Genomic DNA, 144,179 nt, shown 5'->3' on the forward strand with positions numbered 1-144,179 from the left:
CGAATAGACAAATATAGAGAAAAGTATGCTTTCTACTCCGAACGTTAACGTAGAGAGATATTCCTTCAGGGCGACGTTGCAGTACGAAAATACTGCTGGATGGCCCTTTCAGAACTATGACAGCCGCAATTAGGATTCGGATTGCGGAGATCGAACAGCCACGAATATGCAACGGACCACCCCGACAGTGGTGACGCTTTGGGGGACGATGCCTCTCCTGTCGACAGCAATACGAGACTGTTCTACAAGAACCCCGTCGAATTTCGCAGATCTAATATTCAAATTCTAATTATTCTTTTCTTATTTATTTATTTAGTAAGATTCGTTTATTTGAAAAGAAGACATGTTTATGTTATGTTTGACTTTCCCATGTAAGAGGAAGAGAAGAGTTGTTCCTTCTTGCTGCGGAAGACTCCAGCATCCTCAAGTTTATTTTCACACATTCAGTCTTCCTTGGAAAGTGATGAGTTTCTAACATTTCCGCAGAAGATTTCATTTGTTTAATTTCCACATCACATATAGTGGTTTCACCAAATAACCAAATGGATACTGAAGAGACTCAAACTGTTACACGATTAATTTTTAATTTCAACAGAGACTTTTCAATAGCGGAGAAGCCGAGCCGATGGAGGCAATTTTGGCGAGCGCGAGGAAAATAATAATAATAATAATAATAATAAAAACAGAAAAGAAAAAAAAAAACAAAAGAAAAAAAGGATGGTAGAGCTCTTGCCCGCGAAAGGCAAAGGTCCCGAGTTCGAGTCTCGGTCGGGCACACAGTTTTAATCTGCCAGGAAGTTTCGCTGCAGAGTGAAAATCTCATTCTGGTAATTCTGTTATAAATTACGTAAAAATTCTGTGTAATGCGTTTGTGTAACGACGATGTACATGCAATGAATATTGCATACCGACGAATTAGTAAAAACATAAAACAGAGATAAAAGTCTTCTCATGGTCCACTGCCTAAACACGCATCCTTCCCTGCCAAAACAGACACACGTATAAATCTGTGATGATATTTGATATATGGGCACTAGGCAGTGATCTCTAAAGGCCGTGGGCTAAGGCATGTTTCTGTAAGCAGCTTGAAGAAATACCGGAATAATCGTTTTTGCCGCTGCCTGTTCGTTGATTGAGTGGGAAGTATTTTTAGTTTTAACGACATGCAATTGTACGAAAGATTTTCAGCCTTGTACTTCTTCGTAACGTATGAACTTTCAGACGAAACGAGGAGAATTATCATGCGGCATTGAATACGGATGCATTTTCTTCCTCTTTATGGCTATTCTTGTGGTCCGAGAAAACCATAGTAAACGAAGCCTGACGCACTGCCGTTGCCGCCTTCTTGTGAAATGATTTGTTTTCCAACTTGTTAGGTAAACACGAGCGTGCTTTCACTTAACAAGGTTCTACTGCCCATTTTATATGATTCTGCGTACAACTGTCGTCGTGCAGTACGACTGCATACTAGGTAAGTAGAGCAAGAAGTTACAAAGCAAGTAACGCTTTTAGTACCTTTGCTGCAGAGTACCACTGACAATCGTAAATACACCAAGATGTGATGTAACTACGGCTGTGCGTGCCGGCCGGATATTGGGTGTTGGCAGCGGCCTTGCGCGGTTTGTATGTTGGCAGTCTTAGCGCTGCCGTAGCCGGTGTGTACATTATGCTGCTGCGAATGTTTTACGTATAACATCGTGGGAACTTTGAATGAAAGGTTGAAGAGGGGCTTGTTTTCTCAGTAGGAAGCAATTTTATGTTCCCGAAACTTGTAATAAGCAGAGATACGTCAGTAAAATTTGTATTTCCTTGTTTGTATAATTGAAACTTGAAAAAGTACGAAAAGCTGTAACACCATCACGATGACTGTACTTTATGGTAAACAAACAGCAGTGAGAAAGAAGCCGGGTAATGAGCGGTAAGTGCTCTCACACCATGAGAAGCTGACCTCAAGTGGCAAACAGTTTGTCGCTGCTTCAAAAATCATAGGAAGGTGGGTATCGTAAATTTCTTCGCCAATTTTGAGTGTTGATTTTCATTTATTTTATGGAGATGCTTTCGGAATGATTTGTAGCGTTTTGTAACTCAGCACCAGAATATCTAAAAAAAATGAATGGTTTCTTCATACAGAGATTATATTATTAAAGGAACGTGAACGAAAGATTGTTAACAGAACTCCGAATTTGTTGTCATTATTCGTATGATAGCAGGACTGGCCGAAAGTTTCAAAGAGGAATAGGCCTAATGCCAGTAATAAGGATTTAAAACGCGCAGGATATTATTTGTAATTGATGTTTGTTGCAAGTATGGGATCAAGCATTGGTTGGGACTCGCACAATAAATTTTGAACGTCAAAATCAATGGAAGTATGATTTTTTTAATAATCATTTTCTGTTGGCACTTTCCTAGTACAGTGTAAAATTAGACAGTGTTGTAGTCAACAAATCTGTTTGAAGATATGCCTCCATGTGGAAAATATTTTTGTGTGTTCCATGAATTTTGAAGATACACTGGCTGCAATTCTTGTGCTAATTAGATTACCCTTATGATAAGAACGCTAATTCTATAGCGTAATTGACAAGTACATAGACGAGGCCTCCAACGAATATTATTTTGTTCCCGTTTATTTCAGATTTACTATTTCAAGTAAATAGTCTTACTTTGAACTGTGATGGTGGTTGTGAAGATGGGCGTGGTTAGGAGAGAAGTGACGAACTGGGGATGAGCTGTCACAGGATGCTTTTGTAAACTGAAACCCTGATGTTGTTTGATTTTGAAATCGGGTGGAAAAGCTGCCTATAAACACTCACTGTAGTAATTTTACTGAACAAAGTGAAATTCCACCGTTTACGGGATTTTATTGGCGTTATAGAACTGACATCTTTCATTCTGATACAGAAATGATATCTTCTCAAGCAGTTGCAGAAAAATCTGTATTCATTGTTGTAACAACTCTTATTCAAGCTCTACCCATGTCATACCAGTACAGACAAATGTGAATTCACCACCACCACCAATTATTGTGTTGAATAGCCTGTTAACACTTCTTATTAACAGTGTTGTTTTCCATCTTTTCTGTCGCTCCATAAGCCTTCAAACCCTTCAGTTATGCAAGTGTGGTCCATTTGAATGTAATGAAATATGTGCAGTAAACATTATGTATCACAAAATTTGATCTGTCATCCTAAAAAAAAAAAAAAAAAAAAAAAAAAAAAAACAAACTTGCAGATACTAATTTACAGGAAAACAACTGCAACTTTCTGACATTATGCCGAAATTAATAGAAAAAAGTGCAACTTCTTCTGCAGGAGTTCTTTATTGCAGCTAATACTGTTTACTCATGTTTCATTGCTTTATACCATCCTATTAACTTCAGTTACAGGTTTCTAAAATGTAGTAGTTGTGCCTGCAGTTCTATTTATCTTGTAAGTAGTAAATATTACAATTGTTTATTTGAATATCCTTTCTTTAAAAGCTCATATTTTGTAATTCTTATTGTACAGGTCCAGACAGTTCCAAATAAGTTCTATAATGGATGCAACATACAGATCATTAACTGCATTTAAAGACATTTTAGAGGAACGGAGGAAGGGAAGTGATTTTATGTTCATGTCAAAAAAATTTAATCCCTTAGTAGCCTATCAACACAAATGCAAAACAAGCCCACAGAAGATTAAGGATGATGTCCTACGTACAGCTCAAGTACAGAGAGTCATAGATGAAGTAAGTGTATAAAAACAAATCATTGGTTTGAAATTGTGCGTTGAGGATTATTAAAAGAAATTGTGTCAACATAGTGGTTGGAAGATATCCACAGCAAGGTGTGATGAGTGAAGTATTGGGAGGCAAGTGAATTGAAGAAAAGTTTCCTGTCAGCTGTAGTGAAATGCAGACTCTAGTGGTAACAACTGAGGAGGTAGTGTATGTATTATATAGCAACAAGAAAAACAGTAGTTCGTTGTTCTGACAGGAGAGAATTGGGGTTGGAAACAAGAAGTTAAAAACTTCTGAGGGCATTGGAGGAAAAAGTGGTAAAGGTGTTGAGAAGGACTGGTAGGGAAAGGAGAATAGTAGAGTCTTAGATCAGGAGAAGTCAGGGACATTCTCATAAATTCAGGCTAACTGGTGAGAGGGTGGGGTTTGTGATCCAAATAGCATAAGTTTCAAGAAAGAAAGACACCATCAAAAGGCAAGGTAAAATTAGATACAAAGAGAACACCTGCTCAATACACATAACTTGTTTCAACTTCGTATTTCATTGTAGTCTCTGGAGCCATTTACATATTTCATAAATATATTTCCGTGCTAATGGATTATGGGGTTTGTCTACATTTTGGCTAAGTTGTTAACTACAAATCCAAATGTCTGGACCTCCTGCAGTGTGATTTGTATTTCATTTAAATTGTAGGACCTCCTAGAACTGGCTGGCAGTACCAGTTTTCAGTTTGGAGAAAGGCAATGGAACTGCAACTTTAAATAGGGACTTTGGTTTGGGAATATAGAAAATCCGGGATGGAATAACAATAATATGAAATGCATCACAAACAATTTGGAAAGGATAGAGTGCTACTCACCACATAAAAATGTTTTTGGGTCACAGACAAGCTCAATGAAAGAGAATGCTAGATGTGTTCAGCTATTGGACTAAGACATTCATCAGACTTACACGTACGAGTTTTCTGCATCTGTTGGAGGACATAGTCAGATAGCTGAGTATGTTTAGCATTCTTTTTCATTGTGTCAGTCTGTGACTCAATGTCTCCTATATATAGTGAGTAGCAATCTGTCCTTTCCATATTGTTGTTATTCCATCCTTGATTTTCCTTTGTTAAACATTTTAATGTTGTTGTTATAGCTTTAGTTTAGATGTCACTAATAATATCCTTTATGTGTGGCAGTGACGTACAGTCTTTAATATCATTGTCTCTCCTGTTCACTGGTATGTATTTGTTGTCTTTTATGCGATTCTCGTTTTTCTTGTGTTTGTTGATTTTGTGTTCTGTACATAATTTCTGAGAATTCTATGAAATTATGCAAAATGAATCAGTGAGTTAAACTATTTGTAATTATCACATGTTGTGATGAATTGCTGAATAGGCCTGTCATCTTCACAGTTTGATATGAAAGCTAGTTTTGTAGACAATTAAATGCCTATTCAGATAAAGGTGCTCTTATTGGATACCCTCATATGGCTCATTCAACTCACCTTGCCTATATATCATTTCATAGCAAATCTGTAAACATAAATGAAAGAGAGACTAACTTTCCAGATATTTTCTGTAGTTGAAGATTTTCACTATAATTACAAGGTGTTCCAGGAGAAAACAGACAAATGTTAAGAGAGAGAGCACGAGTTAGTCTGATGGAAAATCAGTAAAATGATTCCCAGGATGCTATGTTTGGAAAGAGTATGATGCTGTTGATATTAAATGAAAAGATAATTGCTTGTTGTCTTTCATTGTAATTTTAATGAACAGGTCTTGTTAAAAATATTCCTTAGCACTTGGAGAGTCTTGGTAACAATGAACAAAACCAATTCATCCTTTGTTTACACTTTTCATTCATACCCTTCAGTCCTTAAATAAACCCATGATAATATAATAGATAAATGTTGAATGATTTTTGTGGCTGATCGACAATACCACTGTGACTGATCCAACAAAAGACCAAAGTAGGTTTAATTAAGGCACTGTGCCATTAGCTGTGGTAAATATGCAGGGTTTCTTCCTCTCATGAATACTTTCCAGCTGTTGTTGCCTAATAAATCCCTCGTATAATCAAGCAAGTTGCAAATAACATGTTCAGATAGTAATTATCTTCAATAACAGAACAAACTAGTGGCCTATCATTGCTACATTATCACTAGTTAACTTAGAAATGACACAAAAATGGTCTTTTCACAGTAGTTTTATGATGTCGACCAAATATATGCGAGACTGTGACTTTTATAGGTTCTTTCCTGAATAAACTTTGAGTCAGCAGTTAACACTCTGTGAAACCAGACAGACCATCAGTAGCACTTACACACAAATTTCTTGTCACCTTGCACTCTACTTGCTGGTGGTGATAGGAGTGTAAGCCCCCACTCAAGTATTATGCACCTCATGCATATGAGATTTTCAGTCGCACTAAAATTCTTCTGCAGATAGTTGGTGAGAAATGTTGCACTTCATGAAGAATATTTTCTACTTAGTAAGAAGGTCAACAAATGCAATTTATTATGCAACAAGGTCACTGGGAAGAGAGAACATTCACATGGTGACAAATCCCATGGAAATATTGTTCTCAGGAAAAGTGGGGGGGGGGGGGGGGACAATATTAGTCATTCAGGGAATTGTCGCTGATATTGTGAAACAGAAGCCCTCGCATTTCCATTGCAATGGTCATTGCCATGCACACATTGGCAAAACCTGCATATAAATATTGCATCACAGCATGGAGTGCAGACTACTCTTAAGTATTTGCTACAGACTTTCAAACTCGGTGATGTAGGAGTGGAAAACCACCTCTCTTTGTCCTTTCCTGTAAATAATGTGCTCTTATGTATGCAAGTGATGTGCATGTTGAGATGATCACTGTGAGATATTGTGAGCTAAATAGCTGTGTCCTGGAACCTGTTGAGAATCTTTGTTGATTTCGTGTTTTCCCTTCAGATTGGTACATAGTGTTGTGTTTTTGGTAAGCAATTATCTTTCCTTATACCAGTGTTTATTTTTCAGCCAGCATTTTTTGTTATCTAACATTAGTTCTCATTCATTCCTCACAAACCTAAGGAAAGTTTATCAGATATTTTTCTTATATTGCTACTCCATGAATGGAATCCCATTGTATTCAAGAAATGAGTAGTTTTTTGTTCCAAGAGAATGGAAAGAAGTTTGCTTCTACTTTCTCAGGTGCAAAGTGGTAGGTATATTTGTACACTCAAAAAATTTGTATTGTTGTCTACATATGAGGGGCAGATGGTGTACACCAGAAATGTCATTTTAGACGAATGGTGAGAAGAAAAGCCTCATTAAAAAAGATAAATTTTTTATGTTGTCCAGGTTGCAAATGAACGGAGTACAACCAAAGAGGAAGTGTACAAGACTGTCAACAACATCCTAAATGAAATCGGCTATGACAAGAGTATGCCTGTCATTCGTTGGCTTGGTGTGCTGCTGCTGAGAATTCTAAAACAGAGTTATTCTGCATTGCTCGTGAATGAAAGCAGTATAGAGAAAGTAATTACAACACATTATTTTCTTGTGGTTCCTATATGTCCATTTGTGTTATTACATATTGTACGTTATTTGCAATTTCAGTACTGAAATTAATTTTTGTGTTTAAAAGGTGAAGTCTGTGATGGGAAATAATCCAGTTATTTTTGCTCCCAGTCATCGCAGCTATGCTGATTTTATTTTGATGTCATATCTGTGCTTTCACTATGACATAGATATCCCAGTAATAGCAGCAGGAATGGGTAAGTGATTTTACATCCTCAGTTACCTAATATTGGAAGAAAACTTGTAACTTTTAAAAGATTCTTGTATGTGTGCTTTTGAAATGTACTTGGAATTTACCTATATTTTATATTTATTGACTTCACAAATTTGCTATGTTTTTGAAATTATTTTTTTATTGTTCTCACTCATAGTGGGGCTCAGTGGCGTAGTGGTAAAGTGCTAGACTACAGATCAGAAGGTCCTGTGTTTCATCCCCTGTCAATCCTGGGATTTTTCTCTGTCACCTACTGGTTTTTTCAGTGGAAAAGATATAGAATTGCAGCATGGTTTTGGAATCTTTGTTAAACAGAGCATCTCTGTCTGGCTGGGCAAAGTCAATTTGAAGATTGGAGGAAGGCAATAGCACACTACCTCCAATACTAGAAACATACATAGTAAAGTACTGCAGTGTTCAAACTGGCTTTCTGGTTGAAATTTCCTGGCACATTAAAACTGTGTGCCGCACCAAGACTCAAACTCAGGACCTTTACCTTTCGAGAGGAAGTCTTGCAAGTTTAACAGGAAAACTTCTATGAAGTTTTGTAGGTAGGAGATCAGATACTGGCGGAAGTAAAGCTGTGAGGACAGGTCGTGAGTCATGCTTGGGTAGCTCAGTCAGTAGAACACTTGTATGGGGAAAACAAAGGTCCTCAGTTCAAGTCTCAGTCCACACGCAGTTTTAATCTGCCAGGAAGTTTCATATCAGTGCACACTCCGCTGCAGAGTGGAAATGTCATTACGCAAACTTTCAGGTTGATGAACACTACTTAGTATTAACTGAGAAAGATTGTTACAAGACTAAACATGTTGTTGTGGATTGAGGCAGTTTCTGTTTGATGAATTCAGTTTTTTTAACACATTGTGCAGTGTAAAAGATAACTATAATCTCAAACTAACTTTGACAAAATGATAACAGTACACTACCTTGACAAACAAAATAAAGACTTCTAAAGAACTGTTTGTTCTGACTTATTAGTGTGTGCCTGTTATTTGATCTTTGGATGTGTCCTTGCACTGTGACAAGTTGTATATTCCCCAGAAAGAAATGAAGAATAACAACAACATCAGATACAGTCAATTTATTTTCTTTTGGAGACTTTAAAGGTCTGGTGCTGGATCCATATCCTGTTGTTTGTAAATAACTTACCTTTAAATATTAATGTGCATTAACTCTCTCTCTCTCTCTCTCTCTCTCACACACACACACACACACACACACACACACACCCACACACACACAGACACGACTTATTCTTAGTTTGAAATTAAGACTCGAAAAATTCCAAACAGCATACTAAATAATGTAGAAGACCGTACAACATGGTTTCATACAGAAATGTAACAGAGACTCAAACTGAACAATTTAAATTTAAACCATACTGTAATAAATGAAAAATATATTAATAAGCGAAATATATAAACCTAAATTTAAATTGCAAGTCACATTCAGATTTGTAGAATGCCTAGTAGTGGAGTGGAGTTGACTTGACATTGGAATAAGACCATGGCCTTTCCAATACTAAGACAAAGGCCAGTATCAATTACACATTATTAAATGGTTTCGGTATGGTTTGTAGGGTTTTGCATAACATTATCATACATATTACGAGACGTGTTTTTTAAGTAATTACCATTTTGTCACACTGTGGCCGCAGCGCTGCGGTCGGCGTTCTGCACATGCGCACTGGGTACCTACATCTATTGTCTATGCACTGACACCATTACAGTCAATTCTTCCTTGTTTATGTTGTGTACTGAGTGTTTAAGATGCCTCCGATAATCGTGAGTCCCGCTGACTGTGAAGTATGGGCTGTTATAAGATTTCTTAGTGCTAAAGGCCTAAAAGCGATCATATTCATAGTGAGATCTGTGCAGTTTACGGAGGAAACATTATGAATGATGGAATGGTAAAAAGTGGGTGAGAGCATTTAAAGATGGCCGCACAAATGTGCATGATGAACAACGGAGTGAGCGTCCTTCGGTTGTTAGTGAAAGTTTGGTGCAGGAAGTGGACAATAAGGTGAGAGAAAACAGACACTTTACGATTTCCCCCTTGCAGGATGACTTTCCTAATGTTTGTCGTAGTGTTTTGTTTGACATTGTGACCGAGCACTTGAATTACTGAAAATTGTGTGCACGTTGGGTACCGAAAATGTTGACGGATGTGCACAAAACCAAACGTTTAGACAGTGCATTGACTTTCCTTGAGCGGTACCACGACGACGGTGATGATTTCTTAAGCCGAATTGTTACGGGCGATGAAACATGGGTTGCCTACGTCACACCAGAATCAAAGCAACAGTCCATGCAATTGTGGCATTCAGTTTCGCCCAGAAAAGTGAAGTTTAAGCAAACAATTTCTGACTGGAAAATCATATGCACAGTTTTTTGGGACAGAAAAGGAGTATTGCTTGTGGAATTTCTGCCTCGTAATGAGACAATCAGTGCAGCAGCTTACTGTAAGACATTGTACAATCTGCGCCGTTAAATTCAGAACAAAAGGTGTGGCAAGTTGAGCAAGGGCATCATTTTGCTGCAAGACAATGCCCGTTCGCATGTGGTGAATCAGACCAAAGATCTCATCGCATCTTTTCGATGGGAAACTGTAGATCATCCTCCGTACAGCCCCGATCTTGTGCCCAGTGACTACCATCTGTTCCTGCACTTGAAGAAACACCTGGGCGGCCAGCGTCTTCAAGACGATGACAAAGTCAAAACAGTGGTGATGCAGTGGTTAACAAGTCAGGCGACAGACTTCTATGAGGAGGGTATTCAAAAACTGGTACAGAGTTATGACAAGTGCCTCAATATTGATGCAAATTATGTAGAAAAGTGGATTAAGGTACAGGCTTTCTTGTAAAAATAAAATTATTGAGATATCTTAGCATATCTTTTTTTTAAATTTCAAAATGGTACTCACTTAAAAAACACACCTCGTATTTCTCAAGTCAACATTCCTTTTTCTCAACTTACACTAATTGTACAGGGATGATTGAGGTATTGTCACAAATGTTTGTTAACTGGCTTTTGACATTGTGTACTGATTGTGCACTAAGGCTTGCTATTTGTGTAAAATTTTAACAAAAGAGAGACTTTTAACTATCAGGAGATGAAAGGGCATCATGGATGCCCAGCTTTGTACCTATATTTTATAAAGCTATCTTCTTAATTCCAAATAAGAGACTCCCTTTTCACATATTATTGTTACAAATACCATTTTATTAGCCTTAAAGTACTTACTAACTGCATAATTTGTACATAGCAAAGTCGTAGAAAGTATCTGTGATTACTGTGTTAGTCCATTATTTCTACCCGTATCCCTTAAAGAAAATGAAAAACAAAAAGTATGTGAAGGTTACATATTATGACAAAAGTCATAATGCTCTGTAAAGAATTTTCTTCAAATTTATATGAATGGATGTACAAGGATGTATCATAAATTCATGATTGTTATTTCACACTGTTCTGTTAATTTTTAAAGATGTTTTCTCTTCATTCCCACAATTACCCTTATCCTGACTGGACCTATTCCAAATGTTTTACTGTAGTTTTGGATGGGTTCCCTTGTCATTTAATTATTGGAGCTCAATAATTATAGATGTTAATGTCTTGGATTGGTGTATATTCTGCCAGTGTTAAATAATCTGTATCGGTCTGTATTCTGTTTCAACACCACTTGGACTGCAGTGATTCATTGATTAGTAGCGAGATTGAGTATGCGTCATTTGTTTTTAATTTATTCCAAGAGGTACTTCCTCAAACTGATCAGTTAGTGCATTATTGTTGGCAAAACAGCCTACATGAATGCAGGGTCCCCCCCCCCCTTTTTTTTTAGGTAAACAAAAACAAAATTATTGAAGAAATTAATCAAAGTTAACAAAAAAGTGTACAGACCTTGTGAAGACAGTTCAGAAGGCAGTTCATTGGGGTCAACCACCTAGGAAATGGAACATAGATGGTGGAACGCTGCTTCTGATCAGGCCACTGAATATTGACTCCAGGCCTGGAAGAAGTTTAGTAGTAGCAGAACAGCAGAGACATGGTGGGGTTTCTCAAATTCCAGAAACAGTCCTTGAAAAATGTTACAAGAGTGAAAAGGACAAATAACAAAAGAAGACTAAATGAATTTTCAGGAAATATATAAAGGTCTATCAGCCTCCAAATATCTGTTTCAAAAGAACAGATGGATCTCTTTAAACAAATACTAAAGAATACTGCAAAATTCTTAAAAAACTATTCTGATAAATTCCTGAGGAAAAATTACACTTCATGAAAATGGTACCAGACCCAGGTTTGAAACCACCTGCAATAACAGAGGTAAAAGAGATAATAAAACAACTAAAAAACAACAGAGCCCCAGGAGAAGACAGCATTATCTCTGAGATTTGGAAATTCAGAGACCAAAACATCACAAAGGAACTCCATAAAATTTTCACAGAAATATGGAATACAGAGAACATCCACAGGAATGGAAATGTATGTTGATTCACCTGCTTCACAGAAAGGTGTGACTAGACACTCTAATAACTAAAGAGGTAACCTACAAAATTCTTTCCAAGACATTAGTCAACATACCAGTACCACAAGCTAACACAAAGACAAGCGAATATCAAGGAGGCTTCAGGAAAGGAAGGCCCTGTATTGAACAGATTTGGAACCAGTGAGTACTCCTGAAGGTCGGACAACACCACCGTAGTCACATCTGTGGACTTGAAGAACACTCAGACAACAGACTTGTACAGACACCATGTCCAAAATAAAATATATGGGAGAGATCTCAGACCCATTTGAGATATGTACAGGGTCGGACAAGAAAATGGTCTCTCACCACTTTTATTGAACATCAGCTTGGACAAATTTATCAAACAGTGGGAAGAAAAAGTAAAAGGAATTCAGTTAGGAAGAACATGTGCAATCAAGATCATCATAAAATGTGTGATATTTGCAGATGACCTGTCAGTACGCAACAACAAAAAGACAAGAATTACTGGAATGCGTACTTGAAGTCTGTGCCAAAAATATGTCTACAGATACCACATGAAAAAAACACAATACACGGAAAGAAAGAACAACTACCACCAAGTCATGTACACAAAATACAGAAAGGTCAACAGAGTGGAAAAATTAAACTATCTTGGATAATATATACAAATAAGAGGATCAAACAAGGCATCCAATGTAGAAATAACAGAAAAACTTCAAAAAGCGCACAAACTGACGTGAGTACACTACAGTAAAAAAAGAAAGAAAAGATCTTTTGAGACAGGTCAAACTCAGGTGCTACAATGCAGTTGTACTACCAGAAGCACTCTATGCGTCAGAAATGACCACATTGCAGAGACAAAAAAAAAAACCTCGGAATACATAGAGGTGGCATACGGCTGAAGAGACCAACAAAAGAATTATATGAATGTGGAGACAGACTGAGACATGATCAGGAAATGTCGACTAGAAGTAGAAGAGTTAATACAAGCAGGGATCAGTACTGAAATGATAAATGAAAGTACAGAAACAAACATGAACACGAAATTTGAAGTAAAAGAAAGGAAGAAAAGAGGAAAAATATGGACAAAGCAAAGGAAACAGAAACACAGCCAAAGAGTTAAGAGCCTCTGAAAACAGAAAAAGAAGAAGAAATAAGAAACGTATGATTAATCATGCAACATTCAAATTAATCACTGTCCTCAAAGCAAACATGTTTAATAATAATAATAATAATAATAATAAGAATAGGCCTCTGGTATGTTCTGCCAGTCGTAAAAGGCGACGAAAAGAACAAACCACTAATAGGGCTAACCCCCCTTTTAGTGTGATGAGTTGGTTCAGGACAGAACTAAAGAAGCCTCGGACAAGCGCCGTCATGGTCGGGGACGACGCGTGAACCCTATGCCCACCCACAATGGTAACGACACTGCTAGCCAACTGGAAAATGATTTAAATCCAAATAGGGGTGTTTTTCAGGATATGCTTCCTGCAACCACCCTAGAAGGAAAACAAAGGCAGAGGATGAGATGGTCAGATGAAGTTAATCGACACCTCATGTTCTGTTATTACCAAGCAACAAACCTAGGAACCAACACAACTGGATACAGATCACAAGTATACACAACATTTATTACCAGATACCCAGAATTAAAATTTTTAACAGAACAGTGACTAGCTGATCAGATCCGTGTAATAATAAAAAATAACAGGATACCCCAGTCAGAATTGGAAAACATCAAACAACAAGTACAACAAATACTGGAACGAAATAATGTGCAATCAGAAAAAGAAGAAGAAAATACAGTAATGGACTCAAACATCCCAGAGCAAACAAACAAAGAACAACACGCATCAATTAAACAATCAGAGGAAAACGAAATCTTACGACAGCCACTAGAACAAGCACAAATAGAACACGAAGTGACACACATGTTAGATATAGAAGAAAAATTTCAGCTGACATATATAGAATACAAAGACACAAATACAGACATTAGACCATTCTTGCATAGACTGCCAAGTAACCCACCAGTCGAAACAACAATAAAAACTTTCAACACAATCATACACAACAAAATAAATGAAAACACAACTATGGAAGAGTTACAACTACTGGTTTATATAGGAGCACTCATTACACTAAATATACACACTAGGCAGAGATCAGAACCAACCAACACACAGAAGAAACCCACAAAACCAGCATGGCAACACAGGCTACAGATCAGAATAGAAAAACTGAGAAAGGACATCGGGCAGCTAACACAATTTATAAGAAATGAAATGTCAGAGAAAAAAACGAAAAAAGTTAGGTAAAATCTCACAACAAGAAGCGATAGAGCAATTAGATGAGAAGAAGCAGAAATTACAAGCATTGGCCAAACGACTTAGGAGATACAAAAAAAGTGAAAATAGAAGGAAACAAAACCAAACATTCAACACAAACCAAAAGAAATTTTACCAGACAATAGATAACACACACATTAAAATAGACAATCCACCAAACATAACAGACATGGAACACTTCTGGAGCAACATATGGTCAAACCCGGTACAACATAACAGGTATGCACGGTGGATACAAGCAGAAACAGACACATACAAGATGATACCACAAATGCCTGAAGTGATAATTTTGCAACATGAAGTCACCCAAGCTATTAATTCTACTCACAATTGGAAAGCCCCTGGAAAAGATAAAATAGCAAATTTCTGGCTAAAGAAGTTCACCTCAACACATTCACATCTAACTAAATTATTTAACAGTTACATTGCAGACCCATACACATTCCCTGATACACTTACACATAGACTAACTTATCTGAAACCTAAAGATCAAGCAGACACAGCAAACCCAGCTAAATATCGCCCCATAACATGCCTACCAACAATATACAAAATATTAACTTCAGTCATTACACAGAAATTAATGACACATACAACACAGAACAAAATTATAAATGAAGAACAAAAAGGCTGTTGCAAAGGAGCACGAGGATGTAAAGAGCAACTGATAATAGATGCAGAGGTGACATATCAAGCTAAAACTAAACAAAGGTCGCTACACTACGCATACATTGATTACCAAAAAGCTTTTGATAGTGTACCCCACTCATGGTTACTACAAATATTGGAAATATACAAAGTAGATCCTAAATTGATACAGTTCCTAAACATAGTAATGAAAAATTGGAAAACCACACTTAATATCCAAACAAATTCAAATAATATCACATCTCAGCCAATACAGATTAAGCGTGGAATATACCAAGGAGATTCATTAAGTCCTTTCTGGTTCTGCCTTGCTCTGAACCCACTATCCAACATGCTAAATAATACAAATTATGGATACAATATCACAGGAACATACCCACACAAAATCACACATTTGCTATACATGGATGATCTAAAACTACTGGCAGCAACAAATTAACAACTCAACCAATTACTAAAGATAACAGAAGTATTCAGCAATGATATAAATATGGCTTTTGGAACACACAAATGTAAGAAAAATAGCATAGTCAAGGGAAAACACACTAAACAAGAAGATTACATATTGGATAACCACAGTGACTGCATAGAAGCGATGGAAAAAACAGATGCCTATAAATGTCTAGGATACAGACAAAAAATAGGAATAGATAATACAAATATTAAAGAAGAACTAAAAGAAAAATATAGACAAAGACTAACAAAAATACTGAAAACAGAATTGACAGCAAGAAACAAGACAAAAGCTATAAATACCTATGCTATACCAATATTGACCTACTCATTTGGAGTAATGAAATGGAGTAACACAGACCTAGAAGCACTCAATACACTTACACGATCACAGTGCCACAAATATAGAATACATCACATACATTCAGCAACAGAAAGATTCACATTAAGCAGAAAGGAAGGAGGAAGGGGATTTATCGACATAAAAAACCTACATTATGGACAGGTAGACAATTTAAGAAAATTCTTTATAGAACGAGCAGAAATCAGCAAAATACACAAAGCAATCACTCATATAAATACATCTGCTACACCACTGCAATTTCATAACCACTTCTACAACCCTTTAGATCACATAACATCAACAGATACGAAGAAAGTAAATTGGAAAAAGAAAACACTACATGGCAAGCACGCGTATCATCTAACACAGCCACACGTCGATCAAGACGCATCCAACACATGGCTAAGAAAAGGCAATATATACAGTGAGACGGAAGAATTCATGATTGCAATACAGGATCAAACAATAAACACCAGGTATTACAGCAAGCATATTATTAAAGATCCCAATACCACAACAGATAAATGCAGACTTTGCAAACAACAAATAGAAACAGTAGATCACATCACAAGCGGATGTACAATACTAGCAAATACAGAATACCCCAGAAGACATGACAATGTTGCAAAAATAATTCATCAACAGCTTGCCTTACAACATAAACTTGTAAAACAACACATTCCTACATACAAGTATGCACCACAAAATGTAGAGGAGAGTGATGAATACAAATTATACTGGAACAGAACCATTATAACAGATAAAACAACGCCACATAACAAACCTGACATCATACTCACCAATAAAAAGAAGAAATTAACACAACTAATCAAAATATCCATACCCAATACAACAAATATACAAAAGAAAACGGGAGAAAAAATTGAAAAATACATCCAACTGGCTGAGGAAGTCAAAGACATGTGGCATCAGGATAAAGTTGACATCATACCAATTATATTATCAACTACAGGAGTCATACCACACAATATCCACCAGTACATCAACGCAATACAGCTACATCCAAACATATATATACAACTACAGAAATCCGTAATTATTGATACATGTTCAATTACCCGAAAGTTCCTAAACGCAATGTAGCATATACCGTACAGTTAAAGGGAAGTGACGCTTGATCAAGGTCCGCGTCACTTTCATTTCGAACCAGACCTAAGGTCTGAGAAAGGAAAGAAATAATAATAATATACATCATTTTGAGGTTGCTACATATTTACCATTTGTTAAAATGCTTGTGACTCAGCGGTAAGCAGCTATACTACAAATCCAAAGGTTTGACCCACAGTCGGTCCTAGGAATTTTATCTGCCAGTTATCACTTATTTCAACTTTGGCTTTGTTCATTAATGTGAAAAAAAGTCAAGTTGCAATATGATTTGGATTTCACTTGAAGCTGTAGGCCCCCCTGTAACTAGGTGGGTCAGTCAGTTCAGAGGTTGGAATAAGGCAAGGGCATAGCCCCTACATTGTGGCCATGGGTATGGTGTTCAAACCAACTTACAGGTTGATGATAACATTACCTTAAGGACGGTATTATAGTAATTTTTTTCTTCCCATAGTAGATTATGTAACATTACAAAAATGGAATATTTACTAACATAAATTTTCTGTTCATTTCAACAATATTAAGAAAAGGATAAAGTGCTATTCACCATGAAGATGATACATTGTGTTGCAGATAGGCACAACAAAAAGACTGTTACACAGTTAGCTTTTGGCCTAAGCCTTCTTCAACACACACACACACACACTCTCTCTCTCTCTCTCTCTCTCTCTCTCTCTCTCTCTCTCTCTCTCTCTCTCTACTGCCATCTCCGGCAGCTTAGACCACAAGTCATTTTGGATGAAAACAAAGAACTCTTTCAGTATCTGTCCTTGGAATTAGCTAACCATGTTCATCGCATATATGCTTTGTTAACTAACAGACAAAGGAATGTGTAAACATGTCCTGCCTGAAATGGTTGTGGATTATGATTCTTATGAGTTGTCCAGTTTTCACCATTTTAGGGTTCCGTATCTCAGTTGGTAAAAATGTAACCCTTATAGGGTCTCTCTTTTTGTCCGCCCACCTGTCTGTATGTTTGTCTGTTGAGAGCCCATTTTTACAGGAATGGGTTGATGTATCAAGTTGAAATGTAAGTCACATACTAAGATCTATTGTCCCTTGGTAGCATAAAAAAATTGAAGCTTGTAAGTCAGTGCAATCAAAAGATACGACTATTTTTGTCACATATTGTGATACTCGCAAACTGACTCGTTGAAGCCTATAGCATACTTCCTGTTCACTTAGAATCATGAAATTTGCAAGAAGCAAGGTTTCACAGTACAAGTAAAGAAAAAATCTGAATAGTGTAATCTTGTAGGTATATCAAACAAAAAAAAAAAAAATTCTGTTTGTTATTTGTTCTCAGACTTAGTCTGTCTGTCTGTGAAGACCCCTTTTTCTCATTAATGTCTCCATGTATTAAGTAAAATTTTATGTTGTCCACTGAGATCTGTGGACCTATGATGGTGTAGAATATTGAAGTCAAAACAATCGTAAGATACAGCCATTTATGTCACATAATTTGATACATTCAAACTCGCTCTTTACAACCTGTAGGGTACTTCCCGTTGACCTAGAATCATGAACTGTGTCAAGAAGTAGGGTTTCACAGTACAAGTAATGGAGAAAATCTGAATATTGTGAAGGATGAGCTGTGTGTCATGGAATGCGTGGAACCGTCAGTGCACGACCTCTATTCGCTTGTGGCCAATTTTTATATATGCTGTAATTTTTTGTGTTGTTGTTTCCTGTTGCTCGTAGACAACTTTATCAAGTCATAGGCAGTTCCTGTAATCCATATCCATATACTGCAGACCACTGTGAAGTGCACGGGAGGGATTATTTACCACCATACCAAGTATGTATTAGGGATTTTCCCCATTGCATTTTTTTGTATGGAATGCTGTAAAATGACTCCTTAAAGGCTTCTATGTCGCTGGTAATTAGACTAATTTTGTGTTGGGGGTCTCTACGGGAGAGAAAGTTGTGAGGCTGAAGTATATCCCTAGATTTCTCATTTAATATTGATCCTTGACACTTCGTAAGGATACTTTGAAGGATAGTTGGCATCTGTATTGAAGTGTCTGCCTGTTTGGGTATTTTGTCATTTTTGTCAGTGAAACAAGCCTCTCACCATTTGTTCTTCCCTGAAGTGTATGCGCTCAGTATTACCTGTTAGACCTGTCTGACACACTTGATCCTCAGGATCCATAGCTTGTCAAGTAATATGATGATCAGTGAAAAATGCTCCTGTTGGAACACAAGGAAGATGAATATGTTCCTCTTCAAAAGACTTTGACAGAAAAGTTGGGAACCAGCTGCCTCATTCCACATTCCTCACCATAAATTTTGGCATTCACATCCTATTAACACAGAACATTCTAAATGCTTTTACCCAGTCTCTCTTTGTAGCTAAACCTTCATACTCGGAACCTCCCTCTCACTGCCACTGTCTGTATATGTTGATGTCACACTGATTTCTCCTTTTCCTCACATTGAGTTAGAGTATACCTCACTGCCATTGTCTCTTCTCTCACTTTCACTGTCTTCTTTTTTCTTTCATTCCCACTGCCACTGTCTCCATGATTCTTGGTAGCTCAAAAATTATAGATGCGCCTACTTATTTTTTCCCCTATACTCACATGTTTAAAATTTTAGTGCAAACTGCAGCCATCCCCATACCTACATGTTAAAAGTTTGCTGGTCTGGGAAAGTCCAGTCTCTCCAAGCCTATGTATGGTCTCTGCTCATACGTATTTTTCGTTTCCACTGTCTACACTATCTTTTTCTCCCACTGCTTCTGTCTCCATCCACCTCTCTTTCTCTTTTACTGCCACTTTGACTACCCCTCCATCACTGCATCCTCTCCTTTTCTTTCCCACTGGCACTGTTTCAATTCTCGTACACTGCTACTGTTTCTCTGCTACTCTCTTTCAGCACAAGAAAGTGTGAATATGTTTACACGCGAAAATGTTTGGTAATGAAGATGGAATGAGGATTTAGGCAGCTGGCTCTCCCGCTTTTCCTGTCAGAGTCTTTAGGAGGAACATATTTATCTTTTTCTGTGCTCCAACACCAGCCTTATTCTGCCAGTTTCCTTCTTTTTCCCTTTTACAGCAGGATGTGCTGCATATATAAAATTAATTCTGTAGGTCAGTAATGTTTTGGCAGTTTATCTACTTTGACACACTTATGTACTTCGACACATATGAACAACAAATAAGTACGCATAATGTAAAGTTAACACAGAATCATATGCTTTATATTTTGGCTGGATAGTTTTCTCATTGATCACAATTCTTTAAAAATGCCCAGCTTAAGATTTGTATATTAAGAGTAGAAATGTTATTAGATATATTATATTGAGTTTGCACTCCACCAGGTCTGCATAATTTTTGGTAGTCATTTTAAGATCGTCATTTTAAGTTCTTTTCAGAAATGTCAAGAACTTTGTCACTGCAATACTGCTTTGGGCATATTTGTCTATGTATCAAGTGCTCATTATACAGAGGCAGCATGTCATAAAATGTTATTGCTGGAAAAATTGCTGACTAAAAACACAGTTTGATGACCTCGGAACTCTTGCGATGACCCTAGAACCCTTGTCGTGTGTTCACATGTCACTTAAAATTACATTTATGCCTCGGACCGGATATTACATCCATAAGTACGATAAATTTGAACCCCTGTATCTCGGTAACATTGATGATACTGGAAAAGTTTCAGCGTTCCCTGACAATAACATCTTAAGGACACTTGGTAAAAATTTTGATGATTTGCTGAGAGTAGAATTTATAGGAGTAGCCATCCCCCCAATTGGTATATTTCACACCCAAATTTATTTTTTTATGTGGTTTCCTCAGGAACTGCCCGTGGACAGATGGTGCTTTTATAAGCAGCCAAAGGTCCACCATAGACCACACCTAATGCAAAAGAACCAACCAAATTTCTCAATTTGCATAGGCTGGAGGAAGTGTGTAATATGTAAATCTTGACCCTGTACTGTAGGGTAGCTACGGTATACCCTTTCTTCTGGTAGCTAAGCAAGTGGTCGCTAGGCCGAGGACTATCCAAAAGGCTTGCCCCCTTATCTCTGTGATCACTGGAACCTGAGACATGACCCCCTGCAAGACACAATATTGTGCAGTTTTATGGGAGATATGGATACTGTGCACTGACTGGTGTTGATAATGTTAAGTGATTTTTCAAGATGTGCTATCTGTGACTATTGCTATCAATTAGAAGTGCTACAGGTACAGATATTAACTTATTCTGCATGAAGCTATTTTAATTTTTGAATATGTGTTAGTGCTGAGATGTCATTTGCCTAGTACAGATAACTTTCTCAGTTGCCTTTGGAAAACTGAGAGTGATCAGTAGTTTTCAATTTGTGTTGTGATATTTCTAGATTGAGTGGTAACTACCTCAGAATTATATCATTTACTGCTTAACAAGGCGTAAAACTTGTTGTTCCCAACCATTTTAATATGCTATTAGACAGCTTATCATAGCCTTGCAAGTTCAAGTTTTTTTTTAGGTCTGTGTACATGATAGAAAAGAATTGCAAAGTCAAGGAGGAGTTGTGACATAAATGAAAGTTGGTAGGCATGTTTCTCCATCTGGGAGATGATCATTCAAATTCCACACAAGTCGCACAAGAGTGGTGAAATTAGTGCCACTATGAGGATTCAAATCAGGCTTGCTTTAAATACATGCTGTAATGGTAATGAGTGTTAGTTACCTTTGAGACTGAAAATGGGGAATTGATGTTAGTCAAGAATGCCTGTAAGGTGACAAAGACGTCAGTATCAACACCTCACTGAGTTTGAACTAGGTCGTGTAATAGGGCTACAAGAAGCTGAATACTCCTTCTGTTATATTGCAGAAAAACAAGACAGGAACGTAGCTACTGTACATGATTGTTGTCAGTGGTATTCACGAGAATGTATGGTCGCAAGATAACTGGGCTCCGGATGACCACTTGGCATTACCAAGAGGGAAGACCATCTTGTTTGGCATATTGCTCTGGCACATTGTACTGCATCTGCAGAAGCAATTTGAGCAGTAGTTGGCACCACAGTGACACAATGAACTGTAGTAAATTCGTTACTTCAATCACAGCTCCGAGCCAAGTGCCCTGTAGCTTGTATTCCACTGGCCCCAAACCACCACAATTTGCCACTTCAGTGGTGTCAGATGAGTGCTCATTGGAGAGCAGGGTGGAGATCTATTGTTTTTTCTGTTGAAAGCTGATTCTTTCTCAATGCCAGTGATGGCTGTGAGTTGGTTAGGAGGAGACCAGTCGAGGGCCTCCAATCAGTCTGTCTGAAAGCTAGACGCACTGGACCTACATCTGGATTTGTGGTCTGGGGTGCAATTCCATATGACAGCAAAAGCACTATTATGGTTATCCTATGCACTCTGTCTGCAAATTTGTACGTCAGTGTGGTGATTTGACCTGTTGTGCGGCCATGAACAGCATTCCAGGAGGTGTTTTCCACAGGATAATGCTCTCCCACATACCACTGTTGTAATCGGACATGCCCTACAGAGAGCCTGTATCGACCGACCAAGTGCAACAGACATGGAACTCCATTCCACAAACTTCCTTCAAATGGAATGCCCTTCTACCTAGGCAGTTGATACTGAATGTTGTCATTGATGTTTTTTCCAATGATGGAAAAATCCTCATTAAAAGTGTTCAAACTGATACTGGCATTTTACAATACACACTTTAAATTTCATGGTAAGGTCACAACATCATACGTACTTAGAATCTCTAAAGCTATCTAGAACTTTTGAAACAGCTATGCTAGTTGAATAGGAAGGGCCGCTGCAGCTGTTTCAAATAATAAGGACTTGACAGGTGTTGCAAACTATATTGCATCATCAGGTGTTTATAGTCAGTCCATGAAAACAATCTGTTTACAAGCCAGTAAAAGCACATACCCAAACATTCTCATCAAGGTGTTTAAAATTTCTAACTCACAAATGGTCCCCATTCTTTGTTTATGAACATTCGCGCGCTTGTGAGTTAGAAACTTTAAATACTGTGAAGAGAATATTAGGGAATGTGCTTTTACCTGCTTTGAAACAGATTGTTGTTATGGATGGACTACAAACATATGATGATGATGCAAATATAGTTTTCAAAACCAGTCGTGTCTGTGAATAAGGATTTTAAATAGTCATAGTGGTCCTTCTTATTCAACATGGAATACTTTGGCTGTGGTTGCTCTACATTCAAAATATGTTATTGTGTTATTTCATTTTCTTAAGATTGTACCTACATTTGTAATAGTTGACCTTCGTAATATGATGACAGTTTCTTAAATTCTACCTTCAGTATTGCATATTTTTAATTTTTTTTCTGGCTATTTCACTTCATGATTTATCCAGTTATGTTTTTGTATTTTGTGAATGCCCTTAACGTAAAGGCACGAGGTATTGAAGCAATAGTAAGCCAGATGCAAATTGATTGAAAGTATTGCCATTATAAGTTTTTGAACATAATTTTCAACATTGCCATCATGGGTGGTACTTTTTTTCCACAACTTATTTTTTCTGTTGACATGATGATTTTCAGCTTCCATATGTACTGGAACTCCATGGTGGTCAAACATGGCATGCTTCAGAACTGATGCATTGGATATGTAGTGATCCACATTATTATAATGTTGTCAGAGCATGATTTCATCCTTATAAAGTCTCTAGTGGGTCCATTTATCAGGAAATTTAAATTAAAATGATCTATACTAGCAATATTTTTAGCTGTAGTCAGTAGACAGCATGCCATGTTTTTATATCTCCAGTTAATTTAACGTTTAACCGGTCATATTCTTTGCAATGTTTGTGGTGTGTTTCAAAAAGTAGGTCGTCAAAATTTTCACAGAAAATGTGTAGGCTACCATGGGGATGTCTGTAGAGACCTATGATGATTAAGTTCTCTTTCCCTTACTTGTTGGTAACTGCTACAAATTCTGTATTATGTCTTCTTAAAATGCTTACATTTTTTTCATAATGAGTGCTTCCTCTCGCAACAAAGATTGCTACCCTACCACCACCTCTCTGTTTTCTGCTTAAAGCAGTGCAAAAGATTGTGGAGTATTGGTGACGCACACCTCATAATTCATTTGTATGTTAGTGCTCATTTGTAACTAAAGTATCAGGTTTGTTCTCAGCTTGGGATTAACTTTAAAGACATCAGCAGAATTTGTAGCGAAGAAGATAAATTCAGTATGGCAGGGTATGATAAGCAATGGGGAAGTTCTCAGCAGCATTGCACTGAACAGTATGTGCAGGGATGGACTGCTACATATTCAGCCACTGCATTTGTATGAGCACTAGAACGGGGAGAGTGGGGAGCCATTGCCATGACTGCCTTTTACTGCCAGGATAGATCCTCAAATAGCTCCACAAAACTCAATTTGATAGCAGGCTGATTATACTTGGGCCCATCCTGGAAGGACTGGAATGAGAAAAGATCTGTGTTCTGACCCAGGATTGAACCTGGGATTTTCAGGGCCAAACTCTGGCACTCTACTCTCTCGGGTATCACACACAAATTCATTTTACTAGATGAGACAGAGTGTGAGGAGGAGGGTGTGTGTGTGTGTGTGTGTGTGTGTGTGTGTGTGTGTGTGTGTGTGTGTGTGAAGGAGAGTTTTGTCCTTTGGCAGTTCTGCCAATGTCTTTAGTGATCACACTGTCACACCTACCATCTTTCTTTTCAGCACCATTCTTCATCTCTGAGTAGCACCTACACCTAGTATCCTCAGTCACTTATAGTATATGTTCTTATAACTTCCCCTACTATATTTGAGTAGCCCAGATGCAAAAGCCGCTAAATGCATTTTTTGTCAATTTTGAGATGAGCACACTACCATAGAGATTTTTTTTTTCAGCAACTACATGATCAAATAAGTTTTAGGGTGCAAAACCAACTATAACCTATTGAAAATGGCTTTAGAAAATTGTGATCAGTTGCAAAAGCCACTAACTGAATGTTGTCTTCGGGTGCAAAGCCTGCAAAATGTCCAAAATTCGCAAAATCTGCCAAGTTCAAGAGGCATGGTGGTCACCGTGCCATGTCCAGATACAAATATGCCAACTGATATCAGACTTACCATTCTAGAGATTTAAAGCTACCTTTCAGTTTGTTATGATTAGAAGGGATATTTTTCTTGTTCAGAGTTTGGTTGGCTGCACTGTAGCGAATGCGTATGCGACAATAAGCTCTTGCTGCCAATGTGTTGTCAAAAAAAAAAATACCGGCAATCACATTTCAAATGATCAGTAGAATATATTAGATGTATTTGCATAGATGTTTGGAGTGATTTTGTGGACAGTTCAAATGCAGAAAATGGCACAAACGAAGTGGGAGCAATTGAAATGGTAAGAATTTTGCAAGAAGTCGAGCCCATCGTTGTAGTAGTTGCAAATTACCAGAATCAAAGCAAGGGTGTCAGTCTCTATCAAAAAAGGAAGAAGCGTCCTGATCAGTGGAAAAGAAATTTTTCCAAAACAGAAAGGTAAGAACATGAAAAGTATTATTAAAGCAGTGTTATGCAATGATAACACTGTTGACACTAATTGTTATGACATATGTGGAAGGATTAGTGGCAGTTACTGATAACTGGCATTTCCTTGTTCAAGAAGCAAAAAAAAAAAAAAAAATAATATCATGAAAAGCAGAAACAAGATGCTTTGTCTAGTTCGTGGAGAGCCCTTCTACAATTTTGAAGCTGGAGAGAGGGGAAGAGCATCCTGAAAAGGGTAAAAAATTTCAGGGAAGGAAAGGCCCCAACACCAATCACAGTTGGTGTAGACCTTTCAGAAGCCAAACTCGGAAATGTCACAAAGCTTTTGGAAGACTGGGCTACCAATGACAAACTCAAATTCTACACTGAAGTGTTAGACGAGCAGGAAGGCACTCCTAGAGTCGCATAAGAAGAAGTCGGAAGTGATTGTGAGTTGATGGTCACTGTTGAGGTCATTGCCTTTTAAAAGCAATTTTCAACTAATTTCATTTTCTAGCATTTTTTTTCTTTGTTTTAACGAAGATGCCACTTTCCCCCAGTTTTATTATTTGCCAAAAATTTTGTCAATGTTTCACTAAGATTTGGAGCTAAAAAAAAACCTAATGTTTAACATTCATATTTGTTATCTTTTTGACCTTAAGGAAGTCAGTTTTTCCTGGTGAAATAATGTCACCTTTGTATTTTTATATGGCAGATGTGTAGAATTTTCTGACTTGTCTTTGAAATAAAACATATTCTGTTTATATTCACAATAATTAAACTCCACATTTCTGTCATTTCTAACATGTCACCGAATATTGGATTTTGCAACTGAATGTTTGTTTTGTAATTGGAGTGATACATTTGCAAAACCTGCTAATTGCATAAATCGGGTGCAAAAACTGCTAAGTCAGTGTTTCACTTGAGATTTAAATGTATGAAACATAATCTGAGCAACTCATTTGCTCTCTGTGGCTCTCTCTAGTACCGTAGCAGTTATTCCCTGAAGATGTACTAACAATGTTCTGTCATCATATCCCATCTTCTGTTTGGTATTTTCCATATATTTGTTTCCTCACTATAGTGACCTGCTGAGTGGTGGACTAAGTTAGTGACTGATTGGCATGCTTGATGTAACACTGTTTACTGAACAGGAACTAAGCCAGTACAGTTAGAGAACAAAAGTCCATGCATGAAATAAACTGAAAATATCCTTCAGTGACCATTGAAGAATACAACAGAGTGACCTTCTGGGTGGGATACATAGCTGGTGCCCACATAGATGAAGTTCCCGTTGTCAGGAGAGGTGAGAAGCGACTGGGAACCTGGAAAAAGTATGGGACGGCACTGTCGGTTGGGTTGCAGTGCTAGCAGGCACTGCGGTCTGTAGTGCAGCCTTACAGCGTGGCTGGCAATCTGTCTGGATGCCGGAGTTAAACTGGCTGTCGAGAGGGTCATCAATGACCTGAGGACTCACATGGGGGAACACAGGCGTGCAGTCATGTGGACACATGATCTAACATATTTGAGTAGGTCCCCCACAAATACAGTGCTGTTTACTGTGGTCTACAGGGGGGGGGGGGTGCAAGAGAGAGAGAAATTAGTAATCCTTTATAGAATTTGGCTGTTTGATATTTATCATCCCTTTTAAATATTTGCCGTGCAGGTTTTTTTAATGAAAAAATGGCTTTTGTTCCATTGCTATAGAAAATTTTGTGTGTGTGTGTGTGTGTGTGTGTGTGTGTGCGCGTGCGTGCGTGCGTGCGAGCGAGCGCGTGCGAGCGAGCGCGTGCGAGCGCGCGCGCTCTTTTGTTGTCAGGTTCCTTGCCTATGGCTCCACACACTATTTTCATTTCTTAACTTATTAATTTGTTTGACTTGGAAGAAAGGTGCTTCAGATTAGAATCTTATTGAAACAACTACCACTGTTTCCTTTTCAGACAAAAACAAAACTAAATTAAAAATTCCTTCAGTCAAGCATACAACTTGTACAGTATGTTAAAAATTATCTTTCTTGTTGTCATAATAAAACTTAGTGTGACAGTCTGCAAAGTATTTCAAGCTGACCTCATATTGATTATTCAGTGTAAGTTAGTTGCTAGCTGTGTAAAGCGTAAAACTGCTGACTTTTTTTTCCCATTCAGTTTGTTTAAATTGCCTTATCAGAATTCATCTGCTGCTATACATGTGATATAAGATTTTACTTTCAGACTTCCACTCGATGTGGCTTATGGGTCGTTTACTTCGAGAAAGTTGTGCGTTTTTCATGCGGCGTTCATTTGGAAAGGATAAACTTTACTGGACTGTCTTCAGTGAGTATGTTCAGAAATTAGTTACTGATGGTGATGCAGCGATAGAATTCTTCATAGAAGGGACTAGAAGTAGAACTGCTAAGTCACTGCCACCAAAATTTGGTAAGCAACATTTTGGGAAGAATATGTCCACTTATTAAATCATTAAAATGAGTGCTTTGCATGGACTTACATCACTTTTAACTTCCAGGTTTCCTGACAATGGCACTAGCACCATACTTTGACGGGCGTGTTCCTGACATCAGTATTGTTCCAGTTAACATAAGCTATGATAGAACTTTAGAGGAGTCACTGTTTGCATACGAACTGCTTGGAATTCCCAAACCAAAGGAGTCTACATCGGTATTAAGGATATATATTTTTTATATCTGATTATGATTTCTGTTCAGTGACCTAACATTAGTTTTTCCATTACTAATTAAAATTTTGATCATAAGTTTGAAATAGAAACAGTTTTTATGAACAGAAATATAACTTTAATAAGTCTGAAGGATTATAGAGAAACAGAAAAAATAAATGAAATCAGTAGGAAAGACAAAGAAAAGGGAGAACAAAAGGACAAGACTAAAAAAAATTGCTATAATTTTAGGTTTTGAAAAATAGCACATTTAGAGTAAGTTCTCATCCGTGAAGTTTTGGGAAACAGGAAAAACTAGGTGATTAGTCCACATGACACATTTATTGAAACAGGAACCAAGGTCACAAACATTTGTATCACAGAGCTGTTGCTCGTGTTCTCTCTGTCTATGGCCATTCATCAGCATTGACAGCTTTGTGGTTACAATACCAATATCAACATCTAGGTAGTGGTTGCACATAAATGGGTGTGCAACAGGAGTTGTTTCGCAAGGAGCTCTTTTGTTAACAGAGTAGATCTTAATAGTACTCACAAGGGAACCTACCCATCGCACCCCCCTCAGATTTACTTATAAATTGGCACATTGGATAGGCCTTGGAAAACTGAACACAGATCAATCGAGAAAACAGGAAGAAGTTGTGTGGAACTATGAAAAAAATAAGCAAAATATACAAATTGAGTAGTCCATACTCAACATAGGCAACATCAAGGACAGTGAGAGCATCGCGGCACCGTGGTCCCGTGGTTAGCATGAGCAGCTGTGGAATGAGAGGTCCATGGTTCAAGTCTTCCCTCGAGTGGAAAGTTTAATTTTTTATATATCAACGTCGCTCTCCAAAATTCCAGGACGTGTTCAGATTTGCTTTGACATATGCAGGATTTGACGGTCTACACACGGAAAAATCTGAAAACATTAAAAACATATGTTTTGACAGGGCACAGGGAAAACTGTGCGACTGTGAAACTGTTGCATTCATTTGTTGCAGTTTATGTGACAAACTCTTATGTTTTCATCACTTTTTCGGGAGTGATTATCACATCTACAAGAAAACCTAAATCGGGCAAGGTAGAAGAATCTTTTTACCCATTCGCCAAGTGTACAAGTTAGGTGGGTCGACAACATATTCCTGTCATGTGACGCACATGCCGTCACCAGTGTCATATAGAATATATCAGACGTCTTTCCCTGTGGAGGAATCTGTTGACCTATGACCTTGCGATCAAATGTTTTCGGTTCCCATTGGAGAGGCACGTCCTATCGTCTACTAATCACACGGTTTTGCGGTGCGGTCGCAAAACACGGACACTAAACTTACTACAGTGAACAGAGACGTCAATGAACGAACGGACAGATCACAACTTTGCGAAAATAAAATATTCACTCGCGGGAGTACTTGAACCCAGGACCTCTCGTACGGCAGTTACTCACGCTAACCACGGGACCACGGCGCTCCTGGGCTCACATTATCTTTGATGTCGCTTATCTGCACACGGACTACTCAGTTTGTATATTTTGCTTATTTTTTTTCATAGTTCCACACAACTTCTTCCTGTTTTCTTGATTGATGTGTGTTCAGTTTTTCAAGGCCTATCCACTGTGCCAACTTATAACTAAATCTGAGGGGGGTGCAATGGGGAGGTTCCCTTGTCAGTGGTTAGCACTCTGGACTCGCATTCAGGAGGATGATGGTTCAAACTTGCATCCGGCCATTCTGATTTCGCTATATCACCTCAGGCAAATACCGGGATGGTTTCTTTGGAAGGGCACGACCAATTTCCTTCCCTAATCCGATGGGACCAATGACTTCCTAAGGACAACCTATATATGAGGATGGTTCCTGTGGCAGTACTCTGCAAGTTTCAGTTGGTCACAAGCGTGCTTATTTGGGTTTGTGTCAACAGGATACTGTAAGCCATTCCATTTGGTTGATTCTTTTATCCTGGAGGTAGATGCTAATGAGGTGGATGTGATATACTTGGGCAATATTAGCTTGAAAGGTGAAGCACTGCCAAAATATTGACTGAACTGGACAGTAGGTCACTGAAAGGTCTTGTCCAAATACTGCACAGCCTCTAAATTACGTTTAGTAAAAATGGGAGACATTCAACGTCTGTACATGATACCTGCCCAGAAGAATAAGTGATGACTACTATTATGTTGAGCTTGGGTGCATGCGTGATAACTAGTCACCTCCACCCTCTTATCAAGAGTGAGACAAATCTTGCAGTTGTTGATGAAGAGAGCCCAGTGTCACTTATCCAGATTCCATTCCACGTGTCCCCATGTGTATCTGTGAGCACCCCAAGATGCTGGGGTTTTGTAATGTTGTTGTTATTATTGGATGCCTAGGTGGGGGAGATTTATAGTGTGGATATTTTTGTGTACTGTCTGGCATGGCACAGCCCTCCCACTTGCCTCCAGAAAGACAGCAGGCCATTCTGTTGTATTTTCCTGGATGTACCTGCATGTCATAATTAGAAGGTAGTGACCATCAGTGTAACAGATCTCTAATGTTTTTATGTTTCATGATAGTGTTTGAATCTTCAAATGTGGTGTATGCTAATTTGGAGGGATACCACCACCGCTGATGATCCTTGGTGATAATGTATGCACGATTTACTGTTGCGATGGCTCTTAGAGGCATACTGAGAGATTGAACTGTGTATGCAAGCTGAAGTGTGATGTTAATGATTGGTGACGTACTGTACCTTACCTCTGAACTGTGCTGAGAATGCAGATTTACTTTTACCTCAGTCACATGTGTAGCTATATGCAGCAATTTCTCACAGTGAAAAGGATATTGAGATAGAGGTTTGTGACCAAGAAGCACAAACTATGTGTATCGTGAGGGTGGTACACACAATTTTTATTTAAATGGTGTGAGTGGAACAATACATATTTTAAGTACTGGACACAATTATCAACATAGCATAAAGAAAAAACAAACTCAGAACTGTGTTTATTAAAAAATTCTAAACAAATCTGAAGAAGTAGGTTAATTAAAGAGAGCAAAAATTACAGAAATGTTTAAAGTTATCAGCACATCTGACACATTTACACTAAGATGGCTGATGTATTCACATATCCTGTTAACTAACTCCTTGGAGGACTCCATTGAAGTTTAATAAATCACACTGTTGAAAAGTGCTGTCAAGTCAGGTGATACAGTTCAGCAGTCAATAAATTTGTCATCACATTTTCAGTGCTTTATAGCAGGCATGGGCAGCCTTTGGTGACTTGCAGGCCTCATTCATATGCTTAAGCTCGTGGGCCATCTAGACATGCGAGGCGACAGCAGCCCTCATAGCACATGAAGTCAGAATTGTAGCAGTCATGACGTTAATGCTTATGGGATAATGCACCAATACGAATGGCACCTCTTTCCCAACACCTTACACCAGCAATTGTGCCTCCTGACATGCATTTGGCAGAGTACATTCATTTAATGTTCACCTTATGTTCAGATCCTTACCATTCATTTATGTTTCATGAATTTTGTTTCTTTACTTACAACATTTTCCAGTAGCTGTCTTAAAAACTTACATGGTATAATTATTTAATGACTTATTCTCTTTTTCAAGAATATTTTTCTGTGAGCCGAATTGAAACACCATGGGCCAGATCAAGCATGCTGGCCACTGGTTGCCCACTCCTGCTTTATAGCATTGTTTCTTGAGAAATCTGCACAAGTTCCTATCCTCAAGGTGTTCCTACAATCATCCTATGCATTAAACAGAAGTTTTTGTTGTCATTTTGAAACTCTCGTATGTAATAACAGATTTGTTATTCGAATTAAAGATATTTAATTATTAAAAATGATTAATTAAACATAAGTTCACTGATTCGTTAGTCCCATTCATTAAAGGTTATTACATGTACTATTCATATTACCAGAATGTTTGCAGGCATAATGAGTACAATTATTTTTTGCTCCATGTATCTTTCATTTGTTTTGATTAAGTCAATACTTACTGCTAAAATAATTGAATTATGTGCAGGGTTTTGTGAAGGCACTAAAGCTGGTGAATGAGCACTATGGAAACATTTATGTCGAATTTGGAGAACCAATATCTGTGAAATCCTTCTGCCAAGAAAATGGGCACTCTGATCCTCGCCTCTGGCGTCAGGCTGTACCGAGAGAGGTGCCAACTGCCGTGGATTTGGAAGCAGCAACTGTTCAGGAGTTGGCCTATAAAGTTGTACATGCTCAAATGGCTTCGACTGTGTTAACACCCTTTAACGTACTGGCTATAGCTCTGAGTGGCAGCCTCATGTGGAAGGCAGATGCTGCACCTTCTCTGACCCACATTGCGAGGGAGGTTACATGGCTGTGCTCTGTGCTTGAAACACTTGGTGCTCTGGTAGACTGCAAAGGTACAGTAACTTTGATGCTTAACTGGTATACTTTGAATGCTTGATTGATGGAATTCTTATTGAGTTGAGACCAACAGACTTGCCACAACATTCTGTATATTTTATAAAAGTAGTGTAATTTGACTAGTGTACATAAATGTGCAGTGCAGTAACCAACACATTATTTTGTAATTAATAAATAATGCAGTATAAAACCATTACAAAAAGAAGTAGCATAGACAAGGAAAGGTTATACCTTTTAATAACTTTGTTAGTTGTGATTTGGTTTGGAGCAGACTTCAATTGTTCAAATTCTTTGTTTGAAAATTTGTTGCAGTTTATTGCCCTCTGCCATTGTCACAACTGTGCAATTTAATAGTTTGATCCTCTCCTTTTTTTCTCTTTTCAGTCAATGTTTTAACATGAACTTAGCCTTCTCTCTCATGTTGCTGCACATTGTCGCAATCCAAGACCCTTTTAGTAGTCATTTCCTTGTATTTCGTACGATATTTTGATTTTTTTTTGTTCTGATATCCCCAAATAAAAGAAATATGTTATTAATTTACATTTTTTTTGTTCCTGTCTCTAAGTCCGAACAGTTCATTATGTTTGTGAGAAATTGTAGTGTGTGAGTGAACAATGATATGTAATCCTTAAATATTGTTCTTGTTAAGAAGAACAGGATGTTTCTACTTAAATGTTGTAAGTAAACATAATAACTAACATTAATGCTGCTACTGTGAAAGAAAATGGTGGCATTGCTGTCATTCAACATCTCATGAAGTTATTTGTTTATGGCAGTTACACCATATTTATAATGTGAGAAAGCAGAATGTGTGCCTTGTGATTCATTTATTCATTGTGTTTTGTAAATATCATGATTAAGCAGATCCTTCAGGGAAGTGAAATGAGTCAAGTTATACATTAGCAGGCAAAAGCATCCACTGCGGGTTGCTAGCATACAATACACTAACATTGTGCGATATAGTTGGATAGATAATAAAAAAAAAAAAAAAAAAAAAAAAAAAATCTACTCACCGAGTGGCAGCAGGAGCAAAAACATATAAAAGTTAAGGAAATGTACTGACTTTCTGAGGCAGTAGCCCATTTATGGGCAGAAGGATAGAAGGGGAAGGAAGAGGGAAGAAGAAATAGAACTGGCGAGGTGTAAGAGATGGAGAGAACAATGGCAAAGTCACCATGAACCCCTGGTCAGGAGAGACTTATAGGATGGGATCCTTCTCTTCCCATCTGGTGAAGGAGAGATCTGGGGTTTCGGGTGACTTTTCCATAATTCTCTCCATCGCCTAATCCCACCAGTCCTTTTGCTTCATCCCTCTTCCTTCTCCTTCAATCCTTCTGCCAGAAGAAGGACTTGCTGCTTGGTGAGTAGGAGCTTTTTTTTTTAATTGTCCAATTATATTATATTTTCAGACATTGGTTATTTTCATTGATATAGTAACATTATGGTTAGTGCTTACACTGATAAGTGCTACAACTCCTCTTCTGCTACTCAGTTGCTACTATGGACATTTTGTTAATCAAAATTTATGTCTCATATTCCAGATATTCTGATAAATTGAGGAAATATCTAACAGGTAATCTTTTACTTTGTTTTTGAACATTTGGGGCCAATTTTCTGTCTGGTATCTATCACTAACCAGTTATACATTGACAGGGACATATGATCTAAATGGAAATAATCTTTTTTTCTGATATTTTAGTTCTTACTTTCACAGATCATCCTAAATTCACTCAGATGTGAATAATAGGATTATTATTAACAACATGATCAATGATGTTTGGTTATCAGCTTAGATAAGAATGTGTCTCTCATTGGACTATATAATGTTCGCTGTTGCAAAACTTCTGATGTGTTAAAAATGTCACCCGGACTGGGACTTGAACCCAGAACCTAGACTTTCATGGCAGTGACCTTTACTAACCGAGCTATACAGATGTGACTCACAGTCCACCCTCATGTGCCTCAGTTCTGCCAGTACCTCTTTCTTACTTGCTTAACTGAATAGCTTCTAGATTTCTCCTGGAAGAAGGCAGATGGCTTAGCCACAGCCTAAGGATTGTTTGTTTCCAGACTGAATCTTTTAGTCTGCAATAGAACGAGCACTACTTTGAAATTTTTTGATAGATAAAACTGCATGCTGTACTGGAACTCGAACAGGAACTTTGCCTGCAGTGGACAATACTCTGAATTTTTTGAGCAATGTATAAGGGGCAGTCAAATCTAAATGACACACACTATATGAAGAGCATGGTGGGGCCTTTGGTAACACAAGTAGTTGTGTTTGGAGGGTGCCCTCTTGTGGCAATTGGGAAGGAACAGTTGCAAATGTTCACCATTGTGCCACTTATCTATTAGATGTGTTCTGTGTTAGGTCAGCGAGTTGTGTGTGCATCTCACTTTACTATTGACATTTAATGTGGTTTTTGACTGCAGAAGGAGTGTCTGGAAATGAAATTCATGCCAAAATGTCTGCTGTTTATGGCAAACACAGTATGCCATGTGCACGTGTGTTTGCATGGAATAAATGTTTTCGAGTAGGTCTTGTGTGAGGAGTCTGCAGGACAGGCTCATTGTGTCATTACCTTTTCTGTTATTGCTGTGGTGGATGCTGCCTTCGGAAGTGACCAATGACGTGTGATGGGAGACAGTCGTCTCATGTTGGGCACCACTCATATTACTGGTCATGCTGTTAGGACAGAGCTTCCGAAGATCCAGAAAATTTGTGTGCAGTGGGTTCCCCACAATGTGATGGAGGAGAAATTGAACAAAATGTTGACATCACTTCAGAATTAGAAAAAAATATAACAAAGAAGAATATCATTTCCTGTCCCATATTACCATGGAAGATGAAAGATGGTGTCATCATTTTGAGCCGTAGAACAAGTGTCAGAGCCAACTATGCCATGGAAGTAGGTGGATTCACCCCCTTTCTCTCTCTCTCTCTCTCTCTCTCTCTCTCTCTCTCTCTCTCTCTCACTCACTCTCTTTTTCCCAGAACACAGAGCCACAATTAATGCACGACACTTTGCAAAACTTGAAGTTCTCCATCAGGCCCAAACGGCCAGGAATCTTGATGGATGACATCATTCTGTTGCAGGATAATTCACGCCCACAGGTCGTCAAGGTTGCAGAAGTTTTGCTGGCAAGCCCTTACACATCCTTCATAGACTCTTGATCTCTCCCTATGCAATTTCCATATTTTTGTAGCCCTGCTCTGGGCAAAGAGGTGCATGCCTCTACTAAGTCTTATTAGTATTCTCTCTCTAACTGCTCAGTGAGCATTGTTGGCAATGTGTCCTTCGTCCTCGGTTGCATAGTTCAGGTTATGGCCCAAACTGTTACCACTCCCTCCAGTAATGACTATATGATCTTTTTTGCCAAGAATTTTTCTCAGTGAGCCTTAATCACAGGTAACATCATGGAGTTATGCACTTGGCTTAAAAGTATTAGTTGTATAGATCCTCCCACTCTATAGCAATGGTGCAGCAACTGTGATATATTTTCAGTGGAAAAAATAGTCAAGGTTGCAATGACAGCAGAAGCTTTATTGATGCATTTTGCATTTTCGAGCCATCGTCAGAAATTATTTAGAAATTGTGGCTACTTATAACTAATGCGTTACCCACAGTTCTGAAAAAAATTCTGAAGATGCCTCAAAGAGGCGAAATGTGTCAGTAAAACTTCTGCTGTCATCACAGCCTAGATTGTTTTTTTCCCTTACTGAAATTTTAGTTACTTGGTAATTACTATCCTGGGAGTTTTGTACTGAGTTGGGCATTGGCTACCTATGACTGTTCCCTAATTGAATGACTCTCTTGGTCAGTGTAACCTTCTGATTACTATTTGCTTTGACATGCACTTTTCTCCCTCTTTTTGTCTGGCTGTTCCTTAGCTCCATGGGTTGCCTGTACAGTTTTGTGCACAGTCTCCAGAGCAAAGAGTTTTTTTGGAACATCAAGCGTGAAGGGAGTGGACTTGAAGCACATCTTGAGTGTCTTGCACGATGAAATGGTGGAGGTGGCACTGTGCCACATTATGACATGGTGTGAGTGAGAAGGATTCAGTGAAAGTGAAAAATTAAGAGTAATAATAGCCTAATAGCCCCTCTAAGCCAGTAGTAGTCTCTTTCAAAAGAATTGTTGCATATGGGCTATAGTTTGTAGACAAAAGTGAGAAAAATATTTGTACTACAACATTAGAATGAACCAGTGTATGCTTGTTGCTTCTTACATTGTTTCTAAATTTTCAGTACAACTGACTACATTTGACCACACTCCAACATTTGGTTGTAAAATACATGGTTGTTGCTCCAGGGAGACACTTTACTCCACTGAACTGTTCATAGATGCACTTACGATCATTGATGGGAAACTATATGTACTCATTGTTAACATGGTGGATGAATTTACTGTTTATATTTTTTGTGCAGTATGAGGGATTTGCAGGCACACAATCCAGATATTTGGACAATACTTTTTCTGGGACACTTGAATTTGTTGAGATTTGCTGTGTCAGTCTTTACACACATGGGTAAATTATTTCCCTCTTACTTTTACTGTTGCATGTAATGAAAGGCGCAGAAAATCAACAAATTCATCTTCATGTTACAGAAACTCTGTCTCAATTTTGCAGAGTATAAAGTCTGTGAGTAAATTATTTTATATTGTATCTTCTGATTATGTACGCCACGCTCAGTCATCACCAAGAGGTGTATGACAGGGATTATTTCATTTAAAGGTTTCTTATTGTTCCATTCACAGATAGCACACAGGAAGAACAACACTTTTACACCTTCATCTGAGCTGTTATTTTCTTAACTTAATGTGTGTGAACTCCATGAGACAGACACACAAAAGACTGAGGAATATTCAAAACTACTGACTTCAGAGATGATACTTGCAGTTTTCCAAACAGGTCCTTGCAACATGTAAAGCTCCTTTCTTAGTGTGCCTGCCAGATATTTTTTAACATTTTATTACAATCTCTTGCCACTAAAACAACTGTAGGATCATTCAAGGACAGTTGTTGCATTCCCTAAAAGTTTAATGTTACAGAACAAAGAGTAACATTTTTACTTGCAAGTCAAAGCATTTAAAAGTATTTCCAGTTGGCAGTGAGATTGAAACTCAAGTTCTTTATTCATTCAGTAAATCTCTACAGATTGCTGGATGCCATTTGCACATGTACACCCATGCGCTGTCCCCCACCCCTCTCCCCCTCCCGCCACCTCCTTCCCCCCCCCCCTATGTATAACATCAAAATACATTGCAATAGTGCAATAAATTAATTCTATTAGATTTTGCATTTGGAGCAGCAGCAATTTTTCCATGTTCTTGCTTCAAGTCTGCTGCACTTAACATGGTCTAAAAATTCTGCTTCTGAATATAAGGAGTTATCTAATAAGGATGTCATTAAGGATTTATAAAATGGTGAAAATTGGGAAATAACTTCTATGTGACAGATATTTGTGCATTTGTGTAGCACTATTTGTAGTGGGTGTTTTACAGGCTGATGTCCTTCCTGACTGGAGATGGTTTTTTTCTTTTTACCTAGTATCGTGTTCATGCAAATAAAATTTTTATTCCTATCTTTTTAAATTCTTTCTCGCTTATTTACATATTTCTAGAATAAAAATGTAGGGGAGTGGGTGGTTTGAAGACTTCTGCTATAGGGCGTGCAGGAATCTGTCTGCCATGCATGGTGCATTGCTCTTTTTTGGGTCAAGATGATGACTGAGATAATGATTGTGTTACACCAAAATGCAGTCTGATACTGAATAATGCTGTGGAATTAGACAAAGTATGCAATTCAAACAGAATGGAAGCTTGCTCTGTATGCAAGTAAACATAGGCTTTAGGATAATTTCTTCAGTGTCACATTTGTTTTTGTTTGTGTGTCTGCCATTTAAAATCATATTGAAGCCATATGCTGAGCAATTTGTTTCCTTTGAGGATGTAATTCTGCTGAAGTTTGTCACAGAGGTGTTGGAGGCATCCCCCTTTAAACAAAAGTTCGGAAAAGTTGTTTTGGATGTATTTATTATTAGCTCATTTCCTTCAAACAAGGCATGAAGCTGCTCTTTAGCTTTATTTACGGCTTTTTGTAGTTGTCTTGGGATTTTCTCTATAAGAAGAATACTAGTGTCATCTGCAAACAAGGTATTTAATTGTGATTCAGTGCTTAGGTTGGGTTGTTTATGTACAGAAGGAAAAACATAGGCACAACAATGGATCATTGAGGGACTCCACTTTTTATTACACCTGCATCTAAGCAATATAATCTAGTGCTATTATTTAGTTCATGTGTAAGTATTGCTTCCTACTTCCAAATTGTTAAGTACGAGGAAAACCTTTTTAATGCAGTGCCTCTAATGCCACACTTTTGAAGTTTTACGAGCACTATTTTGAGGTCCAAGATATCAAAAGCTTTGCTTAGATGTAAGAAAACACCAACAGCATTTTGTTTCTGGTCCATTGCTCCTAGAACGTTTCATAAAAAAATTATACATGATGCTAGTCATGGACTTATTTTTCTGGAAACCAAGCTGGGCATTAGTGAGGATTTTGTTCCTGTCCAGGAATTTCATTAATTTGTTATACACTACTGGGCATTAAAATTGCTACACCATGAAGATGACGTGCTACAGATGCGAAATTTAACCGACAGGAAGAAGATGCTGTGATATGCAAATGATTAGCTTTTCAGAGCATTCACACAAGGTTGGCGCCAGTGGCGACACCTCCAATGTGCTGACATGTGGAAAGTTTCCAACCGATTTCTCATACACAAACGGCAGTTGACCGGCGTTGCCTGGTGAAACGTTGTTGTGATGCATCGTGTAAGGAGGAGAAATGCGCACCATCTCGTTTCCGACTTTGATAAAGGTCGGATTGTAGCCTATCGCGATTGCGGTTTATCATATCGCGACATTGCTGCTCGCGTTGGTCGAGATCCACTGACTGTTAGCAGAATATGGAACCAGACAACAACCATCTGCACGAACAGTTTGATGACGTTTGCAGCAGCATGGGCTATCAGCTTGGAGACCATGACTGCGGTTACCCTTGACACTGCATCACAGACAGGAGCACCTGCGATGGTGTACTCAACGACGAACCTGGGTGCACGATGGGCAAAATGTCATTTTTTTGGATGAATCCAGGTTCTGTTTACAGCATCATAATGGTCACATCAGTGTTTGGCGACATCGTGGTGAACGCACATGGGAAGCGTGTATTCGTCATTGCCGTACTGGTGTATCACCCGGCGTGATGGTATGGGGTGCCATTGGTTACACATCTCGGTCACCTCTTGTTCGCATTGACAGCACTTTGAACAGTGGACGTTACATTTCAGATGTGTTACAACCCGTGGCTCTACCCTTCATTTGATCCCTGCGAAACCCTACATTTCAGCAGGATAATGCACAAACACATGTTGCAGGTCCTGTACGGGCCTTTCTGGATACAGAAAATGTTGGACTGCTGCCCTCACCAGCACATTCTCCAGATCTCTCACCAACTGAAATCGTGTGGTCAATGGTGGCCGAGCAACTGGCTCGTCACAATACGCCAGTCACTACTCTTGATGAACTGTGGTATTGTGTTGAAGCTGCATGGGCAGCTGTACCTGTACAAGCCATCCAAGCTCTGTTTGACTCAATGCCCAGGTGTATCAAGGCCGTTATTACGGCTAGAAGTGGTTGTTGTGGGTACTAATTTCTCAGGATCTATGCACCCAAATTGCGTGAAAATGTTATCACATGTCAGTTCCAGTATAATATATTTGTCCAATGAATACCTGTTTTATCATCTGCATTTCTTCTTGGTGTAGCAATTAAAATGGCCAGTAGTGTACATAATTCTTTCTGTGATTTTGGCAAAGCCTGATGATAAAGAGACTGGTCTACAGTTTTCTAAATTTGCTTTGCCACCATTTTTATGAGTAGGGATCATTTGGCAGGAAAGGTTCTTGTCAAAAAGGATGGGTTGATTATCTCTGCAAGATGTGCTACAGTATGTATAATTCATTCCTTTATGATCATTCCTTTACGTTGCTCTGGTGATTGTTTGATCTGCCTCTCTTATTACTGATTATTAGATTTTTGTATTGTCTGTTTAATACTGCCTGAAGATATTCACAACATATTGTGGGCCAGTAATTCTCTTGTTGTCATAGTTCATGCTGATATTTTCCTTTCTGCATTCTTTGGTAAATTAATGAATGTGTTCCTCCGTTTCAGTATGTTGTCTTTTTGGAATTGTTTTATAAGTTAATGTGGTATCTTAAGCTGCGGCACATATTGCTTGACCATGTCCAGTGTTTCTCAGGTCCTTGATTAGGGGACATCAACTAACATCACAGTTCTAAAAGAGAAATGTTTTATGTGGATATTTACGCTTTTCAGCCAGAACATTATGAGGTACTTCCTGTGGTGAGAACAAGTATGTTTGAGTCATATGCAAGTTAGTGGCAGGGTACAAAAGGTACATTAACTGGTGCTATAATACAGAAAAATCATTCATTTGATTTCATGTGAAAAGCAGCTAATATATTTGAAGTTAACAAATTGCACAGTATAGTGATCAGTTGCTGAAGAAAATGTATCATTGTAATAATGAGACTTGATGGAAATTCTTGTGCTGCCAGTAGCAGCAGTATTTATTAAAGTGGACGAATCACGTGTAGTGTAGTTAAAACATTATCAATTTCTGTTTTACAGGTCCAGCAAGTACAGAGGAGGTCCTTAGAGATTCGCTGGCAGTTCATAAATCCCTGATAACATTAACCCCATATGATGATCTGGTTTTAACAGATATAAGTATTTCTCCTCGTGAAATTAATACTGCTAATTTGAAAGGTAATGTGTGTAATCATTTTTTATCAGTCAAAATTTAATTTTTTGAAAAAAATGGTTTATTACCAATTGTTGCTATTGTAAATCATTATTTTGAACAGCACATTCACTATCACACAAAACTATGGGAATAGCAGTGCCATTGATAATGCTTCAGCATTATGTCAATCCTGTGATGCACTACATTATTGGTCCAGCTGTGGTTACAGTTGCTATGCAAGCTATGCCTGAAGCAGAGATACACAAAGGTGAGTTCTTTTAATGAAACCAATTAATTAACTTTCTGGTGTCCTGCTTATTCAGTAAAACTACAGACAGTTGAGATGTGTAACACAAAGTAAAAATGTGAAAATCTAAATTGTGTTAAATGTGGACAAAAGTGAGAAGAGCAACAGATTCTGGCTGGGTCAACTGCAACGTGAAATACTGAGTTCTAAATATTTAATACTTATGCTCAGAGTAACAAAAAACAAAATCAGAATATATCAGAAAATGAATAGAGTAGTGTAAAATGACAACTTGAATCCTGTAACACACACAATTTTTCGTGTTGTTTCTGGCCCAACTGTAACCTAATCTGTTGGTGAATATAGACTTTTTCCAATCAGATATTATAGGCATACAGATCTGTCATTCAGGTATGCTAGTCCCCTTTGCTAATTAAGAGAACAAGTCAGTAAAGAATGGCATTAATTTTTTATTATCTTGTGCATCATACAAAAGGCATTAACATTTTGTTGAGGAGAAGTGTTCATGCACTGTGAGCAACTGCCTGCACAGATCTGATCGAGGCCAAATAACAGTACAATGAGGTAAACAGTCATCTACAAAATATGGAGTTGAATCAATTGAAATTTTACTCCATCTCTTGAAATATACTGCAGATACTTGTTGAATGTTACAACAGACATATGAGAAAGATGGTGTCACACAATTGACCATGTTTTAGTGAACCAAACACCTTAAAAATACTTTGGCTTGAGTTCAAAATAGGGCGTTCCAATAGCCTTGACTCCTGTGAAAATGTTTGTGAACAACATGGCTGCCAATATTATTAAGGGAGAAGGATTTAATGTTTCCTTGGGTAGTGCATCCACGGTTATTATGCATGATTGCTTTCACATATTTGCTGCTGCATGCAATAGGTGTCAAGACTGCTAACAGCTGAACTAAAGCAAATGTGAAAGGAAGCTAGTTTGTAGGGAGCTTCAGCTACTCGTGGCATAGCCTAGCAAGCCTGGGGAGGACTGTCCCAATTCTGTCTCTGTTTCTAATTGAACTTAATTGCATCATTGTTCTGAAAAATTGATTTGTAAGTAGTCTCTAAGTTGCTAAATTCATCAACATTAAAAAGTACAAAGACGGTTCAGTATGTGAAAAAGTTTGAAGTGAATTCCTTCTTTGATGGACCCTCTTACATATCAGTTTTGGTGATCATGGTTGAACACAATAGATCATTGGGGAAAGGTGCACTGACATCCAGAGGTATAATAAGTGTGAATTACATCCAGCTTGCTGCCTGTGACTCACATTGAAAATTTGTTGACAGCTCTCATATGTGGCATGATTCAAGAAATAGTGTTCCAACATTATGCCTGAAAATAAGTTAATGATTGACTCATAGGAAAAACCTCAAGAATCACACTTACTGGTGTCACACGAGAATGCCCTGAATTGCATGCATATCCTTGGTGCATAGACTACTTAACCACGTACTGTCAATAATTTTACTCGTTATTGGACAAAACATAATGCTGACTGTCAGCTGTATCCCCGTAAGATGACTCTGGCCCTGTGTGATTATTTTCGTTTGCCTTATTTAAAATTATGGTTGTATGTATATTATTTTTTACAAATAAACACCTGCAATTCTGAAAGCAGTGCCAAGCCAGTTAAACTGATTGTCCATGACTGATTGGTATGAAATCTCAAACAGCAGTATCAAAATGTATTATAAAATTATTTAATTGGATAGATCAAAAATCTCCTCACCAAGCGACAGCAGAACACACACATAAGACTGTTGTAATTGGCAAGCTTTCGGAGCCAGTGGTTCCTTCTTCAGGCAGAAGGCTTGAAGGGGGAGGAAGAAGGGCAAAGGAAAAGGACTGGAGAGGTCTAGGAAAAGGGATAGATTTAGGAAAAGTCACCCAAAACTCGGGTCAGGGGAGACTTAACATGTAGGATGAGAAGGAAAGACTGATCGTTAGGGACTTCATCGGATGAGATTTGACAACCTGAGAGCTTAAAGGTGGAAGACTGGGTAATATGCAAGACAGAGATTACTACTAAAACATCGTGCATGAGTTAATAAGAGTGAAAAGCTAAGTGCATTGTATGTAACATAGGTGAGGGGGGGGGGGGGGCGGTGAGAAACAGACAGGAAAGACAATGAAGGGTGTAGAAAACTAAAATGGAGTGACACAAAGAGTAGTTACAGTAAGGCTCATATAATGTTGCAGTGTGAAAATATATTATTTACATTTTGCTCTTTTGTTCAACCAAATTATCTTGTTTGGAGAAAGAGACAGTCACACTAAGTTTGTTGCACCAGAAGTTCCCAGTGTCAGTTAACATTAATGAATTGACAGAAAAATGGAAAAATGAAAGAGTACCAGATGTCAAGAATATAATCAAATGAATGAATGAAAAAAATTTATCTTTGTACTTGTATTCAGTTTGACCATGCTGCTGGAATGTAATAAGGCAGGGATTTTTAGTTTCTTGTTTATTTGCTGCTGTGCTAATAAATTTTTTTAATGAGAACATTTTCATCAAATATGTCTGAATAAGTTTATAACCACTGTGGAAACCCACTGCTCTAATTTGGCCTCGCTATATTACCATGCAATTAAAGGTAGCTAGTGGAAAGTGTGTTAAATCCACAGATAAATCTGATATGTAATGCAGCTTACCTGTGTTAGTAAAGTGGTTAAATAAGCATACAGTGTGGAATGGACTGTGCAGTTTGTGTTGAGGAGTTGGAAATTCAAAAGTCCAACATTAACAGTGTATATCGATCTAGAAATAAACTATCCACCTCACAAGAAATAAGAGTTACTGAAAAGGAGAGAGATGTTGGATGCTTTTAAATCTGCATCAGTCACCTTTTGTATGACCATTTTGAGCAGCATTAAGATATATCTGTTATGACTCTGTGTATAAAATCTTCTCAGTTTTCGAGCCACATCACTTCAAATAAAATTCTCGAGCTTATGACAGCTAACTCTGCCATCGTCGTCAGGAATATAACTATTGACTACCGGGGCTGGTATGATTTTCCTCTTATATACCCATCATAACAACTGCTGGCACCAATCAGAGAGGCCAAAACAATGTGTGCATGAAGGTGAGTCAAGCAACTCATAGCAGCTTCAACCCACCGCGTTACTGAGCAACGTCAGATGACGCAAGGGGCCAGCGCCATGTTAGAAACTGCTCCCGCCTCCCTACAAGTGTTGAGCATCCTTTGTGGCATCCTTTCAACATCCAAAGCCTGTCCCCATGCTGTACTCAGTGTGTACCCCTGGTTTTTGTTAAAATTGTTGCTGTTCATTCTAATCTCAGCCACCTCTTTTATAACGGAATCCCAGTATGTTGATTCATGAGTCAAGACTCTCGTGTTCTCAGACTGTATTTTGTGTCCATTTACCAGGCAGTGCTCAGTTAAAGCCAATTTGTTGAGCTCCCTTTGTTTAGTACCGTATTTACTCGAATCTAAGCCGCACTTTTTTCCGGTTTTTGTAATCCAAAAAACCGCCTGCGGCTTAGAATCGAGTGCAAAGCAAGCGGAAGTTCTGAAAAATGTTGGTAGGTGCCGCCACAACTAACTTCTGCCGTCGAATATATGTAACGCTACACAGTCATGCTTTGTAGGCACAAAGATAAATACTGGTGCCAAAATCTCTGCGTCAGTAAATAAATTTAAAAAAAGGTGGAAGACGAGCTTTTTTTTCTCCGCCCCGAGTTTCAACCACTACATTTTCATACATTATCCAACGAAGTAAATACAAATTCCGTATTGTTCATCTTCGAATGTAGCAGAATTTCAATGTACTACGAAAATCCGACTGGCAAGACTGTTTGGGATGTTTGTCAATATGGCCAACTCTACGTTCTGAATTTTTTCCTACCTGTGAGAAGAGATGGTTGCTAATAGGAACCTGATGAAATGTGAATCACATACAGTATTCTCTTCGCCATAAGAATAATACGAACATAAACATTTTGCCATGTATTCTTTCGTGTTTGCTGCTATCTCATTTAAATCCTGTCTGCCTAATAAACTACGAAACTAGAGTGAGACAACATAAAACGCGGAAGAATATACGTATCGTGTCATGTTTATATTCGTATTATTCTTATGCCTAATAGTCAGAAATGAAGCACGGCAACTGACTAGATTTTTAAATCTAAGATGATTCTAATTTCTGTGCAGAATTTGATGTTCTAAAGAAGCGGCCGCAAAGATTTTCAAACGGAGAAAAATTTTCGCCTAACTCTCGCTCAGAACATGTTCTATCATATGCAGTCTATTATTTGGTTCTTGTTGATAATTATCAAAGAAAGCAGCAGTGTAATTAACAACAAATAGCAGTCTCTTGCTGTTGTTTCGCTAATGGGATGATTCCTCTCTCTCTCTCTTTTTTTTTTTGTTGTAAACGGCGGTAGCGTGCACAAAAGCAAGCCATGCCACGAGCGGCGACAGGCCGTAAACACACACTATAAGAATGCGACAAACAATGCATGACACAGTACAGTAATGCATTTTCAGCTTAGAGTGACGTTAACACCTATAACAAAGAAAACGGCACTTATCAGATCAAAGCAAAATAAGCAATCGATTCAAACCAGACGAAGCACGTGAAAAAGGAAGGGTACCCGTATAAATACAGACGGAGCGCCTGACGCATAGCAAGGGTTACCTGGTAAAGCTTAACGGCTAAGCTTGCGACTCGAACCAAACTACTGTAGGTGTATCGTCATTCATTCGACCTAAATTGTGTCTCATATTACAATGGACCAACTTTGTTTCGATTTGGAGGTGCGGCCTAAAACTTTTCTCTCTCCTTGAATTTCGAGTCTCAAATTTCAGGTGCGGCTTAGATTCGGGAAATTTTTTTTCCTTTATTTCGAGTCTCATTTTTTAGGTGCGGCTTAGATTCGAGTAAATACGGTATGTCTCTTGTGCTCTGTACGATGTTCTGCAACTGTTTGACTTGTCTGGCCCTCATGATGAAATACGTTAACAATTTTGAAGCATGATGATCTTAATAACCCATAATCAGTGGCAACACAAAAGAACTTCGATCCTGCTATGTCTGCTCCACATGACCTAGAGCCAAAGAACTATAAAATCAATATCCATAAGTTTATTGTCTTTAGATTCCATTACATGTGGAAGCCACATTAGTCTGTGATCGAAAGTGATGTCCAGATAATATAAACAATTATTTTTAATATCAGAACAGTGTGCCACATTACAAGTTCAATCAGTTTAAGAATTTGATAAGAATGTTAATGTCCACCCACTCCTCCAACATCTTAATAGTGAGCTACAACTGTTGAGTAGTGGTCACAGAGCTAGAAGTGGAACAGAAAATAGCAAAATCTGTCCATAAATAGTACACACTGTATAGGAGTCCTTGCTGTGGAGATTATCCCATTAATTGCTATTGTAGGCACTGTGACGTTTAAATTGGAGCCGTAAAATGTGCCCTCAGAGTCTTTCATGGTAGCATGTCTATATAAAATCTTCTTGGTTTTCATCAATTCGAATAAAATTATCGAGCTTTCGATGGTTACCTCCACATCGTCGTCAGGAGTAAAACTACTGTGTGCCAGGGCTGGCATGATTTTCTTCTTTTATACCCACGATTACAATCACTGGCACCAACCAGAGAGGGCCAAAACAATGCATGCGCGGAAGGTGAGATGGGCAGCTCATAGCAGCTCCGGTGTGCTGCGTCACAGAGTGACGTCAGGTGGCGTAAGGGACTGGTGCCATGGTTGAAACTGTCACTTCTGCCTCCCTGTAAGTGTTAAGCATCCTTTGTTGCTTCCTTTCAGCATCTAAAGCTTGCCCCTAGGCCCTACTCAGTGTGTACCCCTGGTCCCTATTAAAATTGTTAATGTTCCATTTAAACCCAGCCGCTTCTTTTATAGTGGAATCCCAGTAAGTTGATGCACAAGTCAAGACTCTCATGTTCTCAAACTGTATTTTATGCCCATTTTCCAGGCAATGCTCAGCTATGGCTGACTTGTTGAGCTCTCTCTGTTTAATGTGTCTCTTGTGCTCGGTACAATGTTCTGCAATTGTACGAATTGTCTGGCCGATATAGATGCTGCCGCACTCACAAGGGACATCTTATGCACCAGGCACATGAAGAGCTAAGTCGTCTTTAACAGGGCACAGCATATCTCGTATCTTGTGAGTGGGCTAGAACACTGGTCTCAATCCATGTCTCTGCAGTACACATCTTAACTTGCTGCTTGTTGTCCCATGGTATGGCAGGAAAGCTGCCGGCTTGGCGTCTTCAGCCAGTATACAAGGCATCCTTCTTCGGTGACACCTGAAAGTGTTTGCAATGTCTCTTTTGCTATAACCATGGGAATTCAGGAACATGAGACTAATGATGAAGTAGCCAAGGACACCATGTGCCATCCCCCTACATGCTGTGAACTTGTTGTCAAGCAACAGGGCCACATGTCACTGAGAGTTACATAGGCTCTCCCAGTATGGCACAGAAATATTTGTACACCTTATTTTAACTGAAAATTTATTTCATTATGACAAGAGTGCAACAACTGGTTTACCACCTGATCTTCCCTATATTTTGGGTTGTGGTGAAACAAGTGTACGTATTTTAAACTTTTGTAATATGTTCAGCTTTCTGCCTAATGTGTTACACAGGAGATTTTAGTGTATACTCATGATAGCATGCTCGTCCATTTGTTTGGTGATCAGCCAGCCACAGTATAGTGACTTATTGTTTGGTATGTCTAACTGTATCATTATTTTAAAGCAGGAACACACAATTTTATGTTTTGGATGAAAGACGGTGAATGTATGAGAGAGAGGATAGAAAGCAATTTTGATGTATAGTTTCAGTTTTAGTTTTAAAGATTGTAATGAAATTTGTCTTCAGAAGTTGCAGTAAGGATGCTAGTTGTTGTGTTGGCAGAAGAGCCAACACCGTGTAACTAGTGGAGGCCGAAATGCACGCATTTTAGCTCATGCAGGCTGGCGTGAGGAGGGCAGAACTATACTGACGTGAGGTCTTGAACATGACAAGGAATTAGAATTCAGAAAGCTGATGATGTAATTAGTTTGATACTTAACTTTCATCCATTAATATTGAATGTCGCTCTTGACGGTACATGATTCACAATATTATCAGTTCAGAATACATTCTTGAAGAATATGGCGCCTTGCTAGGTCGTAGCAAATGACGTAGCCGAAGGCTATGCTAAACTGTCGTCTCTGCAAATGAGAGCGTATGTAGTCAGTGAAACATCGCTAGCAAAGTCGGCTGTAAAACTGGGGAGAGTGCTAGGGAGTCTCTCTAGACTAGACCTGCCGTGTGGTGGCACTCGGTCTGCAATCACTGATAGTGGCGACACGCAGGTCCGACGTATACTTACGGACTGCGGCCGATTTAAAGACTACCACCTAGCAAGTGTGGTGTCTGGCGGTGACTCCACACTAGTAACTGAAAAGTTGAGAGATCTTAACCTGCAGTCATATTCACAGTAACCACCACCACCACCACCACCACCACCACCACCACAACAACAACAGCAACAACAGCAACAACAACAACAACAAACAAACATTGTCATCATAAAACACATGCAGTTTGTGAAAATGTAAACAAGAGATTTGAAACACTCTCCTTTCACATATAGAAAGTGATGGAACAAAATTGAGGAACACCCAAGGATATTAAATGTCTCTGTAATGGGATGTTCCTAGCTGAAACTTTGCCCTTTCACAAAGAATCAACTCTTGTAAAGGCTATTAATAGGCTTGGGAATATCTCACATGGCTGAAATACATAATAGCATAATTTTCAGTAAGGATTTGTTATAATGTAAGTGGAAATACACTGGAGTGCAAAACTTGAGGATGGAAGTAAATTACACATGATGTGTCACTGCCAAGTAACATAGATCAATGAAATGTGAGCTGTACATAGAAAGAACTGCCACAGAATAGTACAGAATATAACTGAAAGAAATATGTAATGAGACGAACAGAAATGCCACTTTCATTCAGAGACAATAATTGCATTGAAGTCACCACAGTCATGATGGGCCCCTGGACTTTACCAAAAGGGGGATTATGGTTGTTAATAGGGGGTGTGATCACCATGGTGGCAAGTCATGTTCTGCAATGTGCTCCCATGCTGGTCACAGGATGGGTAAGGAGTTCTTGTGATAGGACATTTCACTCCTGCACCAGCACGGCTGACAACTGCTGAACGGTCATTGATGCATATGGACATACTGCAGAACGTCTCTCCAGCACATCATGCACATGCTCAATGGTATTTAGGTTTGGTGGTGGGGGAGGAGGGGGGCAGCCCTGTGAATTTGCCAAATATCCTCTCATATGAAGAGATCCACCACCTGTTCTCTTCAACGAGATCACACATCAGCTTCCACAAAAATGAAGGAAGGCCGAAGACACATCTGAAAAGATGCCCATGGGGAAGGAGTAGGGGCACAAGGGTGTTAACCGATAATTGCATCTTGTTCAAAGATTTGGAGGTCCTTCCACCCCTGCAACATTATGTGTTGCCATGATTGTTTGGTGGTCCAGGTATTACGGTGTGTGCAGACATAATATTGTATGGGCATACTGCCCACCAAATATTTGAACATGGTACACTCACCAGTTAATGCCTTTGTGACACTACTTGTTCTTCATGTGCACAGTCTCTGGGGTGCATTTAGCCCTGACTTCATTATTATGGATTACAAAGTGCAGCCGTATCGAACTGAGCTGGTGGAGAAGCTCTTTGAATGAAAAGATATTCAGTGAATAGACTGCCCTGCCTGTTCCTCCCAGCTTAAATACCATTGAGCACATGGAGGATGTGTTTAGATTTATTGACGCACATCACCAGTGACTGTCGAGCCGTTGTCAACTGTGCTGGTGGAGCTATGGGACACCCTACCTCAAAAAATGCTTACGAACCAGCATGGGGCATGTTGTAGAACATGAATTGCCATTTGTGGTGATCACGTACATTATTAAAAAACCGTGTCTTGCAATTTGTAATGTCTGGGGACCCTTCAGTGTAATTATTGTCTTTGAATAAAAGTGTCATTTCTGTTTACCTCAGTGCATTTCTTAGTTACCTGCTTTACTCTGCTGCAGCACTTCTTTCTTTGTATGGTTCAAATTCGATCAAGTTGTGTTGCTTGGCAGTGACAATGATACAGAAGTTATTTTCTTCTTTAAGCTTTTTACACCACTGTATTAGTTGCTGACAAAGCACAAAGAAAACCATGCAAAACTCACACTAAGTATGGTTGAGGGTCTGCTGATTCGTCACAAAACCAGTTGCTTCAAATTTCATAAGTTGATTTGGCCCTACCACATTGGAATGCAGAATGCAAGGAACTTCTGGCAATTATGGGCCACCTGTTCAAAACCCAGTAGTGTAATGCTTAGATCCATGAGTATGTTTAGGTTTCTCAAAGCATCATCAGACGTGGGATAGAGAATATTCAGTATTCATGGAAGAGAAGAAAGTAGAAAGGGCTAAGGCTTTGTTTATAGTAGCACCGACAACAGCCATCAGCTGCAGTTGCCAGAGGTCGCCCAACAGCATTGTCCAATGAGAGCTTGGTTATGGTGCATCAGATCTCATTCATCAGTTTTTGGCAGGATTGAGCTGGTTAGGTTAGACTTTAACCTCCAAGGGTAGGTTCTATTAAAAATATGCCGAATCAGCTATAACTGTCTCAAAAAGAATGTTTCGGCTACTGTACACTCTGTCTTCAGTTATCGGAATTAAGAGACAAGTTTTACAAAATACCCATGTATTATGAAAATATGTAGTTTCAATGATACACCACTCTAAGGATATCTCCAAAACACATTATTCAGAGTGTGGTTTATCATGCTATAGTGGCGACTTCAGAGTATGAAGCCTGTGCTAATGAGGTCATGTCCACGTAATGATTAATTCACATGGTAGATGTTTCTATTATATGCTGAATGGGTAAAATTTGTGGGTGAGTAAGCAAGCATTATTTAATTAATGAAAAGTAGATTTGTGATGTCACACCCAGTTCACTTTATTCTAAAAACGATGTACATTCATGCCATACTGGCAGTAGGTATATTCAGATAATCTAATTCTAGCACTGGAAACTTTTCACTGCTTTTCGACCACTTGCCCATTGGATTTGAGAAAGGACATAACAAGATTTCTGGTGGCAGTATTATTTCAGATTCAATGTAGTTCGTAATAAAGAGAGTCAGCCATATTACACTGTCTTAGGACACTTGCATGAAGCGTAGCTCCAAAATTTGATATAGAATAAATTTAAAACTTCGTAATATTTGGGGGTGCAGGAGTGAAATTATTAGCTTTTAAATTAGTATGTAGGGCATGGCAAATAACATCCAAAATATCACACAAAAACTTTGAAACTGTACTTTTCAGAATGTAGCTGAGGCTTAATCATTGGAAAGATGTAATCACCATGTCAAATATCAAAGTGTCACTTCTTGTTCTACTTGAGCCAGAATTGGATCTTTAATGTGAGTATCGGATGTTTTAATAGAGCTCAAATCACAGCTCTAGGCAAGCACTAGAAATCTGTTTTCTTTAATTTATTTGAAGTGGTGTAGACAAATTTCGGTTAACCTTCAATGACTGGCATTCAGCATACATGTGAAAGACAAGCACGAAGTTTGGAATAAGATACCCTGAACACCTAAAGCACTGTAAAGTGGAAAAACTTGTGTACCACATTTGCAAACTATTTCATGAAACAGAATAACCAGGCTACTGGCATAAAAATGCCAGTAAGCAATAACAAAAGTTTGTAGACAGCTAATGTCCACCTATCACAACCCAAAAAGGTCACTACAGTAACTTTAATCATAAAATACACCATCCTTGTCACTTAAATTATTTTTCAAGGTTATAATCTACACCAAAATTCCCGACAAAGATTTTGTCTACTTTTGGTTTCCAATAAACCTGCGATTACAGTCCATAGATTCTGAGCTGCATCTTGATTTGATATTTGTCATCCTCAGTTTACCCCAAACTACTCATTTGAGTAAACTTATCAGTTTCCCACAGACCATGTTGCGTGTCATGTCAGCCATTATGACCGAAAAAACAAACTGATTTGAATTTCGCTGATTGTTGTCCAAAGTCTGTACGTTCTGGTGAAGAAATTGGCTACATTGTAATCGTGCATGTAGTGACATACTGATTTGAAAAGATCGGTCATGTTCGGACGGTGTTGGTCGTCTGTGGAATCCTTCGATATCAGTGGCACTTTGAATGCAGTCTGAGAGTTGTTATACACGTTTCATGTGGTGATGCAAACGTTGTATGAAGCCGCACAGTCTCAGGCTTTTACTCCACAATTTGCATCAGCCATAAAGAAACAAGTACCCAAAGTGAAATCTGCAACACGGACTCTGTCAGAAGAAACAGCACAAGTCCTAGCATTTGCAAGTGCAAAAATAGAATGCCATTTAATGTTACTCCACTTGTTACTTGCATTCCTGTCAAGGCACTTGCTAAACAACAAGTAACAGAATCAATAGTGAAATTGCCAACTAGAAAAGTATCTGCATCCTTGATCACAAGAATGGTTACTGTCATATAGGGCAAAATGAACAAAGAAATAAAAATTCTTCAAAAAATGCCATCAAAGCCATCAGGTCTGGTTCAGAGCAAATGGATTTGGAGGTGTTCCTTAGGGAACTGTGTGGCCCCTTTACCTAGTTCACAATGTTTCCCTTATCTGCCCCATCCCACTCTAGCAGTTTCTGCAGTAGTGCATGTGCTATGTATGCTCACAGTGTTTCTAATAGTTGCCCCTCCTCTCACCCCCTCCTCCCTCCTCTTCCAATGAAAACTTAATGTCAAGGTTACCTTGCTTATGCTAATACTGAAATTACAAACCAGTTTACACTGATGGGTCCCAGATGGGGGACACTATTGGCTGCTTTGCAGCTTGCCCCAGATCTGTACTAAGGAGCTGAGGGGCAAGTAATCTTTACGTTAATGAAGCTGGTGACTTGTACTCAGGCTACAAAATTCATCACATAGTCAGAGAGTCCCCGCATACGCATAATCCAACTGTTGCATTTACCCAGCAGAAGAACCAGCCCTAACGTATAACCTCAATGTTGGGATAGGTTATTCTTCTTGGTATCAAGTCATGTGACAATTATAGACAACAAACTGGCAGAGACAGCAACATCAAACTGGTAGAAACAGCAGTAGTGAAAGTATGCAACATCCCCACAGGGTCACAATGTAAAGCAATCTGCGGGCAGTAAACCTCGTCCTCATACAGTGCTATAGGAGGTGGGAGGGAGGGGGACTGGAAGGCATGAACAAGTTACGGCTAGTTAAGCTAGCTGCTTGGCTGTGACAAGTCTTGTAATGAGAGTGCAGCCCAAGGTTTGAATGACCTTCTGTTTTCGAATTTTGACTGCGAAATGTTAAGCAGCTGTAGAACATTTTCTTCTATTCCAAGTTCCTCCCAAAATCTTTTTGAAATAACACTCAGGTGGAAATAGTAGCCAAGTTTTAAAATATGTGAAACAGCTTTTTGTGCCCTCAACCATTTGAATATTTTACCCCTTTATTATTATTGTGCTATTTTGATTAGTTTATTGTTTTATATAATTTATTTTCTTCTGTATGCTCTTCAATGGCCAGGCTGTTGTGCAAACTTAAATGGAATCGTGAAAAATTTATTTAAATCTTAATGATCAATAAATTGAGGATAATCCAGTATTCACAAAGCATGATGTGTTCTGATAGTTTGGATCATCCATGTAAACATTAGCTTATGCTTGGTTCCAATGAAAAGACACCTTTAACAAAGAAAACCTGGAGAAATATAAGCAGATCTGTTTTGTATATGTGGAACCACTGACGGTCATCTTACTGACAATTCTGAAGACATCCCATATTCAAACTGAGTTTACTCATGTGACAAAGGGGGATAATGTAATCAGCTCAGTGAAGCAGACTCTGTTATTGATTACTTAATTTTTTTCCAGCTGGACGTTTGTAGTGGTGATACAATTGTTAGAATGCCATAATATAGACTTGATTTATTGAAAGAAAGCAGTAAGGGTCAATAAACGATTTGAAGCCAGAATGAACACTATAACAATAACAAACACCTACAATTACCATTTTTATAAGTCCCAATAGTGGGAAATGAAACGGGGAGGTATTGAAGCTGGCATGTGAGTGGAAAAACCATCCAGGCATTCACTTGTAACATGTCTTCCTGCAGAGGTTGTAAGCCACAAATGAGAGCAGACCGGGGATGGAGAGGGGGAGGGGGGGGGAGAGGGAGAGAGAGAGAGAGAGAGAGAGAGAGAGAGAGAGAGAGAGAGAGAGAGATTCACCAGCCAGTGTTAAAATGTAGTGCCCCTATCAATCATGTTGTTGCAGTGGCAATGACTGTAAGCTAATGAGACGAGAAAGTGACCATGTGGGTTGGCAAAGGAGTGCTGAAAGATAGTGCTGGACGTAACATTTTCATGTAAGTGCAAAACATTATCAAAGCTGTCAACACTAATAACCGAGCATTATGTTACTCTGTATTCAATATGTGACTCAGATATTTTGTGTGAAGTGAATATAATTGAAAGCACATGAGTGCAGTTATCAAAGGAAGTAACCATTTTCGTGATCTCTCTCTTTTGGGAAAAAACCATCAATAATCTTGTGGAGCAGGAGTTTGTCATCTTCTTCATATACTTCTTGGTAAACCATTGCAACCTCATGGTTTGCCTTGACTAAATAACACCCTAATGTAATTTCCTCTAATAACTTTATTTAGGCGGTGGAAATTGTCTGCTGCTTTCCCTGGTTATCATAAGGCAGTGATGGGTAGGTGACTGCTTAAGATACAGTATCCATAGGAAATTTTTTCATGTGGCTCTAAATATGGTTGGCATGTCATATCATGCCTATTGACTTACTCACAGAACACACACCTTTTGGATGGTTATCTGACTGGAATTGTTTGATGTTTGTAGAAAAACACTAATCCAAAAGCAGTTCTTCTGAACCATGTTTTTACAGTATAAAGTGTAGCTAATGCAAGGAAATGGTAACTCAGAGGCATGCCCTTATGCTTTGCTATCAGTAGTCAACAAAATTCTGAGGATGAAACTGTTTGCAAGTAAGGTGCATCCAATACATCCTGCCAATTTAAAATCCAAACTAATTACACTTCGTGTCTACATGAATAAAAGTGACACAATTCTCTAATGGCACTGGGTTCAAGTGAAATAACTGCTTCTACAACCTAAGCTTTTTTATTCCCGGCACAACTGATGAATAACATGTTGAAAAGAGAAGAAATAACACAATAGGTCATCAGCGTGTGAAATTGTCCCCATTTACATTATGGGAAAGCTCTTAAATATAACACCAGTTTCTCTTTTCCTTTCATCATGGAGGGGCGGGGGAGGGGGGGAGAGGGGGCTATTAACATTACTGGGGTTAAAGGTTTTCAGAGATAACTACAACCACTCATCTTTTGTGATGACTCAATTTTTATTTTACAGTGACTTGTTTCAAGATGCCTTTATACTGCCTGATGATGAGCACTAGGTTACTTGAAACTGATCATAGTAAAATAAAAGTTGAACCCTCACAAAAGGCAAAAGGTTGCAGTTATTTCTGAAAACCTGTATCAATCTGTCACAGTGTTCAGCTGTCATCGTGCATAAAAGTTGTGTTGCTGTAGTTCTCAGTATTTCTGTTGTTTCAAAGCAAGATGCCTCTCGGTCTCAAATGATGCTAGATATTGTTAGCTTGAACTAAGAATTCTTTTACTACTTGTATGTACTTTCCAGCCATAGGCATAGTAATTTATTTGCATGACCTTTAATCCTATATAGAAGTTTTCATTTATCTGTGTACCAATGAAAATGTAGTTAACTTAATAAAACAGTAATTGACAGGTAAATGTATCAAGAGCACTGAAATTGTCAAGATATGCTTAATAATTCCAAGTATTCTACAATTGAGAGAATTTTATCTGTAAACTCCAGAAAGCATTTTTGTTGAATAGTATTATAGGGTAATGTGTAATAATAATAACAGTAACAACAACAACACTCTTAGTTTTTCCGTCTGAGTTTTGACACTAAACTTTTTGTGTTACCACGCAGACTATGTGATTGCTATAGTATCATTGGCGTTTTCTATTTCACCATGAAGTGAGCAGTTGTTTTGAGTTATGTGTATAAATGTACATAAATCTCTTGCAATTTAATATTAAGAACTATTTTCAGGTGTGATTATAACATTTGTCTTCAATAGCCTGCAGAATGCCCATTTGTTTGTTTTTATTCTTCAGATAAACTATTTAGGAAGTACCACTTCATACGGTTACTTCTGTCACATGACTTTGTCTTTAATGGTGCATGGGAAGTAAAGGTATGTTGGACTTTTCAATTGACTGCTTCTTGAAAGTTTTCCTGTATATCTTAGAACAAAGAACTTAGCACTTGCAGAATTTGTTCAGCCTGTTAATTGAGTGCATGCTACTTGTACTGTAGTAGTAGTAGTAGTAGTAGTAGTATAGTTTTGATAAGTGGTAGCTAAATCTAACAGAAGCTAACATGTAAATGGATGGAACTGTACAATCTGTACATAGTATCACAGATTATTAATAAATTTGTCAAGTTGTTGGTAACTCGACTAAGAACATAATTGTCAAAATAACTTTTTGTAATCTGAAATTGTTAGCAGTAATTTTTGCAGATGCTTGCTACATTTGGTAGCAGACCAATTTCTGGTTAAGGTAAATAAAGTTCTGTATTGCAGCAACATTTTTGAAAAACTGTCCTGCAGATAGAGTACCTACGTTGGAGGGAGGGAGAGGGGGGGGGGGGGAGGGAGAGACTTTGGCCAAGCTTATAGGAGCAAAAATTTATCTGATGCGGATAACTACTTCTAAATGTTTGAGCTTTCAGGACATTGCCCTGACTGAATGTAGATGAGAAATAGGTGCAAACAAAGAAAAAGATGATTGTTAGATATTTAAAGACAGCATTTAATGAACCACATCTTCCACATTAAAAAAAAAAAAAAATATGTAGAGTATGAGCCTCCTCCTGTGTAATGTATTCACTAAAATTATAACCTACTAAATAGAAAAACCTTTGCTTTTTAAGCATGCAAAGTAATGAGCTGGTTTTCAAAGGGGATGTGGCACAGTGGACTATTTGCATGTTACTAACAAAATTATAGTGTAAAGCAATGAGTGTGAATTACCATTTTGTCTATTGGTGAGTTCCAAGAAAATCTGCACTAGTATTCAGAAACAAGATATTGATTGAGCCAGTGTTACTATACTAAAAAATAAATTCATCAGTGCTACAGCGTACTTTAAACTTGATCAAAATAGTAAGAAATGTGCAATTGAAAGAGGAGTCAGGAAGGAGGGTATTTTGTGTAACCAAGGCTATTCTCTGAATATAATAGAGGGAAACATTCCACGTGGGAAAAATATATGTAAAAACAAAGATGATGTGACTTACCAAACGAAAGCGCTGGCAGGTCGATAGACACACAAACAAACACATACATACACACAAAATTCTGCTTTCGCAACCAACGGTTGCCTCGTCAGGAAAGAGGGAAGGAGGGGGAAAGACAAAAGGATGTGGGTTTTAAGGGAGAGGGTAAGGAGTCATTCCAATCCCGGGAGCGGAAAGACTTACCTTAGGGGGAAAAAAGGACGGGCATACACATGCACACACACACATATCCATCCACACCTATTCTCTGTAACACTAGAGAACCCATAAGACAGGAAAACAGAAGGAATGTGTATTAATGGAACTTTCTTGAACCATCCAATAGAGTAAGTGTGGAGGCAGGCCTGAAAATTAGTTATAATAAGGCTAAAATAATGCGCAGAAACATAGAGAAAAGAAAATATTAAAGTTGACCCTGAACCAGTAGAGTTTATTTATTTATGGTTATTGGGAACAAAAGTTGGATGGGCAGAATAAGACAGAGTAAAACTGGCCTGGTGTGCTTTCGGTAAACTAATTAGGGTCCCTAAAGCAAGTTTCCATTATCACTAACAAGGGAAGTTTACAGTCAGAGTGAAGTAGCAGTTTTGACTTAAGGCTGTGAATGTGGACTTACAATGCGAAAACCATATAAATGCTGAGGGTTGTTTGGTGATCACTGGAGGGATGTATTTAGGGAATTTTTAAGAGAACAAAACAAAGAAATTTATCTGGAAACAGTCTGGAATGGAATATGCAATTATGGCTCTCATGAAAATCAAATGAAAGTGAGTTCGACTTACTGCCCAGTGAACATCTGGTAGGTGGACTGAGGAGATTGTTTGCTGGACTGAAAGAGATAAGACAGAACTGAGATGAACTATTTGTTAAGGTCATTACAAAACATACAGGGGCTACATGAATGCATATAGCTGAAGCCAATAGGATATGGAGAAGTTTGGAGGAGGCCATTATCATGCAGTTAATGTAAAATTGTTGTTGCTGCTGCTGCTGACGATGATGCTGATCATCATATATCAGTTAATAACAGAATACATCTATTGTATGGGCTATCATCTATACAACCAGAAGAAAAGGATGTGATAAGTCTATTTTCTTACTGTTCCTATATGATTGTGGCTTTGAAGCAGATGTCATACAGAGAAAGTGTTTTTCACAGTTGGATCTAAGATAAGAGTAAATAATCTGAATGTACTTGAGTGAGTACATTGGATTTCTGTACCATTCTTAAAATTGACAAAAATATATGATGTTAAAATGTTTAAATCTTTGAACTGGCATGCTGACATCTTCTCTGTCTCTCATATGTGTGACACATGAAGTTTAGCTGTTATGAGATGTTCTGCCAGTAGTAGATCTTGGGATTTGGCACTAAATAAGTACAATATTGGTATGTCTCACTTTTCTTGAGAAATTGAAAAGAAAATGTTAAAAACATACTGATATTCAATTTTGCTTGCAGATCTGTTAAGTAGTTACACAGGGATGCATAGAATTATTTACCATGTGTTTATAAACAGATTTAGAGAAGATCAATAATTGTAGATTTGAGGTCTCTCTAATCTACATTATGAATGAGTGATGATAACACTGCTGCCTCTCATACTATCATATTATAAAAAAATCAATGCTGTTAGAGAAATGCTTGTGCAGAATAAAGACCAATCTGAATGGGAAATGGTAGTTGAATGTTAAATCTACACACTTGTCAAGCACACACATAACTCGTTATGTACAAAGTGCAAATAAGACTGTACTGGGCAGTTTCGTGTTACAGATTTTTTTTTTCCCAATAATATGGCGTTTCTGTTGCATTGCGTAATTGACAACTTTTGTTTTTTTATGCTGTTTATTTGCCTCCTTTGCTTTGGGAAAGTATTTTTGTCAGCTTTAATGTTGCCAGCTTTAATGTTAATCTAGTGCTAAGACTAACACATGGTCATATTCTGCGATGTATTGTTTCTTTTTTAAGACTACAGAAAGATGTTCATAATTCCGTTAATATACTCATTTGCTTGCCTGATTCCAGGGTTGTGGAATCTCCTTATTTTTCCCTGTGTTACAGAAATTTATGTATAGTGTATTAATATTACAAATTCCTCAATGAGTAATGAAACAAATGTAATTTTATGTCAACTTTTCTGATGCATGTTACTGACACTAATCAGGTGATCTGCTTAATAATAAATCTGTACAGTATAGCCTGTAATGTATGACTTAAGTGCAGTGTGCAGTACACACACACACACACACACACACACACACACACACACACACACCGTCTCCCCCATCCCGTCTCCCCCACCCCGTCTCCCCCACCCCGTCTCCCCCACCCCGTCTCCCCCGCCCCGTCTCCCCCGCCCCGTCTCCCCCGCCCCGTCTCCCCCGCCCCGTCTCCCCCCCGTCTCCCCCGCCCCGTCTCCCCCGCCCCGTCTCCCCCGCCCCGTCTCCCCCGCCCCGTCTCCCCCGCCCCGTCTCCCCCGCCCCGTCTCCCCCGCCCCGTCTCCCCCGCCCCGTCTCCCCCGCCCCGTCTCCCCCACCCCGTCTCCCCCCCACCTCTCGCTCCCCCCGCCCCGTCTCCCCCCCGCCCCGTCTCCCCCCGCCCCGTCTCCCACCCGCCCCGCCCCCCCCCGCCCCCTCTCCCCCCCGCCCCGTCTCCCCCCCGCCCCGTCTCCCCACCCCCGCCCCGTCTCCCCACCCCCGCCCCGTCTCCCCACCCCCGCCCCGTCTCCCCACCCCCGCCCCGTCTCCCCACCCCCGCCCCGTCTCCCCACCCCCGCCCCGTCTCCCCACCCCCGCCCCGTCTCCCCACCCCCGCCCCGTCTCCCCACCCCCGCCCCGTCTCTCCCCCCCGCCCAGTCTCTCCCCCCCGCCCAGTCTCTCCCCCCCGCCCAGTCTCTCCCCCCCGCCCAGTCTCTCCCCCCCGCCCAGTCTCTCCCCCCCGCCCAGTCTCTCCCCCCCGCCCAGTCTCTCCCCCCCCGCCCAGTCTCTCCCCCCCCGCCCCGTCTCTCCCCCCCGCCCCGTCTCTCCCCCCGCCATGTCTCTCCCCCCGCCATGTCTCTCCCCCCCGCCCCGTCTCTCCCCCCCGCCCCGTCTCTCCCCCCCGCCCCGTCTCTCCCCCCCGCCCCGTCTCTCCCCCCCGCCCCGTCTCTCCCCCCCGCCCCGTCTCTCCCCCCCGCCCCGTCTCTCCCCCCCGCCCCGTCTCTCCCCCCCGCCCCGTCTCTCCCCCCCGCCCCGTCTCTCCCCCCCCGCCCCGTCTCTCCCCCCCCCCCGCCCCGTCTCTCCCCCCCCCCCCGCCCCGTCTCTCCCCCTCCCCCCGCCCCGTCTCTCCCCCTCCCCCCGCCCCGTCTCTCCCCCTCCCCCCGCCCCGTCTCTCCCCCTCCCCCCGCCCCGTCTCTCCCCCTCCCCCCGCCCCGTCTCTCCCCCTCCCCCCGCCCCGTCTCTCCCCCTCCCCCCGCCACGTCTCTCCCCCTCCCCCCGCCACGTCTCTCCCCCTCCCCCCGCCACGTCTCTCCCACTCCCCCCGCCACGTCTCTCCCACTCCCCCGCCCCGTCTCTCCCCCTCCCCCCGCCCCGTCTCTCCCCCTCCCCCGCCCCGTCTCTCCCCCTCCCCCCGCCCCGTCTCTCCCCCTCCCCCCGCCCCGTCTCTCCCCCTCCCCCCGCCCCGTCTCTCCCCCTCCCCCCGCCCCGTCTCGCCCCCTCTCTCCCCCTCCCCCCGCCCCGTCTCGCCCCCTCCCCCCGCCCCGTCTCTCCCCCCCCGCCCCGACTCTCCCCCTCCCCCCGCCCCGTCTCTCACCCTAGCCCCGCCCCGTCTCTCCCCCGCCCCGTCTATCCCCCTCCCCCGCCCCGTCTCTCCCCCTCCCCCCGCCCCGTCTCACTCCCCCCGCCCCGTCCCACCCCTCCCCCCGCTCCGTCCCTCCCCCTCCCCCCGCTCCGTCCCTCCCCCCCGCCCCGTCCCTCCCCCTCCCCCGCTCCGTCCCTCCCCCTCCCCCCGCTCCGTCCCTCCCCCTCCCCCCGCTCCGTCCCTCCCCCTCCCCCGCCCCGTCCCTCCCCCTCCCCCCGCCCCTTCTCTCCCCCCGCCCCTTCTCTCCCCCCCGCCCCGTCTCTCCCCCCAGCCCCGTCTCTCCCCCCCAGCCCCGTCTCTCCCCCCAGCCCCGTCTCTCCCCCCCGCCCCGTCCTCTCCCCCCCGCCCCGTCCTCTCCCCCCCGCCCCGTCCTCTCCACCCCGCCCCGTCCTCTCCACCCCGCCCCGTCCTCTCCACCCCGCCCCGTCCTCTCCCCCCCGCCCCGTCCCCTCCCCCCCGCCCCGTCCCCTCACCCCCGCCCCGTCCTCTCCCCCCCGCCCCGTCCTCTCCCCCCCCGACCCGTCCCCTCCCCCCAGCTACCTCCCCCCCCGCCCCGTCCCCTCCCCCCCCCCCGCACCGTCCTCTCCCCCCTCCCCGTCCCTCCCCCGCCCCGTCCCCTCCCCCCGCCCCGTCCCCTCCCCCCCGCCCCGTCCCCTCCCCGCCCCGTCCTCTCCCCCCCGCCCCGTCCTCTCCCCCCCGCCCCGTCCTCTCCCCCCCGCCCCGTCCTCTCCCCCCCGCCCCGTCCTCTCCCCCCCGCCCCGTCCTCTCCCCCCCGCCCCGTCCTCTCCCCCCCGCCCCGTCCTCTCCCCCCCGCCCCGTCCCCTCCCCCCCGCCCCGTCCCCTCCCCCCGCCCCGTCCCCTCCCCCCCGCCCCGTCCCCTCCCCCCGCCCCGTCCCCTCCCCCCCGCCCCGTCCTCTCCCCCCCGCCCCGTCCTCTCCCCCCCGCCCCGTCCTCTCCCCCCGCCCCGTCCTCTCCCCCCCGCCCCGTTCTCTCCCCCCCGCCCCGTCCTCTCCCCCCCGCCCCGTCCTCTCCCCCCCGCCCCGTCCTCTCCCCCCCGCCCCGTCCTCTCCCCCCCGCCCCGTCCTCTCCCCCCCGCCCCGTCTCTCCCCCCCGCCCCGTCTCTCCCCCCCGCCCCGTCTCTCCCCCCCGCCCCGTCTCTCCCCCCCGCCCCGTCTCTCCCCCCGCCCCGTCTCTCCCCCCCGCCCCGTCTCTCCCCATCGCCCCGTCTCTCCCCCTCCCCCCGCCCCGTCTCTCCCCCCCGCCCCGTCTCTCCCCCCCGCCCCGTCTCTCCCCCTCCCCCCGCCCCGTCTCTCCCCCTCCCCCCGCCCCGTCTCTCCCCCTCCCCCCGCCCCGTCTCTCCCCCTCCCCCCGCCCCGTCTCTCCCCCTCCCCCCGCCCCGTCTCTCCCCCTCCCCCCGCCACGTCTCTCCCCCTCTCCCCGCCACGTCTCTCCCCCTCCCCCCGCCACGTCTCTCCCCCTCCCCCCGCCACGTCTCTCCCCCTCCCCCCGCCACGTCTCTCCCCCTCCCCCCGCCACGTCTCTCCCCCTCCCCCCGCCACGTCTCTCCCCCTCCCCCCGCCACGTCTCTCCCCCTCCCCCCGCCACGTCTCTCCCCCTCCCCCCGCCACGTCTCTCCCCCTCCCCCCGCCCCGTCTCTCCCCCTCCCCCCGCCCCGTCTCTCCCCCTCCCCCCGCCCTGTCTCGCCCCCTCCCCCCGCCCTGTCTCGCCCCCTCCCCCCGCCCCGTCTCGCCCCCTCCCCCCGCCCCGTCTCTCCCCCTAGCCCCGCCCCGTCTCTCCCCCGCCCCGTCTCTCCCCCTCCCCCGCCCCGTCTCTCCCCCTCCCCCGCCCCGTCTCTCCCCCTCCCCCGCCCCGTCTCTCCCCCTCCCCCCCATCCCGTCCCATCTCACCCGCCCCGTCCCCTCTCCCCCTCCCCCTCCCCGTCCTCTCCCCCTCCCCGTCCTCTCCCCGCCCCGTCCTCTCCCCCCCGCCCCGTCCTCTCCCCGCCCCGTCCTCTCCCCCCCGCCCCGTCCTCTCCCCCCCGCCCCGTCCTCTCCCCCCCGCCCCGTCCTCTCCCCCCCGCCCCGTCCTCTCCCCCCCGCCCCGTCCTCTCCCCCCGCCCCGTCCTCTCCCCCCCGCCCCGTCCTCTCCCCCCCGCCCCGTCCTCTCCCCCCCGCCCCGTCCTCTCCCCCCCGCCCCGTCCTCTCCACCCCGCCCCGTCCTCTCCACCCCGCCCCGTCCTCTCCACCCCGCCCCGCCCTCTCCACCCCGCCCCGTCCTCTCCACCCCGCCCCGCCCTCTCCACCCCGCCCCGTCCTCTCCACCCCGCCCCGTCCTCTCCACCCCGCCCCGTCCTCTCCACCCCGCCCCGTCCTCTCCACCCCGCCCCGTCCTCTCCCCCCCGCCCCGTCCCCTCCCCCCCGTCCCGTCCCCTTTTCCCCGTCCTCTCCCCGCCCCGTCCTCTCCCCCCCGCCCCGTCCTCTCCCCCCCGCCCCGTCCTCTCCCCCCCGCCCCGTCCTCTCCCCCCCCGCCCCGTCCCCTCCCCCCCGGCTACCTCCCCCCCCGCCCCGTCCCCTCCCCCCCGCACCGTCCTCTCCCCCCCTCCCCGTCCCCCCCCCGCCCCGTCCCCTCCCCCCGCCCCGTCCCCTCCCCCCCGCCCCGTCCCCTCCCCGCCCCGTCCCCTCCCCCCCGCCCCGTCCCCTCCCCCCCGCCCCGTCCCCTCCCCCCCGCCCCGTCCCCTCCCCCCCGCCCCGTCCCCTCCCCCCCGCCCCGTCCCCTCCCCCCCGCCCCGTCCTCTCCCCCCCGCCCCGTCCTCTCCCCCCCGCCCCGTCCTCTCCCCCCCGCCCCGTCCTCTCCCCCCCGCCCCGTCCTCTCCCCCCCGCCCCGTCCTCTCCCCCCCGCCCCGTCCTCTCCCCCCCGCCCCGTCCTCTCCCCCCCGCCCCGTCCTCTCCCCCCCGTCCCGTCCTCTTTTCCCCGTCCCGTCCTCTTTTCCCCGTCCCGCCCTCTCCCCCCCGCCCCGTCCTCTCCCCCCCGCCCCGTCCTCTCCCCCCCGCCCCGTCCTCTCCCCCCCGCCCCGTCCTCTCCCCCCCGCCCCGTCCTCTCCCCCCCGCCCCGTCCTCTCCCCCCCGCCCCGTCCTCTCCCCCCCGCCCCGTCCTCTCCCCCCCGCCCCGTCCTCTCCCCCCCGCCCCGTCCTCTCCCCCCCGCCCCGTCCTCTCCCCCCCGTCCCGTCCTCTCCCCCCCCGCCCCGTCCTCTCCCCCCCCGCCCCGTCCCCCCGCCCCGTCCCCTCCCCCCCCGCCCCGTCCCCTCCCCCCCGCCCCGTCCTCTCCCCCCCTCCCCGTCCCCCCCGCCCCGTCCCCTCCCCGTTCTGAATTTTGAATCTCAGTGATGACTTTGTCATTTCTCAAACATATGCACTTTTTACCTGTTGCTTTGATCCAGTAGATATCTGCCTCTGTGTCTTTTCAGCAAATCGTAACTCATCAGTGAGAGCCCAAGAATATATCTTCCATGTTCCTAAAGCTGTTGAAAAACAGAGATTGCAACTAACAGTAAAAGAGGGAGTCTGTCAATAATTATTAGCGCCCCCCCCCCCCCCCCCCCCCCACACACATACACACAAACATGCGCAAGCATGAGTGTGAACATATGTACTTCTTCACTGTGACAGACATATTAAAATTAAAAACCATATGAAAACCTTCCTTTGTGGTCAATCCTTAACTACTGTTTTGTATGGTCATTGTTGAATATATACAGGCTGTCCCAGGAATAATTATCAGTGTTCAGGAATATGGCAGGAGATAGTTTTCACACTTTTCTTGCACACTGACAGTGAATCAAAATTATATTATGATACCACATACTTGATACTGTACATGTTAATAATTTGCATTGGATTTTGGCCCGTTTTTGATTCATATAAAGTTATTTAAAACATTAACAGACTGTCAGATGTTGCAAAATGCACAGTCGCTTCTTCTAATAATCTCTTATCTTTATATGCTCATTGGAAAGACAATTTAAACAACTGTATACTGTTACTGTAAAAAGTAGGTCATACATATTCTATACAAAGTTGCCATAGACTAACGTTCTAGATGATATGATGATATTCAGTATTACGTGTATCTGTTAAGACTTTAGAGCGATATAGCCTCATGTGTAGATAATTTCAACATATGTTTCTTTGTTTCTTTTTCTTTATGGGCACTCAACAGTGAAACTTCTAAAAAGAAAGAGTACCAAAAATTGGGTTTAAATGTCTGGAAGAAAAATAGTAGTACAAGTGTTGAGTCATCAACAGGCACAAAAAAAAGTAATGGAAACTTTCCTAGGTTTTGGACCAGTCCTTTAATAAATTAGAGTACACAAACATATGTGCACCTACATTGTGCTGGCAGCTGCACTGGGGCTGGGGTTGTCATGTGTGTGGGTAGAGGTAGAAAATAGTCGGTAAGTGGGAGGAGGGGTGGGAACAGGTGGCTGATGATCTGGAAGCAGGCAGCAGGTGTGTGGGATAGAAATGCAGCTCACAGGCACCAAAGCTGGTGGAGTTTGTGTGGCACAAGCTGCTGATGACTTGTTGGATAGGATTCTGAGGAGGTAACAGGACAGAGGAAGAGGAGACTTGGGTAGAGGGTGTGGGTGCAGTTACTTAGCAAAGATTAAAGCCAGGAGGTCCACAGGAATGAAGGATGTTTTGCAAAGATAACTCTCATCTATGTAGGTTAGAAAAGCTGTTGCTGAAGGCAGACCCAGCTGGCATGGGTGCTGATGCAGCCGTTGAACTCAAGCATGTTGTGCTTATCAACACATTGCACCACTGGATGGTCAACTCTACCCCCCAATCCACTCCTCCATAGCATCATCATTGTGCACTGTATGAACTCCGTGGCTCTTGTCCCTTGTGCCACATTCCTATCTGTTGCACCTGTTCTCTCTCCTTAATACGTTTCTATCTCAGGTACCTGCTGTCCCCCACTGAGCCACCAGCTACCCTTCCCCAACCCTCCCTTTCACTTTCCACCTCTTTCATCCCTCAACTCACCCCACCCGACACAACTCCTCACTCCAATCTGCTTGCTGAACTACATGCCTGGCGTTGTGTGTTCAGGCAGTACAGTGTAGCTGTGCAAGCACGCACGCACGCACGTGTGTGTGTGTGTGTGTGTGTGTGTGTGTGTGTGTGTGTGTGAGCGTGCACTTGTGGGGACCAGGGAGGAGGGGTGGCACCCTGTCGATGACTCAATACTTCTACTATTCGGTAAGTTGTCTCCCTTACTCTTAAATTATTGACATTCTGTCAGGACTTTCCTTACCATATGATTTAAATGCCTGTTTTTCAGGAATTTGAAGAAGCATTGAAACAACTAGATCTTCTGAATATTATTGAGACATCGGCATTAGGGAACATGGCACTGGGTAATCATCGTAAACTGAGAGAGATCTTCTGCAATTTACTGCAACCTTTCCTTGAAGGGTATTTCGTATTTTTTCATGTTGTGCGAAAGGTTAGTTCACTGAGTGTTTTTAATCTTTCATTATCTCTATCTATTTTGAAAAAAGAAAAGTATTTTTCCAGTACTGTCTCTAAATATATGATGTATTTAGACTTCTGAATATATGTGTTTTAGAATTTATTCTGAGTGTGACTACGTTGCAGATATTTGCCTGTGAATGATAATTAGTGAATATTTTGATAGGTAAACTTTTCAGTTGTGAGGTTTGTGTTTTTACTAGAAGTAGTAGTGGTGTTAAATTCCCATGAGATAAAATTGTCAGACAATTACAGTCAATAAAATTTTCAGCCAAAAAGCTAAAGAAATGTTCCTGTAAAAAATAAGGAAGGCAATTCAATGTTTGTGATATTTGATCAGATGGATACTTAGGTGTGTAATATGTACTTTCAGTTTTACTGCACAGTAAATTTTCATCTATGGTTGTGCTTTACCATACGGTGTCACTGTCGGTGATTAATAGATGTACTCCTGTTTTCAAGCATGCTGCAGTTCCCTGCACAGAGAAAGTGCTATTACAACAAGCTCAGAAGGAACTGGAGGAACTTCTACTCAGAGGAGAAATTAGCCACCCTTATTCTCTCTCATTAGATATGCTGGCTTCAGCACTGAAATCACTGGTATTACTTCAGGCAGTGACGAAACTAAAGAGGTTTGTGTGATCCGAGCTTACGCAACACTTACCTTGTTTACACCTGTAAAACCACTAACCTACATTTCTTTTTCATTTGTTTTAGCAGCGAAGAAATAAAGTATCAGAAGAATGAAAGTATATTGTCAAGTATTATACATGAGTTAGGTAAGCACTTTCAATAATCAATCTGTCGTGTAAAAAGACCTATAGAACATTTAAATTAATAAGGTAAATACTAGAATCACAGTTGGTAGATTCTGCAACAATTAGTCTCAAATAATCGTTTAAAAATTGTCAGTTTATAATGTAGTAGGAAAAACTTGGTCATTAATTTAAGATGAAATTGATTTCTGCTAAATACAGCTCCTCATTATTGCTACCACCATGTAAATGATTTTGTTATGCTTGGACATGGCTGTTATTCTACATGTCGCAGTGTATACCTGTTACCTACCTATCCCTCATTTTTGTTCTTAGTCATCTGCTTGCATAGTTTTATGTTATCAGTTGCACGTCAATGATAAATGAAAATCATAGTCATAAGACTAATAATATAAACAACATAATAGTCCACATTGTTGCACTCAGTTATGTGGAACATGCTTATTGATTTTGTTCGAAAATGCAACTTCAGTTGCTAGCTTCCAATTACTGAAGGGCAGTGGAATCTCCATCTTCATCTGATTATTCAGATTAAGTTTTATATTGTTTTATTAAATGCTGAGTGATGCCTGTGAAACAAATATGGCCTATTTCCTACCATATCCTTCCCTAATTTGAATTTGTGCTCAGTCTCTACTAGCCGTGCTCAGCCTCTAATAGCTACATCACTATGGCACCTTCAGTCTTATCTTACTTTTTCTCCAGTTACTGAAGTACATACTTCAATAATATTCAGCATCGGCAGCAAGCACCCATATAAAGTAATAAAGAAAAGTGATATAGAAAATTAGAGGTATTAACACTTTTGTACAAAAATTATTCGCACTTATTCTCACTCAAAATATATTTTTCTTCAAAAGTTTCTGCTATTCTTGCAAATTGAAAATGGGTACAGACTTCATTTTTAAAAATATTGATTGATTTGATGCCATTGCCCATCTTTTACTTCCCTCCCCCTCTCTCTCTATGGCTCACAACTCATTTATGGGTACTTATGAGGTGAGCTTGGGGCCCCAAGTCATTGCAGCATTTCTTTTCTGACTATGTCCCTTTGATTTAACCTCCAGTGGATGCCCTGTTTGATGTTAACTCAGTCATTCTTTTGATTTCCACTTTCAGTTACTCAGTTGTACTGTTTCTGTTAAATCCTACACGCCTTTTGGTTTATCCACAAATGGCATGCATACTGGCTTGGACCTCCAATTTATCTTCAAAAATTTTCAGCAGTAATGACTGCAGGGTAGGTCATTAAGTTCCCAACATCATAGCCAGTCCATTTGGGGGGGGGGGGGGGGGGGGGCGGGAACAGGCATCAGGTAGACAAAGTAGACAATGAAGCATTTTATTTTGGCTTTTGTGGGTCACTTTACTAGATAAAGTTGATATTATGGTTTACAGTTGTGATGGAAAACTCTTTGTGCCACCTGCAATGAGATGTTTAAAGTGTGTGAAATATGGCCATCTTGTTTAGGTGTAGACATGAATCCACCTGTGGATATTACAAACAACCATTGCACACAGGTACTCCTGTGTACAACTGCATTACTGCACCAGTTGCAGAGAGGATCACTCCTGGTCACACATCTGCTACTTCACAAGAAGGAAACATTAAGGTCTGAGCGTTATATATGTTTGGTCATTAAACATGTTACGAAGCCTGGCACAAGTAGAACCGCCTTTACTCTGTCCAGATGGCAGCAAGCAAGTGTTGGTCCAGTGATCATACTAGCACAAGTACACAGTCAATGTTTCACAGTTGCACTACCAGTACACTGGCGCTGAGTCCTGCTGGTCACTCAGTGTGGAATGTTATCCCTGGTAGCTGCTGGAGCAGCATTGCAGTGCAGAGAAAACTCGCTGTGGAATGCAGCTGATGCGTGGTCTGGAGCTGAGCAAAGAGGTGCCTGTTGGAGGTTGAACCATGTCTTAAATACACACCAGGCAACAAATATCCTTGGGCACTTGATGGACACGTGACCTGCAGATCCAAACAGTTCCCTTGATTGATTGCAGTGCTGCCATTGCTGCTGCACGTGCTGCCTTTGAGTGATGATGGTGCTGGTGGTGGCACCTATTAGTGATCAGTGTGTAAACAGATTATCGACAGTATAGGTTCCAAACACGTGATGTACTTTTGAGTTGCATAAACAGTCTAGAAGGAGGAGAGGCTTCAGCCCTAGAGCAGTTCAACCACTGTTAACACGCGTTGTGACAGAAGCAGAAATGAACAACGAATGGCCACTAAACATTATCCGCAAATTCATCTGAATCTTTCTCTGGGCCCAAAGAATGTGATACATTATCAGTTTTCTTTGGCATTTGTTGTTCTTGGTACTCAGCGAGTACCTTGATTCAGATATTACACTACTGGCCATTAAAATTGCTACACCATGAAGATGATGTGCTACAGACGTGAAATTTAACCGACAGGAAGAAGATGCTGTGATATGCAAATGATTAGCTTTTCAGAGCATTCACACAAGGTTGGTGCCGGTGGCGACACCTACAACGTACTGACACGGGAAAAGTTTCCAACCGATTTCTCGTACACAAACAGCAGTTGACCGGCATTGCCAGGTGAAACGTTGCTGTGATGCCTCGTGTAAGGAGGAGAAATGCGTACCACCACATTTCCGACTTTGATAAAGGTCGGATTGTAGCCTATCGCGATTGCGGTTTATCGTATCGCGACATTGCTGCTCGCGTTGGTCGAGATCCAATGACTGTTAGCAGGATATGGAATCTGTGGGTTCACAAGTGTAATACGTAATGCCGTGTTGGATCCCAATGGCCTCGTATGACTAGCAGTCGAGATGACAGGCATCTTACCTGCATGACTGTAACGGATCGTGCAGCCACGTCTCGATCCCTGAGGCAGTAGATGGGGACGTTTTCAAGACAACAACCATCTGCACGAACAGTTCGACGACATTTGCAGCAGTATGGACTATTAGCTCGGAGACCATGGCTGCAGTTACCCTTGACGCTGCATCACAGACAGGAGCGCCTGCGATTGTGTACTCAACAACGAACCTGGGTGCACAAATTGTAAAACGTAATTTTTTCAGATGAATCCAGGTTCTGTTTACAGCATCATGATAGTCGCCTCCGTGTTTGGTGACATCGCGGTGAATGCACATTGGAAGCGTGTATTCGTCATCGCCATACTGGTGTATCACCCGACGTGATGGTATGGGGTGCCATTGGTTACATGTCTCGATTACCTCTTGTTCACATTGATGGCACTTTGAACAGTGGGCGTTACATTTCACATGTGTTACAACCCGTGGCTCTACCCTTCATTCGATCCCTACAAAACCCTACATTTCAGCAGGATAATGCACAACCGCATGTTGCAGGTCCTGTACGACCTTTCTGGATACAGAAAATGTTAGACTGCTGCCCTGGCCAGCATGAATCCACAGTCCTATTGCTCACATCAATTATCACATGGATGCTTCCTATCACAAACTGCCCCACTGATTGTAGGTTTGGCACTCTCCTGACGGTTGCCCAAATATGTGGTGAATCAAGTTATAAATTTTATCAATCAGAGTGAATTTTATACTTTATCTGCAACAGTGCCAGTAAAGTGAATAAAGTCAAAAAATAAGAAATATGTATAACATTGCTTATTATCAAAGGATATTGTCACTGAAAATACGAACATGAACAGCTTGGTAATATCATTTTTCATTGAAAAATTATTAGTAAAATAAGTCAGACATGATGAAAACGTTGCTTAACTTTTAGCTTTTGAACACACACACACACACACACACACACACACACACTGCTACTGGCTATGGCCACTCGGGCCCAACTGCAGGCTGCACCTGTATCTGAGTAGGGCAACAATGTTCAGGTAGTGAGGGTAAGGTGTCGGCATGGGGTGGGAAGTGGGAGGGACAGCAGTGTAGGTGTGAGGAAGATAAAGTGCTGCAGTGTGAGTGAGCAGGGATGTGGTGGGGACAGGGTAGAGTAGCTAGGTGCAGAATCAGCAGGCTGTGCTGGGAGAGGGGGAAGGGAGAGGGGGAAGGGAGAGGGAGAGAGAGAGAGAGAGAGAGAGAGACAAGGGGAAACACCTAGTAGTAGGTGCGCTGATGGAATAGAAGGCTTGTGTTGGACTGAAGTGGGAGCAGGAAAGGGGAAGGGTGATCGGACAGTGACTAGCAAAGACTGAGGCCACGGGTATTAGGAGAACGAAGGATATGTTGTAGGGAGAGTTCGCATCTGTGCAATTTAGAAAAGTTGATGTTGGTAGGAAGGATTGAGATGGTGCAGGCTGTGAAGCAGTCACTTTAGGAAGCACATCTTGTCGGGCAGCATGTTCATCATCTGTGTGATCCAGCTGTCACTTGGCCAGTTTGTTGGTGGCCATTCATATGGACAGACATTGTTGTCATGCTGACTTAGGAAGTAGCACAATGGTTGCAGCTTAGTTTGTAGATTACTTGGTCGCTTTCACAGGTAGCGCTGCCGTTGATGGGATAGGAGATGCCTGTGACAAGGCCGCATTAGATGGTAGTTGGAGGATGTGTGGGACAGGTGTCCATCTACGTCTACATGTACATCTACGTGGATACTCCACAACTTATGTTTAAGTGCCTGGCAGAGAATTCGTCAAGCCATCTTCTCAATAATTCTCTATTATTCCAATCTTGTACAGTGCACAGAGAAAATGAACACCTGAATCTTTTGGTGCGAGCTCCGATTTCCCTTATTTTATTACGGTGATCATTTCTATACGGTGATCTAGGCTGGCATCAACAAAATATTCTCGCATTCAGAGGAGAAAGTTGATGATCGAAATTTCTTGAGAAGAGTCCGCTGCAACGAAAAAGCCTTTGTTTTAATAATATTTTGCATCTAGGTCAGTTTTTAGGGATACGAGCCCTGAACCAAGGGACTGGGAGCAGGGACAGAGTAGGGATGGACAAAGATATTGTGTAGGTTTGGTGGGTGGCAGAATACCACCATGGGAGAGGTAGGGAGGATAGTGGATAAGATATTCATCATTTCAGGGCATGATGAGAGGCAGTAGAATGGAAAATGTAATTCAGTTGTTCCTGTCCCAGGTTGCGTAAGATTTCACTGAGGCCTTTGCAGACCGAAATTATCCTGCCCCTTGTCTCTCCAGTCACTTACCATTTCCCACATGCCCACTGTCTGGTCACAAAGGAGCACTCCTCTCATCACTCAGTACCACCCAGTGCAGGAGCAATTGAATCACATTCTGTGCCAGGGTTTCAATTACCTCTCTTCGTGCCCTGAAATGAGGAATATCCTACGCACTACCCTCACCACCCCTCTCACAGTAGTATTCTGCCGCACACCGAACCAGTACAATATACCTGCCCATCCCTACTCCACCCCTGCTCCCAACTCCTTCCCTCATTACTAATACCTCTGCAACAGACCTAGATGTACGAACTATCCTGTACATTTGTCCACTACCACTTACTCCAGTCCTGTCACAGGCATCTCCCATCCCATCAAAGGCAGAGCTACCTGTGAAAGTGGCTGTGTTATCTACAAACTAAGTTGCAACCACTATGTTGCTTTCTTTGTGGGCATGATAACTAACAAGCTGTCCGTCCATATGAATGGCCTCTGCCAGATTGCCCAAGAGACAGCTGGACCATCCAGTTGCTGAATGTGCTGTCCAATACAATTTGCTTCATTTTAATGAGTGCTCCACAGCATGTGCCATCAGTATCCTTCCTACCAACACCAGCTTTCCTGAATTTGCAAGTGGGAATTCTCCCCGCAACATATCCTTCATTCTTATAACCCCCTTGGCTTCAGCCTTTGCTGGTTTCTGCCCTCTACCACCTTCCATCCTCTCACTCCAGTCCTATGTGCACCTTCTATTCCACCAGTGTACCTATAGTACTCTGATGAAAATTACTTTGTAATTTAGATTTCAGTGAGTCCTGTGCTAGGGGCCAGCCATTATCCAATCCTTTCTGAAATGCAATGTGCTTGTGTGCTGCCTGTTTTGTAGGTATGTTCAGCACCTCTTGAAGCTTGAATGGCTGTACGCTGGCAACTCTGTTGCCCACCACTGCAATCTGTCAGTCACAAACTAATATCTATCAGAGTATAGTCTTTCCCCCTTCTCTACATCTCTCTCCCCTTTTCTGCCCACCCCCCAGCACAGCCTCCCAACTCTGCACCTAGCAGCCCTATCCTATCTCCACCAGGTGCCTGCTTGTCCCCACTGCAACACCACATCGTCCTCCAACCCTACCCTGTATCTTCCCCTCTTCTCATCTGTTGCCACCTCCTTACTTCCACCTCCCACCCCGTATTGCTGCTCATGTCAGACACGGACTCAAGCAGCTGTAGACAGTAGCCTTTGTGTGTGTGTGTGGGGGGGGGGGGGGGGCCTCGCATGCGTGCGCGACTGCGTGTGTGCACTCCTCCTCCTCCTCCTCCTCCTCCTAGCAGAAGAGTTCAAGGGGAAGGAAGAGGGTTGAAGCAAAAGGGCTGAGGAGGTTCAGGGAGAGGGGTATGGTTCAGAAAAGTCACACAGAAACCAGGTCAAGTGAGACTCACCGGACAGGATGAGAAGGAAAGAATCAGTCTTTCCTTCTCATCCCGTGTGGTAAGTCTCACCTGACCCAGGGTTCTGGGTGACTTTTCTGAACTGTACCTCTTTCCCTAAAGCTCTGCAGTCCTTTTCCTTCACCCATCTTGCTTCCCTTTCAATTCTTCTGCCAGAAGAAGGAGCCACTGGCTCCAAAAACTTGTAAAAGTTAAAGCCTTTTGTGTGTGTGTTCCCCTACTGCCCCTAGGTGAGTAGATTTTTTATCTATCCATTTACTTTATGTTACCAATAATTGATTATTTTCGTTGAAAACTCTTGAAAGCCATACAATGACAATTGATGATGTGAAAGACATTGTTTTGTGTGTGTGGTTTGAGCAGGACAGGAGAAAAGGAACTCTATTGAATGGACCAGTCATTAAAAAAAAAAACACTGATTTTGTATGAAAAATTATGTGAAAATGGAAAGTTCACAGTGAGTGAAAAAAAGACACAGCATTCAAAATGTAATTATTTTGGGTGAGAAGCAGTGTGCTGATGAAACAGCTGCCAACGAATTTATTCTGAAATTTGAAAGCTTAGTCAAAAAGCTTGACCTGATGCCTGATCAGGCATATAACATTGATCAATCTCTTGAACTACAAAATGCTCTGTACAGGAATTTTTGCAATGCAGAGTCAGTCTGTAACAGGTACAAAACTTGCCAAAGATAGAATTACTGTTGTTGTCTGTAGTACTGCTAATGGCAGTCAGAAGATGGCCAATGTTTGTGGGAATCCAATCTCTTTAACAAATGGTTTCATGACCAATTAGTCGCTGCCGTTCAAAATACCTAAGAGGGGGGAAAACTCTCTAAACATGCCATATTGGTACTTGACAATGCGACATCTCATTCATCTGAAGAAGAACTTCAAAAGGTGAAATAAAAGCTGTATTTCTTCCTCCCGACATAACATGTCTAATCCAGCCCACGGACCAGGAGCTCATTGAGTGGCTGAAGCGATATTGTCGAAAATACACTGATCAGTTTTGGAGAGGACACAAGAAGGTAACAGCTTGCTTCAACTAATGAAACCAATAAATGTAAAAAATGTTATTTATACAATTGCCAAAGTTTGGGATGAAATGTCTGCATAAATTCTTGAAAATTCTTGATACAAACTGTGGCCAGAAATGAATGAGACTAAAGATGAGACCTCAAAACAAACAAGTGACTGGAATCAAGATGAAACAGACCACGCAACAAGTGATGAAAGTGAAGATTCAGACACTTCAGCAGTTTTGAGGCATTTGTAAACCTTACAAACGTACACTGAGCCCAGTGACAAGAGTAAGTGGATCAGTGTGGCTGACATTGACCGCACAATAGAAGAAGAATTAACTGATGATCAAATCGTTGATGTTGTAAGTGAAGGAACTGATAGAATGAGAAACGTGATGATGGGCAACAAAGACAATGTACCTGCAGCTCAAGTAGATCATGTACAGGATGTACATAAAGTCCGGGAACACTTTCAAGTATTTGTTACACAAGAACTAAACACTGTACAGATGTCAATACATATTGCATTTTGAAAAGAAACTCTGAAAGTTTTTTTACAAACATTCGATATGCTAACCATGAGTGACCCAGCAGACGTCAATACAGTAATTGAATTCTTGCCATACCTGTCCCAGCATGGCATCGTTGACTGTGGCAGTTGCTTCCCATATTCTCCCCCCAGAGCTCTGTTACATCAAATGGTAGAGGCAGTACATACATCAGATCTTTAATGTGTCCCCATCGAAAAAAGTCACACGGAGTGAGATCTGGTGATCAGGGAGGCCATTTCATGAAACAGCAGGCCCCTTCTGTAGCACGGCCGATCCATGGATGCAGCAGCTCCGTGTTCAGGTACCCACGAACTTCACGATGAAAACTGGGTGGAGCCCATCCTGCTGAAAGATGAACGGAGAGTCATTGGAGCCATTTTGAGTTCACGTGATACATGATGCACCAGTTTCTTTGGACTCCTTATGAATGTCTCTCGTACGTGCTCCACATTCACTTCACTAACGCTGAGAAGTCTGCTTCCCTTTGCTGGGCACTAGCAACTCATTGTAACGAATTTGTTGTGCCAGTGGTAAATGGATTCCCTTGTTGTTGGCTTCTTACAAAGACAATGAACCTGCAGCTCAAGTAGCACACGTACAGGATGTACATAAAGTCCGGGAACACTTTCAAAAACAAGTGTTCTACAACACACACAAAGCTCACTCCGCACCTGAACTTGCCACGTTTGTGACTAGCGCTGACTATCGGCAAATTACCAAACTACGCTATGGCAGTATACATGGGGGAAAAAAAAACTTTCAGAGTTTCTCTTCAAAATGACATATCTCTGACATTTGTACAATGTTTGGTTCTTGTGCAATAAATAATTGAAAGTGTTCCCGGACTTTATGTACACCATGTAAACGGAGAAAATGCATTTCATATAGCCTTTTAATACATAGAACAAAGTTTTGTGTCTACCCAAAAAGACATTTTGTGGATAGATAATGGCAGTACATAACGGAAAAATCAAGGTGGTTAGCTGCTGGGCATAATCTCAATACAGATTTTCTCGTCCTCCTTGAGAACAGAACATTTTTTTACTGTGTGATCTCATGTTTTAACAGTTAATTGTAAATCAGTTCTGTGGCACTGCAATACTGTAATAAGGTATGTACAGCTGACTTACATATACATATACATATACATCTACATAGATACTCTGCAATCCACCACGTGGTGCATGGCAGAGGGTACCCCCATACCAGTACTAGTCATTTCCTTTCCTGTTCCACTCACAAAAAGAGCAAGGGAAAAATGACTGTCTATATGCCTCCGTAAGAGCCCTAATTACTCGTATCTTATCTTTGTGGTCTGTATGCACAATATCTGTTGGAGGCAGCAGAATCATTCTACAATCAGCTTCAAATGTCAGTTCCCTAAATTTTCACAACAGCGTTCCTGGAAAATAATGTTGCCTTCTCTACAGGGATTCCCATTTGAGTTCCCGAAGCATCTCCATAACACTTGCGTGTTGTTCGAATCTACCAGAAACAAATCTAGCAGCCTGCCTCTGAATTGCTTTGATGTCTTCCTTTAATCTGACCTGGTATGGATTCCAATCACTTGAGCAGTTGTCAAGAATGAGTTGCAGTAACATCCTATATGTGGTCTTCTTTACAGATGAACCACTTTTTCTTAGAATTCTCCTGATAAACTGAAGTCAATTATCCATCTTCCCTACCACAATCCTCAGATGTCTGTTCCATTTCATATCACTTTGCAATGTTATGCCCAGATATTTAAATGACGTGACAGTGTCAAGCAGGACACTACTAATGTTGTATCGGAACATTATGGCTTTGTTTTTCCTACTCACCCCCATTAACTTACATTTTTCTACATTTAGAACATCACACCAACTAGAATTTTTGTCTATCTAGTATCCTCCTAAAGTCACTCAATTTCAACACCTTACTATAAACCACAGCATCATCAGCAAACAATCACAGATTGCTACCCACTCTGCCCGCCAAATCATTTACATGTATAGAGAATGACAACAGTCCTGGGTTCTATAACTTAAAAAGTCTGCAAACCACTCACATATCTGTGAACATATTCTATATGCTCGAACCTTCTTTAACAGCATGCAATGGGACACCGTGTCAAATGCTTTCCGGAAGTCTAGAAATATGGAATCTGTCTGTCTGCCCTTCATCCATAGTTCACAGTATATCTTGTGAGAGAAGAGAAAACCGAGTTTTGCATGAGCAATACTTTCTAAACCTATGCTCATTTGTGGACATTAAGCTTCTTGGTCTCAAGAAAATTTATTAGATTCGAACTGAGAATATGTTCAGGAATTCTGCTGGGCAAGAGATTCACAATAAATGCGAGCTAAGTCAGGGGCCAGTGCTGTAGAGTACGTTCTGTAAAATCAAATTGGGATTCTATCCGGACATGGTGACTTATTTGTTTCCAATTTTATCAGGTGTTTCTCTATGCCAGGGGTGCTTATTGCTATGTCTTCCACACAAGAGTCTGTTTGATTGTTGAACAACAGTATGTTTGTGTGATTCTCTTGTGTGAATGATTTTTTGAATGGGAAATTTAAAACTTTGGCTTTTGTTTTGCTTTCTTCAACTGCCACTCCAGATTAGTCAACAAGTGACAGGATGGAAGCCTTAGAACCACTTAGGGATTTTACATAGAAGCAGAATTTCCTCTGCTTCTTTTCCAGATCTTTTGCTAAGGGATGGTGGTGGCAGTGGTTCTATGCTTTACGCATAGATCTTTCTACAGACGCACAGGTCTCAATTGACCTTTGCTTGTCGTCATTTGCTCTTTCTCTTTTCAACTGAGAGTGCAATAACCTCCACTTCCACAGCATTTTCTGAATCTTGTTATTAAACCTTGGTAGGTCTTTCCTGTCCTTAATCCACTTTACTAGGCACATACTTCTCAGGACTATGATTTACAATCTGCTTAAACTTTGACCTAATTTCTCTGTGTCTACCTTACTGGAACTAAGTGATGTCAATTCACTGTGTAAGTGAGATGCTAGTAACTGCTTATCTGCTCTTTCTATCAGAAACATTCTCATACTGTTCTTAATTGATTTATTAGCTTTCATAACCATAGCTGCTATAATGACATCATGAGTGCTAACCCCATTTCTATACTTATGTTGTTGATAAGGTCTGGCCTATTTGTGGCTACAAGGTCTAAGATATTTCCATTGCGCCTGGACTGCCAAACTAACTGCTCAGAACAGTCTTCATGAAAAGTGTCCAAAAGTACTTTGCATAGGTGTCTCTCTGCAATGAATCCAAAGACATCCCAGTCTATACTTGATAGGTTACAGCCTCCTCCAAATAGTATTGCATAATCTGGGCATTTACATGCTACTGACTGTAGACTTTCTTTGAATTATTCTGGAACTGTCAGTGGATTTTGGTGGCTGGTGAAAATGTCCAACAATTAACTTATCGCCTACCTGTTATGTCACCAGATAACTCTACTGTCACACTCAACTTCAAACTCAACAGAAACAATATTTTTGCCAACTGCAATGAACATTCCCACTCCTATGGCCTCTAACCTGCATTTCTGATATATATTCCATGATTTGTGAAATATCTCAGAGCTTCCCACTTCAGGTTTCAGCCAGCTCTCAGTCCTGAGAATAATTTGAGCATGAGAATTTTCCTGGAGGGCAGTAGATTCAGGAATTTGTTACAAATACTTTGACTATTTACTGATAAAATTTTGACAACATATGCATGTTTATTCAGAATGTGGTCCGACTTCCCTTGCTGCATATTGACTGGTGAGTGTTCATCATGGTACCTAAAACTACTGCATAGCCTAAAAAAGCTTCATGTGCACTCCATAAGTACTCTGCTATCCGGATAGCTGCTTTCTCTGTGTAGTGCACACCTGACCTATTGTGGGGAGTCATACAACTTTCACTCACAGCACCAATATCTTACTATACAACACAGACATATTTTAGAGTACAAACACTACAGTACACTTTTGTATAAGATTTTTTAGTGTATCGATGTTTTCTTTTAATTTTGTTACTGCTTCAGCATGGAACAATATTTCAGACAGTATTTCCAGTTGAAAATTGAAGTTTCACTGTACTATATTGTGATGTTACGAGTCAATAAAAGTGTTCCTCTTATAATCCAACGTTTTTTGCATTCCGACCACGCTCTCAGTCCCAGCTCTTAAAATTAAATCCAGACATGGCAGTTGATCTAGCGTACAAAAATTTTGGAGGAATTCAGAGGATCTAGTGACCAAAAATTTTGAAGGAATTCTGAGAGACTCCAAGGGGAGTTGAATTGTAATGTAAATAAAAATTCTGAGTAATTTTGTTACAAAGTGCTCTGAGATTATGATTTGGAAACAGCCATTTGTAGAGTAATACATCACCCTTGAATTTCACTGTATATCAACACAAATAAACATGCATTTTTGAGAATTTTTGGAAGCTACCATTATCCTTTGCATGATCTACAAGTAATCTGTAGAAAACTGGAGTTTGTGATTTAATTACTGTATCAGATATTAAAATGTATTGTGTTACATATAGTTTCTCCTTAAAGAGGAGTAGCCCTATTTATTATTGACATTTATTGTGAATTAACTTCATTTTCAAATTTGCTACCAACTACAACCTCAAACTCTTTTAGGAAACTAGTAATTTATATCACAGGTTTTTGTATTGCCTCAATAGAAATCTTGTTTTGTGTATTTACTTCAATTTGTATAAGGAATTAGCAACTTCCAAGCTCAAGAGATTAAAAGGTAATAAGCAGACTTAATTTAAAGTTACTTGTTCACTGCCCTGTAATACATTGCACCAGCCAAAAGCAGTCCCAGAGTGAACACTGTTCTCGAACAAGTTCATTGGAAATTGGCATGACTACTGTCAAATGATTGGCAGCTTCTGTGAATTGGTGTCTTGGAAGAGCTCTCGAAAGTTGTGTACCTTTGATACTGGTACCAAATCTACCTCAAGTACTATCCTCTCCTGTGAATCCTGTCTCCTTCGTTGAAGCTACACAATCTTTCATTATTCGTCCACTTGACTGCGAGAAGCGTATCGATAGTAGATCTGTGTGTCCTGTACAGGTTGAATGGGGACCATGTAAGACTCAGGGTGTTGTGGCAATCCTCCTAACCAACAAGTTGCACTGAAACTGAAATCAAACCAATGGGACTTACTTCTCCTGTTTTGGGGGAACTTGTTTTGTCTGGCGTGAAGAGGGAGCAAACACACAAGGGTAGGGTCTATTAATCATTCGCAGTTCAAATATACGGCAAATGATCATACTCTTTAAGGAGATGGCAGCAAGTGACAGGAAGGGACACCAGGTGCATTCAGTGTGTATGCCTGGAGGTCTCATTCAACATGTTGAAGAGGCTATTCCAGCAGCCATTGAGGGAACAGGGTGCAACCAACTGCAGATTGTGGTGCACTTTGGAACAAATGATGTTTGTCGTCTTGGCTCCAAGGTATTTTTTGGGTCATTCCAGCAACTGGCAGAGAATGTTTAGAACCAGCATTGCACACAGAGTTTCAACAAAGCTCACAATTCACAGAATTGTCCCCAGAACTGATTGTGGCCCTATGGTTCTGAGTCAAGGGGAAAGACTGAACCAGAGACTTCAAAGATTCTGTGACAAGCTAGGTGCACTACATATCAGAGGCTGCTAATCAGGTAGCTGACTGTGTGTGGGGTGCACACAGGGGTCTTTTAAATTAGTCGACTCTCCATCCAGTTCAGGTAATGATAGCTGTAGGACACCTAGAAGTATCAGTATAAGATCTGAAGACATGCCTCCACAGATGAGAGTATTAAAATCCTAACTGTTACCTGCCGAAGCATTTGCAACAAAGTGCCAGAGTTTGAAGTGCTCCTGAAAAGCTGTGAAGCTCACATAATAATAGGTACAGAAATCTGGTTGAAACCTCCAGCCCCTTCCCTGTTCCCATTCCAGCACTACACAGCCCTCATGCCCTCATTCCACCATTGCACCCAGTCTTTTTATTTCTCTCCTTGTCCACCCCCCCCCCCCCCCCACCACCTCTCCCGTGCCCTCCGTCTAACCTCCCACTGCACATAACTGCCCTACCCTCTCTCCATCTTGTCCCTGCATGCTTCCCAGCAGCACTGCTCTGTCTACCACCTCTACCTTACTATCATTCCACCTCCCTGCCCCAGCCTCCTCCTTACTCCCACCCAGTCACCGCTCCCATCATGCACTGGTGCTGCTGCTTACAGTTACCTGAGACTGCAGTCGTGTGTGTGTATTGTCTACTTTTGACGAAGGCCTTACTGGCCGAAAGCCCTTATTTGTGACCGCCTTTTTGTTGTTCCTGTTCCTGTGACTCAGCATCACCGCTATATGGTGAGTGCAACTTCCTATTCATAATATTGTTACATTTATAGCAGAGAGATTTTAGGGAAATTTTAAGTGTATATCGAAAGGATAGGCTAATGGGAAATGGAGGTAGAGTATTTGTCACAGGAGATAAGAAACTCAAATCCATCAATATGGAAATTGAAACCGCATGTGAGATTGTTTGGGCAAGACTCAGTACCAGGGGTGGGCATAAAATGATAATTGGATCCTTCTATTGCATCTCTGATGCAAACAAAAACTTTATAGAAAACCTAAGTTCACTTGTATGTAAGTTCCCCAATCATACTATAATCGTCAATGGAGACTTTAGTCACAACAATTAACTGGGTGTGATAAGACATCCTGTGAAACTACTAAATGCCTTCTATGAAAACTATCTAGAGCAGATAGTTAGGAACCCCACTCATAATGGAAACATAAGGATCTAATAGCAACAAATATGCCTGATCTCTTTGAGGATATACACATCGAAACTGGTATGAGTGACCATGATACGGTTGTAGCAACAATGATTGCCAAAGTACAAAGGACAACTCAAACAAGCAGAAAGATGTAGTTCAGTAAACTAGATTTAAAAAATCAGTTGTATCGTCTCAAGGATGAACTAGAAACTTTCATCACAGGGCAGGAGCGTTATAGGAACTCTGGTTCAAGTTTAAAAGAATAGTTGACCATGCACTACTGGATAGATATGCACTCAGTAGAACAGTTCATAATGGGAGGGAACCTCCATAGTATGCAGACACTGTAAAGTAACTTCTAAAGAAACTGAAGTTACTACACAGCATGTGTAAAACGAAGTGTAAGGTTATAGACAGAGATATGCTGACTGAAATATTTTTGGCTGTCAAGAGAGCAATACATGATGCCTTCAATGACTACCATATCAGAATATTGTTAAATGATATTTCACAAAACCCAGAGAAATTCTTGTCATATTTAAAGGCTGTTAGTGGCATCAAAGTTAGTGTCCAGTCCCCAGCAAATGAGACAGGAACTGAAATTGAGATAGCAAAACAAAAGCTGAAATGCTGAACTCAATTTTCAAATGTTCCTTTACAAAGGAAAACACAGGAGAATTGTCCTAATTTAATTCTCTGAAAAGATGAATGAAATCAATATTAGTGTCAATGGTGTTGAGAAACAGCTGAGATTGTTAAAATTGAACAAAGCCCCAAGGTCCAATGGAATCCCTGTCAGATTCTATACTGAATTTTCAACTCAGTTAGCATCTCTTCCAACTATAATCCATCATAGATTCCTCGAACAAAAAAGTGTGCGCGGTTCTTGGGAAAAAAAAAAAAAAACCCACAGGTCACATCCGTCTGAAAGAAGGATCATAAAAGCTACCATCCAACAACCTTGACATCAATTTGTTCTAGAATTTTAAAACATATTCTGAGCTGAGACATAATGAGGTATCTTGAACAGAATGACCTCTTAAGTGCCAACTAGCACGGGTTTCGAAAACATCGATCATGTGAAATCTAAGTCACACTCAAATGACATACGGAAAGCCTTATTTTTGGATCAGGGCAGTCAGATAAATGCAATACTTCTTGATTTCCGAAAAGCATTTGACTCATTACCACACATAAGCTTATTGTAAAAAGTATGATCATATGGGGTATCAAGTGAAATTTGTGATTGGATTGAGGACTTTTCGGTAGGGAGGGTGATATATTTTGGATGTAGAAGTAACTTCTGATGTAACCCAGGTAAGTGTATTGGGACCCTTACTGTTTACGTTGTATATTAATGACGTGGCAGACAATATTAATAGTGTGATTCTTGAGTTTCTCCCGGCGTATTTGATAATCAAAATATCCACGGGTGTACTGCCGGTCTGCAGTGTCCAACGGGCACAATATTTCAGCGATGATACACGTCACCATCATCAGGTGAACTGACGGACTGAGCTCCTGTGAACGTGCCGGCATGGAGATCTGTACACTATGGCTGCTCAGAAGGAACTGGGTTTGGTCGCGGCAGCGGCCGATTTAAATACCCTCCGCCCGCGGCGCACTCCCAACCACCGTCCGCGCCCCGCACCACGGTCACGCGATGGAACAGATTGCGACTGCATCTGAGATGACACCGGTGTGATGGCACTGTCTGCCGTGGTCGTCACAACTATACGTTTGCTCGATTTACTCTTGATTAACCCAATCGCTGGTTCCCAAGCCTTGCTAAGATTATAGCCACAGTCACGGTTTATGAGGTTGTCAATGGTGCGAATTTCGATGGCCTCTCTAACAATGCTGTCCCAGTATCTCGACGTCAATGTGGCAAGTCGTATATTGGTCAGACAATGCGTACCATCGAGGATCGAGGCCGTGAACACCAGAGGCTCACACGACTGATGTATCCGAGCAAGTCGGCAGTCACTGAACATTGTTTGTCGGAAAATCACACTATGGAGTATGAACACACGAGGATTCTGGTACAGACATCGAGATACTGGGACTGCGTTGTTAGAGAGGCCATCGAAATTCGCACCATTGACGACCTCATAAACCGTGACTGTGGCTATAATCTTAGCAAGGCTTGGGAACCTGCGACTGGGTTAATCAAGAGTAAATCGAGCAAATGTATAGTTGTGACGACCACGGCGGACAGAGCCATCACACCATCGTCATCTCAGATGCCGTCGCAATCTGTTCCACCGCACGACCATGGCGCGGACGGCGGTTGGGAGTGCGCCTCGGGCGGAGGGTATTTAAATCGGCCGCCGCCACGACCGAACCCAGTTCCCTCTAGCAGCCACAGCGTACGGATCTCCGTGCCGGCACGTTCACAGGAGCTCAGTCCGTCAGTTCACCTGATGATGGCGACATGTATGATCACCGAAATATTGTGCCCGTTGGACACTGTAGACCGGCAGTACACCCGTGGATATTTTGATTGATATTAAAGTAACCATAGGCTTTTTGCAGATGATGCAGTTATCAGTAATGATACTGCATAAATATTCAGTCAGATTTTGATAAGATGTCAAAGTGGTGCAACGATTGGCAGCTTGCTTTAAATGTTTGGAAATTTAAAATTGTGCACTTCACAAAACGAAAAACTGAGTATCCTATCACTATAATATCAATGAGTTACTGTTGGAATTGGTTAGCACATACAAATACCTGGGTGTCACACTTTGTAGGGATATGAAGTGGAATGTTCACACATAGGCTCAGTTGTGGATAAGGCTGGCGGTAGACTTTTGTTTATTGGTAAAATATTGGGGAAGTGCAATCAGTCTATAAAGAAGATTGGTTCTAGAATATTTCTCAAGTGTGTGGGATCTGTACCAAGTAGGACTAACAGGAGATATTGAACATGTATAGAGAAGAGCAGTGTGAATGGTCACAGGTTTGTTTGATCCATGGGAGAGTGTGACAGAGATACGAAGACTATTGAAGATAGACATAAACTGTCCTGAGAAAGTGTTGTGGCGTAACAAGCTAGTCACGCCACACTGAGGAGGAAGCTGAAAGGCACGCGTACACACACGCCGACTGGCGTCAAGTCTGGAACAGGATAAGTTATGACTGCTATAAAGAAAATACGTAGCTTTGGTATATACTTAACTTTTAATACTTCCTTTGGTACATCTCTCTTGACTATACAAATGATACTCGTAAGATACATGCACTGATACAATTGACACCTTGCTAAGTCGTAGCCATTAACTTAGCTGAAGGCTATTCTAACTGTCTCTTGGCAAATGAGAGCAAAGGCTTCGTCAGTATAGTCGCTAGCAACGTCGTCGTACAACTGGGCGAGTTCTCGTACGTCTCTCGAGACCTGCCGTGTGGTGGCGCTCGGTCTACGATCACACAGTGGCGACACGCGGGTCCAACATGTACTAATGGACCGCGGCCGATTTAAGCTACCACCTAGCAAGTGTGGTGTCTAGCGGTGACACCACAGAAAGTCTGTTAATGAAGTTCCAAGAGCCAGCTTTAAATTATGACTCTAGGAATATACTACAACCCCCCTACATATCACTCACATAGGGATCATGAGGATAATATTCTAATAGTCACTTCATATGTGAATGGAATGGGAATAATCCCTAATAACTGATAGAATAGGACATACCTCTGCCATGCACTTCACAGTAGTTTGCAGAGTTTAGATGTAGATGAAGAGCTATGAAACATTATGCACTATTTCTATAAAGGCTGTCAATATTACATTCCAGAAGCAACAGCTGTGGTGTGTTACTCATGCGGTTGAGATTATTGCGCAGTGACTTGGAATGGTGATGAACACAAGTGATAAAGAAATTTGAAGGGACACCAAGATCTTATAATTTACAGAGTTGTTAATGAAACTAAGTCTTTGGAAAAAAAAAAAAAAAAAAAAAAAAAAAAAAAAAAACATAGTACCATTTGAGGCAGTGAAAACTAGTAAAGTTGCTTTCATATACAGCAAAAATTGTTGTAGGTTGATTTGGAATTTAGAATTTGAAAAACCTGGAAATTTCAGGCAAATCTTCAGTGGAACAAAGTCACCATCCTGGTGTTACATAGTAATCTCTACTGAATTCAAGTAAATACTGCACTGTTATTTATCACTGTGTGTGCACCATTGATATTGCCTTTGGTATACATGAGGAATCCTGTTTTCTTATGCATATGATGTAAATATGCTTGACACGAGGATACTCTCCTCTCAACAGTTGGAGTATGCATTGGTGCCCTTCTTGATGAGCTGTTACTTGAAAATGGCACAACAGCCAAAAATAAGATCATAAATAAATTAATTTAATAATGCCCCATTTGGCACATGTCGTACTAAAATACACTACTGGAGGATTGTGGATGCAAGGAAACGGAACATAATTAAATTACAAAGAGTTTTTATAAAATAAGTGGATATTTCAGAATAACATGGAAATAGAACTCAGATAACTCTAAATCTTTATCCAAGTGTCCTTTTATTACAAGACTTCCTGCATGCTTGTGGAAATTTTGGACCTGTGCATGTTTTGACAACTAATGAAATTCAAGGTTTCCTGCTAATCTTGTACCACTCAGTCTGCCGTGTCGAGCCTCTTCTGGCTTTTCAGGTAATTCAGATAGTAAGCATTGTAACCAAATTAATTACTTGCATCCTTCACAAGTTGAAATTATTATGTCAGTCGAAGTGGCTACAACCACCTGCAACTGATTTATATTGCCACTTCAAAATACTTTGACACAATGGTGGTTGTCAGTGGCAAAATGAGCATCACTGAAAATTCACAAATATTTCAGGTACTAGAATATGCATTTCTCTGGATTCAAATAACCAGTAGTTCATTTTTCCACAGCTCAAGCGGACTTATTCACAATGGAAGATACATAAGACATCCAGTTGCCTTACTTTAGTGGACAGAAGGTGAAACTGTTTTATTTTGATCGTTCTTTTGATGCTCAATGATAGTTGAGGTCATACAGGATTTATCTATAAGAAATAACTCCAATATTTCTTTCATGTCTCAACTTATCATAACAACTCCATCTTCATAACGCTTTATTACCTATTGTTATTGTCAAACTCATGTTGTAAAGTACTCTGATAAAGAGTAGTTTCATCCTTGTCACTGCCAACAGTCAAATATGGTTATATCAAGTATATTTTAATTGTGTTTAGATCTGGAACACTGTTTTGCACAGTCGCCTTATTTGTTCCAACAGTGCAGTACTTCCTTGAGCCCATAAAGATTCAATTTTAAGAGACACAGTCAATCTGTATTGTCTGCAGAACACCCTAGTTGTTCCAGATGTACTCTTGCTTCACATATTCGATTCAAGAAAGCTGTTTTCACATAAAATTATTTTGCCAACATCTTATGGTATGCAGTTGCAGTTAACAAAGACTGGGTGTTACCATAACTTGCAGCAGGACTACATGTTATTTGTAATCAATTCTTGCTTCCAAAATATGACCTATTGCAACCAATCATGTTTTAAAACAAGAGTTTTGATCGACTGCTTATGTGTTGATGCGGTACTTTAGCATTCTTAGAACACTCATCGGATATGGATGTATCCTCTTTAGCAATTGAGTTACTTCGCCAGTAGCAGGCATCCATTTTCCTTTTCAGTGGCTCCAATACTTAAGAAACAATTTGGCCCTTTTTGTATTGCTCTTGGGTGTTCACCTGCGAGCAGCCATTGACGAAAACAAGAGCCATTCAACCTTAGGCAAACAGCAGAAAGAGCTGCCATTTGGGAAGAACAGAACAATCCTGAAATAGTCATTTTGCCTGTGTAAAACTGGAATTGTACTGTGCTATTTCCACTGTCAGAGTAAAATTGAAAAATATAGATCTTACTCCATGATACAGAGTACAGAAAAATAAAAGAATTGACCAACAGGGTAAAAAGGAAGACCATTGAGTTTTTGTGCCAGCTCTTGCTGAAGGAAACCAAGGCTCTATGGCTTACCTAAAGTATATAAAGAAAATGTTCCTTGATGGCCTATTGTAAGCAACATAGGCACACCTGCATACCAGCTGGCCAAATACCTCATGGCAGTATGAGGTCCCTTCATCGGTAAATGTCAGTGCTTCATCAGAAACCCACTACATTTCATTCAAAGACTGCATCCTTTCTCTTCAATGGCAATTATTATTAACAAACATACGGCATCACCAAGGGGTACCCTCTCTCACCCATACTGATTAACTTATTTATAGAGGACTTCGATGAGAAAGATATGGAAAAAGCTCCGTTGAAGACCACATACTTCTTCAGATATATTGATGACATATTTCTTGTGGGGCCACATGGGCATGAAAGGCTTTAGTGGCTCCTCCGATACATGAACTCTGCACTCTGCCAGTAATTAACCAAGGAGTGTGGTCAAACTCCCCTTTCTGAATATCCTGGTTGAGCACAAAGCAGACAGCATTGTGGTATGTACAGGAAAGCCACCCATGCTGATTTTTACCTACATGCTTTCAGCTGCTATCATCCCTCACACTATGAGGGCAATGGACTCAAGGCCCCTGCAATATCTGACAGACATATCTGACCAGCAGTTTAAGGTGAATCTTTGACAATGCCAGTGACTTGTGCTGGAAAAATGTCAGAAAAATCAGCAAACAAGTGTCGACCAAAGGCCCTGAGATGAAAACCTTTTTGTTCATGGGTATAGGATGGAGGAATTAGTAAGTCTGTTGCATTACCTATGAGCAATTAATAGACTATCTAGTATTAAAATTCTATGCCTCTGGTTGGTTAATGACATTGTTTTGAGTTTCAATTAAATTTTATTTAATGCATCACATACTTCAAATTTAATAAGAAAATTCTATGAAATTTTCAGAAACCATATTGAAAAGATACGTACCTTCGTGCATATTCAGACTACTCCTTCCAAACTACTCTGTGCTCACTGGTCCATTGATATCTGCATTGACTGATCTGTAGAGTGGTTCACTCGTTATCTGAATGACGTTATAAGTGTTTTTCCCATAACATAGCTGTCACAAAATTAAACCTTGCAACACTCTTTATTGATGGCAAGTATTGTTGATTTGGAATGGAATACTTTGTAACACTGGTGTGTCAGTAACATTTATTTGTGTCGGAGCCCACACTTTTTCGCTATAAATTAATATACTCTACTGCCCAGTAACCTACTTATTTGGATTTATTACAAGGAAAGTTTTTCTTTGTACATTCATTTGAGATCTGTAATTGACTTTCCCTAGCATATGTGTCAGATGTTACAAATGTTCTTTCCCTTGTTTTCCACACATTGCAATAGTACAGTGATTTACAGTAAGTAAATTCAAACTCTAACAATGTTAACTCCACGTTGGTATATCAACAATATTAGGAAAAGGACAGAGTGCTACTCGCCGTAAAGATTACTCATTGCATTGCAGACAGGCATAATGAAGAGACTGTTACAAATTATAGCTTTCAGCCAAAGCCTTTTTCCCCAAAGAAAACACACCTCGTGCACACATGACTGCTACCATGGGCAGCTCCATCTACAACTCAAAGGGTAATCTTTTCAGTGAGTAGCACTCTTATCATTTTCCCTGTATTGTTAAATTCAGACTCTGATTTTCTCATGGTATTTGTTCCAACAATCTTCAAAATTATCACTTCTTTCTGATCAAGGACAAAATTTGACCAATTCCTATTTTTTTCAGAGAACTTTTTCTCTTTAGTTTCACTAAATCCTCATTTAGGTTTACAAATAACTTCTGCAGCCTAGCCACATGTGTGCTAATGTCTTTTTGTCATACCACTGAGCCGTGATATTACTGCACTTGACCTCCCGTGGCTGTGATTGGAAACAAGCGCATTGGTGACTAAGGAAAGCATGTCACACAGTGAATGATTTCAAGATAGTTGTTCATATACTAACAATTGGTTCCACATGTTCTTGTGAAATATGATGATAAAAATTCACAATAAGCCAACCAAAGTGCCCTCGCTCTAAGGTATAATAATATTGAGGTTGACTGATACTTGACTTGAAAAAAGTTTTCAGTTACCATGTTTCAAAATTATATGTTGTTGTGTTCAGATCAGTCACATAATTTTCCTCATATTTCTTCAACATTATTGAATGTCAAAAAGATTAATCAGTTGGTTTATTTGGCGCACTTGCTGTCTTCACATCATCGTTTTGCTATTCAGCATGCCTTGTTGTTTGTTCATTGTTTGGTTCTTGTGGCAACACATTCTAAATGTTCATACATACTCTAAAAATCACTGTGAAGTGCATGGTAGATAGTACTATCCTCTGTACCAGTTGCTAGGACTACTTCCTGTTCAATTCACATAGGCAATGCTGCAAGAATGATTCCTTAAAGGCCTGTGTGCACATTGTAGTTACTCTAATCTTGTCTCGACAAGTCCTGCAGGAGTGATGTGTTTGTTGTTGTAGTGTATTACTAGATTTCTCATTTAAAGCTGGAAGTCTACCACCTGCTGTATCTATGAATGAGACTATCTGATCATTCCATTTCATATCCCTACCAATTTTTGGGCCCTGGTATTTATGAGATGACTGCTTCAAGTTGTGACTCATAAATTTTGTAGTCATAGGACACTATGTGTTCATTCGGTTTTCGAAGTATAGAATTTTTCATTTTTGAATATTTAAAGAAAACTGCAAAATCTCTCACTGTCTACTGAAAGTCTGAGGTTACTACTAATACTGTGTGCCAAGTTATTAATATACTATGTGAACAGGAAAAGTCTGAATACACTTTCCTGGAGAAGCCTGAAGTTGCTTCCCCATCTACAAATGAATCTAAATCAAAGATAACATCCACCCTACCAAGAAACCATCCCTGCACAAACTTCATTTGATACCCTATGTTTCTTTAATACGTGTTGTTGTGATTTTTAGTCAAATGCTTTTTGGAAATCAAGAAATACTACATCTAGCTAGACTACCTTGATCCATGACTTTCATGATGTCAAGTGAGAAAAGTGTGAGTTGGCGTTCACATTACCAGCGTTTTTGGAATCTACGTTGATAGCAACAGGGGAGATCATTCTGTTCGAGATATCTCATTATGTTTGAGTTCAAAGTATGCTCTCATATTCCACAAAAAGTTGATGTGTAAGATACTGAATTGTAGTTTTGCAGATCACTTCAGCTACTCTTTGTGCAAATAGATGTGTACTGTGCTTTCTTCCAACTACTGGGCACAGTTTTTTGTTTGAGGGATCTACAGTATATTATAGTTAAATGAAGATCTAACTCAAGTGCAAATCCTGTATGGACTCTAATATGTATTCCAATAAGATCTGGAGCTTTATTAAATTTTACTTTTGTCAGCTGTCTCTTAACGACACTAATATCCATGTAACTCATTGTTGTGGTGGCACAACAATTAAACTTGCACAGAACTCCTGGATTTTCTTTTTTAACGGAATTCAGCATTTGTGCATTTGCACTGCTGCCCTCAGTTTCAGTTCCTATGTCATCCATGAGTGTCTTGACATGCAGATTCTCAGAAGTGAACATCCAGAAGATCAAGAACTTTGGAGTGAGTGGGCATCAGCAAGAGACAAGGACACATACTGGTGCTTGCAGGGGAAAGGAAGGGGTGGGGGTGCCTAATGCTATCTTGGAAAATGGATGATTAGAGTAATACACCAACACTTAAAAGAACTTAACATTCATAAGAGATAAATAGTATTTTAAGAGTGAGGCAAAACTGTTGTTGTTGTGGTCTTCAGTCCTGAGACTGGTTTGATGCAGCTCTCCATGCTACCCTATCCTGTGCAAGCTTCTTCATCTCCCAGTACTTACTGCAACCTACATCCTTCTGAATCTGTTTAGTGTATTCATCTCTTGGTCTCCCTCTATGATTTTTACCCTCCACGCTGCCCTCCAATGCTAAATTGGTGATCTCTTGATGATGTCTCAGAACATGTCCTACCAACCGGTCCCGTCTTCTTGTCAAGTTGTGCCACAAACTCCTCTTCTCCCCAATTCTATTCAATATCTCCTCATTAGTTATGTGATCTACCCATATAATCTTCAGTATTCTTCTGTAGCACCACATTTCGAAAGCTTCTATTCTCTTCTTGTCCAAACTATTTATCGTCCATGTTTCACTTCCATACGTGGCTACACTCCATACAGATACTTTCAGAAACGACTTCCTGACACCTAAATCTATACTCGATGTTAACAAATTTCTCTTCTTCAGAAACGCTTTTCTTGCCATTGCCAATCTACATTTTATATCTTCTCTACAAGAAAAAAAAAACTGTAAAACAGCCAGTAGTGAACAGTAATATCAAAAGTAGGCAGTGTGCGGCGATGGCAATCCTGTGATTGGTGGGCACTTCTTAAAAATCGCTTACCTAGCAGAATGTGCCACCTACCCATGATTCTCTTCATTTCCAATACAGACATAAAGCTCACTTCCCAGAAGACATGATGAAGTTCATGTGTGGCAGAGACTTGGTAGTATTTCCTTCTCATTGAGTGATATTTTGAGACTAACAAGAGTTTCAAAAAGGACAATAATTTCAAAGGATAATGTATTGAAGTTAATTATTCTGGGTTTTATAATGTCTGTGATAATGGTTTCCATGGACACAGTAATTAAAGAACATATCAACTTAAAACAACTGCCGATTGCAACATGCTTGAACATATAACTGTGTCGAACATGTGTTTGGTACTTTGCACATACCTGTGTGAGTAATGAACTTGAGAAACAGTTCATAACAGAAAGATCTATGGTAAGTCCTGTTCTACAATGCAAAAACAATCTAGTCTACTAGCTGGTCTATCAGTTGGTCCCACATTGCACATTCATGCCCGCAGAAGACAGTTACATGGATCAGTTCTAAGACAAGTGCAGGGGCTTAAATATGCCGCCACTGCCTGCTGACTGTCTTCATGAGCAATGCCGGCTACCTACTTTAGTGTACCCTAATACTTATGACTGATTTCAGGAAAGGATAGACAGTCTCAGTTGCAAAATGGTTTTTTATTTATTTAATTTGTGACACAGAAAGTCCCAGAAGTACCAACATTGGAACATCATGCAATAAAATTAGTCCTTTTTGATGATTTTGTGTGCTGTCCTACACGTATATGTTTAGCATATCTGTACCCATTGTTGATAATGCCTCAGTTCTACTTTGTAATACCGAGCGAGGTGGCGCAGTGGGTTAGCACACTGGACTCACATTGGGGAGGACGACGGTTCAATCCTGCGTCCGACCATCCTGATTTAGGTTTTCCGTGATTTCCCTAAATTGCTCCAGGCAAATGATGGGATGATTCCTTTGAAAGGGTATGGCCAACTTCCTTCCCTGCCTACTTTATAATCATCAAATCATCATTCTTAGTCCCCCCCCCCCCTCTCTCTCTCTCTCTCTCTCTCTCTCTCTCTCTCTCTCTCTCTCTCTCTCTCACACGCACACACACACACACACACACACACACACACACACACACACACACACACACACGCGCGCGCGCGTACGTGTGTAACTGGATGAGGAAGGGAGAAAATCACTTGGAGAACATTTTATTACAGTCGAACTTAACTGGTAAACTATTCATAATATAATACTCAGATTCAATTTACAATATTATGAGAAGAAAAGTTGCCACTCACCATATAGCGGAGATGCTGAGTTGGAGATAGGCACAACAAAAGATTTCCACACTTAAAACTTTTGGCCAATGGCCTTTGTCAACAATAGACGCACACGCACATGCAAATGCAACTCACACACACTGTATGGTGAGTAGCAACTTTCCTTCTCATAATATTGTTACATTCCATCCTGATTTTTCATTGTCAGATCCAGTTAAGATTGTTTTGCATGTGGATATGGTGTTTGACTAGTTACGATATTAATGCATAATTGCAAAAATGAAAAGTATGATTAACTTCAAACTTGGGACATGTCACATGAGCTAGGATAAATTATTTTATATTTGTTGGTATTTTTAATATAATTATGTGTATATCAGTCTCAGGTCACACGAGTGGTCTCATTACCAGTTTAACTTATTACCAAAGTAATTATGAGTGCCTCTCCAAGCCTGTCCAGTTGATGAGTTAGTATGTAATGTATTCCCATCGTCTGATGATAACTTGATAAGTTGAAACTGGTAATGATAGCAGATGTGTGACCTTAGGCTGAGATGTATAATTAAAAAAAAATGACAATATGGTTGCTGTTTTCTCTGAAGAAAGTATGAGTAATCAAAATAAATTATTTTAGCTGATCAGTAATTTTCTGCTCAAGAACCCATCCTTTCTGCAACAATGTCTCTTGGTGACATTTTTTGATAAATTTGCAAATTACTTCATAGTACTATTATATTCCAATTTTTTTAGACACTGGAAATGTTGGATAACAAAGTATATTATATTTGCTGTTGTCTTTTTTCAGGTCAACTTGTCTCACCAAACCCAGTGAAAAATCGTATGAGTGTTTTTGGTTCAGAGTTGCTACGAGCAAAATTGTGAGTATCTCACATTTTTTGTTACTTTTCTTCTGCCTGAAGAAATCACAAGGGGAAAATAGTAGATTTTTACAAATTACCTTTGCAACTGCACCTCATAGAATACAGTTACATACTAGTGAAAATGCATATGATTTCAAAAGTGTATTGTGTTTGTAAAGAAAAAGTGTTTCATAGGCTTATGGTACTCACTTTTGAAAACACAGCTAAATCTTGCCTCTTCTCCCTCAGACTTGAACTAATTCAAGAACAACAATGTCGCATGTACAGACAGGTCAACAAAAGCTTGCAAAACAAAAAGTAATGCAACAAACCTGTGTTGTAAACATCAATACAGAATTCTCTCTTTAAAGAAGTTATTGGTTGGTTGATTTGGGGGGAGGGGACCAAACAGTGAGGTCATCAGTCCCATTGTGTTAGGGAAGGATGGGGAAGGAAGTCGGCCATGTCCTTGCAAAGGAATCATCCTGGCATTTGCCTGAAGTGATTTCCTTAAATCGCAGAAAACCTAAATCAGGATGGCCAGACGCTGGTTTGAACCTTCATCCTCCTAAATGTGAGTCCAAAGAAGTTGTTCCGGTTTCATTATTAATAAAGATTTCAGTTTGTATTTCAGGCGATTTCTTATTGAGATATGGCTAAATCAGTTCTAACTCATTTGAATTTAATTTTATTCTTGTGGCGTAAGTGTGGGTTTCAGTTTTCAGTTATAGAGATAAGAGTCAACACATGTGAGAGGCTACCATTATAGTATACATATTAGTTTCCCAAGTAACATTTTAAGATGTACTCAATTGAAACACTTGGCAAGTTCGCAAAATGCCAGTAGAATAAGACTTGACTTCATTCCTTTACTGCTGAGTGGCCTGAACAGAATGTAAACAGGAGACCATTAATAAGTTACAGATTTAAAAGTATATCTGTGTTTCACCGAAAGCTACTTTAACAGCTATCATGGGAGGAAGGGAGATGGTCCTCAGCATTTGTCATGAAATTCAACCATCACGGTTGTTTTGGAAAGGAAATAAGATGTATTGATGATAGATATCCATTAATATGGAACTAAATCAAAACTTGTTGTCTAACTTATAGATAATGATCTGCAGTTTCTTATGAGTTCCCCCAAAATCACTACCCTCCCTCCCTCCATATAATTCAGAAGTGAATCCAACTGAATTGATATGTGGCATAATATTAAGAAACATAAACATAAAAAAGTAAACCCTCACAGAAATGCTCTGTGTAGCTGCAATGTGAATTTCCTGGCAACAGAATGCAATGACAAATTCACCAAAGTTTACTTGGTGACATTTATCATAGATAATGAGACCATAGTTGGTTAATACTGGAGGTGGTTTGTTCTGCCAAGTGGATCCATGTAAGACTTGGACTCCTCCAGTAGTGTCTACGAGAGATCGGCCCACTAGTTAGAATCATTTCTAGTGCTGCCAAAATTCTGTGAAATGGGAATCATTGACAATGAAAATTATTTGGTTTGACTTTTGTCTGCTGCACGAGGGGTGTATTTGTTTAAGAAGCTGGTCATGAAGCTGATAAGCTAGAGAGACTATGGAATAACAAATCAGTATGTGTATAGCGAAAGATGTGTAAGACCAGCCTCATAAGGTTTAATCCCTCACAGTAATGAACTATCAGTTTATTGAAAAGAATACATAGAAGATGTAACAGATGTAGCACAGGATGGCCATGGATCACCATTACTTGCAGGCCCGGATCTATGGGGGGGGGGGGCAACAAACTGGGATATATGACCCGGGCAGCAATTTCATCAATTTCATGGGGCACCAGATTCATATTCTTGAAGGAAAAAGCATTGTTTCACAAAGTGCCTAGCATCTAGTGCACATTGGTCTAATGATTATTCATATGATTTTGAAATGCATCCCTGTTGATTTTTGAGCACATTCTAAGTTGATTTCTGAATGAATCATAAGTTGATTTTTGAATGTGTACATGATGTCTCTGACAGGGGAATCCCCATTGCATCTAGAAATACAAAACTTTTCTGCAGACAAAAGGGGATGGGGCTACACAAGCTGGGCAAAATAAACCTGAACAGGTGAATGCCAATCACTGTTTGTTTGTGTGGTCGACTGGGTGTGCAAATCTACATCTACATCCATACTCCGCAAGCCACCTGACGGTGTGTGGCGGAGGGTACCTTGAGTACCTCTATCGGTTCTCCCTTCTATTCCAGTCTCGTATTGTTCGTGGAAAGAAGGATTGTCGGTATGCTTCTGTGTGGGCTCTAATCTCTGTGATTTTATCATCATGGTCTCTTCGCGAGATATACGTAGGAGGGAGCAATATACTGCTTGACTCTTTGGTGAAGGTATGTTCTCGAAACTTTAACAAAAGCCCGTACCGTGCTACTGAGTGTCTCTCCTGCAGAATCTTCCTCTGGAGTTCATCTATCATATCCGTAACGCTTTCACGATTACTAAATGATCCTGTAATGAAGCGCGCTGCTCTCTGTTGGATCTTTTCTATCTCTTCTATCAACCCTATCTGGTACAGATCCCACACTGCCCCCCCTGCGGGTTCGGGGGTTAGAATAGGCCCGCGGTATTCCTGCCTGTCATAAGAGGCGACTAAAAGGAGTCTCAAATGTTTCGGTCTTATGTAATGGTCCCCTCTCGGGTTTGACCTCCATCTTTATAAATTATTCTGAAGAGCGAGCCAATTGGGGAAGGGCGCCTTACATGGTGCACTGTATCCGTCGTGCATTGACACCTTTAGCCGGCTTATTCGTCGTTGCAATAGTGTCCCGCTCGTTTTCCATCTCTTGGGCGAGGATACGTCCCTGGGTGCGATTATCACGCTGCACTCTGCATTTTCCTTTTACCTGCGACGACGACCTTGGACATTTTTGCACCTAAGATCCAGCACGGTAGCCAGTCCGTTGTCGTGGGGCCGCCATGTACCCTGTTGGTTGTAGCCCCCTGACAACACAGGGATCGCTCTACTGATGCCTGCGCCGTTAACTCCCCATGTATGCCAAGGAGTAGATGCCCATCTCCCTGGGGCATCAGGACTCCCGGCAATGGCCATCCTGCCAGGTGGCTATTGCTGCGGCTGGGTGGCGCCCGTGGGGAGGGCCCTTGGTCGGAGTAGGTGGCATCAGGGCGGATGACCCTCAATGAAGCGTGGTACATCATCTCTCGCTGGCGGCCAGCCACCAGCAGTCTTTAAGCGTTTGAGGGCTCATTTTAAAGCTAACATTTATGACCCCAAATCGTTCCCATCCCTGGCCAATCCATGGGAGGAATGAAAGGCAATGAATGACAGTGACGTGTATTCGCCCAGGTATCTCGTCTGTACCAGAGCTGATGGTGACTCGTTTCTATCCATGAAGCCTCAGTTCTTTGTAGAGCATTTAGAGGACAAGTTTGGGGAGGTGGAGGGCTTGTGTCCAAAATGCGCTCTGGGTCAGTTTTGATAAAAACAGCATCCTCTGCCCAGTCACGCAGGTTACTTGCTTGTGACAAGTTGGGGGATGTTCACGTTACCATCACCCCACATAAGAGTTTAAATATGGTCCAGGCTGTTATTTTCCATAGGGACCTCCTTTTGCAGTCTGATGACGAGCTGCGCGCCAATTTAGAGCGCCGAGGTGTACATTTCGTCCGGCGTGTTCATCGGGGTCCGAGGGACAATCAGGTAGCTACCGGTGCCTTCATCTTGGCCTTCGAAGGTGATACCTTACCAGAGAAGGTCAAGGTGATGGTCTACCGGTGTGACGTCAAACCCTATATCCCTCCCCCGATGCGGTGCTTTAAGTGCTGGAAGTTCGGTCACATGTCCTCTCGCTGTACTTCTAGCCTCACATGTCGAGATTGTGGACGCCCATCTCATCCCGATACTCCATGTGCTCCGCCTCCCGTCTGTGTCAACTGTGGAGAGCCTCATTCCCCTTGCTCGCCGGACTGCAGTATCTTACAGAAAGAACGCAAAATCATGGAATATAAGACCCTGGACCGACTGACTTACACTGAGGCTAAGCGGAAATTTGAACGGCTACATCCCGTGCACATGATGTCATCTTATGCCTCCACTGTCACTCCTGCTCCAGCTCCTTCAGCTGCAAGGTATACAGTCAGCTCTCAGAGTCAGAGGACCTCACCTGCCCCCTTGACGATGGGGGCCCCTTCTCTCGCTGTTGCTCCCACACCATCTACCTCAGGAGCAGCACCCACTAAACCACCGGGGACACCAGTCCCCACTTCTAAGCCGGAGAAGCGTAAGTCTTCTTCGGCTTCTCTCGCTCGGAAGGGATCCCTTGGGTCACTCCCTTCCCAGGTTCCTACCAGCGGCACAGCAGACACCAACCAGTGGCTGAAGAAGCCACAGGTCCCTGGTCGACGGGCTTCACGATCCTCTTCGGTCCCAGAGACTGACTCCGATAAGCCCTCTCAACAACGGCAACCAAAGGAACAGCGAGAGAAAATGACTTTGAAGACCCGTAAGTCCAAGACACCTGCGGTGGCACCTACTCCACCGCTACCTAAAAGCTCTGCGTCTGAGGATGAGGTGGAGATCCTTGCGTCCGCTGAGGACCTCGATCTCGCCGATCCCTCAGACGCAATGGATAGCACTTGCACGGGTGCTCCATCGGAGGCAGCAGGTGACCCAGCGGCGTAATCTGCCTTCCCAGTCCCGTCACGCCTTTCTCCGCAGTGGACAATACCATCCTCCAGTGGAACTGCAGCGGTTTCTTCCACCATCTAGCTGAGCTCTGCCAACTTATCAGCCTTCACCCTTTCTTCTGCATTGCTCTTCAGGAAACTTGGTTTCCAGCAATGCGAACCCCCGCCCTCCGTGGCTATCGGGGTTATTATAAGAACCGGGCAGCATATGAAAGGGTGTCTGGTGGCGTCTGCCTCTATGTCCTTCACACTCTGCACAGCGAGTCTGTCCCTCTCCAAACACCTTTAGAGGCTGTCGCTGTTCGGGTGTGGACGCCACAGGCTGTTACCGTCTGCAGTCTTTACCTTCCACCGGATGGTGATGTCTCGCAGCATGTCCTGGCTGCGCTGATAGCCCAATTGCTGCCACCTTTCTTGCTATTGGGCGACTTCAACGCCCATATCCCTCTGTGGGGTGGGTCAGTGGCAACAGGTCGAGGCGCCACCGTTGAGCATTTATTGTCGCAGCTCGATCTCTCGATTTTAAATGATGGTGCCTTCACACACTTCAGTGTGGCGCATGGCACATACTCCGCCATTGACCTTTCAATACTGTAGCCCTAGCCTCTTATCGTCTGTCCAATGGAGTGTGCATGATGACCTGTGTGGTAGTGACCACTTTCCGATCTTTCTGTCACTACCACGGCGTCACTCTTCTGGGCGCCCTAGCAGATGGGCTATGAATAAGGCTGACTGGGACTTGTTCTCCTCCACTGCTGCTATTGAGCCTCTCTCTAGTGACGACATTGATGCGGTGGTTCAATCGATCACCACCGGCATCGTTACTGCCGCCGAATCTGCCATTCCCCGTTCCTCTGGGTCCCCTCGGCGGCGGACTGTGCCTTGGTGGTCCCCTGAGATCGCTGCAGCTATTAAAGATCGCCGGCGGGCGCTACAGCATCACAAGCGACATCCCTGCATTGAACACCTCATCACCTTCAAACGGCTGCGTGCGCGGGCCCGCCGCCTTATCCGCCAAAGCAAGCAGGAGTGCTGGGAACGGTATGTGTCCACCATTGGCCTCCATGTCTCTCCATCGCAGGTCTGGGCCAAGATCCGACGCCTCTATGGCTATCGGACCCCTGTCAGCGTCCCTGCACTCTCACTGAATGGAGCAGTTTGTACAGACTCCGGCGAAATTGCCAACAGCTTGGCAGAGCATTTTGCTCTTAGTTCCGCTTCTTCCAATTACCCACTGGCCTTCCGCCATTAAAGAGCGGATGGAACGTCGGAGCCTTTCGTTTCACACCCACCACCCAGAATCTTACAATGCTCCATTCAGTGAGTGGGAATTTCGCAGTGCCCTAGCCACTTGCCCTGATACCGCTCCTGGGCCAGAAGGCATTCACTGTCAGATGCTGAAGCACCTTTCAGTGGACTGCCAGCGGCGCCTCCTCGATCTTTACAACCATCTTTGGGTCGAGGGGGAGTTTCCGTTGCAATGGCGGGAAAGCATTGTCATCCCCGTTTTGAAACCTGGAAAGAACCCTCTGGAGGTGGACAGCTGCCGTCCAATTAGCCTCACCAACGTTCTTTGCAAGTTGCTTGAACGGATGGTGAGCCGGCGCTTGAATTGGGTACTGGAGTCTCGGGGCCTTCTGGCTCCGTCTCAGGGTGGGTTCCGTAAAGGCCGCTCCGCCACCAACAATCTGGTGAGCCTGGAGTCGGCCATCTGTACTGCCTTTGCCCACTGTCAGCACCTGGTCGCTGTCTTTTTCGACATGCGGAAGGCGTACGATACGACATGGCGTCATCACATCCTTTCTACGCTTCATGGATGGGGTCTTCGGGGTCCTCTGCCGATTTTTATCCGCAATTTTCTGTCGTATCGTACCTTCCGCGTGCAAGTCGCGGCCTCGTATAGTTCCTCCCACGTCCAGGAGAACGGTGTGCCACAGGGTTCTGTTTAAAGTGTCTGCCTGTTTTTAATGGCCATTAACGGGCTCGCTGCGGCCGTGGGAAATTCTGTCTCCGCTTCCCTGTATGCTGACGACTTCTGCCTTTACTACAGCACTACTGGCATTGCAGCTGTTGAACATCAGCTACAGGGCGCTATCCGCAAGGCGCAGTCTTGGGCTGTAGCTCATGGGATCCAGTTTTCGGCAGCCAAGACCTGCGTTATGCATTTCTGCCGGCGACGTACTGTCCACCCGGAGCCGCAGCTTTCTCTTAATGGCGAACTTCTTTCAGTGGTGGAATCACACAGGTTTTTGGAGGTGGCTTTCAATGCCCGGTTGACTTGGCTGCCTCATATCCAGCAGCTCAAACAGGCGTGTTGGCGGCATCTCAATGCTCTGCGATGTTTGAGCCACACCCACTGGGGTGCCGACCAATCGACCCTGTTCCGGCTCCACCAGGCGTTAATCCAGTCTCGTCTGGATTATGGGAGCCTGGCTTATGGCTCAGCTTCCCCATCTGCGTTGCGGGTGCTGGACCCAATCCTCCATAGCGGGATACGCCTTGCCACTGGTGCTTTCCGCACCAGCCCTGTGGACAGCATACTAGTGGAGGCAGGTGTCCCTCCACTGCGGTTACGACGCCAACAATTATTGGCTGCTTATGCTGCCCATGTTGTTAGCTTGCCCGGGCATCCAAATTACCGTGTCCTGTTCCCGCAGTCAGTCGTCCATCTGCCAGACCGTCGGCCCCGGTCAGGTTGTCCGATCGCCGTACGCGTCAAGGAGCTTCTCTCCGGGCTTGGGTTTTTCCCTGTTCCACCTCCTTCCCGGGCACCTCTGCGTACACCCCCGTGGTGTGTTCCTCGCCCTTGCCTTCAGTTCGACTTGGCACAGGGCTCGAAGGACTCAGTCCCTCCAGAGGCCTTCTGCCGCCGCTTTTATTCCATCCTGGCCACGTATCAGGGCTCTGGAATTGTTTACACTGACGGTTCGATGGTTGCTGGTCGTGTCGGGTATGCGCTAGCTCTAGGGGACCATTCCGAACAACGTTCCTTGCCGGATGGCTGCAGCATTTACACTGCTGAGCTGGTCGCCATCTTTCGTGCCCTAGAGTATATCCGCTCCTGCTCAGGTGAGTCCTTTGTTATCTGTAGCGATTCCCTGAGCGGTTTACGAGCTCTCGACCAGTGTTTTCCTCGTTCTCGTCTGGTGATGGCTATCCATGAGTCCCTGCATACTCTTGGGCGTTGCGGCCGCACTGTGGTCTTTGTGTGGAGCCCCGGTCACGTCGGTATCCCGGGTAATGAACATGTTGACCGCCTGGCCAAACATGCCACCAGTGAACCCACCCTGGACATTGGCCTCCCAGAGACTGATTTGCGGGCAGTCTTCCGCCACGAAGTTCTCTCGCTTTGGGACACTGAATGGCGCAATCTGCCCACGCCAAACAAACTCCGTTCTCTCAAGGCGACGACGCATGTGTGGCAGTCATCCATGCGAGCCACTCGCAGAGATTCAGTTGTTCTTTGTCGGCTCCGCATTGGCCACACCCGACTGTCTCACAGTTATTTATTGCGTCGTGAGGACCCGCCTCTTTGTCGCTGTGGGGCGGTTTTGACGGTGGTGTACATTTTATTAACTTGTCCGCTTTTAACTGTGCTCAGGCAGACATTTGCGCTGCCTGATATGCTCCCTGCCCTTTTACTAGATGACTCTGCCATGGTGGACTTAGTTTTGCGTTTTATTCGGGCAGGGGTTTTTTATAGTTTAATCTGAGTGTTTATGTTTTTTAGGGTTGATTCTGGCTTTTAGCCTCTGATTTTAAACTGAGTTTTTAATGTGTTCTTGGTGGTTGGCTTTTCCTCTTTTTTTTTTCTCTATGGTCGGCCAACCACCGTCACACACTGTGTGTTTTAATTTGTTTTGTCTGATCTCTGTCGGAGTCTTTCTCGTCCTGTGTCATCTGACGTCTTTCCTGCTGTTCGTTTTTTATTCTCTTTGGGCGGTTTTAATTTTTTGGAAAAAGGGACCGATGACCATCACAGTCTGGTCCCTTTAATCCCACAAACCAACCAACCAACCCACACTGCTGAGCAGTATTCAAGCAGTGGGCGAACAAGCGTACTGTAACCTACTTCCTTTGTTATCGGATTGCATTTCCTTAGGATTCTTCCAATGAATCTCAGTCTGGCATCTGCTTTACCAACGATCAACTTTATATGATCATTCCATTTTAAATCACTCCTAATGCATACTCCCAGATAATTTATGGAATTAACTGCTTCCAGTTGCTGACTTGCTATTTTGTAGCTAAATAATAAGGGATCTATCTTTCTATGTATTCGCAGCACATTACACTTGTCTACATTGAGATTCAATTGCCATTCCCTGCACCATGCGTCAATTCGCTGCAGATCCTCCTGCATTTCAGTACAATTTTCCATTGTTACAACCTTTCGATAAACCACAGCATCATCTGCAAAAAGCCTCAGTAAACTTCTGATGTCATCCACAAGGTCATTTATGTATATTGTGAATAGCAACAGTCCTATGACACTCCCCTGCGGCACACCTGAATTCACTATTACTTCGGAAGACTTCTCTCCACTGAGAATGACATGCTGCGTTCTGTTATCTAGGAACTCTTCAATCCAATCACACAATTGATCTGATAGTCCATATGCTCTTACTTTGTTCATTGAACGACTGTGGGGAACTGTATTGAACGCCTTGCGGAAGTCAAGAAACACGGCATCTACCTGTGAACCCGTGTCTTATGGCCCTCTGAGTCTCGTGGACGAATAGTGCGAGCTGTGTTTCACACGACAGTCTTTTTCGAAATCCACGCTGATTCCTACAGAGTAGATTTCTAGTCTCCAGAAAAGTCATTATACTCGAACATAATGCGTGTTCCAAAATTCTACAGCTGATCGACGTTAGAGATATAGGTCTATAGTTCTGCACATCTGTTCGACATCCCTTCTTGAAAACGGGGATGACCTGTGCCCTTTTCCAATCCTTTGGAACTCTACGCTCTTCTAGAGACCTACGGTACACCGCTGCAAGGAGGGGGGCAAGTTCCTTCGCATACTCTGTGTAAAATCGAACTGGTATCCCTTCAGGTCCAGTGGCCTTTCCTCGTTTGAGCGATTTTAATTGTTTCTCTCTCCCTCTGTTATCCATTTCGATATCTACCATTTTGTTATCTGTGCGACAATCTAGAGAAGGAACTACAGTGCAGTCTTCCTCTGTGAAACAGCTTTGGAAAAAGACGTTTAGTATTTCGACCTTTAGTCTGTCATCCTCTGTTTCAGTACCATTTTGGTCACAGAGTGTCTGGACATTTTGTTTTGATCCACCTACCGCTTTGACATAAGACCAAAATTTCTGAGGATTTTCTGCCAAGTCAGTACATAGAACATTACTTTCGAATTCACTGAACGCCTCTCGCATAGCCCTCCTCACACTACATTTCGCTTCACGTAATTTTTGTTTGTCTGCAAGGCTTTGGCTATGTTTATGTTTGCTGTGAAGTTCCCTTTGCTTCCGCAGCAATTTTCTAACTCGGTTGTTGTACCACGGTGGCTCTTTTCCATCTCTTACGATCTTGCTTGGCACATACTCATCTAATGCATATTGTACGATGGTTTTGAACTTTGTCCACTGATCCTCAACACTATCTGTACTTGAGACAAAACTTTTGTGTTGAGCCGTCAGGTACTCTGTAATCTGCTTTTTGTCACTTTTGCTAAACAGGAAAATCTTCCTACCTTTTTTAATATTTCTATTTACGGCTGAAATCATCGATGCAGTAACCGCTTTATGATCGCTGATTCCCTTTTCTGAATGATCAGTGTTGTTATAATTATTTGTGAAATCCATAGAGTCAGACTATCAGAGTGGAAATAAACAACTAATGGGAATAACAGATAATAAAGATTATATATTAACGTCTCTGTGTATCCAAGAAAATAAAACTTTGACAGAATATTTTTGCCAGATCATTTCACTACTAAGGGCCAGTTGTACAGTCCCCAGTTAGCAGCTGCTTAAGTTCTATTCTTGGAACAGCGTGGAAAACGCATTGTACAAACACTTAATAGTTCCTGACTGGAGAATAGACATGGGATAACTAAACCAAACTGGTGATTCTGGCAGGGTTAGTGAAGTAATAAGTTTCGACAATGCAGGAATAGTTACAGAATTAGCTCGTTAGAATGAGGACAGAGAAGAAACAGGGACATCACACAAATTATATGGAAGAATATGACATCTAAGTTATATGGAAGAATATGACGATTCCAAATTTGTATAAAACTTTTGTACTACTACTTTCTGATCTCATGCTGGAGAACCTGGAGCATATTAATAAAATCTGAAACTATTTCCTAACAAAAAATGTTTTTCTTGTTGTAGGCCTAATAAGCATTTCATATTAGTACTTGATGAATTATATTCTCTCATTTTACTTATGTAAATGAGGTAGGTAAAAATAACCATTTGTGACAAAACAGTCTTGCTTATTTGGCGTATGTTACAATTGCTGCAATATCAGAAAGGCCTATTTTGTTTTATCTAGCAGACAGTGATGAAATAGACATAATCAAATCGAGAAACCACACCAGTCTTGGATACTACACGTTAACAGGATTTTCAGTATTAGACGACGACATTTTGATTTTACATGTAGCAAAACGTTTGATGAGCTTTGATGAGGTAATAGTTTCATTCACAGAAAGGAAAGCACGCCATATACAGCTGTAGCAAGATTAGAAAAAAAAGAAATGCTGGAACCTAAGTATTGAAAAAATGTGTACTCTCTTGCTTCTCTCTTGTCTTTACTGGTTTTATGTTTCCTACATTTAATTTTATGTCACACAAAAGAGAAAGTTATTAGTTAAGAGGCAATAAAGAGTGCAAATTTTCTGAAGAGTTCTTATCCTCCAAGTTACAAATAATCCCAAGCAGCATTAATGGGTTTATTTTAAGGGGGGTAGGATGTTGAACCTATTGACTGGGAACAGGAGAGGCATCACAGGACATTTTAATTTCCACTGTCCTGGATATAGGTTTGATTGCTTCCATTACAAAATACACATTTGAATTCTACAGAGCAAAGTACAGTGATGTGTGATAGAAAAATGCTGCGGGAAGAGGCTTGGCATTGCACTTTGGCACACTTAAGACCAAATAACATGTCTTACAGTTCCTCAAACATGTTTTATATGTCAAACTCTTAAGAAAGACGTGCACTACAAAATAAACATATTTTTGAAAAATTGATTTTTAAAATTTTTTTAGGTCCTATCTCAAATGCTTGATTGGAGAGGGGGGGGGGGCACTATGAAGTTTTTGGCCAAATTAGGAAATATCATAGATCCAGGGCTGATTACTTGGAGAGGAGTTTGATAAAGCAGTTAAAGAACTATTACTTTAAACAGCCTCTTGGGCATGATGAAATAACTGGAGAAATGCTCAAAGCATTAGATGATAAAACAATAGTATTTATGTGTGATATCAAGACAATAATAAAGAAAGTTAAGACAAATTTGAATTTTGTGCCATTTTGTCATGTGACAGTTTGCAGCCGTGGTTTTTTCATGTTTGTTATCTGCGATCCTTCCCATTAGTAGCTGATAGCTTTTGTGTGGTAAGCATTGTTGTTTGATGTTTATTTTCATCATGGAGCAGATGACAACTTAGCAGTATATCCAAGTAAAAAAAAAAAAAAAAAAAAAAAAAAACGGTGAGAGACCCGTGGCAACCATTCGCACATGATTCAACTTACATAAGAGGTGAAGCCTGCAGATCTTGGAAAGAGACATCGATTTGCTCAATGGGTCTTGGATTGACAAGCGGAGAATGAGAACTTCACAAAAAGAATAATTTTCTCAGATGAGGTGTTCCACCTCAGTGGGAATGTCAATAAACAGAACTGCAGAATTTGGGGTAGCAAAAATCTGCCAAGTGATTGTGGAAGATGAGATGCATTCACAGTGCATGACTGTGTGGTATGTGTTTTGGGCAGGAGTAGTGATCGGCTCATACCTTTTTGAAAATTATGAGGGAGCTGCTGTTACTGAGAACAGCGACCATTACTGAAATATGCTCTCTGATTAGTTTTTCCCTCTTATGGATGAAAATAATAATTTTTGGCTTCAACAAGATGGTGCAGCATGTCACACATCCCGTGAAAGAATTGCTTCAAAAACTTCTCTCTTTATGTGGGAACCAGGAACGGTGTGCCAGATCATGCAATCTTATGCCTAGACTTTTTTGGGGATTTGTGAAATCAAAAGTGTATGTGAACAAACCACAAACAATACATTAATTAAAGGATTAAATTAAGAGGGGTTATTCACGGCAACCCACCAGATATTTGTGAGTGCGATATCGAGAACTTCAATGAATGCATTGTTAGTTCCCGTGTGGCCGTGGGTGGTCATATGGAGGATATAATTTTTCATACATAAAAGTTACTTAATGTGTTTGTAAAAAAGATACATTTTCAATAAATTTTGTACATTCTATAGCATTTTAATATTCATCCCTATTTCCCGAGCACCCTCTATTTATCTATGATATCATCAGTGACGTGTATGGAAAAGGAGAATTCTCCAACATTTTCCAAAAGAATAACCCTCATACCAACATCTAGACTCTAGAGAGATCGCAATAAACAAATGGGAAGACTATTGTACATTAACTGTTTACTAACCATTGCCTCCACGATTCTGAGAAAAGTCATAAGCAACAGAATCCACCAAAATTAATCAAAACCTCATGGAAGAGCAGTTTGGAATTAGGAAGGATAGAAAAACTAGTGAAACACTAAGTAGTGTAATGATACTATGTAAAAAATGCTCAGAATTAATAAAAAATATATTAGGTAAAGGTTTTTTACATTGTAGACTGACCCTAAATGGTAGAAATTCTTGGGTACATTAAGTTAGATCAGCAAGACAGGATAACAATTCACGAACTTTACAGGGAGCAGATAGCAGTTGCCAAAAACAGCATTGAGGGAAAACTTAAAATAGTGAATAAAAATATTCAGCAAGAGAGCAGCCCTTTTCCCTTACTGTTCAATATTTGCATTGAAGATGCAATAAACAATAGTAAAGATACATATATTGAGGGAATATTTATACAAAGGAAAGAAAATAAAAAAAACAATGATTTAGATTTACAAATGATCCACCAGTTCAGCTGAACCTGAACACCCCCTTCAAAAGACTACAGAAATAAACTACAAACTCTTTCAGAAACATGTAATTTGGGAGTAAATAAGCAATAGGGAAGTGCAAACAATAATCTTAATTTAAGTCTGATGAAAAGGATAGTTGCCACTCACTATATAGCAGAGATGCTGAGTTGCATATAGGCACAATAAAAAGACTGTCAGAAAGTGAGCTTTCAGTCGACAAGGCCTTCATCGGAAATAGACAACACCCACACACACCCTCACACAAACACCATTCACACACACACACACACACACACACACACACACACACACACACACACACACACAACAACAGTCTCTGGCTTCTGAGGCCAGACTGCAAGCAGCAGCACATTATGGGAGAAGCAGCCATGTGGACATGGTAAGGAGGAGGCTGGGAAGGGGCTAGATGAGTAAGGACAATGACTAACAGAGGTTGAAGCTAGGAGGGTTATGGGAATGTAGGATATATTTCAGAGAGAGTTCCCACCTGCACAATTCAGAAAAGCTGCTGATGGTGGGAAAGATTCAGATGGCACAGGCTCTGAAGCAGTCATTGAAATGGGGAATGTTGTTTCGGGCAGCGTGCTTAACAGTGGGGTGGTCCAGCTGTTTCTTGGCCACAAATTGTCGGTGACCATTCATGTGAACAGACACCTTGTTGGTTGTCATGCCCACGTAGAATGCAGCGCAATGGCTGCAGCTTAGCTTGTAGATCAGATGACTGGTTTCATAGGTAGCCTTGCCTTTGATGGGGTAGGTGGTGCTTGTGACCGGGCTGGATTAGCTGGTGTTGGGAGGATGTATTGGACAAGTCTTGCATCTAGGTCTATTACAGGGATGTGAACCATGGCGAGGCAACGGGTTGGGAGAGGGGTTGTGTAGGGATGGATGAGGATTTGTGTGGGTTCAGTGGGTGACGGAATACCACTGTGGGAGAGGTAGGAAGGATAGTGTGCAGTACATTCCTCATTTCAGGCATGGCAAGAGGTAGTCGAAACCCTGGTGGAGAATGTGATTCAGTTGCTCCAGTCCCGTGTGGTACTCAGTCACGAGGGAAATGCTCCTCTGTGGCTAGACAGAGGGACACCAGTCACCCACCACCTCCCAAAGTCCCAGCATCCGGCCACAGAGGAGCATCTCCCTCGCAACTCAGTATCACACAGGACTGGAGCAGTTAAATCAAATTCACCACTCTCTGCCTCTTGTTGTGCCCTAAAGTAAGGGATGTCCTACCCACTGTCCTTTCCAACCTTCCCGCAGTGGTAGTCCGCTGCCCACTGAACCTATACAATATCCTTGTCCATCCCTACAAAACTGCTGCTCCCAACCCCATGGTTTATATCCCTTTAATAGACTTAGATGCAAGACCTGTCCTATATCATCCTCCCACCACCATCTACTCCAGTCCGGTCACGAGCTTCATCTATCCCATCCAAGGCAGGGCTACCTGTGAAACCAGTCATGTGATCTACAAGCTATGCTGCAACCACTGTGCTGCATTCTACATGGGCATAACGATCAACAAGATGTCTGGCCGCCTGAATGAGCACCGACAAACTGTGGCCAAGAAACTGCTGGACCACCCCATTGCTGAGCACGCCACCCTACAGGACATTCTTCATTTAAATGAATGCTTCACAGCCTATTCCACCTGGCTCCTTCCCACCAGCACCAGCTTTTCAGAATTGCACAGGTGGGAACTCTCCCTGCAATATGTCCTACATTCCCATAACCCTCCTCGCCTCAACCTTCATTAGTCATCTTCCTTACCCATCTAGCTCCTTCCCTGTCCCCATTCCAGCACTACACAGCTCTCTGTACTGCCAACACACTCAGTCTTTTTATTTCTCTCCTTTTCTGCTATTCCCCTGCTCCCTGTCTAACCGCCTGAAAGCAGCTAGCTGCCTTATCCTCTCCACACGTCATCCCTGTATGCTCCCACAAGCAGCTCTTTACTGTCCCTCTCACCTACTTTATCTCTCCCTCTCCTTGCCCCAGTGTCCTCCTCTCCACCACTCGGTTGCTTCTTCCATCAAGCACTGCTGTTCACATTGTGGCCTCAGCAGCCAGAAACTGGTCATCTGTGTGTGTGTGTGTGTGTGTGTGTGTGTGTGTGTGTGTGTGTGTGTACATATTGTTACATTCCATCTTGGATTTTCCATTGTTCATTTTTAAATCTTGACGGAGAGAATCTGAAAGAGGCCACAAGCTTTAAGTAACTTGGTAGCAGAATAGTCAGTGATGGTTGAACAAGCTGAAACACAGTGCTACAAAAAGAAGTTGGTACAAACATCGGAGTATGTTGGTTTGAACACAAAGAAAATATTTAGTTTGGAATGTTACCCTCTATGGTTCAGACTTGGATTGTAGAGAATCAAGGACAAAAAAGGATATAGGTTTGAGGCATGTTGTTGGAGAATTATTCTCGTGATATCTTGGCAACATAAAATAAGCAATGTAGTACTCTTCCAAGTGATGGAGACTTTTTGCTCTTCAGTAATGGAGGAGAGAAAAAGTCATTGTGGAAGGACAGTTTTGTTTGTTTATTCATTCATTCCTTCATTCTTCACAAACACAGCATGGTATCTGAACAATTAAAGTGGGCCAGACAACCCCCATTTTTGTTTGTAATAATTATTCCTACCAGTTTCTTACAAATACTAAAATAAGAGAAAAAAATAATACTACCTGCTCAAAAGAGACAAATACTGCAAAAAAGGAAAAACAGAAAAATTACTTTATACTGGTACAAAACTACTATTAACCCCTTAACCAGTTACTAGAAGATTGTCTCCTCTAGTGGATCCACCCTCACACTACCCTGGTCAGCAGCTGTTATTTACTGGATTTCTTGGGCATGGGGCAGCACATCAGCAGTGTTCACTCTGTGACAGTTAATTCCATGATTCACTCTAACTTCTTAGAACCCACTTGTTGGTTATCATTTGCACCAAAGCGATACACTTCCCTTCTTAGCCTTCCTGGATATGGCAGCTGCAGTATTGGCCAAGATGCGCCAGGTTGATTTGTTCCTCAGTGTTGCCTTGGTATCTTGTGTCCTTAATGCCTGACCACTATTACCTGTCACATTTTGTAATGTGCATAGTTCTACTGAAGTGTTGAAAGACTCCAGTTATGTGTTGTAACTGAATCAACTACTTCACTAATGGTCTGTCTCCTTGATTGTTGTTCGTGAGCTTTTACCATGACTATTTTCTTATGGTTGCCTTCTCATAGTTTCTTGACGCTGTGGACCTGCTATGCAGTGCTACCAACTCTTGCTGTGTGACTTCGTTTCCATTTGCAGAGGGATGAGGGCTGTAAGGAAGCTCTGTAATCTTCAAGCTATAAAAAATTGTAACTGTCTTTTAAAGAACTCTTCCACATTTTGTTGCACTTGTGTAACATTTATATAAATTCGATGAACAGATATCATTAACTAGAACATTTTCGAAGTGAATCTTGTAACATCACGGAAGAGACATTTCTCTTCAGCTTCATTCATCTGTTTCTGGACGTTGACACTGTAGGCACACCACTTTCTCTCTGCCTTCCAAAACGCCACCAAGCCACAAAGTCAAAGCATAAGTGACCCCCTCGTAGCAGATGGGGATGCTAGATCACTGTCACTCTTTGCCGATGTCCTGTGCCTATGCTTCCTTTATCATCTCTGCACATATGTCAATGCAGAGTGTGCACATTGGAGATTCTCTAGATGCTAACTAACTAAACAATGTTTTACAAGAACATCTTTCATCTGACTGTGAGGAAAAAGTGGAACAACTAGTTATTCCAGACCACAGTAGAGTTGTAGAGTGCATGCACTGTTGAGACGTAACTATTTTTCATCTGTCTTTTGACTTTGTGCAGTTATTTTGCATACTGGCCATGACCTGTCAGGTAATGCATCACTCCACTTGAAAGGTGAGGAAATATCATTTTTAGTCTCTTCCTCTTGGCCTCAGTTCTAAGTATTCCTTGCACTTCCAGTGGGAATATTTCTAGAATTGGCAACAATGCATCATTTGGAATTCAACAATAGGTGCCTGTTAGCCTCAGTAGCACGCCTCGTTTCACTTTTATGACTAAGGAAACTGGCTTGACATGCTGTAATCTATGAGCCCAACAATTGCACTACATCCTGTAACTGGCACTAATTAAGATTAGTGGTATGCCCTAATTTTTTTCATGGAATTTTAAATTACTTGTTTGTGATGGTTATAATTTGTGCTTCACAAAAGAGCCTTTTCTGCCTGCCTCCTCTAGCTAATGTATGAAATATTGACATTCATCCAGAAATACTCCCTCGACATCTCGTTACCACACTTCATCTAATTGTTACATCATGTACTGTTATTTTAGGGTTCTCACTAAGTTCCCTTTCAGGAGGAGGTACGTGGTTTTGTGAGGTGCTAGTGATAATTTGATGCTTTGGCACCATCCTTCAAGTTCATACATCCCAGCATTTCATTTGTCTGATGTAATTCTTCTCGAGTCACCACTTATAGTGAACAAGAAGTCGCCTACAAATGCTACCAGTCTGCTTATTTTACTGCTCTCAAATTACTGCTTTAATATGGGATCCAACACTACATCCTAAAACTAGGGACCGCACACTGATCTCTGGGGACAGCCTATCATTAGGGCGTTTGTTATTACCTTTCCTAGGCATATTGAAGATGGGTATCTCCTGTGGTAAAAGTCTCTCAGTTAGTTGTATGGTGACTCTGAACACTTTGACTCCTAAGATGTCCAAAGAGAGATGGCCGCCATAGGGTATCGAAAGTGGCAGTAATATCGATTGTAATTGGTAGAGCATACATAGAATGAATGTCTGCCACTAGTGAAATCACCTTATTTATAGCTCCTTCAGTTGATGTGCCTCCTCTAAATCCATACTGGTGAAGATTGAGCCCATGTAGCAGTCTATGATAAAATTAATAAAATGCTGAGCATCAAAGAGAAATGCTGAAAAAATGTTGCTGCTATGAGCCACGTTGTGTGTGAATATGAAGACTGTCAATAATTTGTTGGCTGAATACACCATAGAGAGTGAATGTTACAGTTGCAAGTAACATCAGACAAAATCAGACCCAATAAACAAAGCCAGAATTGTTTTGAAGACCATGTGATCAGTAGTGTTCAAAATCAAAGTCGAGATCCAGTAACGTGAGGAGGTAACAATTGTATTCGTGAGCTAGCATAATATGAAGTCTTCAGTGATAGGATACAAATTGCCAATTCACCCTTTGGGCCCAGCATTTATTTCCTGTTGTAGGCCAGTGACCTTCACCATATGACGTGTTTGCCACAACTTCTGGTCATAGCCACTGAAGTGAAGCCATCTGCAACACAAATAATATCACCACCACTCTCTGAGTTCGTCTCCATATTACTTAAAGAGAGAAGATGTTAAATCTCGTCCCCCTGTTAACTGGATTATGGGGTTGGTATTGGCTTCGGTGGATAGTTTGTGATAGTTTTGTTGCTAGAAAACCAGAATTTCCAGTTTAAACTGTTCTCTGTTGCTTGACTGAGTTTTTGTTTATCAGATACACAAAAACACTTATAGATCTTGTCAGCTGGATTTTAATTGAAGTTCAAGAAACACTATTAGTCCTGGGTACAGCAAAGCAGGCAGTGTGTCACAAAACTTGCTAGTTAAATGTGCCAAAAAGGCACTCGGCAGCACTACACAGACTGTCATGGGTAAAATATTTTGATTATACCATTTGCCAAATGCCTTTGGAGATTATCCTCAAAATTAAATGAATTAGTGTTGGATATTTAACAACCATATTTAATAATGTTTCTCACTGTGTAATGCATGCCATTAATTTTGTTTCAGGTAACACGTATACAGCATATCGAACACAAAATGGAAACTGTGGCATATTAAGGTTTAGAATGTAGAAGACTTTCTGGGTCTACTGAATGGGAAGCATTATTGTTGCAATAGGAACTGAAGGTTGAATATTTTTCTTGCCTTGAAATATAGTCCTGAGAATTTTAAAGAAGGAAGTAAGGATATTGTACTCAGATAATAATCAAGAGATTGTTAGTCCTTCATTTTTTGTTCTTTACCTAATGTGAAGACTTAGGTAATACATTTACTTTATAAAATGTGTGCTTGATTTTTAGAACATTATTTCTTTGTGATATGTAGTATATATTGAATGTATTGGATTGAATGTATTGGGATAGGTGCCTTGTGATACATGAAAAGAAACTTGTTTTGATGTAGGGAACAAGTTTTTTGCTGATTCATCTTAATATTGTCTGAATAATTTGAGGATACAAAACATAGTTACCTGAGTGTCATTGTATTATTCATAACATTATGTTTCCTTGTATATAATTTGTCAATAGTGTAAAAGACATTTTGTAGCATATTTTTTGTGAATACAGCATTATGAGACTAACTTTAATTCAGTTGTATACCTAGTGTGTTTGAATAGTTCATTTAATTAGCTAATGTGTGCCTGTGCATCTGTGTAACTTTAGGTTAATAGAATTACTGTTCAATTTCTTTTGAATGTGTTACAGCTTGGGTTGTTTAAACATTACAAAATTCATAAAAGTGTTTTGACAGTATTTATTAGTTGTAAAATTGTGTCCATAAACCGTATTCTGTAACGAGTTACTTTCATATATGTGTAATGGTTGTGTTTACAACCTCCAGTGTGCTGCTTTGCCCTTTAGTCAACAGCTGAATGTGCTATAATGTATGAAGCTATTGTTTATTTAAATCATGAGAAAAAAAAAGCTTCTGGATTTAAATTCAGTGTGTTCATTGATTAATTTGCTGTTTCCTTTATCTTACATTTGAGTCTCTCCCATTCCACGAACGTGTCCAATTACATTCCCCTAGGTCCAACGTGCAGAATATTAATAGTGTTTTTGATGCTACCAACCGTCTGTTCTGTACTTTGTATATGTTGACTAGATGCCACTATACCATTCTGCTTGATATGTTCTTTATATTACAGCCTCTTTTGACCAGCATAAAATATGATTGCATTATCCACACAGGAGTCTGTATGCACTAGTTGCTTCATATTTTAAGTTTTTTTTTCCAATGCTTTACAATTTTGTGTCCAAGCTTAAATCTTGATTGGCATGCTGTCAGAAATATTAAAACAAGTCGTTTTTTAGATATGTCCAAAATACTTCATTGTAATGAATTTCTCATTGTTGTGGGGGCTGTGTGTGACGGGAATGCAACTACGACATAAAGGGGAAAAAAAAAACAAAAAAAAAACAATGAATTCAATACTAGTTTATACTTCCACTAATGTCACATTGGAATTTCATAAATATTATTTTAACTTTGTTGTAATTGAAACTACACTAGGCTGTGTTGTGAAATAATAAATTACTAAAGGTTGTAGGCACAGTCCAGTCTGTGATCAGAGTCTAAACACTGCATGATGCCATGTGACTGTTGTAGCTGGAAACTAGCTGAAAAGATTTCTTATCCTTCCATGGCTGTACGCAAGATAGAAATCGATTATCTGCTCAAGAAACAGTAGCACATGGGTTTGTAATCTGTGATGAAAAGTATCAAGCAACCACTTAACAAAGTGTGCTCTGGAAACAAGTCTCTTGACATGGTGGTAGAAAAAGGGAAAAATAATAGATAATTCTTACTTTATTTACACACTCACAAATTATATTAAAGTGTAAAGAAAGATCTTTACAAATATACAAGAAAAAGAAACGATATCTAAAGAATTGCATGCTAGTCATGTGTTGAAATGGCAAGTGAAAATCTGTACCAAGGCCAGGAATCGAATCTGGCTCTCCTGCTTACTGAGCAGGGGCTTTAGCCTCTAAGCCACTTGGGCACAGCGGTTCACACAACTGCACGGAGTACCCTGGCATGCCTCCCTCCTCAGTTCTCACTGGCACCCCAGTCTGCTTTAGGTTCCCCCTTACACACAAAAGAATTGCCGAGGCTCTCCATGTTCTGGAGTAGCACCTCAGCATTAAACGTAATTGGGGGATCTAGCCTGAAACCCAGGTGCAGGTACTTATACAAATGAAATGAAATGACACAGTTTCAGAGACTTCACTAGTCTCATACAGATACGATTTTGTGTGTGTTTTGGTACAGATTTTCACTCACTGCTTCAGTCTATATATAAAATCATATCTGTATGTAACAAGTCTCTGAAATTGTGCCATTTCAGTCCTGTATTAGCTACAAATCTTAGTAGTTGTATGATTCTTAATTTCGATAAACCATCATGTAGCATTTCATAGAAAAACTGGAAACAGCCAAGCAGTATTCACTCTCGAAGATCTGTAATATTATATTAATTTTGATAAGAATGTGCATCGAGTAGGAATAGCTCAGATGAGCTCTTTGAGGGCAAGCAGAAAAAAAGCTGTAACTGGTTTATTAATGACTGCTACATGTTATTTGTAACTCATTGTATTCCAAGGCCTTTGTTGCTCATTAAAAGCATTGCGTGAAGCATCATGCATCTGACTGCAGATCCAGAACAGATCACAATAAACAGAATCGCACTTGGGAAATGGAATCAATTTACAGTGAGTATACTTGTGGGGTGTCAGGTAAACAAAGTAATTGGTCTTTGCATTTGTTATGTCACTAATATGAAAACTTACTTAAAGTGTCTGAGTATGCTTTACACCTACCTTCGCCATTTACAAGAGCCTGAAAACTATTTTTGCAGTCAGCCAGAAAGAGATGGAGAACATACTGATCATAGTTTCCAGTCTGCAAGTCCGCATTATTCATTGTGCTCAATGAAAGAAAAAGTTCCTACTTGCTGTTTACTCAGCAGGATCAGGAACAGTGACTATAATTAAAAATTTCGATTTTTAACTGATTGATGTATTCAGTAAAAAGTTCACAAGCACAAAATATTCTATTGTAACTAATATTCCTATCAGAAACAGCTCCATTAACAGTTAAAAGGCAACATCTACAGGAAGTTCCAAGTAAATAGATCTATCGCCCTGACTTGTAATAATTGAATTTAATTGCTTGCCTTAAAAGTGGAAAATAATCTTGGCACTTGCCATGTGGTTTTGCCAACATTATGAGGAGCACGCAAGCTGTTACTTCTGTGAAATCTAAGCAATGCTGGATGGTTTACAGTCCTCATGAGTTCCCTTCCTACTTTACCGAGAACGCTTTCGGTAAGTGCCTAGCTGACGTCATCCAAGCGCATTTGACTGATGTGAACAGATTGATATCTCGGTGTGGAGTATCTCTTCTCACGCCTCTCTGGCTGTATTTATATATGGGTGCAACGGACCGCTGAACAGAACATCTGCTATCTACCATTCAACAGACTCTAAATGGCCCCTTTTACAGACATATGTTAATTAATCTCTCTGTCAGTTAATGATTTACAATATCTTTAATTTTTGTATCATTACAGTTAACTTGACTTTAGTTACTGAAAAAATCTTGGTTCAAACTGCGTTTAAACTTTGCCAGCTAGAATTAGAAGAGATCTGACAGTAGATCAAACCTCTGAACTGCCTCTTTAAGATCCCTTGTAATGATTGTTATTTACAATCAAACCTTGTAACTTGGTACTGCTGTATTATTTAAATAATGTAATCAAGTGCTGTAATTAGAGCTTTCTGTCAGTAACACAAATGATAATCTGTCATGAAAGAGGATGTTCTCGTTCTAAATTTGGTTTTGAAAAGTAATGGGGGTAGCTTATTGGTGTCACAGATACGAGATTTTAAGATCAAACTGAGGCTACATACAAATTTTCGTCTTTCTGAGTCTAATATTTAGCGCCTTAATTTGTTGTAAAAATGCCAATGGTCAAAATACCGCTGTGATGAAGTTGAGACTTGTAACTTTTAATTGACATACATTTGCATATTCTGAACAGCTTTTAGCAGTCTAGTTTCATTATTTAGCACCACTTATTTTTTCTTCTTAAAATATATTTAGTGAAACATATTCATTTGATCATTCTGAGACTTAACAATATTAACACTAATGTACTGAAACATACACTGACAAGGTTTGGAAAATTTATTTTAATTCCGCTCTTAGATTATGTTGCAATTCTTTGTATGTTAAGTAAAGGTGCATTATAATGCCGTGGCGCTAGTAGTAGTGAACTCAAGTAAGTTCCAGCACAGTCACTCTCCTATGTATCTCTCACAATAACACTGCGTTGTTTCACCTCATATTGTTCTGGAATTGTGATCATGCCTGTAGCAGTTTGCCAAAGAACTATACAAAGTATTACAGTACTCACATGGTGAACATATTTTCCTCAATAAACTACATTTTGTGTGGTGTGTGTAACTGTCCGAGTGTGAAGTGTGGTCCTTTTCGAAGCAGACAGTACAGGCATTCTAGCCATCACAGAGTAATGATCACTATAGATGCTACCATTGCAAGAGCAGATTACTGAATAGCACAATACACTAGCAAATGTTCTCATGTTCATCATTTTGCACGATCACTTGGACATCTGAGAGGTCTGCACACAGTGACTGCAGAGTTTTGTAGTGCCTGAAAGAAGCAAGTGTATTTGCTATTGGTTTTGATAGTTGGTTTCACCACTATGTTGTTCTGATTCAGTAACAGAAATGGCTTACTGTCTGATTCCCCTTACGTTTTCTTGGTGATTGACAATACAGCAATAGCATAAGAAATTAAATGTGTATTGTCTCACTCTGAAGCATAATATACGAGCCATTTGTCAAGACAGAGTAATCAGCTATTGCGGAGGATTTCTGTTGCATCTGTCACATAGGTTAGTTACAGAGTGATTTGTAGAGATGCTACAGGACATTATTTTCATGAACGTGCTGCTATTCAGAAACCTGAACATGAGAATAACTGTTTAACCTCACATATTATTTATGCCATGAATCAAAGCTGTCATTGGTCTGTGCAGCAGTGAAAGGTGGTGATGTGCCACTTTACATTATATGGATGGGTTTTGTGGATGTGGGGGATACCTTACACGTGTTGTTTGTCTTAGTATTGTGGCAACAGTGAAATTCAACAGTGCTGGTGGCCTAGGGCAATCTTTTTGGGTTTAGTGCCAGACAGTTTATTTTGTTTGATGGTGAAATGATTACTGGTATTTATGAAAACATATTAGATAAAATTGTACTTCCACACTGTAGGAACTGCTTGGAGCTTGACTTATCAGTATCTCCATGATAATGCTTATGTCAACAAAACAAGGACTGTTGCATTGTGTTTAATAGAAACTGAGGCAAATTTGGTGCAGTGGCCTGCTCGAATATGTGATCAGAATCCTATCAAATTATTCCTAATAGTAGCAAAAGCAGGTCCTGCATGCCATTAGGTATGTGAAGGGAATGTATGGAATGAACAGTAACAAACATAGTGAGATATTTGAGGCAATTAAAAGTTATTGCATTAATGGTACATATGTGTTTACATTGTAAATCGACACATCATCATTTGTAAGCCTGAGACAGTGCATGCCATGTTTTATTTACAATGACCTGGCAACAATAATGACCACCAACATCACCCCTTGCAGAATGTGTGAAACGAGATTCTTCTTCAGCCTCCCAAATACACATAATGAGTATGAAAAAGCCAAAAGAGTGCAACTCTAGCAACTAATCACACATCTACTAGGTAGGTTCTTATAAACAAGTTGTAAGTATCCTTACTGAATGTGATCCGGAAGTTTGAGGTTAGGCGACTTTGCAAAAAGTAGATCGGGTTCATCTATTACAGTCCAGTCCATCACCAGCAACACAGATGTTGCAGGCATCCATACCTGAAGCACATTTTTCTCCAAGATGACCAAGGGTACTTTCAACAGCAACATTCAGTGACAAATAAGAGGAACTTCAAATGTACATAAAGTTAACGGAGAAAGGCAACATAAGTATAATATGCCCAAGGAAGGCTGAACACATAGCTATTAATTTGGAAAATAGATTGATGCAAGTCCTTTGGGAATATACTCATGACATAAATGAGCAAGGGAATAAAATCTGGCATCAAATACAGACTGCTGCAGAGGAAGTGATTGGTATGGAACAACAGACAAGAAGAAATTAATGGTGTGAAGAGTGTGAGGAGGTAACAGGGATGAACGAATCATACTAAAATAATGTAATTGTATAGATAAAAATCTACTCACCAAGCGGCAGCAGGAAAATGCACACATATCTTCTGTATGTGTGTTTTCATGCCCCGCTTGGTGAGTAGATTGGCATCTATCCAGTTACATTATGTTTACAAAAATTGATTATTTTCATTGAATCATACAAAAAGATGAAGATGAGAAAAACAAGAATGCTGGTGGGTGACTATGAGGAAAGAAGAGTGCAAGAAATTGAGTTCTGAAGACAAAGAAGAGAAGCTTTTTAAAAAGGCAGTTGAAGGAAACTGAATAACACTAATGAAAGCAGAAAATGCTATAGGAATGCCAATAACCTTAGAAGAGACTTCGAACTGAAACGACACAACATAAAGGGAAAAGTCATGAACTAATAGCATCACTGGAGGGAATATTACATTGCCGGGCAGAGTGCTTTAAGCTGCTGCCTCTGAAACACCAGGAGAGTAGTAAATAGCTTATTTAGCTTTTTCTCTGTGTTTCTGTAGTTTAATTCTTATATTTCTTGCATATATTTGTATTTAAGAGATGTAGCCTCACATTTCACTAACTAAAAGCGCAGATTCGTGCAGTCTGCAGTGCAGCTGTCATTTCTTTTGGACGGTCAACAACACAGTTCCATAAGCAGTCTAGAGTCTGTTGCTGGTACATGAGGAGAGCAGAAAGTTATGGATTTTGCTTTCTCTGTGTTCTTTTATAGTTAATACTTAAGTTAGTAGTTCTAGGATGTGTGGATGCAGGAGCAGCTGGCTGCAGTTCATTAATAGCTGAAGACACTTTTGGTCATGTTCAGCCATCACACTGTTTTTGAAATCATGACATGAGTTTGTTACAATGTATCTTTTATCCCAGGCTTTTCTTTCATTATTTATGTAAACCAATTCCTTAGAATTTGTAGCTTCAGATCGTAAAGGGAACTGGTAATACTTTCAACATAATAGGTCTTAAAATTATAACAATATTAGCAAGACTAATGAAGTTCAGATAAACCAGTAAGAATGCAGACATACTGTAAAGCTGTACTTGGACAATTGACTTAATTACTGTTCAGAAGCTGGAAATAATTCTGACTGCTGTCAAGTAATTTGAAGCAGCTTTGAATCAAAGAATTGGGCAAGTGTTGAGAGATGTATACTAGAGATACCAAAGGTATCTCAAGTGCTATCCTCGCCAATGGCTACTTTTCCTCTGCAGCAAGTGCAGAACTGTCACCACTCGTGAACTTGACTATGAGTGGCATGCAAAAGTTTGAGATGCTGTCTTCCACTGACACTGAAATTTAAGTGCTCAGACACATGCCGTCTGTTTTGAAGCCTGCCAAGTCATTTGTCAAGAATAGGGAAATACAAAAGTGTAGGAGGCTGTTAATGATGGGCAATACAAACATAGGGTGAATAATAGTACCCTCAGGGAAATGGCAGCAAGGGAGGGGGCTAGAAGACCAGTTGTGCTTACAAATTTTCAATGAAGCTCACAATCCGCAGCAGTGTCCTTGTAACTTATCTGTAAGTGGTAGTTGTGAGGTGATTCGAAAGCTTGATACAGAGACTTTGAATGGTTTGTGACAACAGGGCTATGACTTCTTGAAATTGCGCTATTGGACTGAGAATTGTAGAAACTCCCTAAATGGGTCAGACGTGCACTACATGTCCGAGGGTGCTACTTGGGTGGCTGAATACATGTGGAATTCACACGAGGGCTATTTAGCTTAGATGACTCCATCCACTCCAGATAATGATAGCTGTAGTAGATCCCAAAGTACGATTCAAAGAAATTACCCCCACAGGTGAAATGATTAAAATCCTAGTGATCTGCTGCAAAAGCATTCACAACAAAGTCCCAGAGTTTGAAGCAGTCAAACAAATAGTGGAGTTGATGTAATAACGAGTACAGGTTGACACAAAACCAAGATAATCAGCAGTGAGATTTTTGGGGTGTATATTGCAAGGAGAAGCTAATGAGAAACGGTGGTGGTGTATTTGTCGCAGTAGATATGACACTCAAATCCTTTGTGTTATAAATTGATGATACATGTGATAATGTTTGGGCAAGACTCAATATCAAAGGGTGAGCACAGACTTTGAATGGATCTTTCTATCTAGCACCAGAATCGAGAGAACCTCATTTCACCTGTATGTATGTCTCCTTGTTACTGGAGGAGATTTTAATATTCTAACAATCAACTGGGAAAATTACAGTTTAATAAGTGGAGGGCGTGGCAAGACATCCCATGAAACATTACTAAATGCCTTCTCTACTGAAGAAGAGTGGGAATGTGTGAGTGGTGGTGAAGGGCTATGGAGCCCAGGGCATACACAGTTGACAGTTAAAAATGACATTTATTGAGTTCATTATATGAGCTAGAGGCAGGCATGCACCTCCTCATTGTCTCTTGCTAGGGCTGACGAACAGGTGGCAACTTCTGTCCGGAGCTGCTGAGCCAGCATTGTGTGCTGCTGAGACTGTCAGCCTTTTGGGCCCACGGCTACTGGCTTTAGTGGCACTACATTTCACGCTGTTGTGGTGTTCCACTCGGGAAATGGGTCCCCGTACAGCTGTGGTGGCGGCGTGTGGAGCCTGCTGTGCACAGGGTTCAAACCACTGCCCACAGACAGCAGTTGAACTGTGGCTGGTGCTGTGGCTCAAGGTCCCTCTAGGAACTTGGCATCAGTGGTATGAGGCACTGATAGCGGGTCAGTGGGGCTGTGGCACCAAGTGCAGAAGGCAGGCGCAGCCCAGTCTCGAACACGAGTGCTGCTGGCAGAGCCTAGCTGTTTCACTGCCCGACATTGCGCTGGCATTGTCGTTGTGCTGATTTGTTTCTGGCGATGAGAACTGATCCCTGCATTAAAATCCAGACTTATTTATTTGCGTCTGGTGCTTATTTGTTTTACTAGAACCTGGCACCTAGTCACGTTGCAGTAACAAGAGACTCACCCTAGCGTCGTGACACCACCCCAACTGCAACATGGTTACTGCTGTGTAGTATCATTTACGGCTCAGTTCAGCTAGCTGTGCTTCGCAGTCCACTGGTGCATCTGTTACTGTGATCCATGTTGCCACACTGGTGGCTCATGACCTGCCGCTGTTAGTGCAACACTGCGGTGGCTTCTATGCTACCTCTCCTTACTTTTTTTTAAAGACTAATAATTTCCTGGGTAAAGCCTGGGTAGTTTGAAAGCCCAGTCATGATGGAAATATATTAGACTTAATAATAAGAAGTAGACCTGATCTCTTTGAGGATGTCCATATTGAAACTGGTATGAATGACCATGAGGCAGCTCTAGCAACGTTTAATAAAGTACAAAGGACAGCTTACATATTTAGTAAGTCAGATAAAAAACAGTCCTGTCACACCTCAAAGAATAACTCAAAACATTTACCTCTTGGCAGAAGCAAGTAGAACAACTTGGCTAAAGCTTAAAAGAATAGTTGGCCATATACTGAACAGATACGTATGTAGCAGAACACTTCGATTGAAGGGGCATTACTGTGAAGAAATTTATAAACAGCGACATCTGCACCATAGATGTAAAACAAAGCACAGCTGTAGATAGAGAAAAGCAAATGAAACACCATCAATAGGGCAATGGGTGAAGTTTTCAGTGACCATCGTAGCAGAATCTAATTGAAAGGTGTCTCACAATACCGAAAGAAATTCTGGTCAGTGACAACAAAGTTAGCGTCCAGACACTTTTGGATGACATAGGAAGTGAAACTAATTGTAACAAAGCAAAAACAAAATACTGAACTCCATTTTCAAATGTTCGTTCACAAGGAAGATACAGATGTGTTGCTTCAGTTTACTTCTCATGCCATTGCAAAGGTCAGTGATGTAGGTGATAGCTTCAGTGGCGCAGAGAAACAGCCTCAATTGCTGAAATTAAATAAACTTACAGAGCCTGATGGGACCAATGTCAGATTCTATACAGAACTTGCAGCTGAGTTGGCTTATGTCTTAACCAAAATATACTGCAGATTCTTTGAATAAAAGGCCCAGCTGAAAACCATTCACAAGAAGTGTAACATAAGTGATCCTTAAAAGTAGGGGAGGAATGGGACATTATTTAAATTATTCAGTCTCATTCATTTCCAATAGACTCTACAACAAAGTTGATGATAGATAATGGACAGCATAATTCACCTCAACAATGACTTATGAAGTGTGCTGTAAGTTGGTGCAAATGTCCCAGGCCTCCCCATACTTGAGGGAGGAATGGGACAGAACAAGGGAGATATGGGATGATATCATACAGTGCTAGTTTGTCAAGATACTGTTGAACATATAACTATTATTGGTATACAGCACTACTGTACATTATAGGGCTGGTAACTTCATTAAAATGTCCATTTTTTCCCATAAAACACACATCTTTTTCAACTGGAAAACAGAATTTGGAAACTCCACTTTTTTTTCCGCATGAATGTAATTTCGACTTCATCGGTTGGAGCACACTTAATTATTCTCCCAACATAATAAATCACAGGCTTTTTTTTTTTTTTTTGTAGAAAATTTTGTGAGAACTAAGTCTTCTTCCTTAATCTTCATCGGATTGCCTTCCCAGTCTATTTCTTCCATTTCATCTTCCTCAGAGCTCAGGAACATGTCAAGATCATCATCAGTGTCTTCATGCTTGACATCCTCTGATGATTCAGAATTGTCATCAAGTGCTTATTTTTTTTTAAAGATTTCTTTCAACTTTAGCCACTTTAGACCTAGGCCTACTTGATTTTTCTGATTTCTTGGTTTTCCTTTCTCGTGCTAATCCTTCTGCCTCTGCCTTTTCCGGGGTGCTAGTTAAAATCTGACTTTTACCCCCTTCCTTCCTCTTTTAGCTTCTTTTCGTGGTTCTGCTTTCGGGAAAGGACGAACCTGTTCAAGACTTACTGCTTGCCCACTGTGCATTCTTTTTCAACTACAAAGAAGGAACTTGTGAAGAAACACTTGATTGAATGGATTCTTTAGATGTAGTAGGTTCTTGTCCATGCTATTTAAGGGAAACTTGCATAAATGGAAGAGGGTGATCAGTGCCTCAGTGAAGGGCTCACTGTTATATGGATATATGCCAAATTTCCTAAAGCCAGAAAGAATAGTATTCTGTGTGACAGCTAAAGGATATGCTTGTCCAACCAGCTCACCTATGCAATAGATGGAAATAGTTTTCCTGGGTGATTTAGTAACCAGTCATTACAAATTTAAATGGAGCAAACACTGACACATCAAGAGGTTGAAGTTGATGGCTACAATGTGGTGGAAAGGTTAACAAAATAACTCCATTTTCCTTTGCTGTAATGATAATATCTACTGCTACAAGGCTCTCGTGATTATCCAAAATTAGCATTATAGGTTGGCTCTTGTTGCACTTGGTACTGTATGGTCAATTATGTGCTCTAAACACTGGACATACAACCTGTCCTGCTAGTTAAAGCAAGACTTCCTGAAGGAGCACCCTTTAAAAAGAAATCTTTATACCTAATTCTTAGAAAAATAAAAGCTCGAGGCTGTAGTGTTTCGGGATATTTGTAAACATCCCAAAACACCATTGGAAAGCCGTCGACAAGAAATGCTCGTGAATAAACTGAATAAGCATAAATGTAGTGGGAAAGGGAAACTGTGTGTTTTCCTTTCTTGTAGGCAATGAGTGTGGAGCAGTGGTGGAACTGGCGAGAAGAGGACCAGTAAAAATGGTGCTACAACTACTGGTCGTCCAGGAGTCATTTGCGCCATGGTGCCGCAAGTGCCTGAATCCGAGAGCCATGGAGTAAACGACGCATCAACAAGGGCGTAATGAACAACTGAACAACGGTAGCTGTTTATCGGTGTCTTTTTTTAATTCTCAGGTCCTACGAAATACATTTACGGACGTTTTGAATGTACTCGAGAGAACAGCATTAGCGTGGCAATAGTTACTCGTGTTGTCAAAAGTAATAGTAAAAATCTTGGGTGCGAAATATACCCCTATTTGTGAGAAATGTGACTATTTATTTAGTAGCGCAGTAGAGAGAACTTGCGGAAGCATTCCAGGAATCTCCACCGCTGTTTGATCGACAAGGAGGTGGCACGGAAGGATCCGGACCACCAAAATAACTACTCTGAGAAGAGAAGCTAAAGGTATACTACTTTCATCTGGCGGTGTATTGGGGTCGGCAAAATATTGCCCTGTTATATCGACTAGGGACGCAACTTCCCGCTAGTACTGGCGTAAAGCCTGGTTCACACAGGCAACAAAAGTATCGCCACTGCCAGTGGCGAACTGCAGTTGCTTTGTAGTTGCATGTGTGAACTCCTAGTTTTCGGTGGCGCCATTTAAGAAGCGCAACTTTTGTCACGCCACAAAAAGTTGAACTTGGTTCTACTTTGTTGCGCCATTTTGCCTTCTCCACAATCGAATAACGTCATTCGATTGCTATCTCGCGGCTGGATTCAAACCTTTCTAGTGCGTATTCGTTCGCAGATAGTGCTTTTGTTTGTGCGTTTGTTATTAATATGTCGAAAAAGTGGTCAACAGCGACAATTATGAGATTCTTGGAGGTGTATCAAGAACGAGAATGTCTTTGGAACCACAAAAGCGAATCATACAAAGACAGAAATTTGAGAGATGCTGCATTAATTGAAATAGTAAACAGTATGCGTGAATATGTACCTGGAATTCATGTAGCTACAACAAAATTAAAAATTCGAAGCATTCGAAATGCTTACATGAATGAACATAAAAAAGTACTGAAATCACTTAAGAGTGGTGCGTCTACAGACGGTATTTATAAACCCAGCCTTGCTTGGCTTGAAGCTGCAGACTGGTTCTTAAAACGTGTAGTCGAGACAAGAGAGACGAGAAACACTTTGGTAAGTAATATTTTACATTTATTATGTTTCCAAAACATCTTATTTAGTAATATGTACAGCCGTTTAATCCGTTTCTTTGTTGTTAACTCTTCGCTCAGTTCTAATGCCACAATTTGCGCTACAACATTAACGCAGGCCCGAATCATTTCAGCTGAGACAGGTGACGCCATTTTGCAAACTGCGCAATTACGAAGAATTTGTAGCGTCCTGTGTGAACGGTAGCTCACAGCGCCACTGCAGAATGACTTGACTTGTGGCGATACTTTCGTTGCGTGTGTGAACCCGGCTTTAGGTGGTGTATTGACTGTAGATATTCCTGTTTCATCGCAACTGAATATGCGACCTGGTGTAAGTTCATATTTTTCATAAATATACTTGAGGTTATTTAAAAAGAGATCAACGTTTGGTTTTTTAAAACTGGTTGCTCGCCCTAAACTTGTTTCTTCTGGGGCCCTCATCGATAGTTCCTTGTGTCGTCCCATAAAGCCTTTGAACCAATCATGTCCTGCCATTTTGTTGCTTCCCAAGATTTAGGAATTTTTCAGTCTAAAGCACAAGCATATTGGTAGCCAAGAATTCTCACCTGAGTTGGAGTCAACCCGTAATGCATTCTGCTGGCAGTCAAAAGATACTCAACTTTTTCTGACGCTCTCCTTATCGTCTGCTTGGGAATAATTTTGAAGATGACGCTGAAATGGTGAACTGGAGAGCCCAAATGATTTTGCCACTTGTCTTATGCTATGGCCCTCGTTAACTTCCATTACAGCCTCCAAAATGAGACACTTAGCTGGAGCCATCCACTTATGGAACATTATGTCCTGTAAGTGTCACACAGTCAGTGTATAAGAACAGTAACTCTCATAATGATTATAGTGGGAGGAATGGGACACTATCCCACTCCTCCCAGACAGGATGTCCCAGTCCTCACTTTGGAGCACTTCCATACATAAGTCAAAAACATAACTGACAAAGCTACGAAATTTTATTTGCTGATTCAGGAACATAATCAACGACTCCACATTCGAATTCACATTTTCAAGTCACTCTAAATAATGGATATTTAAAAAACAGTTGAGTTATTTTCTGTGATGAATACTTACATTTTAAGAGCGAAAATCGATTACGTTCTCTCCTCAGCTAACAACATGAGCTTCGTTGACCCAGATGGAACAGGAACTGCATCAGACCAATACCATCTGGTGAGGAGGTATTGTACTAACAATTCAAACAAAATAGGTGGGAAATTTGAACCGACAAAATCCTCCCATTGTACCACTCCTCCCCTACCATTCAGTTTCATTGACATCCACCTGCTGTAGAATTTTCTAACACAGTCTGCATTCAAAGATGATGAGGTGTCTCGAACAGAATGACTTCCATGGTAGCCTGCATGAGTTCCAAAAAAATCGGTGCTGCGAAACTCATCTCGTTGATTTCTCACATCATGTCCTAAAAGGAATGGATCAAGGCAGACAGGTAAATGCAGTATTCCTGAGTTCTGAAAAGCATTTGAGTCTGTACCATAGCTACAAAAGTATAATGTAGGGGAGTGCCGAGTGAAATTTGTGGCTGGATTAAGGACTTCACAGTAGGGAGGACACAACATGTTATCTTGGTTCAAATGGCTCTGCGCACTATGGGACTTAACATCTGAGGTCATCAGTCCCCTAGAACTTAGAACTACTTAAACCTAACTAACCTAAGGACATCACACACATCCATGCCCGAGGCAGGATTCGAACCTGCGACCGTAGCGCTCGCGCGTTTCCAGACTGAAGCGCCTAGAACCGCTCGGCCACTCCGGCCGGCTACCCCGATCGGTAAAGAATGTGAAAAAAACTGGTTGTTTTGCATTATGTTCAAAGAAATTAAAATGCACGACAGCAAAATGTCCATTTTTATATTGCTTTTTTTTCCTCTGATTGTGCCTGTTTCATCATATGATAATGCATGGAAGCATGCTCAGTTATTACAGCATTACAACAGCGTAAATAGATTTTGAACGAAAGAGAGAGAGAGAGAGAGAGGGGGGGGGGGGGGGGGGGGAGAGGGATGCAGGGTGCAGTCAGATCGGACGAAGTCAAGCAACCCGCTGAAAAAAATCTTTTAGAAACGAAAGAACTATACAATGCGTTATCATCATATACGCCTTCCTCTCTCCTCAAACCCTTCCCTATAGTTCCGTATCGGAACCGGTTTTCATATTGAGCCCCGTCTGGATGACCAGATTTGGGCTATTAATGACACAATTTTGAGCAAAATTGTAAAGGAATGCAAGCATCACCATCTGGGCGATATTTTTGTTGATCAACGAAATTTCTGGGCTACACAGGCAAATTCAGACGTGTTTGTATACACTTATTTTAGTTAAATGTTATTTGAAATGACGTTCACTACTCCGATGCCTTATGAAATACTGAAATATTTGAGTTCTGCCAGTCTCCAAATAACGATTCCGTTGTTAACATTAACTGCTGCAGATCGGTAATTAAGCTATTATATTCGTGTCAACTTATCTTAACCCTTTCGGTGACGAATTACTTTTTTTCATAAAAAATCATGGCTTTGCTGTCCAGCTCTTCGAATTAAACTATGATTTTTCAGAGGCATAAAATATTCCGAAGAGGCCCCCAAGGGATGATACAACACGTTCCCAAATGAGGACATTGTGTTCAAGTGGGTGCAGTATAAGTCGAAAAGTCAAAGTATTTTATTTGATTTTATTTCACCAAAATACATAAATTACACAAATCTTACTTAATGATTGTATACATAAACTGTGGTTTTACACTTGTGAAGACTGACAATCAAAGAAACAATTTTTTTTTCTATCCAGACATAAATGAATGTTACATTTTACACGATAAAATTTGGTTTTGCCTTTGCAACCCGGTTTCTTGCACCTGTCGAATGATTTTTTGTCACTGAACATTGGAAGATGCCCAACGTTGTCCAAACGAACATCAGCTTCGAACGAACTTCCGCTTTGGCTCTGAGCACTACGGGACTTAACATCTTAGGTCATCAGTCCCCTAGAACTTAGAACTAATTAAACCTAACTAACCTAAGGACATCACACACATCCATGCCCGAGGCAGGATTCGAACCTGCGACCGTAGCAGTCGCGCGGTTCCGGACTGAGCGCCTAGAACCGCGAGACCACCGCGGCCGGCACTTCCGCTTTGGCTCGTTTAGAAGTACTTGGAGATGGCATTGGACCCTCGCTAGTGGGACGCCCCCTTCTCCTGGCAGCTGGCTTATCTATTTTTGTCAGTACTTTGGCCACACATGCCCTAAAGTGAAGCAAATCAAGGGTCTTATTTTTAGGAACACCTCATTCTGTTGCGTTTTTCTTGTACTCCATCCATGCATTTACACATGCAATATCAATTGCATAAGCAAACATGCGAAGCGTCCACTTTCGCGAACTGATAAATGTGCGATAAATTGTGATCAGGAAATCCATCTTGTCGATCCCTCCCATATGTTGACTGTAAACTTGAACAACTTCTGGCCGGTCGATTTCAACATATTTCTCCAGAATCTATAATAAGTACTATTACAAAAAGAAAAACTCATAGAAACGTCAATCTGAGTAATCCAGATGAAAAAGCCACTAAATTCATTTTATTCCGATTTTGAGGTGGGCAAACGACCGAATAGATTTTTTCAGCGCCTACATGATGGAATGTTTCAGGTTGCAAAACCGGCTATAAACCGTCTAAAATTGCTGTCGAAAATCGTGTTCTGTTTCAAAAGGAGCTAACTGCTGTCTTCAGGTGCAAATCCTGCTAAATGCCATGTCCGGATGAATAGCACGTGAACAGAAATCAGACTTACCAATCGGGACATTCAAAGCTACCGTTCAGTCTGTTACGATTAGCATGGATATTTTTGTTATTCAGCTTTAGGTTGGCTGCGCTGTAACAAATTCGTACGCAACAATAACATTCTCCCTGCGAAAGCATTGTCGTTTGGATGGGACGAGTGTTCCGTGATTATCTCAGTGTCACTTATGATGTCTCTATAACTTTCTTCTGTAAGTGGACTCGGGGAACTGTGAAATCACCGTAAGATGACTAAAAAGACAGCGAAATAATGTCCTAAATTTCTATGCTATTACGAGCTTTCAGTCACAATTTCCTGATTTGGAGACATCTATAAAGTTATAAATATGTCACTTACCCTTCGTTCTCAAAGGCACCTTTAGTTTTCACCTTCAAGAATGCACCTTTCTACGCAAAAATATTTTTTTTCTTACCTAAACTCAGAAGATATTAACCGGCTGATGGGAGGTATAAAGATTAATGGGAGGCGCCCATGTGAATGTGCACATTCAGTTTTGTTTTGTGGAAGCACAGATTGACAGGTGTCGATACTGTTCTCAAATAAACTCTCTGCTTGTGACAATACGAAGACAACAATCACAAATGGCAAAATTTAACGAATTTTAATATACTAAGCATTTATTTAGTATATCCTTACAGGAGGACGCCATTACCGAAAGTGTTAAACCTATCATAACGCTAGTAGACGAATCAATATCGCATTTTCTCCTTTTACAAACGTATCCGTAATTTGTAGAGACCGGATTATATGCATTTGCATGTTGCATACGCATTTGCATACTCGGTTCCTTTTCACCGGTTATTGCATATTTTAACTAGAAACTAGTGACGATGCATATTTTCGCACTATGTTTACAATATTTTAAAAATTTAGACGGGTTGTCTCTAGCTCGATCTAGTTCTGATACCTGACAGATTGACCGCGACCTAGAACTGCGAGCAGTCGCTAACCGAGAGGCCACTGCCGTGCGAAATCATAACAGAAGAGGAACAGAAACAGACAGACAGAGTCAATGTTCCTGTGCCCGTGCCCCGGGCTAATCCCCTCCGCTGTCATTCCGTACGCGTCGGCAACAAATTAAACTACGCAAGCTTTTACTCGCGCATCCATTGTTTCAGTTTAGCTTTCTATTTAGTTGGGACCGGAACAACAACTTCTGACAACAGCAAGATGCGGTAGCAGGGATTTCTCCAAAGATAACCAAAAAAGTCGGTTTAACATGGATCTATGTCAAACATTCATTGCAAGCAATATTCCTCTTCACAAACCTACAGACTCTATCCTCAAAGCCTTTGGCAAACATTACTTAAATCAAAATATACCAGATGAAGCAACATTGCGTAAAAATTACATTCCGACAATTTACGTAAATGTTCTGGAAGAAATACGGAATGAACTCGACGATAGCATTATTTGAATTTCCGTTGACGAAACTACAGACACTTGTGATCGTTACACTGCAAATTTAATTGTTGGTGCTTTAAGAGAAGACCATTCTTCTTCCTATTTAGCGGCCTGCGAAGAACTTGAGAAGTAAATCATTCTACGATCGCCAGATTTGTGAATGAGGGTATTAGAAAAATCTTTCCAGAATCTTCTGCAGATGAAAGGGTGTTTGTGTTTTTTTTTAAATGCTGCTCTCTATGTGATCAAAGCAGGAAAAAAACTAAAACTAAATTCCTCCCGAACAGGCCACGAAGACCCAAAGGTACCGATAAAGCAGGAAAAGCCCTCCGAGTATTTTATCCGAATTTGATTCATGTGACGTGCTTTGCTCATGGAGTACATCGCCTTGCTGAAGAACTACGTTCCATGTTTGTGAATGTGCATAAACTGATTTCATCCACAAAGAAAGTGTTTCTAAAGGCTTCCGTTCGCAGCAAGACCTACAAAGAAAAAACTACCAAATGTGCCTTTACCTCCCGAACCAGTGAAAACTCGTTGGGGTATGTGGGTCGAAGCTGTGTCGTTTTACAAAGAACATTTCGAGGCCATTAGAGGGGTAATAAACGACTTCGATAGTGCAGAGGCTTTGGCAGTTTGCCAGTGGAAGGGAGCTTTTAATGATTCCGGTATTAAAAAAGACATTGCTGTGATTAGCACTCATTTTTCCCATATACCTGCAAGTATTAAAAAGCTTGAAACTCAAGGTTTGGCGTTTAATGAATCTATTCCGTTAACGAATAAAATTATTCTAGTGTACTCCTCATTGCCGGAGGTATTCCCAAGTAAACACAAAGAAAAGTTTGAAAACATTTTAAACAATAACCCAGGCTTTGAACCCTTGTGCCAAATTGATAGTTTTATTCATGGGACAGGTGAACTTTTACCAGAACAATAAGTGCCAACATAGCACCCAAATTCAGATATAGCCCTATTACCTCAATTGATATAGAACGGTCCTTTTCTGGTTATAAAAATGTTTTGATTGATCGAAGACAGAATCTTACTATCGAACATTTGGAACAGTACTTGGTTGTTAATTTTTACAATAGTAGAAAAATGTAAAACAAATTGTAAAGGGTGCTTTGATCCAATAGTATTAATTAAAAGTTAATGCTGTTCAAAAAATTCATAATTCTAAGTTGTTTTTTTAAATAAAATATTACGTCGTTTTTGAGTGTGCCCCACTACATGCGATATATCTCGAAGTTGGTCCTGTACATATCGATTGTTTCGCTGCAACTTACTCGCATCGCATCCGATTGTTACCGACGACAATAGCAAAGAAGGAACAATTCTTGAAACACAGTACAGTATGCGGTTAGCAAATTTTTAGAAAATAATCACAGTAAGGGCGCCTTCCTAGCCTCTACCAGAAAGCATTCAGAAAATAATATCAACGTTCTAAATGTACCGAGTTTTTGCGCTTTCTTCGAAATTGATATGCACAGGTTCGATTTTGAGATATAATGCACGAAGTAACTACCATGCTTTTTATTATTTGATCTTGCATATTTCGACACTTTTCATGCATTTTTACTGCAGATTTTAAGGATTTTATGATGCGTATAATCCGGTCTCTAGTAATTAGAAACTAACAGAACAGCGAGCAGCAAGATAATTAACGGCAGGACTTCCATTACGGTGTGGCCAAGCGGTTCTAGGCGCTTCATTCTGGAGCCGCGCGACCGCTACGGTCGCAGGTTCGAATCCTGCCTCGGGCATGGTTGTGTGTGATGTCCTTAGGTTAGTTAGGTTTAAGTAGTTCTAAGTTCTAGGGGACTGATGACCTCAGATGTTAAGTCCCATAGTGCTCAGAGCCATTTGAACCATTTGACTTCCATTAAATCAAACCACAGATATGACCTCAACTGATTAAGAAAACAGAAACTGAACTCAAGTAAGGCCAACAATGTAGAACAGTTGATCTTGGCTAAAGTAGGGAGAGGCAAGAGCTCAAGTGCTATTTATACATCGATAGTTCATATCTGAAAGTCTTGATGCCTATCGATAGTGTGTATTCATTTTCCGTCGTCTAATTGAAAATCAAAATATAAAGGGCGATAAAAAAAAAATTTCCGTTCGAAGGCCGTACAGACCAGAATCGCTACGCCACTCAGGCAAAATCGCCTTGGCCATTGAGGAATCATCCCACCGACGCACCAGGTTGAAGATATTTGGTAAAACGTCGAGTCCTGGTGCGTGATAAAGTCTGTCACTGCCTGCTGCACACCCTCGTCCGTCAGGAATCGCCGACCCTTCAAGGCCTTTTTTATGGGAACGAAGGAAAGCCTGATAACCGCATGAGGAGAGATCAGGACTATAGGGAGGGTCCTCGAGCGTCTCCCACTAGCGAAATGGTGGTGTGCGTAATCATGATGCAGCAGCACCCGTTGTCGCACCATTCCACAACGTTGCTTTTCGACGGACGTGCTGTCTCATACAAATACTTCATTCTCCGCTGGTTGTATACCAGTATCTGTCCTCCAGCAGCCAAGCAAAGAATAACAGCACGTTGGCCGTGTTTGGACGCATTTGATAATAACGTCGCTATAGTTCAAGTATTTACATCACGCACACAGAAAAGACACGAATGCCAGGCTAATCCATTGGCGACATGTCGGTGCTTATACACCCTAATCGGAGTCGCACTACGTTGCATCTGTAGCAACGTTCTCAAACCGAAACCTTGTAACTTCCAATTTCATTACACGGCAGCCAGGTCATGTATAACGGGGCTGGAACACCTGCACGGAGTGACATTTGTACCGAGTGACACCTGGCTCGAAGCCTTGGGCTCTTGTCGGGCTAACCGGCTTTTCACAGGTACAGGCGCACTAATAAGTCTAGCAGTTTAGTACAGCTGCTCGTGCGAGCTGGCTGACGCTCACACCACAGCAGTGAGAAATCGTGTTGCGCATCAGGGTGGCTCATTAACGCGTTTCGTCGCAAAAATTATTTTTAGCATTATTGTATTAATGAGAACTCTCTTTTAATATTTTGATGATGCAAAGAACAGGGTACAGGTAAGTAAGAAACATGGTATTTATTACGACTGTAGCAGTCTTAGGGCGAAATTGAAATTGACAAATTTATGTTTTGTTGCCGTTTTAATTAAACGTTAAACATAATAACACAGAACGTCGATGAATATTACTTATTTTGCTTTTCACTAAAGGATCAGTGGCTGGTACCAATTTTCGTGTAATTAGAAGACAAGCTCTTTAAGTTGAAGTCTGCCAGAAAACTTGTGTGGGTGGATCTCGTTCCCTTAGGTGCGTAAAAATGCAGCAGGTACATGTAAGACTAAACAGCGGCATAATCGCAACTTCAGACTTTGTAAAGTCGTGAAAATTTACGATGAGGAAAGAGAAGTCTACGAGGCTAATTTTGCTGTAAAACTGATCACGCAGAAACGGTCACACAGTCGGTATATAAGTTCTAACTGTAGCCGAGTTTGCACACTGTCAATATAACCCGAAAATCTGTGAAACTTCGCAACCTTTTGCAAGATGAAAAGCAGTATGGTAGCTTGTATGCGTTAATATTGTCGAAGACGTAATTTGTTTACTTCATCATCACATTTATGTACCGATCATTAAAGAAAATTTAAGGCTGAAATGTTAAGTAAACACTGAAAACAAATTACTAAATTTATCATAAAATAAATGCATAGAACCGTTGAACTACGCCTTGTAACTGTACGCACAAAACGTGGCATGTGAAAATTGTGGCGTGAGTACCAAACGTTGGTTTTCGAGAATACCATTAAAATCATATTAAAAAATCAGAACTCGAAAACCAACGAAGTTACGGACTTCAACACTTCGGTATTGCAACATCTTTACATAAAAGCCCCGATTTTAAAATTTGTTTGCTATCGGCAAAGTAGAGGAAGAGTTAAATTTTTGGGTGGAGTGTTCCCTTAAGCACTGCGCCGTCAGTCCTGTATGTCTACGCCGAACCTAATTATGGCAATTCCTCTGAAGGCGGTACATAGTACTTCTGCGCAAGCAGTCGGCCGTGTTGCTCCATTAACGACTTCTGAGCATCCCATTTTCCGCGAGCGCTCAATCCAGGCGGCGGACGAGCGTGAGCGCTTTTACTCGCCTCGCCGCTTCCTCAGCAGGCCTGCCTACAAGTATTGTTAGAAATTAGTTTTAACGTATGTTGAAAGGTTGCGAAACTGCGACCAGTCACTTTTTTATGACAATTTATTTTGCCTTTACTAGTTTTACGCTGGTTTGCTCATTTGCCGGCCGGAGTGGCCGTGCGGTTCTGGGCGCTACAGTCTGGAACCGAGCGACCGCTACGGTCGCAGGTTCGAATCCTGCCTCGGGCATGGATGTGTGTGATGTCCGTAGGTTAGTTAGGTTTAATTAGTTCTAAGTTCTAGGCGACTGATGACCTCAGAAGTTAAGTCGCATAGTGCTCAGAGCCATTTTTTGCTCACCTTCTAACGGAGGGAGACTGTACGGATTTAAATGCATGTCATTTGTCTGCGTTTCGGCTGCAAAGATTTTATATTCGGTGTCAGAGGCGAGTGCTGCAAATATACCCTTGAAAAGGTTTGGCCTTTGAGATAGTCTTGTCACTCTTCATTGGGGAATATTTTACAAATTTCAAGGAAAATTTAGCTGAATTTGAGTCATTTCCAGGGAACAGCACGAGAAAGTAGTGTCTTTCAGTCCCCCATAAGATTTATTTACAATCCAGTTTCACGTCAGTTAAGTTTTATTGTCAGACGCTCATTTTGCTATGGGAAGTAATTTGAAGAAATTTTTAACTAATGACTTTGCATGCTGCAATTTAATCATCACATTGGCGACACTGGTTTAATATGTGCTCTAGCTATAGTGCCCTCTGCTGGGATTAGTGTCTTGTATAAATACCAGACGCAATCTGAGTATTACCAGCACGTACCATATACTCACATGATTAACTTGACGATGATTTACATCAGAATATTTTAGTTGTATGTATGGCTGCTATACGTGGTTATAAACATTTTATAATTTTATATTTTATGTATCACTAAGACTTGTTAGATTTAGCGTTAACTTATTGAACCTGTCGCTTACACAATACTTATCTTTGTAACAGGTCTGAGGATGGCAGTATGCCGAAACCGGTAATAAAGTGTAAGAAATCTGTCTGATCAAGACGGACTTGTGAAAATAAAATATATATGGGAAAAACAGCCAGTCAGTAAGGGACCCTGGAGAATTAAAAAAAAAAAAATGCTACGAGAGTTAAAACAAAAATGCTACAGTGTAAGAGATCGCGGAAATATAGAAGTGATGTTCAGTCAACATATTCGATAGTGTATTATTTTATTCGTGATGGGACCATAATTCTTCATTCCTGTTGTAAAGTTTCTGGATTGGATTGGATTGTTTGGGGGAAGAGACCAAACAGCGAGGTCATTGGTCTCATCGGATTAGGGAAGGACGGGGAAGGAATTCGGCCGTGCCCTTTCAAAGGAACCATCCCGGCATTTGCCTGGAGCGATTTAGGGAAATCACGAAAGACCTAAATCAGGATGACCGGACGCAGTATTGAACCGTCGTCCTCCCGAATGCGAGTCCAGAGTGCTAACCACTGCGCCACCTCGCTCGGTAAAGTTTCTGGACAGCGCATGTTTCATGATTACGATAACTTCATTGTCTAACAGTGAACAATAGGTGACGCTCGAGAATGTGATTAATAATAATAATAAAAATACTTCAGCAACGTCTTGCATGCAATGCATCCCGCAAATAGTTTACCTCAGTTTACAGCTTGTACCATTAGCTATTTTTCGACATAATCACCATTTCTGTCCATGCATTTTTGTAGACGCTGTGGCAGTTTTTGTATGCGCATGTCATACCAGCCCGCCGCCATGCTGTTCAGAAAGTTATGAAAATGGTTCAAATGGCTCTGAGCACTATGGGACTCAACTACTGAGGTCATTAGTCCCCTAGAACTTAGAACTAGTTAAACCTAACTAACCTAAGGACATCACAAACATCCATGCCCGAGGCAGGATTCGAACCTGCGACCGTAGCGGTCCTGCGGTTCCAGACTGCAGCGCCTTTAACCGCACGGCCACTTCGGCCGGCAGAAAGTTATGAACCTCTTATTTCACCTCATCGTCGGAGCTGAATTACTGGGACCACAGTTAACGCTGACAGGTACTGTGAGACTGAAAAAACTCAAACGGGCAATTTAGGACCGGAGAAGAGGAATGTTGAGCAAGGGCTTACACATTCTGCATGACAACGCTCGCCCACACATCGCTCGGCAAACCGTTGCTCTCCTGCAACAGTTTCAGTGGAACATAATCATCCACCCACCATATAGTCCTCCCTTGGCACCCAGTGACTATCACATGTTCCTTAGGTTAAAAGAACATTTGGCCAGAAAGCTATTCAGCTCCGAAGGTGAAAGAAGAGGTTCATAACTTTCTGAACAACATGGCGGCGAGCTGGTACGACATGGGCATACAAAAACTGCTACAGCGTCTACAAAAATGCACCGACAGAAATGGTGATTATGTCGAAAAATAGCTAAATGTTCAAGCTGTAAACTGATGTAAACCATTGTAGAAATAAACAGGTCTATGCACTTATAAAAAAATAGCAGACCTTACTTTTGGGATTACCCTCGTAGGCCTATATATAGCATGATAATGCGGGCACCGCCCATGCAAGTACCCTGAGGCTAATACCATATTAGCAACTGGTAACATCTAAACTCTAAACTTGTGTGTGCTGTCACTGTGGGGAAGAACTGAGATCCACCTAAAAGTCTGGTGGTTGGAGTTAAACATCCCATTGACGACGTGACCATTAGAAACTGAGCAATAGGGCAATGGGCGAAGACGACGAAGGTAGTCGAGCGTGACGTTCGCATCAACCTGAAGTGTTTTAAGGAATATCTAAAATAGGAACCGTGGTTCGGTCTCTGCCACGTTCGACTCCCTCTCTCGCAGTCTTCATATATTACATGAAAACTGTTCGCAGTTGCTAATATGGACTACCAACAGCTGTATAATGAAAAGAAGACTATGAAAATTTGTGTCGGACTGTGACTCGATCCCCGGTCCGGCACCAAATTGTCATTGTCTTCATTCCATTATACAGCTGTCCGTAGTTCATATTCGCAACTACGAATGAATTTCACGACGGCAGTAGTCGCCGCAGTGCATGCATGCCCGAAGGAACTTTGCATCATAATTCGGAATGATAAAGGCACTGCAATATCCTTTATGTATTACATTATACGAAAAAGTTAGAGTCGTGCCTATTAAATTTTGCTATCTACAAAAGACTTAGTGCGCTATAGAATACAGTAAGAGAATGAAATAAGGAAATCTCAGCCTAATAACCATAAACTTTCATTTCGTGTGAGACGACTCGCACGTCTACAGGTAAGTAATAAAGTACCACATACCGTTTTACACGAAAAGGAAATGACGTTATTGCGAGATGAGAGGCGTGAGTGACAAATGACTGTTTTGCCGCGGCAGAGATGATGGGAGACGAAGCTGTCAGAAAGAGCGGGGGCGCGCACGCGCACTCAGCGCCGCTTCCTCATTACGGCGGCATCCTGGCGGCCCTCCCACGCCGTGGCCGCTTCTCTGTTTTTCTGGATCGCGGGAGGGGCGACACGATGGCGTCCACCACTCCAGAGAGCGTGCCTGGGCAAAGGGAACTCTGACAAACATCATTACGGCTATGACCAGTTTCTCCGGCAGTCGTTCGAACGTGCGTTCCATCATTAGGAGAATCATTATTGTTTGAAATATTAATAATCGCGAAAAATTGTACGGGTATGAAATGGAATTATACACAGGCTTAGTCGCAGGTAAAGCAGACGGCAGACATCGATTCATTGGTAGCATACAAGGGAAAATGCTTACAAAACGCTCGTGCGACGCATCTTAGAACACTGCTCAAGTGTGTGGTATCGGTATCAAATAGCACTTACGGGGGATATTAAATGTATACAAAGAAGGGTAGATGGAATGGTCGCACGTTTGTCAGAGCAGTGAGAGGGCGTCGTGCAGACGCACGAAAATCTAAACAGGCACGCGCTAGGAGACAAACCTCAACTGTTCGACGGAAGTTAACTCATCCTCCCGTCGCTTCTCGCTAGGACAACTTCATAATAATAAATGAAAATCACAAAATTGTGGATATTCTACAGTATAAAATAGAACATAGAAAATTTCGTGCTTTTAGTATATAATTATTCAACGAAAGCTTACTTCCAGAGTTTCAGGAATAGCAATGGGACCGTGCCAACTCGTCATGGCCGATGTCGTTAAAATTTAATTTATATGCAGGACGTGGCCGGAAATGAAAAAACAAGGCGTAGGATCTCCAGATGACCAAGAGTCTAGAAAAACATTCATTTTTGTCGTGAGTCGGACGAGGCGCTATCCTTCTTTGTTAGCGTAGTTTCCAGGCGGCGCTTGGCGCAGCTAAAAGAGTAGAGAACGGCAATCGGAGAGTTGTTGGTTCGATCCCTATGTGGAAGCGGTTTCTTTTTGTTTTCAGTTTTTACATTATCTACTCCGCAAATGAAAGGAAGTATGCGGCCCCTTAGAAGCATGGCTGCCAAGGACGGGAAGGAAGCCAGTGTGCACTCCGTGTGCATACCGGGGAAAGTCATTCTGAATGTGTAAAGGGTGCTGCCAGATTCCATGGAGAGTACAGGATGCACCTAACTGCAGGTGGTGGCTCATGTCGGTACCAATGGCTTGTGTCGTTTTGGATCGGAGGAGGTTCTCTCCGGTTTCGGGAGGCTAGCGGAAATGGTAAAGACTGCCAGTCTTGCTTGCGAGATTAAGGCGGAGCTCACCATCTGCAGCATCGTCGATAGAACCGACTGTGGTCCTCTGGTGCAGAGCCGAGTGGGGGGTCTGAAACAGAGGCTCTGGCGGGCCTCTGACCTTGTAGGCTGCAGATTCCTTGACTTGCGCCATCGGGTGCTGGGTTTCCGGGTTCCGTTTAATAGGTCAGGAGCCCACTACACACAGGAAGCGGCTACATGGGTAGCGGGGGCTGTGTGGAAGGGACTGGGCGGTTTTTTAGGTTAGAGGGTCTCAGGAAACCACAGAAAGGTCGTCCGTCTGAAAGGGGGCAGGTAAAACACGCAGTAAAGTAGTTGTAGAAACAATCGCTATTGTAGTTGTAAATTGTCGTAGCTGTGTTGGGAAACAACCGGAGCTCCAAGCCCTAATAGAAAGCACTGAAGCTCATACAGTTATAGGTACGGAAAGCTAGCTAAAGCCGGAAATAAGATCAGCCGAAATTTTTTCAAACGACCTAACGCTGTTCATAAAGGATAGATTAAATACAGTTGGTGGTGGATTATTTATTGCGGTCAGAAGTAGATTACCTTGTAGTGAAATTGAAGTAGATAGTTCCTGCGAAATAGGATGGGTAGAGGTTATACTTGATAATCGGACTAAACTATTAATTTAATCGTTTTACGCCGGTCGGTGTGGCCGAGTGGTTCTAGGCGCTGTCTGGAACCGCGCGACCGCTACGGTCGCAGGTTCGAATCCTGCCCCGGGCATACATGTGTGTGATGTCCTCAGGTTAGTTAGGTTTAAGTAGTTCTAAGTTCTAAGGGACTGATGACCTCAGAAGTTAAGTCCCATTGTGCCCAGAGCCATTTGTTCATCTGATCGATTTACCGACCCCCCGATTCAGAAGATATAGTTGCTAAACAATTCAAAGAAAACTTGAGTCTCATTTCAAATAGGTACCCACTCATATAATTATAGTCGGTGGTGACTTCAATCTGCCCTCGATATGCTGGAAAAATATACGTTTACAGCCGGCGGCAGGAGCAAAACGTCATCCGAAATTGTACTGAATGCTTTTGAAAAATTGGTTCATGAGCCCTGACGAAGCGTAAATGGTTGCGAAAGCATACTTTACCTCTTAGCAACAAATAATCCTGCACAAATAGGGACGCATAGTACATCTATTTGAAAAATCCGATAAAAATGCTCTTAACGCTTTTTTAAGAGACAATCTTCACTCCTTCAGATCTGATCACGTAAGCGTAGAAAAATTGTGGAATGATTTCAGAGAGATAGTATCGACTTCAGTTGAGAGATGTATACCACATAAATTAATGTGATGGTACCGCCCTCCCATGGTACACAAAACGGGTCAGATCGCTGTTGCAGAACCAACGAAAAAAGCTTGCAGAAATTTAAAAAACCCAAAATCCCCAAGATTGGCAAAGTTTTGCAGAAGTTCGAAATGTAGCGCGTACTTCGATGCGAGATGCTTTTAATAATTTCCACAACTAAATTCTGTCTCGGAAACTGGCAGAAAACCCAAAGAGATTGTGGTCAAAAATGGTTCAAATGGCTCTGAGCACTATGGCACTTA

The 144,179-nt window shown here is 41.6% G+C and overlaps 1 protein-coding gene across 2 annotated transcripts; it reads left to right on the forward strand.

Annotated features, from left to right (window-relative positions):
• The first annotated feature begins 1,630 nt into the window (after window positions 1–1,630).
• LOC126193123 (dihydroxyacetone phosphate acyltransferase) lies at window positions 1,631–116,298 on the forward strand. Of its 2 annotated transcripts, none has more exons than XM_049932661.1 (15): window positions 1,631–1,993; window positions 3,504–3,723; window positions 7,044–7,220; window positions 7,330–7,459; window positions 27,551–27,754; window positions 27,843–27,994; window positions 32,010–32,385; window positions 41,112–41,249; window positions 41,348–41,494; window positions 56,850–56,929; window positions 67,224–67,388; window positions 67,877–68,046; window positions 68,132–68,193; window positions 95,614–95,686; window positions 115,367–116,298. In XM_049932661.1, the coding sequence occupies exons 2-15, from the start codon at window positions 3,532–3,534 to the stop codon at window positions 115,368–115,370; spliced, it is 2,070 nt and encodes a 689-aa protein (XP_049788618.1). In that variant the 5' UTR covers window positions 1,631–1,993; window positions 3,504–3,531; the 3' UTR covers window positions 115,371–116,298. The 2 variants fall into 2 exon arrangements, with proteins under 2 accessions (XP_049788618.1, XP_049788619.1); XM_049932662.1 differs by having other exon boundaries at window positions 68,135–68,193.
• The last annotated feature ends 27,881 nt before the right edge of the window (window positions 116,299–144,179 follow it).

The sequence above is a fragment of the Schistocerca nitens genome, chromosome 1 (assembly GCF_023898315.1).
Source record: "Schistocerca nitens isolate TAMUIC-IGC-003100 chromosome 1, iqSchNite1.1, whole genome shotgun sequence".
Taxonomy (NCBI): domain Eukaryota; kingdom Metazoa; phylum Arthropoda; class Insecta; order Orthoptera; family Acrididae; genus Schistocerca; species Schistocerca nitens.

Bases quoted from the DNA above. Each gene is read 5' to 3' on its own strand.
- LOC126193123 (XM_049932661.1), top strand. From the start codon at position 3,532: ATGGATGCAACATACAGATCATTAACTGCATTTAAAGACATTTTAGAG. The intron at 41,495-56,849 runs GTGAGTTCTTTT...TTTATTCTTCAG, and splicing joins TGAAGCAGAGATACACAAAG to ATAAACTATTTAGGAAGTAC. The intron at 56,930-67,223 runs GTATGTTGGACT...CCTGTTTTTCAG, and splicing joins ATGGTGCATGGGAAGTAAAG to GAATTTGAAGAAGCATTGAA.